The sequence below is a fragment of the Coregonus clupeaformis genome, chromosome 18 (assembly GCF_020615455.1).
Source record: "Coregonus clupeaformis isolate EN_2021a chromosome 18, ASM2061545v1, whole genome shotgun sequence".
Taxonomy (NCBI): Eukaryota; Metazoa; Chordata; class Actinopteri; order Salmoniformes; family Salmonidae; genus Coregonus; species Coregonus clupeaformis.
The window spans coordinates 5660404-5804582 of NC_059209.1; the positions used below are offsets into that span (position 1 = coordinate 5660404).

The 144179-nt window shown below is 43.3% G+C and overlaps 5 protein-coding genes across 8 annotated transcripts in view; 1 reads left to right on the forward strand and 4 right to left on the reverse strand.

Moving 5' to 3' along the window:
* Positions 1-13265: 13265 nt before the first annotated feature.
* On the reverse strand, positions 13266-30141 carry LOC121553998 (GTP-binding protein 1). Of its 3 annotated transcripts, none has more exons than XM_041867421.1 (15): positions 30088-30141; positions 29672-29861; positions 28847-28958; positions 25818-25998; positions 25434-25617; positions 25162-25326; positions 24676-24799; positions 24408-24522; positions 20413-20557; positions 20106-20288; positions 19596-19731; positions 19214-19392; positions 18836-18961; positions 15663-15709; positions 13266-15318 (listed from the first exon to the last, which is right to left on the reverse strand). In XM_041867421.1, exons 2-15 carry the CDS (start codon positions 29849-29851, stop codon positions 15258-15260), a joined length of 1938 nt encoding a protein of 645 aa, XP_041723355.1. In that variant the 5' UTR covers positions 29852-29861; positions 30088-30141; the 3' UTR covers positions 13266-15257. The 3 variants fall into 3 exon arrangements, with proteins under 3 accessions (XP_041723355.1, XP_041723353.1, XP_041723354.1); XM_041867419.1 differs by having other exon boundaries at positions 15663-15713; XM_041867420.1 differs by lacking the exon at positions 15663-15709.
* Positions 30142-31399: 1258 nt separating this feature from the next.
* Positions 31400-35444, forward strand: lgals2b (lectin, galactoside-binding, soluble, 2b). Its single transcript, XM_041867395.1, has 4 exons — positions 31400-31504; positions 33551-33630; positions 34170-34329; positions 34906-35444. The coding sequence occupies exons 1-4, from the start codon at positions 31502-31504 to the stop codon at positions 35050-35052; spliced, it is 390 nt and encodes a 129-aa protein (XP_041723329.1). The 5' UTR covers positions 31400-31501; the 3' UTR covers positions 35053-35444.
* A 1311-nt stretch (positions 35445-36755) lies between these two features.
* On the reverse strand, positions 36756-39809 carry uts2r4 (urotensin-2 receptor 4). Its single transcript, XM_041867317.1, has one exon. It carries the CDS (start codon positions 38810-38812, stop codon positions 37745-37747), a length of 1068 nt encoding a protein of 355 aa, XP_041723251.1. The 5' UTR covers positions 38813-39809; the 3' UTR covers positions 36756-37744.
* Positions 39810-41251: 1442 nt separating this feature from the next.
* zgc:92360 (uncharacterized protein LOC436988 homolog) lies at positions 41252-63878 on the reverse strand. Of its 2 annotated transcripts, none has more exons than XM_041867392.2 (11): positions 63410-63878; positions 58110-58243; positions 57514-57605; positions 52666-52748; positions 52412-52524; positions 51150-51296; positions 50939-51022; positions 50790-50852; positions 43340-43411; positions 41495-41726; positions 41252-41379 (listed from the first exon to the last, which is right to left on the reverse strand). In XM_041867392.2, the coding sequence occupies exons 1-11, from the start codon at positions 63495-63497 to the stop codon at positions 41351-41353; spliced, it is 1137 nt and encodes a 378-aa protein (XP_041723326.1). In that variant the 5' UTR covers positions 63498-63878; the 3' UTR covers positions 41252-41350. The 2 variants fall into 2 exon arrangements, with proteins under 2 accessions (XP_041723326.1, XP_041723327.1); XM_041867393.2 differs by lacking the exon at positions 63410-63878 and adding an exon at positions 63128-63276.
* A 36819-nt stretch (positions 63879-100697) lies between these two features.
* LOC121553878 (voltage-dependent T-type calcium channel subunit alpha-1I-like) overlaps positions 100698-144179 on the reverse strand; it is a 174478-nt gene continuing 130996 nt past the window's right edge. The window contains exons 28-41 of the mRNA XM_045227043.1: positions 141821-141972; positions 141134-141243; positions 139406-139539; positions 136785-136855; positions 135223-135301; positions 131615-131736; positions 130171-130314; positions 129717-129879; positions 129276-129445; positions 119636-119788; positions 112509-112643; positions 106486-106678; positions 105475-105920; positions 100698-104344 (exon numbers count right to left, since the gene is read on the reverse strand). Of these exons, the coding sequence (XP_045082978.1) occupies positions 103682-104344; positions 105475-105920; positions 106486-106678; positions 112509-112643; positions 119636-119788; positions 129276-129445; positions 129717-129879; positions 130171-130314; positions 131615-131736; positions 135223-135301; positions 136785-136855; positions 139406-139539; positions 141134-141243; positions 141821-141972 (2735 nt within the window). The 3' untranslated portion in view covers positions 100698-103681. The remainder of the gene's footprint in view (positions 104345-105474; positions 105921-106485; positions 106679-112508; positions 112644-119635; positions 119789-129275; positions 129446-129716; positions 129880-130170; positions 130315-131614; positions 131737-135222; positions 135302-136784; positions 136856-139405; positions 139540-141133; positions 141244-141820; positions 141973-144179) is intronic.

The following is a 144179-nucleotide window of genomic DNA, read 5'->3' on the forward strand; positions in this document are numbered from 1 at the left end:
CCCAATTGAGATGTTGTGGCAGGACTTGAAACGAGCAGTTCATGCTTGAAAACCCACACGTCACTGAGTTAAAGCAGTTCTGCATGGAAGAGACTGATCAACAACTACAGGAAGCATTTGGTTGGAGTCATTGCAGCTAAAGGTGGCACAACCAGTTATTGAGTGTAAGGGGGCAATTACTTTTTCACACAGGGGAATTGGGTGTTGCATAACTTTGTTTATGAAATAAATATGTAATTGTTGTGTTATTTGTTCACTTATGTTCCCTTTATCTAATATTAGGTTTTGGTTGAATATCTGATAACATTCAGTATCACAAATATGCAAAAGTAGAGAAAATTAGAAAGGGGGCAAATACTTTTCATAGCACTGTATGTTTCCCATGCCAATAAAGCCCTTTGAATTGAACTGAGAGAAGTAAGGGATAATCAACAAGGGGCTATACGTTCTATGGAAAATAATGTACGACGTGGCAGGCGTGTTCCACGATGCGCTAGCGGAGTGGAACTAACTTTCCCGGAGAACGCATAGAGCCACGAGTTGTTAATTGGTGTGTAGAGAGTAGAGACGGCAAGGAAGGGCAAGATAATGGATCCAGGAGAGAGATGAGAAGAAAGAGAAAGCAGGGGAGGGAGAGAGCAGAGGGCCGCAGGGTAGAGAAGAGAGGAAAGAAAGGAGCTGTTGATTTGGCCGGCAGAGGAGAGTGAGACTTTGACTTGGAGTAAGAGTTTTAGATGGTTCATCCACCTGCACTCAGTCCTAGCTTGTGTATGTGTGTGTATGCGTGTGTGTGTATGTGCGTGTGTAGCCCTTAATGAACCCTTATAAATACAACTGACAACTACACTCACACACAGAAATAGGCCTCTCGCGCGCAAACGCGCGCACACGCGCGCACAAACGCACACACACGCACACACACACACACATACATACACACACACACACACACACACACACACACACACACACACACACACACAGACACACAGACACACAGACACACAGACACACACGCAATCATACACACACATGCAATCACACACACACACACACACAGCCTTGTGCAGGTCAAAAGCCACAAAACAGTGACACCTGCTTGTGAAGAGATGGACAACATAGAGAGATCTAAAGACATCACAGTATGTTAACGATTCTGTAAATCATGATTTTATGGTCATAAATATCTCAAACATCTCTCTCTCGCTCCCTCCCTCTCTCTCCTTCTCTCCGTCCTTGAGTTCTCCTCTTCTGTTCTTATTGCTGAGCTGGTTCCTTTCATCAGAGTTATCTCTTTGACAATCAGACCGCTTTCTCTATCTGGGACGACTGACTGCTTACATTTACTTCTAAATCTACCTGACTCAACAAAAACATAGTTTAGTCTGATGCAATGCAGGAGCTCACTCACAGTTAGATATCTTTCTCTGTAGGCTTTAAAGACACATTCTATCATTTGAAACACAACAAAACGGTGGCCCCGCCACTTGACTACAAATGACTAAGTTTCACAGAGTGGACCTTTAAAGGCACACTCCATAACTTCTACCTAGTTTTTTATGCTGGAGAACTGCAGGGGAGGAATTTTGTGAAGTGTATAATCATAGAAGCAGAGAGACAGACACCTTGATTACAATAAGCCTGTGTAGACACCTGGCAATACTGCAAACTCATCAAAGCCATCAAAACTAATATTTTATGTATTGTCTGGGACTTTGTGTTTGATGTTTATAATGTTTGAGCATCTGTTTGGTACTGTCGAAAACGTACACCCCTTTTGTTCTTGTGATGTTGCTGTGTATAAGAAATGGAACATTAAATAAATTGGAACTTTGTCTATTGAGTTTCACTATTCTGTAGAAAGTTTTCTTAATGAAAATATAAAAAACTGTTCCTCAGACTTTCAAATACCTTTTTCAAAGTACGTCCACATTGACAAGACAGACAGTCAGTCCTCTGGGAGTCTTGCTTAGACTAGATAACATTCTGAATGCTTTTAAACTGTCCTGTCCCTCTACTAATATGTCATATTGTGTCCTCTCCCTGTCTATACTGTCACAACTAGCTTTCTATTTCTCTCCATTCCTTCACACATCCTTTGACCTCATGTGTCTGACTATCTCTCTCTCTCTCTCTCTCTCTCTCTCTCTCTCTCTCTCTCTCTCTCTCTCTCTCTCTCTCTCTCTCTCTCTCTCTCTCTCTCTCTCTCTCTCTCTCGCTCTCTCCCCTTCTCACTCTGTCTCACTTCCATCCATCTTTCTCCCCCCTCCCTCCCTCCCCCCTCTCTCTCTCTCTCTCTCTCTCCCTCCCTCGCTCCCTCCATCTCTCTCTGCCCCTCCCTCTCTCTCCCCCATCTTTCTCCCTCCCTCTCTTTATCACTCTCCATACATCTCTCTCTCTCCATCTCTCTCTCTCCCTCTCCCTCCATATCTCTCTCTCAATCTCTCTCTCCAGCCTAATCATGTTCTTCAGATTGATTCCCTGGTGATTACTCCCTCTTAGATCTGACACTCATCTCACATTCTGAAAGAAATAAAGAGGGGAACTAAGAAAAGGAGGGAAGGAATAAAGGAGGGAGGGGAAGGAAAGGTTGAGTGAGATTTACTGTAGAGGAGTGAGTATGAGAATGAAGATATAGCGAGAAAATATGGAGAGAGAGAGAGAGAGAGAGAGAGAGAGAGAGAGAGAGAGAGAGAGAGAGAGAGAGAGAGAGAGAGAGAGAGAGAGAGAGAGAGAGAGAGAGAGAGAGAGAGAGAGAGAGAGAGAGAGAGAGAGAGAGAGAGAGAGAGAGAGAGAGAGAGAGAGAGAGAGAGAGAGAGAGAGAGAGATTTGTTTCACTCCATTACTTCGAGTACTATACTTATGAAGCAATTAATCTGTATTAGCAATCACTATTTCCTTTAATTCAGTCATTCTACAAGACTGTACAATTTCAACTGAGCAAATTGTTAGCTTGTGGAACTTTTCACCAAAAAAAAAAACAGTAAATCACTCTAAGGTGCAATCTGGGATATTGGCCCCACCCCTTTGTTTCCAGCGGCAGAGCTAAAACCCAAATCCCAGATTGTAGCCTTAAAGGGCATACTCTTAATACCACAATCCATACCCATTCACAATTTCTGCTCATACCCAGTCTATCTTAACCTAGAATCTAAGACCTGACTTCACCCAACCACTTCATTGTTAAAGCCCTTTCTCTTTCCTTTCAGAACCAACATTCTTTTTCAGAACAAATCGTGAGTCATCACCATAGACATCCTATTAATAAATTCTAATTCCAAATTCTATAGTCATACCTTCTCTGAATGAAACCCACTTCTGTAAAAGGAGGTGTTGATGTCATAGGCCATGCTTAGAATGGATTCCATGTTAGAACCTGCTGGCCATCTGCTGAATAACAGTGTTTCTTATTAAAGGTAGTCTGAAAATAATTAAAAATACCTTGCTAATATTCCTTGCTGATCTTTCAACTATTGCTAAAGCTCTTGGCTATAGAAAGGTAACGGACTTCACACAAGAATGCACACACACACACACACACCACACACCACAAACACCAAACACACACACACCAAACACACACACATTTCGATCGATACGTTTTGTCGTAGTGCTGTGCTTCAAAATTGAGTACATCATAAATGACTGTGGTTTAAATGGCAGGTCTCTATAGGTTGAGCTGTGGCCTCTGGACTTGAGTTAAAACACACCACAGTTGACTTCTTCATAGATGCCCCAAGGCAAGGAACACAGATCGATACTTCTTTCCAACTGACTGTGTTTGTGTGTGTGGTGTGTGTGTGTGTGTATTAATGATATTATAGATATAGATATTGATGTTGTAGTTACAGTAAACACTTAATAGAGGCAAGGGAACCCATTGGGAAACCAGGGCACTTCTCTAGCAGCACCTAAGGAGAGAAAACAGTGAAAAGGAAAGATGGAGTTGAAGAGAAGGAAAGAGATGACTCACATCAACAGCATAATCCCAGAAACCCTAGACCCAGTCCAATTTGCATACCGCCCCAACAGATCCACAGATGATGCAATCTCTATCGCACTCCACACTGCCCTTTCCCACCTGGACAAGAGGAACACCTACGTGAGAATGCTATTCATTGACTACAGCTCAGCATTCAACACCATAGTGCCCTCTAAGCTCATCACTAAGCTAAGGATCCTGGGACTAAACACCTCCCTCTGCAACTGGATCCTGGACTTCCTGACGGGCCGCCCCCAGGTGGTAAGGGTAGGTAACAACACATCTGCCACACTGATCCTCAACACGGGGGCCCCTCAGGGGTGCGTGCTCAGTCCCCTCCTGTACTCTCTGTTCACCCATGACTGCATGGCCAGGCACGACTCCAACACCATCATTAAGTTTGCCGACGACACAACAGTGGTAGGCCTGATCACCGACAACGATGAGACAGCCTATAGGGAGGAGGTCAGAGATCTGGCCGTGTGGTGCCAGGACAACAACCTCTCCCTCAACGTGACCAAGACAAAGGAGATGATTGTGGACTACAGGAAAAAAAAGAGGACTGAGCACGCCCCCATTCTCATCGACGGGGCTGTAGTGGAACAGGTTGAGAGCTTCAAGTTCCTTGGTGTCCACATCACCAACGAACTATCATGGTCCAAACACACCAAGACAGTCGTGAAGAGGGCACGACAAAGCCTATTCCCCCTCAGGAGACTAAAAAGATTTGGCATGGGTCCTCAGATCCTCAAAAAATTATACAGCTGCACCATCGAGAGCATCCTGACTGGTTGCATCACCGCCTGGTATGGCAACTGCTTGGCCTCTGACCGCAAGGCACTACAGAGGGTAGTGCGTACGGCCCAGTACATCACTGGGGCAAAGCTCCCTGCCATCCAGGACCTCTATACCAGGCGGTGTCAGAGGAAGGCCCTCAAAATTGTCAAAGACTCCAGCCACACTAGTCATAGACTGTTCTCTCTGCTACCGCACGGCAAGCGGTACCGGAGTGCCAAGTCTAGGTCCAAAAGACTTCTCAACAGCTTCTACCCCCAAGCCATAAGACTCCTGAACAGCTAATCATGGCTACCCGGACTATTTGCACTGCCCCCCCCCACCCCATCCTTTTTACGCTGCTGCTACTCTGTTAAGTATTTATGCATAGTCACTTTAACTCTACCCACATGTACATATTACCTCAACTACCTCAACTAGCCGGTGCCCCCGCACATTGACTCTGCAACGGTACCCCCCTGTATATATAGCCTCCCTACTGTCACTTTATTTTACTGTATATATAGCCTCCCTACTGTCACTTTATTTTACTTCTGCTCTTTTTTTCTCAACACTTTTTTTGTTGTTGTTTTATTCTTACTTTTTTGGTTTAAAATAAATGCACTGTTGGTTAAGGGCTGTAAGTAAGCATTTCACTGTAATGTCTGCACCTGTTGTATTCGGCTTTGATTTGATTTGAGATGAAGGTTGAAGGAAAGAACAGGGGAGAACTAGAGAGATGTATCCTCATCCTTAGCCCTGCCATCCACAGAAGGGGGAAATAGCATAAATATGTGTAGGGGAAATTACTTTTGGAGATCGAAGTTGACTTTCTGCTGAGGAACTGGAACGGAACATGAATCTTGTAAAGGCTAGAGGAGAGGAGAGAACATGGCCCAACCAACCAGAGGTCACAGTCAGAGTTCTACTGTTGACCCAGGGAGACCGGAACCGGAGGAATCCATTTCGGACAGGGAGTGGAAGACACAGGGGTCAAGCCCTTAGGACCAGATAGGGTGAAGCAATGCCAGAGTAGGGTGGGTGGGAGTGTCTGTCTGTCTGTGTGTGTGTGTGTGTGTGTGTGTGTGTGTGTGTGTGTGTGTGTGTGTGTGTGTGTGTGTGTGTGTGTGTGTGTGTGTGTGTGTGTGTGTGTGTGTGTGTAAGAGAGAGTTATAGCCTTAATAACAGAGTACTTCAGAAAGCCAAGCCAATAGAATTAGAATGTAGTGGTGATATAGCACCTCATCCACCATGGAGGCTACCGTAAATGTAGAAACCCTCATTTCTCTCTCTCTCCCTGTCTTCCTATTTCTACCCCTCATTTAAACAAATCATAGCACATAACTAATGAAATTACAGTTAATGAAAATTCAGTATAAACTAATGTACAGAATTTATTACACAAGAGACAAAATTCCCAAATTCTACAGCACAACAGCAGAGTCATGTCTTAAGTGTAAAACTAACAGTGGCTCTATGATTTGTATTTTGTATTTATTAGGGATCCCCATTAGCTGTTGCCAAGGCAGCAGCTACTCTTCCTGGGGTCCAAACACATTAAGGCACTTACATTACATAAAAATAAAACAGTACATCATATAACATTATTACACCACTACATATCTACAATACAAAATGTATAATACCACCATACAACAATATTACAATGTATGATTCATGCCTTCTGGGAGAGCTATAAAGTCCAAAAGTTATGGGCGGAGTTAGAAAGTTGGCTGTCAGAAGTTTTACAATATACATTTACATTTAATCCTTCTATCTGCATATTTCAAGACATGGCATATGAGGGTGCGGTGAGATACACAATGGGTTGGAAATTTTTCCTCAATCATTTTGAAAAAACGTTGCTTAAAAACTGGAAATCAAACGACCCTCCATCGTTAAGATAGTGGATGAAACGAATGCATTATTATCTAAATATTGAAAAAATGTGGGCTACAGAGAGAGGCAGAGTAGTTCAGTTTGAGAAATGAGAAAGTGTTGTTGTGAGACGGCAGGATGGGTGAGGATACAATGAGAACATGCGGGTCTGAGCAAGTGTGAGGTCATTAATGTTTGTTGAAATTTATGAATGTAAATGTTGAGTTGTCTATTGTTTTTGTCTATGTATGTTTTTGTAATAAAATATAACTCTCTCTCTCATTCTCTCCTCAAATTCCTGACATACTCATTATTTTTCTCTGTTGACAATCGATTTTCCAGCAGATTAATATTAAATAAAGATACTGACCATACCCTCCCTCCCTCCCTTCCTTCCTTCCTTCCTTCCTTCCTTCCTTCCTTCCTTCCTTCCTTCCTTCCTTCCTTCCTTCCTTCCTTCCTTCCTTCCTTCCTTCCTTCCTTCCTTCCTTCCTTCCTTCCTTCCTTCTCCTTCCTCCATCCATCCCTTGATGTCTCAAAGTGCTCTACATTGCCGTGGGTAACTCACCTCATCCATCATCAATGTGTATCCACCTTGTAAACCAAAACAATGAACACTTAACTATAGAGACTAACTACAATATGCACTGACATTTACAACATCATTTGCTACACTATTAAACAAGCTGCGATGAACAGTGAGGGAGACAGATACATCCATCTCTCTCTCTCTCTCTCTCTCTCTCTCTCTCTCTCTCTCTCTCTCTCTCTCTGTGTGTGTGTGTGTGTGCTGTGTCCTACAGCTAAAAACAACAACCATTAATTCCAGTCTGTACAAACACACTTATCATTCTGTACATTATACAGCTTCTTTTTCAAACAAACTGTTTCCTCTGGTTCTTCTGACAAGACAGAGAGGATGTCTAAAATGGTGAATTCTAAAGCCAGCAGAATTGGCAACATTGTTTATTAGGACAATATCATTTGATGATATGCAATCAACACGTACACACGTATACACACACACACACGTATCTCTGGGCATGTCTTAGTAAATATTCCCTGTGTGTCTTAGTAAACACTGTCAGCTTGAAGTAGAGTTAGGATGTCCGTCTGTGTAAACCGTGTAGTTGATAATAGAGCCATTCATCTCATATTCCCATCCTGAGAACGCTCCCTTTAATAGCCCGGAAAAATCATTTGGGTCATGACAACAGCTATTTGAATGGATAGAGAATAGAGAGGGGGAGAGAGAGAGAGCTTTCCATTACAATAGCTCATTAGATAGAGAGAGCGAGGGAGAGATATGGAGAGACAGAGAGATAGAGAGCTAGCATGGAACACTAGGCACAGAATATGCCATGCTATCTATCTACTGAATGGTTGTGGCAATGACTCAACACTCTACATCTGGTCTAGTCTGGAGAGAGGACAACCAACCTCAGCCCTCCTCTAAAGAACATTAAAATGTGACTTTCCCTCCCGGCAGGCAGCACAAAATGACCCCTGCCTAAAACCCTCGAGTCGGTCCGATTGCAGGCAGGGGGACATAAAGAACCAGTGGAAAGATGAGGAAAGGAGGAAAGGTGAATAAACAAAGCCTGTGAGGATGGGATGGTGTGTGTGTGTTTTCTAATGAGTTGCATTGTGACCTGGCAGTTCTACTTTAATGGCAGGACTTAGTTCCATAGGGGAGCAGTTGAAGAATCTCTTCTATTTTGTTGCAGCCAAAATGGAGGCAATTTTTTTTTCTCTGTTCCTATGCCGGTAGCCAGCTGTCCGCTATCTAATTGGTGTTTTGCTGAATAACAGCGTGAACTTTTACTTTATCGCCCAGCCTGGGCCAAAAAGCCCCAAAGTTACTCCTGTTTGGTCTGAAAAAACATTGGATGCAACGGCCCAAATGTCAGGCACTAATTTTCAGCTAATGAATTGGCAGGGAGAGCAGCAAAGCAGGGAAGGTGTGTGTTTGTGTGTGTGAGAGAGAGGGAGACAGAGAGACAGAGAGACAGAGGGATAGAGACAGAGAGACAGGGGTAGAGAGAGAGAGAGAGAGAGAGAGAGAGAGAGAGAGAGAGAGAGAGAGAGAGAGAGAGAGAGAGAGAGAGAGAGAGAGAGAGAGAGAGAGAGAGAGAGAGAGAGAGAGAGAGAGAGAGAGAGAGAGAGAGAGAGAGAGAGAGAGAGAGAGGACAGCTTGCTCCGTCAGGTGTACTGGAAGTGAAACAGAAGGTGGGACATCACAGTGAGAAGGCTCCAGCCAAGGTGTGGAATACTTATTAATAAGCACAGGTGCTGTCAGCACTCCAACAACTACTTTAATAACACCTGATGCTACTATAGGGGGGAAATAACATTGTCTATATCCTAAATGACACCCTATTCCATGTGTACAGTTGAAGTCGGAAATGTACATACACCTTAGCCAAATACATTTAAACTCCGTTTTTCACAATTCCTGACATTTAATCCTAGTAAACATTCCCTGTCTTAGGTCAGTTAGGATCACCACTATATTTTAAGAATGTGAAATGTCAGAATAATAGCAGAGAAAATGATTTATTTCAGCTTTTATTTCTTTCATCACATTCCCAGTGGGTCAGAAGTTTACATACACTCAATTAGTATTTGGTAGTATTGCCTTTAAATTGTTTAACTTGGGTCAAACATTTCGGGTAGCCTTCCACAAGCTTCCCACAATAAGTTGGGTGAATTTTGGCCCATTCCTCCTGACAAAGCTGGTGTAACTGAGTCAGGTTTGTAGGCCTCCTTGCTCGTACACGCTTTTTTTTTTTTTTTTTACATTTTAGCAGACGCTCTTATCCAGAGCGACTTACAGGAGCAATTAGGGTTAAGTGCCTTGCTCAAGGGCACAGACAGATTTTTCACCTAGTCGGCTCGGGGATTAGAACCAGCGACCTTTCGGTTACTGGCACAACGCCCTTAACCACTAAGCTACCTGCCGCCTTTTTCAGTTCTGCCCACAAATGTTCTATAGGATTGAGGTCAGGGCTTTGTGATGGCCACTCCAATACCTTGACTTTGTTGTCCTTAAGCCATTTTGCCACAACTTTGGAAGTATGCATGGGGTCATTGTCCATTTGGAAGACCCATTTGCGACCAAGCTTTAACTTCCTGACTGATGTCTTGAGATGTTGCTTCAATATATCCACATAATTTTCCTTCCTCATGATGCCATCTATTTTGTGAAGTGCACCAGTCCCTCCTGCAGCAAAGCACCCCCACAGCATGATGCTGCCACCCCGTGCTTCACGGTTGGGATGGTGTTCTTCGGCTTGCAAGCGCCCCCCTTTTTCCTCCAAACATAACAATGGTCATTATGGCCAAACAGAGGACATTTCTCCAAAAAGTACGATCTTTGTCCCCATGTGCAGTTGCAAACCGTACTCTGGCTTTTTTTATGGCGGTTTTGGAGCAGTGGCTTCTTCCTTGCTGAGAGGCATTTCAGGTTATGCCGATATAGGACTCGTTTTACTGTGGATATAGATACTTTTGTACCTGTTACCTCCAGCATCTTCACAAGGTCCTTTGCTGTTGTTCTGGAATTGATTTGCATCAAAGTACGTTCATCTCTAGGAGACAGAACGCGTCTCCTTCCTGAGTGGTATGACGGCTGCATGGTCCCATGGTGTTTATACTTGCGTACTATTGTTTGTACAGATGAACGTGGTACCTTCAGGCGTTTGGAAATTGCTCCTAAGGATGAACCAGACTTGTGGAGGTCTTTGCTGATTTCTTTTGATTTTCCCATGATGTCAAGCAAAGAGGTACTGAGTTTGAAGGTAGGCCTTGAAATACATCCACAGGTACACCTCCAATTGACTCAAATGATGTCAATTAGCTTATCGGAAGCTTCTAAAGCCATGACATCATTTTCTGGAATTTTCCAAGCTGTTTAAAGGCACAGTCAACTTAGTGTATGTAAACTTCTGACCCACTGGAATTGTGATACAGTGAATTATAAGTGAAATAATCTGTCTGTAAACAATTATTGGATAAATTACTTGTGTCATGCACAAAGTAAATGTCCTAACCGACTTACCAAAACTATAGTTTGTTAACAAGAAATGTGTGGAGTGGTTGAAAAACAAGTTTTAATGACTCCAACCTAGGTGTATGTAAACTTCCGACTTCAACTGTACAGTGGGGAAAAAAAGTATTTAGTCAGCCACCAATTGTGCAAGTTCTCCCACTTAAAAAGATGAGAGAGGCCTGTAATTTTCATCATAGGTACACGTCAACTATGACAGACAAAATGAGAAAAAAAATCCAGAAAATCACATTGTAGGATTTTTAATGAATTTATTTGCAAATTATGGTGGAAAATAAGTATTTGGTCACCTACAAACAAGCAAGATTTCTGGCTCTCACAGACCTGTAACTTCTTCTTTAAGAGGCTCCTCTGTCCTCCACTCGTTACCTGTATTAATGGCACCTGTTTGAACTTGTTATCAGTATAAAAGACACCTGTCCACAACCTCAAACAGTCACACTCCAAACTCCACTATGGCCAAGACCAAAGAGCTGTCAAAGGACACCAGAAACAAAATTGTAGACCTGCACCAGGCTGGGAAGACTGAATCTGTAATAGGTAAGCAGCTTGGTTTGAAGAAATCAACTGTGGGAGCAATTATTAGGAAATGGAAGACATACAAGACCACTGATAATCTCCCTCGATCTGGGGCTCCACGCAAGATCTCACCCCGTGGGGTCAAAATGATCACAAGAATGGTGAGCAAAAATCCCAGAATCACACGGGGGGACCTAGTGAATGACCTGCAGAGAGCTGGGACCAAAGTAACAAAGCCTACCATCAGTAACACACTACACCGCCAGGGACTCAAATTCTGCAGTGCCAGACGTGTCCCCCTGCTTAAGCCAGTACATGTCCAGGCCCGTCTGAAGTTGGCTAGAGTGCATTTGGATGATCCAGAAGAGGATTGGGAGAATGTCATATGGTCAGATGAAACCAAAATATAACTTTTTGGTAAAAACTCAACTCGTCGTGTTTGGAGGACAAAGAATGCTGAGTTGCATCCAAAGAACACCATACCTACAGTGAAGCATGGGGGTGGAAACATCATGCTTTGGGGCTGTTTTTCTGCAAAGGGACCAGGACGACTGATCCGTGTAAAGGAAAGAATGAATGGGGCCATGTATCGTGAGATTTTGAGTGAAAACCTCCTTCCATCAGCAAGGGCATTGAAGATGAAACGTGGCTGGGTCTTTCAGCATGACAATGATCCCAAACACACCACCCGGGCAACGAAGGAGTGGCTTCGTAAGAAGCATTTCAAGGTCCTGGAGTGGCCTAGCCAGTCTCCAGATCTCAACCCCATAGAAAATCTTTGGAGGGAGTTGAAAGTTGTGTTGCCCAGCGACAGCCCCAAAACATCACTGCTCTAGAGGAGATCTGCATGGAGGAATGGGCCAAAATACCAGCAACAGTGTGTGAAAACCTTGTGAAGACTTACAGAAAATGTTTGACCTGTGTCATTGCCAACAAAGGGTATATAACAAAGTATTGAGAAACTTTTGTTATTGACCAAATACTTATTTTCCACCATAATTTGCAAATAAATTCATAAAAAAATCCTACAATGTGATTTTCTGGATTCTTTTTCCTCATTTTGTCTGTCATAGTTGACGTGTACCTATGATGAAAATTACAGGCCTCTCTCATCTTTTTAAGTGGGAGAACTTGCACAATTGTTGGCTGACTAAATACTTTTTTCCCCACTGTATGTATGGTAAGGTCTGGTAGGAGGTATAAAAAGTGAGATATGGTAAGGTCTGGTAGGAGGTATAAAAAGTGAGATATGGTAAGGTCTGGTAGGAGGTATAAAAAAGTGAGATATGGTAAGGTCTGGTAGGAGGTATAAAAAAGTGAGATATGGTAAGGTCTGGTAGGAGGTATAAAAAAGTGAGATATGGTAAGGTCTGGTAGGAGGTATAAAAAAGTGTCTCACAATATTGCCCCCCATTTCTCACTCCCCTCTGTCGCCATCTCTCCCCCCTACTCACTTTACTTTGTGACAGCGTGATATGAAAAGCCCTCCCATTTACTCTGATTGAATCAAACGTGGACGGCAATTATTGGCTTTATAAAGCATCTGATGTAAAGACCGTAATGAAATCTGCAGTGGCCTGAATAAACTCCTTATTCAATCATATCAAAGACAACATCCCCTTGCTCTCACTGTATGAAGTATGACTGAAGTGTGTGTGTGTGTGTTTGACTATCTGTATGCTGTGTGCTTAAACGCCTGCAAAACTCAGACTGAAGTCAGCAGTTTCTCTGTCCTCGTTTCACCTAAAGGAAAAGTATGCCGCATCCCTCAATCAACCTTACAGCTCCCTCAGTACTTTCTCTAAACCAAGGCCTCAGCCTAGACCTCTACCCGTATTCATAAAACTTATCAGAGTAGGAATGCTGATCTAGGATCTGTTTTTGCCTTTTAGAGCACAATAATTAAGATTACATGGAAAGAGGGAGACCTGATCCTAGATCAGCACTAGCATCTGAATGTGAACTGGCCCCTTATAGAAGTGATGGCAGCCAGGCGATACACACTCCCTGGAAGGTCCAGTATAGACAAAACATGACCACATGTTGATACTCTGAAACATCTTTATTTAAAAGGATTTACAACACAAACTGGCACCACTGTTTTAAGTTAAATGGCTTTCTTTTTCTTTCGGCACAACTTTCCTTTTTGTACATACGATGCACACACATAAAATGTGTCGCTCGGTCCCTTCAAAAATAAAATCAGTCACTAACATTAGCTCATAAAAAAAAAGATAAGAAATAAAATTAAGTTACCTTTAAACCTGATCTAAGGTCAGTTGTTTTCCCCTCTAATGCTTCAGGATAAGATCTGGGGTTGGATAAACCGATCCTAGATCTGTACTAAAGGTTAAACTTCTACCTGGTGGTAACAACCAATGCAATCCTTCCACCACCGAGACCCGTCCCAATACAAACCCAAAATAAAAACGCTCACACCACCTGATAAAACCATATCAAAGCTTAGAAAAAAGAAATTAAAATTTGAAACATGTCCACAAAAATGGACAAAGCTAAATCCTCAATCCCAAAACCCCTAGTTCCTCTCACACAAATCATTTCATAGAAGGTGTGCATGACTAGAGACTGAATAAAACAACACATCTTAAAACTATTATTCCGCCTGCGTTTTTGGGCTCAATGTCCTTGAGAGGGTATTGAGGATAACATGGAAAACTTCTAAATCCTCCTGAAATACTTTTAAGCCGTATTCGCTTTCTTTGGTTTTCCAAACCCTTTCATCTATGAAAGCCAAATAAATAATCCAACACAGAACGTGCTACAAGGGTAGCTGAGCAACGATTCCCAATTCTTTTGAAATTAATTATAGAACAGATGTGCTGTCTGTGCTTTTCAGTACACGTCAACGTTTTTTACTGCAAAATAACTTTGAACGAACTTTGCATCCATTTGAACATTGTAGCTCGTTTAATTTCTCCAAGACCAAAATCCACTATTTAAACTATAAAGCTTTTATATTAGTTTCCACTATTGCCATTCCCAATAACGCTTTTTTTTTGGGCAAACATAAAAAAGGCACACATATTTAAATGATTGTTTCTCTATACCAGCTTTTCAATGCCCAAATTACCCCATAATTGTAGTTTTTCGTATTAAAATAAAGCCAGGGCCAAATCAAACAAACCATGACCTACAGTGTGAATCCTGATCCAAATGTTTGGGAACCTCTGTTTTATGTATAGTCAGATGGCAGTCTAGTGAACATTGTGCTTGGGGTTGGTTAGGTAGGCCTATCTCGTGTCTGAACCACGCCTATCCTGTTCTGTTAGACTGAGTCGAAACCTTGTGGAGTACACTATTCCTTTCCTGTTTAAATAATGCTGAATCTAATAACAAATCTAAATCTTATGATTCCTACTATGCCAGGTCTGGTCTGGTAGATTTCATCTAAACCTTGTGAACTACACCATTTATTGTCTGTTAGATTGAATCTTGAGTCAGTTGTTATTAGACTGGATGACAAACCCTTAAGACATAGGTTAGATCTCCTCTGTGGCTGAACTACACCATTTCTTTCCTGTCTAAATAATGATGAATCTAATAACGAATCGGTCTGTAATAAAACTAAACCTTGTTTGTTTCTATTACTACACCATGTCTGTTAGATTCTGTTAGATTGAATAAACCTCGTTTCTTTCTGCTATATTCCAGGAGCCGGTTCAGTCGGTTGGTTGTTAGTTGCCATAGAAGCCATATTGAGACATTCTAGAACTATTGTTCTAGAACTATTCTAGAATGGTGATCTAACTAGGATGGACATGTTATACTGTATCATTTAGGATTAATGCATGTTTCACATCTCTTCTTACTTTCCTTTGCTACATTAATGCCTTTCCCCCCAATTGGAACAAGAATGATTAGAAAAGGGACCAGGAAAATGAGGATAGAAGAGAGGATGTAGAGGAGGATAAGATAAGAGAGAGAAGAGGAGCTGGTGGGGGGGTTAGACAGTGGTGCCCACTCCTGCTGCGGCTGGGGTGTGTTGTTGTGATGATGTTGGTGATGCTGTGCTGTTCAGGGCTTTTCCTCTGTGTCTCTGACCCCCTCTCCTCCTGCCTCCACCTCCTGACTTGGGCTGGAAGAGAAGAATCAAAACAGAACAAACATGACTGAACGCTAAGCTAGGCACACAATTTCTGACTACCTCGAACTTTTAGGGAATATTTGACTTTGGAATGTGAAAACAGACAAATTCTCATAGAAAATTCAATTTAGCTAGTTTTTTTTGTTCACGACATTAGCGCAGGCCTAAACAGCTACAAAAAAAAGTAAATAACCTTTTTAGTACTTTTAGAACTCAAAGTAAGTTCAGGCCTGTACAGGAAAACACTCTTTGGTGTTGGGATAAATGAAGGTCTTTGCAGTACTTGGTCAGGACAAATGACACTGGTGTTTCTCTTTCTCCCTCATACTGTTTACCTGGTTCTCTTTGTTGCCGTCTTTACATAGCGTCTCCTCCTCCCCCACTGTCTGACGCAGACAGCCCACAAGACGGACGGAGGGAGAGCGAGTGTGAACGAGAAGGGTAACGAAAGAGTGACGGTGGGGGGAGTGTTAGGGAGGAGGAGACATGTTTAATGGACGGAGGTGGGGATGAAAGGAACGAGTGACGGGGTCCGACGATAATGGAGGAGAGGAGTGACCGAAAGAGGGATGATGAGGAGGAAAGAATATGTAAGTGGAATGAAATCGAGAGAGGAAGAGAGGGACATTGGCGGACGAGTGTGAGAGGGTCAAGGAAAGGCAGGACATTTTGAAAAGAGGAGAGGGGGATTGTGAAAAGACAAGGTGATGAACAACCATAAAAGCGAGGGATAAAAATGGAGTGAAACGGGATGATGGAGGGGCAGCGGAAGAGAGAGATTAGCCAGCAGATTGGATAAGAGAAGAAAGCTGCTGGTACGACACACACACACACACCATTCACTCAACACTAAAGACATTAAATGCAGCCAGGCAGAGAGTTTAACTTTCCTCCTACTCCTCTAGCAAGTCATTATTTTACCTCTTACCCCAGGATGTTCTCTCTAACCCCCTCTCTTCTCTAGAAATATATTGCGTAGAACAGATATGATTGTCTGTCATGCAGAACTGGGAATCATGTCAGCTCTACTCATTACATCTCTGTACGTTCTGTCCAAGACCCTCCCTCTATCTAATTCCCTCCCTCCTCATGTCTAATGCGGCGTTCATAACCAAGTGGGAAGGAGTTAATTACCAGTTGTGAAGTCGTAAATACCAGTTGGATGCATTCACACGCTTTGAACGCGTTGAGAAAAGATGATTGGCTAATTGCTAACAAGCTGCATCAACTATAAACTAAAGGGAAGCACAGCCGCGAGCTGCCCAGTGACACAAGACTTCCAGACGAGCTAAACCACTTCTATGCTCGCTTCGAGGCAAGCAACACTGAAGCATGCATGAGAGCACCAGCTGTTCCGGATGACTATGTGATCACACTCTCCGTAGCCGATGTGAGTAAGACTTTTAAGCAGGTCAACATTCACAAGGCCGCAGGGCCAGACGGATTACCAGGACGTGTACTCTGAGCATGTGCTGACCAACTGGCAAGTGTCTTCACTGACATTTTCAACATGTCCCTGAGTGAGTCTGTAATACCAACATGTTTCAAGCAGCCCACCATAATCCCCGTGCCCAAGGTCACTAAGATAACCTGCCTAAATGACTACCGACCTTTAGCACTGACGTCTGTAGCCATGAAGTGCTTTGAAAGGCTGGTCATGGCTCACATCAACACCATTATCCCAGAAACCCTAGACCCACTCCAATTTGCATACCGCCCCAACAGCTCCACAGATGATGCAATCGGTATTGCACTCCACACTGCCCTTTCCCACCTGGACAAGAAGAACACCTACGTGAGAATGCTATTCATTGACTACAGCTCAGCATTCAACACCATAGTGCCCTCAAAGCTCATCACTAAGCTAAGGATCCTGGGACTAAACACCTCCCTCTACAACTGGATCCTGGACTTCCTGACGGGTCGCCCCCAGGTGGTAAGGGTAGGTAACAACACATCTGCCACACTGATCCTCAACACGGGGGCCCCTCAGGGGTGCGTGCTCAGTTCCCTCCTGTACTCCCTGTTCACCCATGACTGCATGGCCAGGCACGACTCCAACACCATCATTAAGTTTGCCGACGACACAACAGTGGTAGGCCTGATCACCGACAACGATGAGACAGTCTATAGGGAGGAGGTCAGAGACCTGGCCGTGTGGTGCCAGGATAACAACCTCTCCCTCAACGTGACCAAGACAAAAGGAGATGATTGTGGACTACAGGAAAAAAAAAAAAAAAAAAAAGAGGACTGAGCACGCCCCCATTCTCATCGGCGGGGCTGTAGTGGAACAGGTTGAGAGCTTCAAGTTCCTTGGTGTCCACATCACCAACGAACTATCATGGTCCAAACACACCAAGACAGTCATGAAGAGGGCACGACAAAGCCTATTCCCCCTCAGGAGACTGAAAAGATTTGGCATGGGTCCGCAGATCCTCAAAAAATTATACAGCTGCACCATCGAGAGCATCCTGACTGGTTGCATCACCGCCTGGTATGGCAACTGCTCGGCCTCCGACCGCAAGGCACTACAGAGGGTAGTGCGTACGGCCCAGTACATCACTGGGGCTAAGCTTCCTGCCATCCAGGACCTCTATACCAGGCGGTGTCAGAGGAAGGCCCTCAAAATTGTCAAAGACTCCAGCCACCCAAGTCATAGACTGTTCTCTCTGCTACCGCACGGCAAGCGGTACCGGAGTGCCAAGTCTAGGTCCAAAATACTTCTCAAAAGCTTCTACCCCCAAGCCATAAGACTCCTGAACAGCTAATCATGGCTACCCGGACTATTTGCACTGCCCCCCCACCCCCACCACATATTTTTACGCTGCTGCTACTCTGTTAATTATTTATGCATAGTCACTTTAACTCTACCCACATGTACATATTACTTCAACTACCTCAACTAGCCGGTGACCCCGCACATTGACTCTGCACCGGTACCCCCCTGTATATATAGCCTCCCTACTGTTATTTTATTTTACTTCTGCTCTTTTTTTCTCAACACTTTTTTGTTGTTTTATTTTACTTTTTTAAAATTAAAAAATAAATGCACTGTTGGTTAAGGGCTGTAAGTAAGCATTTCACTGTAATGTCTGCACCTGTTGTATTCGGCGCATGTGGCCAATAAAATTTGATTTGAAAAGTACAGCTATCATGCTTGTAAACCAATTATAGTGTTCAAAAACCACATTAATAGATTGGTTTTATAAATAATGTTTTGTTGTTGCATTTAACTGCCGAAAATGCTGTTATCAAGGTTATTTCCTTAGTAGGTGACATCAGAGATGAGCCTCTGGGAGAAGTCAGAGCTCAGGGATGATAGACGAGTTTCCCACTAGTAATTACCAGTTGGATCATGTGGATTTTTCCCAGTCGTATGTGGTAATTGCCACCTTCCCACTTGGTTATGAACACAGGGTAGTCCCCTCCCTCCTCCAGGTGATCAGCCTAAGCCCCTCCCTTCTCCAGGAGTTCAGCCTAAGCCCCTCCCTCCCTCCCGGTAGCTCACCGGTAGCTGTCCTGTGTTGGGGCTGTCGGGACGCAGAGTGGATCCTCCCTCCTCATTGGCTGACGTGGTGCCCTTCTTAGTGGACTGCATCTTGGCCTGCTGGGCCTTGGTGGCTGACTGGAGCAGCTGGAGAGGAGAGACATGTACAGGTAGAGTTAGTTAGGAGGTAGTCTGGGACCCTTTAGAAAAATGGATAAGCCCTTCATAACACTTGACCACACACGGCAAAACTAGTGAAAAGACTATGAGTTATTGTAATTTGCAACATTGTGAAATGTTTCTCTAAGGGGGTTTAATGCTCCATCCTCAATGACATTTTATAACCTATGACCAATCATAACCCCTTATAACCCTTCATAACTAGTTATAACCCCATACCTTGGTGATGGTGCCCACAGCCTTGGTGCGTCCCTCTCTGAACACCAGTCTCTGGTCTGTGTGGAGGTACTCAGGGGTCTTGATGAATCTGAAGTGGACTGAGGCCTTGTCCCCGGTACGTAGACAGTCTCTGTTCATGGTCAGAATGGTGGCTGTCTGTCTGATGCTGCCACAGTGCACTGAGGGAGAGAAAGTTCGAAAAACAACAATTTACATACCAGTGGCATAGCGACTGTGGACGTGTCCCATAGCCTCATTTATGTGTGATTGTAGGAGGGACAAAAACCTAATATGAACATGGTTGAAACATTTATGCTAAATTGAGCATCGACACAGTATACAAGCAACCATGAACACACCCAGACGTTTGAAAGCCGCTCACCCATAGCCTGGTAACGTGGTGATATGGTGGTGGGGTGGTGCAGGACCAGTATCTCAGCCATGAACTCCCAGGTAGCCTGAGGTGTTAGTCTGGGAGAGATCATTACCATCCCCTTCCTGATGGAGGAACGCTTGATCTGGAAGAGAGAGAAGGAGGGAGGGGAAGAGGGTTGAAGGGAAGACAGAGGAGGAGGGAGAGAAATGTTAGGACATAGGCCGCAGCCTGACAGAGATTGTGTCAGAAATGTACTGATTGAGGCAATGTTTTTTCAATGGGAGTCATCCATTGATGGATTACAGTCAACGGAGAGAATACATAAAAATATTTTAAAAACATGTTCATCTTTTTGCATATGCAACTCATTTGAAAATTGCTGACTTGAGTTTAACTTTTGATGCACAAAAACAGACAACTGATGAATGAATGTATGATTTCATTCATGTTAATGTTACTCTGTGCGGTCGTAGCCTTACAATCAGCAGTGTAAAAAAAACAAAAAAAACAACACACCTTTTTGAGCGCGAAGGAGGCGGTCTGTCCCCCCCGGACCTCTTTGACAGGCATCCTCTTGCGGTGGATAGATTTGACAGCGATGGAGAGGAAACTGCCCAGGGGGTCTGGGCCGAGCAGCAGCGTGTCATTCAGTCGTATCAATCCACGTAACGTAGTACCTGACACTACCGTTCCCACACCCTGAGAAGAGGTAGGACACATCAATACAACAACACAGGTTGTTTTACACTTCATTCAAAACTACAATGATTAGAGTGTGTGTGTGTTGATGGTTGTGTGTGTGTGTTTGTGTCTGTGTACTAACCGGTACTGAGTAGGTGTCATCGATCTGGAACTCGGCAGGCTCATCTTCTCTATAGGAGGTTTTAGAAGACAGCAGGTTGAGGAACATCTTCAGAAGGTCCATGTTCTCTCCTGTTACATTGGAGACCTGGAAGATTGGACACATCCTAGGGAGAGACACAGAGAGAAAGGGGAGGAGGAGAGGAGGGGGAACAGAGAGGGGAGGAGGAGAGGAGGGGGAACAGAGAGGAGAGGAGGGGGAACAGAGAGGAGAGGAGGAGAGGAGGGGGAACAGAGAGGGGAGGAGGAGAGGAGGGGGAACAGAGAGGGGAGGAGGGGGAACAGAGAGGGGAGGAGGAGAGGGGGAACAGAGGAGAGGAGGAGAGGAGGGGGAACAGAGAGGGGAGGAGGAGAGGAGGGGGAACAGAGAGGGGAGGAGGAGAGGAGGGGGAACAGAGAGGGGAGGAGGAGAGGAGGGGGAACAGAGAGGAGAGGAGGGGAAACAGAGAGGAGAGGAGGAGAGGAGGGGGAACAGAGAGGAGAGGAGGAAAATAATAGAGGATTAAGGCGACATACAAAGTTACCCATAAATCAAATCGTATTGGTCACACATTTAGCAGATGTTATTGTGGGTGTAGCGAAATGCTTACGTTACTAGCTCCAACAGTGCAGTAATATCTAACAATTCACAACAATACACACAAATCTCAAAGTAAAAAGGATGGAATTAAGAAATATATTAATATTAGGTTGAGCAATGTCGGAGTGGCATTGACTAGAATACAGTATATACACATATGAAGTGGTTAAAACCGTATGTAAACATCAAAGTGACCAGTGATTCCATGTCTACAGTGAGGGAAAAAAGTATTTGATCCCCTGCTGATTTTGTACGTTTGCCCACTGACAAAGAAATTATCAGTCTATCATTTAAATCAGAAAGATTTCTAGCTCCCAGGTGTCTTTTATACTGGTAACGAGCTGAGATTAGGAGCACACTCTTAAAGGGAGTGCTCCTAATCTCAGCTTGTTACCTGTATAAAAGACACCTGTCCACAGAAGCAATCAATCAGATTCCAAACTCTCCACCATGGCCAAGACCAAAGAGCTCTCCAAGGATGTCAGGGACAAGATTGTAGACCTACACAAGGCAGGGATGGGCTACAAGACCATCGCCAAGCAGCTTGGTGAGAAGGTGACATACCTAAAAAAGTCGCTTTGGATAAAAGCGTCTGCTAAATTGCATATTATTATTATAATAGTTGGTGCGATTATACGCAAATGGAAGAAACACAAAATAACTGTCAATCTCCCTCGGCATGGGGCTCCATGCAAGATCACACCTCGTGGAGTTGCAATGATCATGAGAACGGTGAGGAATCAGCCCAGAACTACACGGGAGGATCTTGTCAATGATCTCAAGGCAGCTAGGACCATAGTCACCAAGAAAACAATTGATAACACACTACGCCGTGAAGGACTGAAATCCTGCAGCACCCGCAAGGTCCCCCTGCTCAAGAAAGCACATATACAGGCCCGTCTGAAGTTTGCCAATGAACATCTGAATGATTCAGAGGAGAACTGGGTGAAAGTGTTGTGGTCAGATGAGACCAAAAATAGAGCTCTTTGGCGTCAACTCAACTCGCCGTGTTTGGAGGAGGAGGAATGCTGCCTATGACCCCAAGAACACCATCCCCACCGTCAAACATGGAGGTGGAAACATTATGCTTTGAGGGTGTTTTTCTGCTAAGGGGACAGGACAACTTCACCGCATCAAAGGGACGATGGACGGGGCCATGTCCCGTCAAATCTTGGGTGAGAACCTCCTTCCCTCAGCCAGGGCATTGAAAATGGGTTGTGGATGGGTATTCCAGCATGACAATGACCCAAAACACACGGCCAAGGCAACAAAGGAGTGGCTCAAGAAGAAGCACATTAAGGTCCTGGAGTGGCCTAGCCAGTCTCCAGACCTTAATCCCATAGAAAATCTGTGGAGGGAGCTGAAGGTTCGAGTTGCCAAACATCAGGCTCGAAACCTTAATGACTTGGAGAAGATCTGCAAAGAGGAGTGGGACAAAATCCCTCCTGAGATGTGTGCAAACCTGGTGGCCAACTACAAGAAATGTCTGACCTCTGTGATTGCCAACAAGGGTTTTGCCACTAAGTACTAAGTCATGTTTTGCAGAGGGGTCATTTGTAAGTCGCTCTGGATAAGAGCGTCTGCTAAATGACGTAAATGTAAAAGTATTGTGTTGAAGACTGAGCTGTAGTCAATGAACAGCATTCTTAAATAGGGATTCCTCTTGTCCAGATGGGATAGGGCAGTGTGCAGTGCGATGGCGATTCCATCGTCTGTGGAAATATTGGGACGGTATGCAAATTGAAGTGGGTCTTGGGTGTCAGGTAAGGTGGAGGTGATATGATACTTAACTAGCCTCTCAAAGCACCTCATGATGATAGAAGTGAGTGCTACGGGGCGATAGTCATTTAGTTCAGTTACCTTTGCTTTTTTGGGTACAGGAACAATGTTGGACATCTTGAAGCAAGTGGGGACAGCAGACTGGGATAAGGAGAGATTGAATATGTCGCGGCTAGTGATGCCGTCCGGGCCAGCAGCCTTGCGAGGGTTAACACAATGTCTTACTCACGTTGGCCACGGAGAACGAAAGCCCACAGACCTCGGGAGCGGGCCGCGTCGCTGGCACTGTGTTATTCTCAAAGCGGGTGAAGCAGGTGTTCAACTTGTCCGGGAGCAAGATGGCTGGTTTTCCCTTTGTAATCCGTGATTGTCTGGAGTCCCTGCCACATACGCCTCGTGTCTGAGCTGTTGAATTGCGACTCCACGGTCTCTGTACTGACGTTTTGCCTGTTTGATTGCCTTACGGAGGGCATAGCTGCACTGTTTGCATTCAAACATATACCCAGTCACCTTGCCATGGTTAAACGCGGTGGTTCGCGCTTTCAGTTTTGCGCAAATGCTGCCATCTATCCAAGGTTTTTGGTTTGGGTAGGTTTTAATAGTCACAGTGGGAACAACATCCCCTATATACTTCCTGATGAACTCAGTCACCATGTCAGTGTATACGTCAATCTTATTCTCAGGAGGCAACCCGGAACATATCCCAGTCGGCGTGATCAAAACAATCTTGAAGCATGGATTCCGATTGGTCAGACCAGCGTTGAATAAACCTTAGCACGGGTACTTCCTGTTTGAGTTTCTGCCTATAGGAAGGGAGGAGCAGAATAGAGTCGAGAATTCTCTTGGGAGGTAATACGGTCGGCATTTGATTGGGAGGTAATCTAGGTCGGGTGAACAAAAGGACTTGAGTTCCTGTACGTTACCACAATCCCACCATAAGTAGTTAAATCATGAAACATACACTTCGCCTTTCTTCTTCCCAGAGAGTTCCTTATTCCTGTCTGCGCGATGTACTGAGATCCCAGCTGGCTGTATGGACGGGGGCTGTATATCCGGAGAGAGCCATGATTCCATGAAACAGAGTATGTTACAGTCCCTGATGTCTCTCTGGAAGGAGATCCTCGCCCTGAGCTCGTCTACTTTATTGTCCAGGGACTGGATATTAGCGAGTAATATACTCGGAAGCGGTGGATGGTGTGCACGCCTCCTGAGACGGACTAGAAGTCCACTCCAAATACCTCTTCTCCACAGGCGGCGTTTTGGAGCAGTCTCTGGGATAAAGGTAAATTGCCTTGGGGGTTACGAACAAAGGATGCAATTTGGGAAAGTCGTATTTCTGGTCGGAATGCTGGTGAGTTACCGCCGCTCTGATATCCAAAAGTTATTTCCGCTGTATGTAATAACACCAAAAAAAATTCTGGGCCAATAATGTAAGAAATAACACAGAAAAAAAACATTGTAAGGTTGCTAAGGAGATAGAAGCAGAGCTGCCATGCCTGTCGGCGCCATCTTACACACAAGGAGGTAAACTGCTCAGATGAATCAGGTAAATGACCAAAACCACCACATGGAAACTGTGTTACTTCACTGGTATTTACCTCTCTGAGCTGAAGTTGGATGCAGTGACGATGACATCATCTTTGTTTTGAACCAGTACAGGGATCTTTCTACATCCTGGGGACTTCAGTAACCTCTGTAACAGATGCAGAGTCTCTGGAATACACACACACACACACACACACCAGGTATACATGGCAGGGTCATATTCATTAGGCACCAAACGGACTGTAACGGGAGGAACTACCTGGATTTTTACCATTAAAAAACATATTTGAACAGGGCCATGTTCCACAGTCCATCTCTCACCTGCTAGGATGTTGGCTGGACACATGTCTATCTTGGTGACCACTACAAAGACTGGTACGTTCAGGGCTAGAGCCAGACCTAGATGCTCCTTGGTCATCCCTACAATACCTGCATTACTGCCCACCTAGATAGAGAGAGAAGGAGAGCGAGAGAGTGAGGAGGAGAGCGAGAGAGAAGGAGAGAGAGAGAGGAGAGAGAGAGAGAGAGGAGGAGAGCGAGAGAAGGAGAGCGAGAGAGAGAGAGAGAAGGAGAGCGAGAGAGAGAGAGAGAGAGAGAAGGAGAGCGAGAGAGAGAGAGAGAAGGAGAGCGAGAGAGAGAGAGAGAAGGAGAGCGAGAGAAGGAGAGCGAGAGAAGGAGAGCGAGAGAAGGAGAGCGAGAGAGAGAGAGAAAAAGGATTAGCAAAGGACTGACACAGTAAATGTCTGTGGTGAAAAGCAACTGACCGTGTGTGAATAAAAACACAAACACACCATCCCCGTCTCTCACCATGAGCATACAGAAGTCTGGTAGGTGTCCGGTCATTCCAAACACAGTGGTTTTGAGGTACTTCTCGTGGCCGGCCAGGTCTATAAAGGTGATGACCTTAGAGGACCTCTCACAGATCTTAGTCCAGTCCAGACTGCCCCCGTGATTGTCTGGCTTATTCACCACCTAGGAGCAGAGACCGAGAGAGGTAGGTTACACGTCATCCCTGTGTAACCTAAATGTCCTTAGTGACTCCTAAGTCAACCCCAAGTCACCGCTAAGTCATCTCGCACCTGTCCCTCCTGGTCGAAGCCCAGGATGTCATTCCCCACACTGCTGGTCCTGCCACTTTCCATCTCGTGTTTGTGTCTGAAGAGTTTCTGCCTGGCGAACCCCCTGCCGTTGTCCAGCTCCCCGTGGGTCAACACCCCCAGCAAGGTGCTCTTACCGGCATCCACGTTACCCACCACCGCCACCCTGTATGGGAAGGGGAGAGAGAAGTTAGAGGACAGAGAGCACAGAGAGCTGTTTTGTGCAACACCAAACGTTGCAGAACACTTTGATCCTGAAAGCAAACCCCAACTTCTTCTCCCTCTGAGAAGACCTAATAATAAAGGCTGAGTGACAAATGTACCGCTCTCTCTCTCCCTCCCTCCCCCTCTCTCTCTCCCTCTCACCTCACTTCCAGGAAGTCCTCCTCTCCGACCCGTCGGCGGATGAGGTAGTCTCGTACTTTCCCCCCTGCGTCGCTACGTTCTCTCAGCAGGATCAGGTCTGCCTCCATCTGCTCACACAGGGATTGAACCGTGGCCACTGACGCCTCCATGTCCCCCTCGTCCAGACCATAGTCACCTCCGTCTGAGAGAGAAACGGGAGTTGGAGTGTAAGAGAGATAGAGAAGAAGGAAGAAAGAGGGAGAAGTGGGAGAGAGATGGTGGAAGTATGGAGTGATGGGTGGGGATAGAAAGAGGGAGAGAAAGCCACATACTTGAACCACCCTGCCCCTTACTCTGAGAACGCCCATGCTTGTGGCTTTACCCAGACGTAAGGCCCTACTTAAAAAGTGTACTTGAATGCACTTACAGTTTACATCAGTTAATGTAGCTATAGCAGTTCACATTTATGTTTGGGCAAATTATAGGAACATTGGAGCAGAAGCTGAGAAGGTGGAGGCTTGTCGTCTTGCTAACTGACCATTAAAAAATAATTAAATCAAGACAAACAAGTTAGTTCAGTCTGAAAAACACTAGCTAGGGATGTAACATTCACCGATAAGCATCGGTCCCCGATTCAAATGTTTAAGATACAAGTGCATCGCTCCGCAGACCCCAAACCGATCCAAATGTAGCATGCATCAGTCAGAAAATCGTTTGTTTTGTTGTTGCTTATAATATATTATGTCTACCTTCCGAAAAGACCTCTCATATTGTGACAACTGATGCGCCCTCTCCTTCAGTGTTGAACTGCATGTAGGCTAACTCTGTTGACAGTCATTGATCTACAAGTAATTTTGCATGCCAAACAACCCCAGGCAATATCAGTAGCCTAGTCAACCTGCGCACTGTGCCCAGCTTAGGGGGTTGACACTAGCCTGACTGGTCCCAGATCTGTTTGTGTTTAACCAACTGACAAAAAGCACAACTGATCTGGGACTAGGCTAAGGGTACATCAGGGCTGTGTTCTGTAGGGGGTCACCGTAGCAAAACATTTTGCAACAGAAAAGGGAACTCTGTGCTCTTATTGGAGATGTTTACAAATCAACTCAAATGTTATTTGTCACATACACGTGTTTAGCAGATGTTATTGCGGGTGTAGCGAAATGCTTGTGCTTCTAGCTCCGACAGTGCAGTAATATCTAACAAGTAATATCTAACAATTTCACAACATATACCCAATACACACACATCTAGTAAGGAATGGAATTTAAGAATATATGCAGTGAGGGAAAAAAGTATTTGATCCCCTGCTGATTTTGTACGTTTGCCCACTGACAAAGAAATGATCAGTCTATCATTTTAATGGTAGATTTATTTGAACAGTGAGAGACAGAATAACAACAACAAAAATCCAGAAAAATGCATGTCAAAAATGTTGATTGATTTGCATTTTAATGAGGGAAATAAGTATTTGACCCCCTCTCAATCAGAAAGATTTCTGTCTCCCAGGTGTCTTTTATACAGGTAACGAGCTGAGATTAGGAGCACACTCTTAAAGGGAGTGCTCCTAATCTCAGCTTGTTACCTGTATAAAAGACACCTGTCCACAGAAGCAATCAATCAGATTCCAAACTCTCCACCATGGCCAAGACCAAAGAGCTCTCCAAGGATGCCAGGGACAAGATTGTAAACCTACACAAGGCTGGAATGGGCTACAAGACCATCGCCAAGCAGCTTGGTGAGAAGGTGACAACAGTTGGTGCGATTATTCGCAAATGGAAGAAACACAAAATAACTGTCAATCTACATCGGCCTGCAAGATCTCACCTCGTGGAGTTGCAATGATCATGAGAACGGTGAGGAATCAGCCCAGAACTACACGGGAGGATCTTGTCAATGATCTCAAGGCAGCTGCGACCATAGTCACCAAGAAAACAATTGGTAACACACTACGCCGTGAAGGACTGAAATCCTGCAGCGCCCGCAAGGTCCCCCTGCTCAAGAAAGCACATATACAGGGCCGTCTGAAGTATGCCAATGAACATCTGAATGATTCAGAGGAGGACTGGGTGAAAGTGTTGTGGTCATATGAGACCAAAATAGAGCTCTTTGGCATCAACTCAACTCGCCGTGTTTGGAGGAGGAGGAATGCTGCCTATGACCCCAAGAACATCATCCACACCGTCAAACATGGAGGTGGAAACATTATGCTTTGGGGGTGTCTTTCTGCTAAGGGGACAGGACAACTTCACTGCATCAAAGGGATGATGGACGGGGCCATGTACCGTCAAATCTTGGGTGAGAACCTCCTTCCCTCAGCCAGGGCATTGAAAATGGGTTGTGGATGGGTATTCCAGCATGACAATGACCCAAAACACACGGCCAAGGCAACAAAGGAGTGGCTCAAGAAGAAGCACATTAAGGTCCTGGAGTGGCTGAAGGTTTGAGTTGCCAAACGTCAGCCTCGAAACCTTAATGACTTGGAGATCTGCAAAGAGGAGTGGAACAAAATCCCTCCTGAGATGTGTGCAAACCTGGTGGCCAACTACAAGAAACGTCTGACCTCTGATTGCCAACAAGGGTTTTGCCACCAAGTACGAAGTCATGTTTTGCAGAGGGGTCAAATACTTATTTCCCTCATTAAAATGCAAATCAATTTATAACATTTTTGACATGCGTTTTTCTGGATATTTTTGTTGTTATTCTGTCTCTCATTGTTCAAATAAACCTACCATTAAAATTATAGACTGATCATGTCTTTGTCAGTGGGCAAACGTACAAAATCAGCAGGGATCAAATACTTTTTTCCCTCACTGTACATATATGTACAAGCAATGACAGAGCAGCATGGACTAAGATACAGTAGAATATTATAGAATAGAATACAGTATATACATATAAGATGAGTAGTGCAAGATATGTAAACATTATTAAAGTGGCCAGTGATTTCTCAGTCCCAGCTTTGATGCACGTGAGCACCCTGTGTTCTGTTGCGTGGTTTAGGTATATGGACAGAAAATAAGGTAGGAAAGTAGGTTGTCCCTTCTCACCTGAGCCCACTCCCACAACATAAATGGTCTCCCCACATCCTTCATCCATCCTCTCTCGGAGTTGCCGTAGTAACGAGTCATACTGTTCTCCTGTGGGGCTGACCAGAGTCAGCTAGGAAAGAGAAACAATATATTTTTGGTTTATTCACTGGTGTTATGGTTGTTCTCAAAATTGACAGAAACTTAAGACAAATGTGTTCACAATAACATATACGATAACTTTTTTCTTACTTTATAAATTAGATGTAACATTACAGTGGAATTACAGTTTATGTCCAGTAGAGGAAAGGGCAGTATAATATTAACAAAACAATGTAAGAATGGCCAGACAGACAGCATGCAAATATTGAAGCAAGTAGCTGGAAGTTAGGCCTGGGTCGTTTGTTGACGTTACAATGGCGTAGCCTAGCTTCTGGCAAGCCTGACAAAGTTGTAAAAGTGCACATGCATGATGATTCACTGAAATCATGCAATTATGAATATATTGAAGTTTAATCCACGCTTTTTTATTTGAAATAAATTACATTGGGAAGATAAATATAGGTTATCTGTTCAAATCATCTTTGGTTGTTTTGCCAACTGTAGTGTCTACACAGAGTGACACATACATACGTGTCATTCATTCATCATTGCATGTTTTGGTGGTTATAGGTCACTTGAAATGATACGTGTCCGGTCATATTTCAACCAAATGAAATGCTATAATAAAATGGTCATTTTCATAAAAATGGCAAAAAATATATTTGTTAAAGTGGATGTAATATTGAAATCCATGCATGCATATGCCATGTAGCTAGCTTTTGCTGAGTCGAGAGTAGGGCCTACCTTGCTAGTGAAGTCTAAATGATCCTCGGACTCGCCGTTAGCATTCTCGCCGTCTTCGAAGCACTCTCCCCCGGAAAGGTCATCCCCACAGTCCGGTGCGAATATAGAAGCTGGTACTACGGACTCCTCTGTCGGTAATGTCCCCGGGCTTAGCCCTGGCTCTATCGCTGACAACGCCATCTCCCCAAACCTTCAGAAAAACAAGTAATTAAATTGCAAACTGCTAGCATAACATAGCTAAGCTAACGTTAGCTCACAAACCAAGCTTGCTACTGACACCAACATATTATGATGCAATGCATGCAACAATTTCGTACAGCAACTGCGTACGGTTTAAATTAGGCAAAAAACGTCCCTTACTTAGCGATTAACGTTTTACTAGTAATGTTATGTAAACATGTATAAATTCAACATACCAGAAGTAGTAGTGTTCATGCAAGGTTTGCTTCAGCAGCGTATTTGAGTGTGGCCCGCCCCTTTGTTAAATACAGAAACAGGATTGGCTACAGTACTCAATGCTCCACCCCTCCAGTGCTAGGTTCTTGAACGTTGACAGGTGGTCAACACAGAATGGAATTATTTCACAGAAATAGAAAATCAATATATTTTTCTTTTTGACTCTCTTTCAATGTGTCATACGCACACATAACATTTACATTTTAGTCATTTAGCAGACGCTCTTATTCCGAGCGATTTACATTTACGTCATTTAGCAGACGCTCTTATCCAGAGCGACTTACAAATTGGTGCATTCACCTTATAGCCAGTGGGATAACCACTTTACAATATGTTTTTTTTCTTCTTTGGGGTGGGGTAAGGAGGGGGTAGAAGGATTACTTTATCCTATCCCAGGTATTCCTTAAAGAGGTGGGGTTTCAAGTGTCTCCGGGAGGTGGTGAATGACTCCGCTGTCCTGGCGGAGTCACTCAGTTAGTGAGTGCATACTTTTTTCATACTGGCCCCCCATGGGAAACGAACCCACAACCCTGGCGTTGCAAGCGCCATGCTCTACCAACTGAGCTACACGGGACACCTACATTGCCTGTACTAGAAAGGATCAAATGAATCACTAACATTTCCAGTTTTGTTGAGTAAGACTCAGAAACACCCTACTACAGGCTAAAAAGAAAAATAATGGAATGAGAAAGAATGAAAAAATAAAGAGAAAGAAATCAAATTGGTAGAGCATTGCGCTTGTAATGCCAGGGTAGTGGGTTCGATCCCCGGGACCACCAATACGTAAAAATGTATGCACACATGACTGTAAGTCGCTTTGGATAAAAGTGTCTGCTAAATGGCATATTATTATATTATTAGGGCCCTCCACCCTTTTGAGAAATATGTCCCAAATGGCACCATATTCCCTACATAGTGCACTACTTTTGGCCAGAGCCCAGAGCCCTATGGGCCTGCAGAGAGAAAGAAAGTGTGCACTATATAGGGAATATGGTGCCATTTGGGACATTCTCTGGCAACTCCCTCTAAATATATTTGACTTCCTTCCAGTGGAGGCTGCTGAGGGGAGGATGGCTCATAATAATGGCTGGAATGGTTTCCATGTGGTTGATACCATTCCATTGACTCCATTCCAGCCATTACTATGAGCCGTCCTCCCCTCAGCAGGCTCCACTGCCTCCTTCTATTGCTTGATTGGAAATGTAGGCTAGAAATATTCTTGGCCCTGATTGGTCACCACTTTTACAACTCATTCTCTAATTGGTTAGTACGCATTTCTAAACCCTGCCCTTTCTACAATACCAGACTGTACAATGCAAACTGTCTCACTTTTCAGGCTTTTTCTGCAGAGATTTCAGATAGAAGACTGCCAGGATGGTACGTATGACTGTAATTCATTCAGAACTATTCTTTTATCAACTTTCTCTGCTATCAAACTATCTACACACTATATCATGTCAAAAACATTGTTTAAACACCTCCCTTTAAAGGGCAAGTCAATACAAGGTAATGGGACAGGGAGTTAGCTGGTAAGTTTGTGTGTAGCTCCTGAAACTGATGTTTTCCTTTGATACTGTGTTATCATGTTTATTACTATTACAGTACACAGAACCTTGGGACAACTGGCATTTAATATGAGTCTGTGATTAAAATACTTTCATTGCCAATATTATTTATTCTACTACAGTGACAGTCCATAAAATCAATATATGGTTCATTGTGGTCTTTTGCAATAGTGTTCCTTATCTTTATGTACTTTGAATTATTGTGAGTGGTTAAAGTCTGGTGATTAGTTCGATTCAGGGTTGTAAAAAGTGAGAGGATGACGCATTAATATTCTACAGTCTTCAGATCAGGGCTCTCCAACCCTGTTCCTGAAGAGCTACCCTCCTGTAGGTTTCCGCTCCAACCCCAGTTGTAACGAACCTGATCCAGTTTATCAACCAGCTAATTATTAGAATCAGGTGCGCTAGATTAGGGTTGTAGCAAAAACCTACAGGACGGTAGCTCTTCAGGAACAGAGTTGGAGGGCCCTGCTTTAGATTGTAGAATACCCAATAGTTCTGCAGTCTAAAAATATTGTGTCAGAATATAAATGTGGCTAACTTTGTTGCTTTGAACCACAATAAGTGTGTAATGTCAATGGATTCTATCCGCAACGAATTACAGAGTTTTTGAGAATTCACTCGACTCCACCTGTTTGATGATTAACTAATAATTGATCTGAGATACAGAGACAGGTGGTGCAGTGTTCTAAGGTGTGGCCCAGGTATAGGGTCTAACTACTATATCTTCTACGTGACTAATACCATGTGATACCAGGGACATTGACCCACTGATACAGAGGACACAATGCCTATCATTGACTAGATCTAACCAATGTTGTTTGAAGAGAGGTATTATGTGAATCTCTATAGCATCATTGATGATGCAGTGTCACACACACACACCACAGATTGTGGTACAGACAGAGCGTGTGGTAGGCTCTTACCCCATCTTTGAATCACTAGTTTCATCCTCTATTTGTCCAACAGACTGAGTCTCAGTGTTGTAAACCCTTTATGACTTTACTGTCTCCTTGTGACCACTTTGTGACAATCTCAACGGTCAAACAGCATTCAAACAACGTTTAGTTCCTGTTTTCCTGCTTTTAAGACCCTGTGTTCGGTATTTTATGACTGATCCCAGATCTGATTGTGCAAACATGGCGTGACAATGATCATAGGAGTCGTCTAGTACAAACAGATCTGGGAGCCGGATATGGTTTTATTACCTGTGGGTGTTTCACTCACTACCCCAATAAGGTTGATCATTAACACTGAACAAGATAAGCGCAGAACCTAAGGTCAGGTTAATTGTTACATGTGCACCACAGACGTGCTGATACGAATCTGTAAAGCACAGGTGGCTAGTGGCACCTTAATTGGGGAGGATGGGCTCATGGTAATGACTGGAACTGAATTAATGGAGTAGTATGGAACTCATCATGGTTTTCCACGTGTTTGATACCATTCCATTCACTCCATTCCAGCCATTATTATGAGATGTCCTCCCCTCAGCAGCCTGCTGTGCTGTGAAGTTTATGCACTAGTACATGCCACAGTTATGGATAACAAAGTTGACAGAAACACAAAGTTCATACAGATGTCATTGACACTTAAGGATGATAAACTAAAGGGTCATGTCAACTGGGCCTAGATGAACATTATCCCTGTTATGGGAACCAGATTCTGCAGACCAATGGGATTCTTATTTTCACCACTTCTCATTTACTCTTAGTCTTTGCCATTTGTACTGTTTATTTGGCAAGGTAACTGTTTTCTGGGTTTTTTTATGAGCTCAGTGCAGTAAGAAGCTTATTACTGTGTATTTATCCTGTTTGTTAACTCCTTAGTTGTCTAATTTCTCCTATCTCCTTCCTAGGCGTTCCGTGTGGAGAACATGTCCTTCAAGCAGGGCCAGGAGATGACGTTCACAGGGAAGACCAAGTCTGGAGCCACTAAGTAAGATCATGACATTTCACCTTTCAACCCAAACACAACACAGTGTTTCCCCTAGCATTACTCCTAGAGACTCTCCTAGTGCCTCACCCACTGCTCACTCCCAAGATGTAGCAGAATCCTGACACTTGGTTTCAATTGAACGTATTTGTGCTTGTAGCCCTGATTGTACTTTTGGGGTATTTCGCAGCCCACCAACAAAAAGCATATATGAGAAACACTGCAAACAGTGCACAGTACATGAAAGTCACTATTGGTTTCAACTATTGGTTTCAAGTTTCAGTATTTGTAGCCCTGGATGTCACATTGGGGGCCTTTGCAGCCCACAATATATATTACATACAAGTAGGTTGTCATGGTTATAGACATGGTTGCATTTCAATTTGGCCAAACAAAAACAAACCACGAGCATGGAGAACTTATTGTGTTAACATTTTTCGCCTGAATTATCATATCCAATTTCCTGTTTCAAGTTTCATTTTATCTTTCACCCCTCCCCATCTCTCTCTCTCTCCCCCCTCCTCCATCTCCACCCCTCATAGGTTCTCCATCAACATCGGCCACGACAGTGACAACTTTGCCCTCCACTTCAACCCTCGTTTTGACAACGGACAGATCGTGTGTAACTCTCTGTCTGGAGGAAGCTGGGGAGACGAACAGAAGGATGGCCACTTCCCCTTCCAGGATGGAGAGCAGTTCAAGGTGTGTGTCACCAGTTTAACATTTGATCACAGGGCAGTCTGGGCACACAGTCTGTTGACTCTAACTGTAAAATATAATATTTAACAGTTAGAGAGTCAACAGTCAGGCTACACTGGTGATTATAACTGCATCTATCATATAAGTACATCTGATAGAGGAGATACGTTTTAGTAATCTCAATGGCTCATAGATTTGGCTCACTAGGAAGCCAGTGTAAACCCGCCTAACTGTTGGATTTAATCATTACAAATTATCATTAACCAGGAACCATTCAAATAAAGTCTACAGAAATGAAGCAGTAGATCATTACAATTTGCCTCAAAGATTCTACCCTCCCATGCCTGACTGCTGCAGACTGCAAGACACATTGATGGTAAATGAGATTCTAAACATTTCTCTCGCTCTCTCTCGCTCTCTCTCTCTCTGTCTCTCTTTCTTTTTCTCTCTCTCTCTCTCTCTCTCTCTCTCTGTCTCTCTTTCTCTCTCTCTCTCTCTCTCTCTCTCTCTCTCTCTCTCTCTCTCTCTCTCTCTCTCTCTCTCTCTCTCTCTCTCTCTGTCTCTCATCCCTCCGTCCAGCTGGTCCTCAACTTCACCAACGAGCAGTTCTACATCAAGCTGCCAGACGGTCACATGATGGACTTCCCCAATCGCCTTGGCGACTGCAAGTACAACCACATCATGGTTGACGGAGATGTCAAGGTCATCAGCCTCAAGGTCAAATAGAGGTTGAGCTTTAACCTCTGACCGTTGTCTAAATCCTTTGAAACAATACCTGTGAATTTATTTATACCAACTCAGAGCTCTTATTGTGTACGTTGTGTATTGAGAGGAAACACCCTCTAGGTTGCGCCACTGCCAAATGCACCTCTACCTGAAACCTGTGGAGAGACCACTCCAGATATGTTAATAAAACCACCACTGTGAAAGCAAACAATGTTTTCAATATCTTTATGTGGCTTTTGTATCATCTTTGAATGGTTTTGGTGTGTCCTTAATGAGACCGACTCTCTATTTCCTTACACACTAGTGTTGGAGATAGAGACACAAGCATTTGGATGCACCTGTGATAACATCTGCAAATCTGTGACCAATAAACTTTGATTTGATTTAGTGTATTCTCTTTTTCTCTTTCCATCTCTCCCCCATACTCCTATAGCAGTCTGTCATGACATCATCAGAGCAAGACACATTACTGTTTATTAGACTGTAGCCTGGGTGTTAACCCTCTTCTACACACAAACACACATACACTTGTGTAGCCTGGGTGTTAACCATGGTCTCCCACCATCACATAGTCAACTGTGAACTCACTAGATCAGTGACTCACTTATACAGTCTATTGTCACTGACCTGCCTCCTGTCTGTCTGTCTCCTGCCTGCCTACTGCCTGTCTGTCTATTTGCCTGTCTCCTGCCTGCCTACTGCTTGTCTCCTGTCTGTCTGCCTGCCTCCTGCCTCTCTGTCTGCCTGCCTCCTGCCTGTCTGTCTGTCTGTCTGTCTGTCTGTCTGTCTGTCTCTGGGGGAACTGGAACATCAGTGGACTGAACTCACACTTGGCCTTCTAGGAATTGTAGTAGCTTTTTAGTAGTACTAGTGGTTGATACCAATTCAATGCTAACTCTGTCTCAGTCTTTACGACAGATGCTAATCAGTGCTGAGTCAGGACTAAGGCTGAGCAGCAAGATCTCAAGGGCGCCAGGCAGCCTAGCGGTTAGGGTGTTGGGCCAGTAACTGAAAAGTTGCTAGTTCAAATCCCAGAGCTGACAAGGTGAAACATCTGTTGATGTGCCCTTGAGCAAGGCACTTAATTCTAATTGCTCCAGGGTTGCCGTTGATAATTGGCTGTGACCCCACTCTCTGAGGGTGTCTCGGGAGTTGGGATAAAAAACACATTTCCAATTCACACGTGTATAAATACACACGTGCAATGGGACAAATATAATTCAGTCAACAGCAGACCAGCAGATATTGATTGACACAAACTTCATAAACTGGGCTCAAGTAACTAACTTGAAGTTAAAGTAATTAACTAAAGAATTGTCAGTTGAAGGACAATTAACATCATCAATCAACTCAAGTTATTCAGGTCAAATGGTTGATATAATCCATATCCAAGCGGGCCAGTCTGTGGTGTGGTCCTGTAAGTATATTTTGGCAGGATGAATAACGATAGACATTCCTGAGAGACAATTTACAGGACAACACGAAGAGACCTGCCTCAAGGCTGTGAAATGTTGCATGGTGGGACCACATTCCCTGGCGAGAGGCAGCGGTCTGGAGAGTGTGAGGGTAGGTGTAAGAGTGTGTGTGTTGGGGGGGAGGTAGGGGTAGGTGTGTGTGTGTGTGTGTGTGTGTGTGGGTCAGCGGGGTCCATCATATACACATAGAATGAGGAAACTAGCCACCAATGAGACACACACAGTGCATACTTTACAATTGAGTACCACACATTTTACTGCATGTGAAAGTTACTTTACTTACTTTAAAACTTTTGCCAGCAGAGGGCAATATTGTAGTCATTTTACCTCAAAATCAATCAGTCAAAACTTTAGTTGAATAATCCTGTAATAAAGGAATACAAGATGAGAAAATCAACCAAGAAAATTATCTTGGCACTTTTTTGGCAATATGACAATAAAGTAAAAGTAAAAGTAAAAAAAAATGAATAGTGACTTGTTAAATGACATTCTTGTCAATATGTGACAAGAAATACAGCAGACTACATGATGAATGCAAATTAGAATCCCCTGGCAAAATATATGTCAAATAGCTATAGCTACAGATGTAGGATCTTAATTTGATCACCCTGTTGCAGGACAACTTTGCTGCAATATGGGAAATTAAAAACGTATAGGTTTGAGGTTTAAAAAGGCTTTGAGGTTTAAAAAGGTTGGTGAAGTTTGACATTTCCACTTTACCTGATATCCCTTTACGAAAAATTGACAAATCCCTACAAAAATGTCCATTAATTATAATCCACATAATAATTATAATTTCCTGTTGCTGGAGGATTATTTTCCTGCTGTAGCAAACTGGCTCACATTAATATCCTACATCTGTATAACTATATACCAATAATATTCAGATTATGTCAAAATACAAAAACTACTGTGAGTTTAGAGTAAGCCATGTTGATAGGTCAACTTACGCCGCACTGATTACTCAAAAACCTATTTGTTTGTATGGAGGCCGCTCTTGCCCCAACAGCTATAAAGAAATGTCCTCATGTTGAAAATTTAAAAAATGCCATATCAGAAATGCTTTGGCGATAGTGCTTTTGGTGTCACGTCAAATTAACTTCCAGTCTTTTATAGTTCCTGCATGGATGACCTATCCTCCCCAGGAGAAAAAGGATTTAAGTAAAGTATAATAGTTCCTGCTTGTGTCACGTCAAAATACTTCACCTCTACTCTGATTATAGCTCCTGTAGGGGTGTTCCGGCTGCCGACCCCAGGTCTCCCCTACTTGACCCTGTGCTCTGACCCTTCTGAGCCAGATAGTCCTTATAGTTCCGGGTCAGGAGGGTGTACAACAAAGGGTTAATACAGCTATTCCCATAGGTCAGACACGTTACAAAGAAATTCATGTAACTGTGAGTGGCAGGAGACAGAGCCCTGAGGGACTGCGGGGAAAATAATTGCGCCAACTGCCACCCCCAGAAAGGCAGGAAACACACCCAGTACGCCACGACGATACTAAAAATCATCTTTACTACCTTTTGTTTTAAGCCTCGTCTTCTCGCTGAACGGCTGCTTCCTCCCAAGCTAGCCTGAGCAGTCCAATATTGACGTGCTAGGCCAGCGTAGAGACCAACAATGACTAACCCGGGTACGAGGACGCTGGTCAGGAACAGGACGGTGAGGTAGGCCTTGAAGGCCTCTTGGGTCCACGTTGGGTAACAGATCCGCTTGACGTTCCCGGCCGCGTTTGGCTTCCCTTCCCTCAGCCGTATCATAATCATCATTGGTAGTGTCAGGACAAACGCCACGAACCAGATGACGGCGGCCACTACCTTCCGTCCCCGCGTGCTGGATAATCGGGCGACAAACGGCTTCGCCACGGCCCGGTAGCGCTCCAACGACATGGCGACCAGGACGAAGACGCTGGCGTGCATGGTGAGGAGATCAAGACTCAGGAGGATCCGGCAACCGGCCTCGCCGAACAACCAATCGTGAGCAAAGTAGGTGCAGATGACGAATGGGATCGTAGAGAGGTAGAGGAGGTCGGCGAGGGCAAGGTTGAGTATGTAGATGTACATAGAGCCGGACCGGCGGAGTGCCGCGGAACGCATGATGAAGAGGGTGTAGATGTTACCTGCCACCCCCAAGGCGAGCATGATTAGGAGGGTAGCGCCGAGGAGAGAGGTCACCCACAAACCCCCACCACCACCTCCGGAGCTACCCCCTCCAGAGCTACTGCCGGAGCCCGCGGAAACATGCCCCATCTGGCTCTGGTTCATCCTTCGGGATAGGTTTGAGTTCATAAATAAGGCCAGCACGTCCCTACAATGAAGTGATAGCTTTACTGGGATAAACTGTTGTTATTATTATTAGTATTCAAATTGATTTGAAAGAGTTGCTTATGAGATTCCAAACAGAATTTAAAAAAGTGTTCCATGTTGGAGTGAATAGAGAATAATTGCAAGTCAAAGTGACTTTCCGCATTGCATAAGATTCAGTGAAAAACAGACAAAACAAGACAAAAACTACAATTGTACTGCATTGTTGAGGGAGCTAGCATGTAAGCATTTCACTGCACCTTTTAAACCTGCTGTAAACTGTGTACGTGACAGATTTTTTTAAACTTCAAAACACATAAATCGTCTTTGGCCTTCTGTGACTTATCTAAATTGAATCTAAATCCAATAGGAAAACAGGCAACAGAAAGTGTAGAGAAGCTTCAACTGTGGCTTCAGTTCCACTACTACTGTTAATCCCCAGGGTAGTCTTAAAGTGACCCAGCACATGGCTGACAAGTCCACCTCATCGAGTGTCTCTTATCTCCCTCAGTTTTCACATCCCCGCACCAGCTCCTCCACGCTCCCATCATCCTTCCCTTCCCGTGGGCGCCGAATGAAAACGAGGCGATACTGTAGATAGACGCTTCAGTCTCTTGAGGAGTTGGAACTGCACCGGTGACTTGGGAGTGGAAGTAGCTTGATGTCCTTGAGTTGACAGTGTGTTGTCGTTGGTAAGTTTGTGGTTGATTCAGATCCTCTCAGACTGTATCCAGAGGTTAGTTTGTCTTGTGTTCTCAGCTTGCATGGTGGATGGTCATTTTTGGTACCTCTCAATATAGGTCAATGTTGGGTGTTCCAATAAAGGAACTGGGGTCCCCTTCTATTGTTTAATTCCACAGCTCTTCAGAAGAGTTTTGTTGTGTCTGTCTTCTTTGGTGTCCTTCAACTACACTCCTTTACTCTCGTTCCCTCTCTCTATCCTCTGTCCCCTTTCTCTCTCTCTCTCTCTCTCTCTCTCTCTCTCTCTCTCTCTCTCTCTCTCTCTCTCTCTCTCTCTCTCTCTCTCTCTCTCTCTCTCTCTCTCTCTCTCTCTCTCTCTCTCTCTCTCTCTCTCTCTCTCTCTCTCTCTCTCTCTCTCTCTCGTATACGTGTAACCAGCATGACTATGGATTTACGAGCGATTCACCTCAGCCCTGGCCCCGCTCTCTTTAAACACCTGGGTGAAGTTTTAAACACCCCTGGTTCGCTGGCACTAAAATGTTCACACACACACACACACAACGCAAGTCACACACACACACACACACACACACACACACACACACACACACAAACAAACAAATGCAGGTAGGCACATATGATGCACGAGGACACATACACCCTAGCATACATGAACACACACACACTGACATATCATTCAAACTCTATCTCTGTATCTCACACATCAACTCATTAGAAGTCACTTTCAAATATTGAACATCTTTAAAACGACAGGGGACAAGGACCAATAAATTGATTTATAAAGTATTGTGAAACTGATGGTTTGTAGTACCTCAAACAATATCATTTATAACCAATCTTCTTCTATAATGTAAAACTCCCTTGATAACAAAACATGTATAAAAGCATGACATGGGATGAATGACAAATATGTATCAATCAATTCTAGATTCTTTGCACGTCTCCTCAGTCTAGATGTGTTAAAATAAGAGGGTGAAAATATCTTAGGTCATACATGATATCTAGAAATAGAGATTTGTCATATCCTTGAAACACCACAAGATGGCACTATCACAAATCCCCACTAACTGTTTATACACAACCCTAAGAGGGTTGAACTTTAACCATGGTTATATTCAAATGTCGCGTATATCTTACATATCTCCTAACAAAACTCACCCATCAAAAACACAATTTACAAGATATTAATAGGGAACTTTACCGGTAAACATTTAAATTCACATTGATCTGAGACATTACAATAATGACTTAGTGTAAGGCACAATGGTTGACAATAATGACATGTACTGCGGCAGTGTAGTGTGTTTGTACATCTTTCTTTCTTAGACATAGACAGCTAAACCTAATTCAAGAGTCTTGGTGATCTCCAGGATGAGAGGAGAGGAGGATGAGAGGAGGAATAGAGGAGAGGAGGAGAGGAGGATGAGAGGAGGATGAGAGGATGGGTGGAGGAGAGGAGGAGAGGAGGATGTGAGGAGGAATAGAGGATGGGTAGAGGAGAGGAGGATGAGAGGAGGAATAGAGGAGAGGAGGAGAGGAGGATGAGAGGAGGATGAGAGGATGGGTGGAGGAGAGGAGGAGAGGAGGATGTGAGGAGGAATAGAGGATGGGTAGAGGAGAGGAGGATGAGAGGAGGAATAGAGGATGGGTAGAGGAGAGGAGGAGGAGAGGAGGAATAGAGGATGGGTAGAGGAGAGGAGGATGAGAGGAGGAATAGAGGATGGGTAGAGGAGAGGAGGATGACAGGAGGAATAGAGGATGGGTAGAGGAGAGGAGGAGAGGAGGATGAGAGGAGGAAGGGTCCATCAGGCCACAGGTCCATCAATGCTTGTGTCTGAACATAGCCTCCACTGCAAAACACAAACATGAGGCCAGTTGTTAATAAACACTTCATAACCAAACATGAACAGCAATATATGTTAATAAACCCTTAATAACCAGTCATAAGAGGTTATAATATCTTACTGGAGTACTCCTGAGGGGACATCTGGATGCTGATGACATCATTGAAGTGTTTCAGCCAATCCTGTTGCTCGAACTCCGTCTCGCAGGTAAACAGGAAGCTGCGCTCGGGCGTTACTATGGTGATGCCATGTTGCCAGGCGCCGTTGCAGTGGGTTCCGGCGGGAAGGCCGGGGCTAGCGCTGTAACCATGGTCCTGGTGCCCTAGGAAAGCCTCACCCTTGGCAAAGGCATCCTGCCAAGGTAGGGGAGGGAGGGGGAGGTAGAGGGGGTGAGGTGAGAGTGAGGTAGGGGAGGGTGGGAGAGGTAGAGGGGGTGCGGTAGAGGGGGTGAGGTGAGGGTAAGGTAGGGTGGGGTGAGGTAGAGAGGGTGAGGGTGAGAGTGTGGTAGAGGGGGTGAGGTGAGGGTGTGGGTGAGATAGAGGGGGTGTGATGAGAGGGGTGAGGTGAGGGTGAGGTGGTGAGGGTGAGGTAGAGGGGGTGAGGTGAGGTAGAGGGGGTGAGGTGAGGTAGAGGGGGTGAGGGTGAGGTAGCGGGGGTGAGGGTGAGGTAAAGGACGTGAGGGTGAGGTAGAGGGGGTGAGGTGAGGGTGTGGGTGAGATAGAGGGGATGTGATGAGAGGGGTGAGGTGAGGGTGAGGTGGTGAGGGTGGGGGTGAGGTGAGGGTGAGGTAGAGGGGGTGAGGTGAGGGTGAGGTGAGAGGGGTGAGGTTAGGGAACAGGTGCCAACTATGCCATAACTACTTACAGTCTACACACAACTTAACCTGCCACGTTACGTTCTGTACAGTATATCCACACAGTTACACTGTAGAGTTGACTTCATCTCACATTCTACTTCTTAAAACTGCCATTCACTGACCAGCTTCTTTCATGTAAAACCTTTGCAGCAATTATCCGCTAACACTGCCCATTTCTATTCTGCTGGCACGAGAGTGCTGGTCAAAGCCTGTCTATGGCTGGCTGCATTGGCTGGCTACACAACGTGGTCTACTTCATCAAACAGACAAGGCTGCGTCCCAAATGGCACCGTATTCCCTTTATAGTGCACTACTTTTGAGCAGAGCCTTAAGATCCCTGGTCAAAGGTAGTGCACTATAAAGGGAATAGGGTACCATTTAGGTCGTAGTTTCAGTCTTCAATCTTCAATCTTTTTATTTTCATAACTGCTCCACAAGAGATACACCTCACCAAAACCGGTCTATGTTTCTCTCTAACAGCCCCAGTGTGAAACCTTGATGAAGGCAACTTAGCTGTCCAAACGAGTGTAAGGCTCCCCTTTTATTTTCTAAATTGTACTAGTGAGCTACTTCTTCTGGCTAGGTCTGGCTCTCCCTAGCGCTCCCCGGTGCTTTCAAGTTTCCATTGTTGTAAGTGTGTGATGACGACTGCTGGGTGATTAAAACCACGCTAGCACGCTAAGTTTAGCACGACATCTCTCTCATACCAACTCTACAGAATCTCCATAGTGTTACATCTAGACAATATTAATTTAGGTGTTGATGTGAGGTGAGTTGAGAGAGGGTGCTAGTGAGTTCACTGCCTCTTTGCTTTCATCGTTTGATGTGTGTGTGTGTGTGTGTGTGGTTTGATAGTTTTCTGATAGAAGTATCAGATTACTGTCTAGCGAGTCGCCTCTACATAGCAGCTCTTTGTTAAAACTAACACAGAACATGTTGTACTAACCTGATACAGCAAGAGGAAGCTTCATGACTCATTATGAAGTCCTTTCAAACGTTTTGATATCAATCATATATATATAAAACATGATGTCCTCTCTATTAACTGGCCTATAAGAGAGTCCTGGGAGAAGTGGGTGTGTGGGTGTGTGCATGTGAAACCAGTCTTACCAGGGGATCTTTGTAGTACATGAGACGTCTGTGGTCTAGGGTGAACCAACGCTTCTTAAACCCTTCTGTATGCTGCAGAGAGAGAGAGAGAGAGAGAGAGAGAGAGAGAGAGAGAGAGAGAGAGAGAGAGAGAGAGAGTGGGGGGAGTAAAGGAGGCAGAGTCACACAGAGAGAGAAAGTAGGATAGAAAGAGAGAAAGAGCGAAAGAGAGAGACGGAGACAGAGATAGAGAGAAAGAGAGAGACGGAGAGAGAGCGAGATTAAAAAAAGAGGGAGGAAAGAGAGAGATAAAGAGGAGGAGAAGGAAGAGAGAGGGAGGGAGGGAGGGAGGGAGGGAGGGAGGGAGGGAGAGAGAGAGAGAAAGCAAGAGGGGGGTAGAGAGACAGAGAGCGAGAGAGAGAGAGAGAGACAGAGAGAGAGAGAGAGAGAGAGAGAGAGAGAGAGAGAGAGAGAGAGAGAGAGAGAGAGAGAGAGAGAGAGAGAGAGAGAGAGAGAGAAAGTCAGTGTATGTCTGCTCCTCCCCCACTGAGAGATTATTGTCCTCGGTTTGGCATCAGATGAGACACACTTGTATTTATTTTTTATTTTTTATTTATTTATTACACACAGCAGGCGTATAGATAGATAAACTACCACATAGCAGCTACAGAAGGATAAGACACCCCCAGGACCCCACATAGCAGCTACAGAAGGATAAGACACCCCCAGGACCCCACATAGCAACTACAGAAGGATAAGACACCCCCAGGACCCCACATAGCAACTACAGAAGGATAAGACACCCCCAGGACCCCACATAGCAACTACAGAAGGATAAGACACCCCCAGGACCCCACATAGCAACTACAGAAGGATAAGACACCACCAGGACCCCACATAGCAACTACAGAAGGATAAGACACCACCAGGACCCCACATAGCAACTACAGAAGGATAAAACACCACCAGGAAACAACAACATTTTAGTTATTTAGCACACGCTCTTATCCAGAGCAACTAGGGTTAAGTGCCTTGCTCAAGGGCACATCAGCTTGTCGGCTCGGGGATTTGAACAAGCGACCTTTTGATTACTGGCCTAACGCGCTAACCGCCAGGCTATCTGCTGCACCAGGAGCTCACAAAGCAACAGCAGATGGACCAGGGCCCATATCCACAAAGCATCCAGAGTAGGTGTGCTGATCTAGGATGTTATCCATTATGATCTAAAAGGCTAAACTGATCTTAGAACAGCACTTCTACTCTGGGACACTTTGTGGATACAGGCCCAGATCAGTCACAACTATCAGCTCACACAGCAGATAGAAAACTAGGACCAAGGGTCCTGTTGAGTAAGGCACACAGTAGCAAAACATTTAGCAACAGATAACATAATATGTGTTCTTATTGGTTCAGGTAGTCTTTTCTAATACTACTCCACCTACTGAATTCGACCCAGGTGTTTTTCTCCTGGTCCTAGGGACAAGACACCACATCACAGAGCAGCCACTTTGATCTCCTTTGAGTCAGTCAAATAATGATGACATGTCAGTCCCCACCGACTGACAAGCTGTCCTCTTTAAATGTTTTAATATCCTTGTTAAGTCAAGAGTGTGTATAAAAGTGTTCCTGATTCATTTAGGGTGTGTCTCTCTCTTTACAAATGTGTGTGTGAGGGGAAAATGGGTTAGGTTAGCAGGTTAGAACGCTCTTTCATGTGGGAACTTGACAGTGACAGATTAAACACTGTGTGTGTGTGTCTGTGTGCGTGTGTGTGCACGTGTGCACTTGGTTCTGTGTGTGTGTGTCTGTGAGTGTGTGTGAACCTCTCCCTAAGTGATTAAGTCTATCAGTGTACCAGCCCTTTATTCCCTCTAGTCCCTGGCAAGCCTCTCCACACAGTGATTAAACACAGTGTGTGTGTGTGTGTGTGTGTGTGTGTGTGTGTGTGTGTGTGTGTGCGTGCGTGCGTGCGTTCATGTTCTGCTCCCTGGCAAGCCTCTCCACACAGTGATTCAGCTGTCAATCAAACAGAGTCGATGGAGACATTTTGAAATTGAGAAATAAAGCAACCGACAGGTTAGTTAGACTCTGAGTATCTCCATGTTATTTAGTCTTAGTTTGACTCTGAGTATCTCCATGTTATTTAGTCTTAGTTTGACTCTGAGTATCTCCATGTTATTTAGTCTTAGTTTGACTCTGAGTATCTCCATGTTATTTAGTCTTAGTTTGACTCTGAGTATCTCCATGTTATTTAGTCTTAGTTTGACTCTGAGTATCTCCATGTTATTTAGTCTTAGTTTGACTCTGAGTATCTCCATGTTATTTAGTCTTAGTTTGACTCTGAGTATCTCCATGTTATTTAGTCTTAGTTTGACTCTGAGTATCTCCATGTTATTTAGTCTTAGTTTGACTCTGAGTATCTCCATGTTATTTAGTCTTAGTTTGACTCTGAGTATCTCCATGTTATTTAGTCTTAGTTTGACTCTGAGTATCTCCATGTTATTTAGTCTTAGTTTGACTCTGAGTATCTCCATGTTATTTAGTCTTAGTTTGACTCTGAGTATCTCCATGTTATTTAGTCTTAGTTTGACTCTGAGTATCTCCATGTTATTTAGTCTTAGTTTGACTCTGAGTATCTCCATGTTATTTAGTCTTAGTTTGACTCTGAGTATCTCCATGTTATTTAATGAAACCAGATAGAAAGACAATACAGAGAGTCAGGTCGAATGCAAAAGCAGGTTGAAATACAATGGGAGAAACAAATAGAATTGATTGAAGGTCGATTGCATGGTTTAAGGGTGTGGAGGAATGTCTCGTTATCAAAGTCCTTGAACTTGACTGCTAAAGAATGAACCACTTACAGGACAGTATGTGTGTTTGTGTGTGTTTTTGGTTTTACTCTCCTTGTGAGGACCAGAAGTCCTCAAAAGGATGATAAAACAAGGAATATCCGGACCAGTGGGGACATTTTGCCGGTCCCCACAAGGAAAAAGCTATTTTTGGCTTAGAATTTAGGGTTAGGGTTACAATTAGGGTTAGAATTAGGGGTTAGGGTTAGGGGTTAAGGTTAGGTTAAGGGGTCGTCACTTCCTGTTGAACATTTCCTGTTGAACGTGGAACGAGGGAGAGCTTGGTTTGTTGTTTTGAAAAGTTTGTTGTTTTGAAAGTGTTTTGGAGAGTTTCTTAGTAGCTAGCTAACTTTTTAGTTTGGATCCTGCGACGCATTTGGCATCAGTTGCTGGGACTGCTACTCTCTGTCCAGTGATCCTGCCGACCAAGGCCGGGTCTGAGGAGCTATTTGGCATAGCAGCTAGCCCGCGACACGGTTAGCCATTGTGGCTGAGACCGCGGGTTGTCCCGGGTTTGTGGCTGTCTAGATCCCTGCTGTTTGTTGTGTTCAATCTTCCCTGTGACCTGTCCTGTCTGGAACTGCGAGGAGTAACAGTGTAACCTTAAGTTGCTAGCTTCCATGACAAAGACCAAAGCCGGCGGGAGTACCATTGAGGACAGTGGTGTCTCTCTATCACAGGTGAAGGATCTTTTAAATGAACAAAAATAGTTCTACAAGCAGTTGTTACAACAACAAGAAAATAGATTAAAGTGAAGAACAGTTTGCAGTTCTCCCAGGGTCAGCTCGATGAGGTGAAACAGGAGAATGCAAGATGACAACAATCTGTAAGTCATTGAGAGAGGACATCAGTTCTGTGTGTGAATCCATGATAACAATGACGGATAAATCTTGAGGGACAATCAAGGCGGAACAACATGGTTGTGGACGGAATTGCAGAATCTCCACGAGACCTGGACGGAGTCTGAGGACAAAGTGAGGGAAATGATCTCTGAGAAATTGAAAATGAACCTCAGGAAGATTGAGATGGAGCGCGCCCACAGGACTGGAAATCCCACCTCCGGCCCAGGTGACAGGCCCAGGCCGATAGTGGTCAAGTTCCTGAGGTTCAAGGACAAGGTAGCTGTTCTGGAAAGAGCCAAGAACTTGACAAGAACGTATATCTTCCTCAACGAGGACTATCCTGAAGCTGTGCGCCAGAAGAGGAAATAACTTATCCCAGCCATGAAAGCTGCCAGAGCGCGTGGGGACATTGCTTACATCCGCTATGACAGGCTCATTGACCACCCTGCCTCCCAGAAGCCTGGAAGGGATGAGAGAGCCAAGGCTAAAATAGCCCATATTAATAAATGTAGCCTTAGAAATAAGGTTAATGAAATCAATAACTTGCTAACATCAGATAACATTCATATATTAGCCATTTCTGAGACTCACTTAGATCATTCATTTGATGATACAGCAGTAGCAATACAAGGATATAACATCTATAGAAGAGACAGAAATGCTTATGGGGGAGATGTTGCTGTATATATTCAGAGCCATATCCCTGTAATGCTTAGAGAAGATCTTATGTCAAGTGTTATTGAAGTGTTGTGGTTGCAGGTTCACTTGGCACATCTTTTGGGGTGTTGCTATAGGCCACCAAGTGCTAAAAGTCAGTATCTAAATAATATGTGTGAAATGCTTGATAGTGTATGTGATGTAAACAGAGAGGTCTACTTTCTTGAGGACCTGAACATTGACTGGTTTTCAACAAGCTGTCCGCTCAAGAGGAAGCTTCTCACTGTAACCAGTGCCTGTAATCTGGTTCAGGTTATTAATCAACCTACCAGGGTGTTTACAAACACTACAGGAGCAAGATCATCCACATGTCTCGATCACATTTTTTCTAATACTGTAGAACTTTGTTCTAAAGCTGTATCCGTAGCCATTGGATGCAGTGATCACAATATTGTGGCTATATCCAGGAAAGCCAAAGCTCCAAAAGCTGGGCCTAAAATAGTGTATAAGAGATCATACAAAATATTTTGCTGTGAATCTTATGTGGATGATGTTAAAAATATTTGTTGGTCTGTTGTGATTAATAAGGAGCATCCAGATGCTGCACTTAATGAATTTATGAAATTGCTTCTTCCAATTATTGATAAACATGCACCTGTTAAGAAACTGACTGTTAGAACTGTTAAGGCTCCATGGACTGATGAGGAATTGAAAAACTTTAAGGTTGAAAGAGATGGGGCAAAAGGAGTGGCTAATAAGTCTGGCTGCACATCTAACTGGCTGACTTACTGCAAATTGAGAAATTATGGGCGGCAGGTAGCTTAGTGGGTAAGAGCGTTGTGCCAGTAACCGAAAGGTCGCTGGTTTTAATCCCCGAGCCGACTAGGTGAAAAATCTGTCAATGTGCCCTTAAGCAAGGCACTTAACCCTAATTGCTCCTGTAAGTCGCTCTGGATAAGAGCGTCTGCTAAATGTAAAATAAATAAATAAATGTGACAAAAAAAAAAAAAAAATGTATTATGAAGCCAAGATCAGTGATATAAATAATTATGGAAAAGGGTTTGGAGTACTTTAAATGAAATTATGGGCAGAAAGACAAATTCAACACCATCTTTTATCGAATCAGATGGCTTTTCAACACAAAACCATTTGGTGTTGCCAATTATTTTTATGATAATTTAATTGGCAAAGTGGGCAAACTTAGAACAGTGAGCCATCGTATTCATGCATGAAAAATAAATAATGAAAGAAAAGCATTGCAAGTTTGAATTTTGTAAAGTTAATGTGGGAGAGGTGGAAGACCTCCTGGCATTGACAACTTAGATGCAAAGCTACTGTGGATGGTAGCTGACTCTATAGCCACTCCTATCTGTCATATCTTTAAGCTGAGCCTAGTGGAAAGTATTTGTCCTCAGGCCTGGAGGGAAGCCAAAGTAATTCTGCTACCCAAGAGTGATAAAGTGGCCTTTACGGGTTCTAACAGCAGACCTATAAGCTTGCTGCCAGCACTTAGCAAACTGTTGGAAAAAATGGTGTTTGACCAAATACAATGCTATTTCTCTGTAAATAAATATTGACCATAACCTGTTGTTGAAAAAACACATGTTATGGCTTTTCAACCTCTCCCATATCGTGGATTCAGAGCTATCTAATAGACCTCAAAGGGTTTTATTTAATGGAAGCCTCTCTAATGTCAAACATGTAGGGTGTGGTGTACCGCAGGGCAGCTCTCTAGGCCCTCTATTCTTTTATATTTTTACCAATGACCTGCCACTGGCATTAAACAAAGCATGTGTGTCCATGTATTCTGATGATTCAACCATATACGCATTAGCAACCACAGCTAATGAAATCACTGAAACCCTTAACAAAGAGTTGCAGTCTGTTTTGGAATGGGTGGCCAGTAATAAACTGGTCCTGAACATCTCTAAAACTAAGAGCATTGTATTTGGTACAAATCATTCCCTAAGTTCTAGACCTCAGCTGAATCTGGTAATGAATGGTGTGGCTGTTGAACCAAGTTGAGGAGACTAAATTACTTGGCGTTACCTTAGATTGTAAACTGTCATGGTCAAACCATATAGAGTCAATGGTTGTAAAGATGTGGAGAGGTCTGTCTGTAATAAAGAGATGTTCTGCTTTTTTGACATCGCATTCCAAAAAGCAAGTTCTGCAGGCTCTAGTTTTGTTTTATCTTGATTATTGTCCAGTCGTGTTGTCGAGTGCTGCAAGGAAAGACCTAGTTAAGCTGCAGCTGGCCCAGAACAGAGCAGCACGTCTTGCTCTTCATTGTAATCAGAGGGCTGATATAAATACTATGCATGCCAGTTTCTCTTGGCTAAGAGTTGAGGAGAGACTGACTGCATCACTTCTTCTTTTTATAACAAACAATGTGTTGAAAATCCCAAATTGTTTGCATAGTCAACTTACCCTTCGAACACACCGACTGCGTCATTGCGTTTTGGTACACCAGAATTACTTTCATTTCCAATGAAACGCTGCGTTTGCCTTGCAGCATTACAGAGGCAGTTGCAGTGCATTCTGTGTGGTACATATGTTGGATTTATCAAACGTATGCGTCAAACTGTATGTGTAAACGGTTTGCCGTAAATGGTAGCAGAAGGTGAATGTTGAACTTTTGTTGCACACATATCTGGATGATGATGCATACTATTTTGCGCAATGACGCAGTCGGTGCGTTCAAAGCGTTACACACAGCTCTGACACACACACTTACCCCACCAGACATGCCACCAGGGGTCTTTTAACAGTCAAAAAATCCAGAACAAATTCAAGAAAGTGTACAGTATTATATAGAGCCATTATTGCATGGAACTCCGTTCCATCTCATATTGCTGAAATGAACATCAAACCTGGTTTCAAAAAACATATAAAGCAACACCTCACGGCACAACGCCTCTCCCCTATTTTACCTAGATAGTTTGTGTGTATGTATTGATATGTAGGCTATGTGTGCCTTTTTTAATGAATCTTTGTATTGATGTAGTTCTGTCATTGAGATGTTCTTGTCTATTAATATTCTGTATTAGGATAGTAAAATAAACGTGTGTGTGTGTGTATGTGTGTGTGTGTGTGTGTGTGCGCGTGCGTGTTTAAACTTACCCTGGGTCCTGTTTTCTCCATATAGCCCTCCTTCAGAAAGTTGCGGGTCAATTTGGGCATCAGCTGAAAAATATGATTAAATACAGAGTGATGTTGTGTGTGAACTTGTATGCGTCCGTGTGTGTGTGTGTGTGTGTGTGTGTACTCACCTCTGCATCATTAGCCCCTGGGAAAGCCACCTTTAGATAGTGCAGCTGGATGGCCCTTATAGAATTGAACCAGTCTACTATCTCCTAATGGAGGGATGGAGAGAGAAAGAGAGGGAAAGAGAAATAGAGAGAGGGGGGAGGAGTGAGCTACCTTGCTGAATTGATCCATACACATCCATATACAGTGACAGACACACCCCCACACAGCTACCTTGCCGTTGTCGTGGTAGAGGAAGATGTTTCTGGTGATGTAGTCTTTTAGGTAGGTGATCTGTAGTCCGTTGGGGTTACCTATCTTCTCTGGCTGGAAGGCTGCGTTGATAGAGTCCACCTTGATCACGGCTTTAGGCTCCTTGGCCTGGAGAGAGGGGAGGGAGAGAGAGTTAGGGGTGGTGAGAGGGGAATGGAAAGGAGGTTAGAGGGGTGGTGGAGGGACGTTGGAGGGGTAGGGTGGCAGGTAAGGTGTGGATGGGAGGCTGAAGGGGGTGGAGGTAAGATGGAGAGAGGGGTAGGGTGCACCCAGAAACTCTCCAGGAGGGTTGTCCACCCCTGGTCTAGGTTTTAGGTGGAGGAGCTGCACATCTTTGTTGACACAAGCACGGACTTAGCATATTATGAATAATACAACTTTGCCAACAGTAGTTACTGTAAATGCCAAGGACTCAGTGGAGGGTTGAATTAGCACTTTAGAAGGGGAACACATGAGCTCCAACATCTTAAGTGAAACGCACACAGGAGTATCTTAGACAAGTTGGCTGAATCCCCAGGAGGCATACCTGGACATCTGATACACTTCAGCACTCTCCAAGTGAAACCAATTTGTAGGCTTACATGACAACTACAACTAAACACTGTGTAAGTAGGTATTGCCTTCCCCAGGCAATCGACTCAACTCACAGTCGCACCCACACTGCAACACAAACACTCACTCGCTCGCACATTCACACTCAATCCCCTTTCACTGTCGTAAAATGCAAAGTGAAATACTTTCTGGAGGCCAAAAGAGTTAGGTATTAGACACAGAGTTATTTAACAAAGTTTAATGTGACAACTTTAGCACAGGGATTTGTCTCTAATTGGTTTAATACTGTTCAACTGTGACACAGCATTGGCAGGTTTCAGTAGCAAAGACACACAGGGAGAGAGAGAGAGAGAGAGAGAGAGAGACAGAGAGAGAGAGAGAGAGAGAGAGAGAGAGAGAGAGAGAGAGAGACAGAGAGAGAGAGACAGAGACAGAGACAGAGACAGAGATGTTTATTGTCTGAACTTGCTGTATTGTAACATGGCAGACCTTCCTGTGACTCATTGGTTAGGAAAGTGTGTGTGTTGTGTGTGTTGTGTGTGTGTGCCCAACAGGGTAGGGCAGGCTGCAGAATAATATCAAAGCTAAAAGTGTTTGTCTCAGTATTTGTATGATTATATGTTGAAGGGAGAGTGTGTGAGAGGGAGACAGCAGTAAATAGTCTGACTTACATCATACTTGGTGAAGTACTTCAGTGTCCCCTCTCTTTCTGAGAGAACAAATCGTCGGTTGAGGAACTGGCCGTTGTCCCGCCCCCTTTTCATCAACATTCCATCCCTCGTTCCTGTCAGTGACACAGTGACAAGCTTTTCATCAGTGCATGTCTGTGTGTGTGTGTGTGCGTGCATGCATGTTTGCATGCGTATGTGTGTGTGTATGTGAGCATGAGAGTGTGTGTGTGTTTGCGTAATATGTGTGTCCTCACCCTCCTCATAGGTCAGTTTCTTCCCTTCGCCTGTAAACTCTTTCCTCTCATACTTTGCTCTGATCCACTGCTCCCTCAGGACCCTGGACACACGCACACACACACACACACACACACACACACACATACACAATTAGAAATCAGGAAAACATCTCAAAATCAAAATACATGAAATCTCTACACAAAACGTATATTAACTAATTATTGTCATTGTGACAACAGCAGAACAGAGTGTGTTATAGTGAGTGTTACAGTGAGTGTTTTAGTGAGTGTTACAGTGAGTGTTTTAGTGAGTGTTATAGTGAGTGTTATAGTGAGTGTTTTAGTGAGTGTTTTAGTGTGTGTTTGTAAGTTCTCAAAGAGGAAAGAAGCTTAAATGATTGTTAATCTAACTGCAGTGTCCAATTTACAGTAGCTATTACAGCAAAAAAAAAAGACCATGCTATTGTTTGAGGATAGGCACAACAACAAAACACTTTTATCAAGGCAACTGGTTTGATACATTCACCTTTAATGTTTTTTTTTTTTTTTAGGAAAGAGGCTAGAACAGATACTCTCTGTAGGACAGGTGTAGGACAGATACTCTCTGTAGGACAGGTGTAGAACAGATACTCTCTGTAGGACAGGTGTTGAACAGATACTCTCTGTAGGACAGGTGTCGAACAGATACTCTCTGTAGGACAGGTGTGGAACAGATACTCTCTGTAGGACAGGTATGGAACAGATACTCTCTGTAGGCCAGGTGTAGAATAGATACTCTCTGTAGGACAGGTGTAGAACAGTGGTAACTAAGCTTAGCTCTGACCTCTACACCTGTTTCTCCGTGGAGCTGCTTTAAACACAGGGATCATGTGAATCATGTGATCATTGTGAATAGTGTGTTGTGTGTGTGGTCTGTGTGTGTAGAGAGAGAGAGTGTCTGTGTGTGCGTGGATGTCTATTTGTGTGTGTGTTTGTGTGTCCTTCCTAAGAGCTGCCTAATTGTCCCCTTCCAGCAGACAGAGAGATACAAGGGTTTCTCTAAACCTCTGAACTGAGAGAGAGAGAGAGAGAGAGAGAGAGATAGACAGAGAGAGAGAGAGAGAGAGAGAGAGAGAGAGAGAGAGAGAGAGAGAGAGAGAGAGAGAGAGAGAGAGAAGAGAGGAGACAGCAGTACAACATGGTCAGGCCTTAACTCTCTCTCTCTCTCATCCTTCCCCTTACATCTCTCTCTCTCTCTCTCAGCTTGCTCTTTTATATCCCCCCCTCTCATGAGACTGATTCTACAAGAGCTGTTTATTTCAGACGTTTGAAAAGGTCCTGAGGACGTTGATATATGCCTTCCTCGGTGCTCACCAAAAAAACAGCAGCACAGCCCTGGGCTTGAACTCATGAGGCTCAGAACCAGAGCACGCTACTTAGACCACTGCACCACAGCAGTTCACAATGCTCTAGCAAGCAGGGAGGGTACTTTATGATACTTGATGGAAACAGCGCATTATTTTGTTTTAAAACCTCTACTGGATCAGTGTTTCCCGAAATTGGGACAGTTGTTGCTCAATATGTGATATTTGACTAGAATGGCGTTGTAAACAACAGCCAACTTCCCGGGACATAGACATGTCTTATATCGTCAAAAAGCTTAAATGATTGTTAATCTAACTGCAGTGTCCAATTTACAATAGCTATTACAGCAAAAAAAAAAGACCATGCTATTGTTTGAGGATAGGCACAACAACAAAACACTTTTATCAAGGCAACTGGTTTGATACATTCACCTTTAATGGTAAATTACTGTACTTACATTTAGTAATCTTGCTCTGATTTGTCATCCTGAGGGTCCCAGAGATAAAATGTAGCACGATCCATGTTGTATACAGCGTTTTGCATGAATTCCGACTCTTTCAACAAAACCATTTATGAAATCTAATCGGCAAAACTTTGCTTAACCCGGTCAAGTTCGGATTCTGTGCAATCATCAGACACTCCAGAAGGCAACCAAACATGTTTCAACATTCTACATTACGTATTGGCTACACAACACGTCAATTAGCCCATGAAGGTCAGCCATCATTACGCACCAATGAGACGAGAGGTGTTCACTTGATTGACAGTGTCTTGGTCCAATGACCACCTATCGTTTTGTGAGCAACCGTGTTCATTCTCAAGGGGAAAGAAAACAGGAAGAACTGTAGTTTATGTTACGCAGCGGTTCATTCTCGTCTACAAACTTTTCTCAAAACTGAAAAAGTAAAACATGGCTACTAAGAGTGGAAAAGCTAAATCGAAGTCCAAGTAGACAAATTTGGATGAGATTATTGCAGAAATTGACCGGGAGAGGACTTTGAGTGAGCACAGTTTTGATTCAGTAAGTAAAATACATTTTTGCTTCTCATGCTAATGCAGTTGTTTAAATGGTTGCATATTCATTTGAGATATTTTTATTAGATTTCTATATATATACAGTACCAGTCAAAAGTTTGGACACACCCACTCTTTCAAGGGTTTTTCAAATCTTCTGTATACACCCCATACCTTGTCACAACACAACTGATTGGCTCAAACGCATTAAGAAGGAAATAAATTCCACAAATTAACTTTTAAGAAGGCACACCTGTTAATTGAAATGCATTCCAGGTGACTACCTCATGAAGCTGGTTGAGAGAATGCCAAGAGTGTGCAAAGCTATCATCAAGGCAAAGGGTGGCTATTTGAAGAATCTCAAATATAAAATATATTGTAGTAACTTTTTTGGTTACTACATGATTCCATATGTGTTATTTCATAGTTTTGATGTCTTCACTATTATTCTACAATGTAGAAAATAGTAAAAATAAAGAAAAAACAACTGGAACGAATAGGTGTGTCCAAACTTTTGACTGGTACTGTATGTTTGTTTGTTTGTTTGATCTTTTACCAGATCTATTGTGTTATGTTCTCCTACATTCATTTCACATCTCCACCGACTTCAAAGTGTTTCCTTTTAAATAGTATCAAGAATATGCATATCCTTGCTTTAGGTCCTGAGCTACAGGCAGTTAGATTTGGGTATGTCATTTTAGGTGGAAATTGAGATGAAGGGTCCTATCCAGAAGAGGTTGTTTTAAGCCTTCCCCAAACCATAGCCCCAAACTTAACCACTCAGAATGAATAACTAAACTTAACCCTTTGAGTTGTTTCTGTTTTAACCCTGTAACCACACGGAATTAATGGGTAAAACATTGACATTCATCCATATTACTGCAAATTCCGAAGTGAAACTATGAGATCAGGTTGGATTCTATCACCCTAGTGTGTGTGTGTGTGTGTGTGTGTGTGTGTGTGTGTGTGTGTGTGTGTGTGTGTGTGTGTGTGTGTGTGTGTGTGTGTGTGTGTGTGTGCGTATGTGTGTGTGTGTGTGTGTGTGTGTGTGTGTGTGTGTGTGTGTGTGTGTGTGTGTACGTGTATGTGTGTGAGTGTGAGTGTAATATGTGACATTTGGCAGCAAGGAAAATGTGAAGTGGTCATTAACATTAGAGCTGGGATCAGTGTACAGCTACACAGACAAAGAGAAGCGCTCTCCCTCTTTCCTCTCTCTCTCTCTCTCTCTCCTCCTCCCTCCATCTCTCCAGACACAACCGCCCATGTCAAGTACTGCAATCAGACTGACTCCATAATAACCAGATGGGAGGTCGGTGCGTTTATGCGTGTGTGTGCGCATGTGTGTATGTGTGTGTGTGTCTGTGTGTGTCCACGCTGAGTGCTGTCTGATGACTGCTGGGAAACACTGATGAAAGGATTAGCGTTGCTGATTACGTGACGAAGATGAGACGATAGTGAGGCGAAACGATGAGACAAGCCATCGATCCTAGCGTGAGATAAACACTTGACAGTCAACAACACACGGCAAGCATACAAACAAACCATCAAACACACAGAAAACATCAAGTATCTCTGACGTTAATTAAAACATAACATAAGGATTTAAGATAGTTCCGTGATTACCTGCCACATAACAGCAGAGAACGTTTTTTCTCTCAACCCTGTTGTTATGATGAGAAAGGGGCCAAAACAATAAACACACTAACACCTAAGACTGTTATCTCACTATTTCTCAGACCTTACAGAGAGAGAGAGAGAGAGAGAGAGAGAGAGAGAGAGAGAGAGAGAGAGAGAGAGAGAGAGAGAGAGAGAGAGAATGAGAGAGAGAAAGAGAGAATGAAAGAGAGAAAGAGAGAGAGAGAGAGAATGAGAGAGAGAGAGAATGAGAGAGAGAAAGAAAGAGAATGAGAGAGAGAGAGAGAGAGAATGAGAGAGATAGAGAATGAGAGAGAGAGAATGAGCGAGAGAGAGAGAGAGAATGAGAGAGAGAATGAGAGAAAGAGAATGAGAGAGCGATAGAGAATGAGAGAGAGAGAGAGAGAGAGAGAGAGAGAGAGAGAGAGAGAGAGAGAGAGAGAGAGAGAGAAATAGACAGATAGAGAAAGCGAGGAAATAGTTGAACTAATGAACAAGGAAACATATCCTATGACTAATCTAAAACACATGACTGAAACTCGATGATTCCTCTATTCTACACATTAAACATTATAGGATATCAAGTTATGATCTTATTATGGATCATATTATAAGGTTATACCCAGCTGTATATAATTCCATGGGCAATGTGCACTTCATCCTAATGTCTTTCTAATGGTTTTATCATGATAGAGAATAGACAGTGTGTGTGTGTCTGTGTGTGTGTGTGTGTGTGTTCCTTTCAGTATCCTGCCTTAGCCAGTGCCTCTTTGCCATGAGTCCCCAAAAATATCCCCCTCATCACAATGTCATTATTACAATGGTCACGTTGCCATGGTCACCACACACACACGCACGCACAGACACACTTACTGGCAGTCTTTGTGGGTAGGTTTGTAGTAGTAGACAGGAACCACCGCCTCATATTTATGCTTCATCAATCCGTTCCCGTTCTCCGCCATGAACTGTAACACACCCACCCAAACGCAAAGAAAGAGAGAAGTTGAGAGAGACAGAACAGAGGGGCGGGTGAGTCATGATTGCATGTGTCATACCATGTATCAGCTAGACACAGACAATTCCAACTTTTGAGTGGATTGTTTTGAATGTGATATATGCAGCATAACCATTCATTTGCTATAGGATAATGCCCTATTCTTCAGACAGAGGATGGATGGAACAAAGCCTGTCTGAAAACATTTCATATTCATATAAAGTTCATCACTGAGTTATGACTCAGTCATAAATGACTATGTACAGTCATGGATTCAGATCTGGGATGACTATGTACAGTCATGGATTCAGACCTGGGATGACTCTATCGGTCTGTTACGTCAGGCAAGCTCGATCAAGCACAGATAAAGTATTTGAAATTATTTAAAATAGTATTGAACCCAGAGCTGATTGGATTTGAAGAAATGTATGTTAGCGAATATTCCCGTTTTGGGGAATTTTGGAAAGCAGCTCACCTCTACTTCCTGGTCTTCCCAGCGGGAGAGGCTGAGGGATTTCACCTTCATTCCGATGTCAGGAATATTCCTGTGGATCCCGGAACATTGAACACAGATGAACACTCCTAGGGAACAGGAGCCCCAACTAGGATCTGATGGATGGATGGATGGAGGCAAGGAGGGAGAGAGATGAAGAGGAAGAACAGAGTACAACAGAGAGAGGCATGTGGTTTCATTGGGAGTTTGTTGTACTAGATCAAATGGAATACCTTTAGAAAAATCTACATTTCACATAGAAACGATTGGAATGCTTGCTTTGACCTTTGTCCTCTTGAGCAAGGAGCAGATTTTCTGTAAAGATCCAATAATAAGGTGTCTAAGATGTACAACTACACTACTGTTCAATAGTTTGGGGTCACTTAGAATTGTCCTTGTTTTCGAAAGAAAAGCATTTTTTTTGTCCATTAAAATAACATCAAATTGATCAGAAATACAGTGTAGACATTGTTAATGTTGTAAATGGCTATTGTAGCTGGAAACGGCTGATTTTTAATGGAAAATCTACATAGGCTTACAGAGGCCCATTATCAGCAACCATCAGTCCTTTGTTCCAATGGCACGTTGTGTTTGCTAATCCAAGTTTATCATTTTAAAAGGCTAATTGATCATTAGAAAACCCTTTATGTTAGCACAGCTGAAAACTGTTGTGCTGTTTAAATAAGCAATAAAACTGGCCTTCTTGAGACTAGTTGAGTATCTGGAGCATCAGCAATTGTGGGTTCAATTACAGGCTCAAAATGGCCAGAAACAAATAACTTTCTTCTGAAAACAAGGAAATGTCTAAGTGACCCCAAACGGTAGTGAACGGTAGTGTACATACCACACTACAACTCAGTACAACGTGAGGGACCACATAACTTCAGAGCAGATATGCAGGCAGTCAGGGAAGAGAAACCTTTATCTTGCTTTAACATTTCTACTGAATGTCTCCCCTCGCCCTCGATTGGCTCATGCCTGTGTTTACTTTAGCTTGACCACACCTATCGTATCTACCTGACACACACTGGTGTAGGGCCAGCTACCAACCCACGGAGTGTGTGTGTGTGTGTATCTTTAACCTTCTACACTGTCTTATCTCCTATGACAACCTCAGTCAGTGTGACAAAAGGTGGGCCTGTAGGCCACATAAGAAACCCTGCATTGTTCTACATTCCGCAGTAGGCCTGGGTCTAGAGGCCTATTCTGTTGTAAATGATCTAGTAGCCTACAGTAGTGTTACGCTACAGAATGGCTTACTGTTGAATCACATCATCATCAGAATGGAATTCCCTTTCAAATCAAACTTTGTTTAATTCTGATAATGACATGATAATATCTGGAGTCCTGAGTAGGCATGTTTCAAATCTAGATGTGCCTGAATAACCAACACTCATTTCAAACTGTGGGGGATCAAATTTAAACACGTGTAAAAATATTTTATTCTACTTAAAAATGCATGGTATTGCCCCGTTTATTGGTACCTTTAGGTACTAAACTGGCCTATTCCCCATACATAAATGAGATTGTATGAGTGACTTTAAGAGTGATTTGGAAGATGATATGCCAATATTAATTTATTAGTCTAGTCAGTACATGTTTTGTCTAGGGACTACTGTAGTATCCAGCATCTGCCCAGCATCCGAAACACTCCATTCTTCTATCCCCATGCCATAAGAATGCTTATTTTTGCACTGTCTCTATGCACACTCACAGGACCCTACACACTACACACACTGATACTCAAACACACACACAAACACTCACTATCATTTGCTCACACACACATAATACGCACACACATTTATACTGACTACACACACCCACTCACATACAATCATATACGCTGCTGCTACTCTGTTAATCATATATCCTGATGCCCAGTCACCTTTCCCCTATACATACAGTATCTACCTCTTATCGATCCAGTATCCCTGCACATTGTAAATATGGTACTGGAACTGACCCTGTACATAGTATGCTTACTTTATCGTGTTTTTCTTATTTATGTTGTGTGTTTTTGTTCTACCTTGTTATTTTTAGTATTACATTGTTGTTGATTACTGCATAGTTGGGGTTAGAGCTAGCAAGAAATGCCTTTCACTGTACTTGCGCATGTGACATTAAAACTTAAAAACTTGTTCAATACAAGATATAGCCCACCAGACTGGTCTCATAGACTAGACGTAAATCCGGGACACTCAAATTAGTATGATATGTTACATTTGGTATGGTTACATAACAAAGGGAGTGTTGCTGGTTGGTTGGTTGGTTGGGGTGGATGGGTAAGTGTATAACGCGAAAGTCTAGCAACTCAAAGGTTGCATGTTCGAATCTCATCACGGAGATAAACCTAACCCTTTTAGCTAACCCTAACCTTTAACCTAATTCCTAATCAGGGCCGGTCCTGGCCATTCTACTGCCCAAGGCAAGACAAAAACAATTATGCACCTACTAGAATAGTCCCAGTAAGCAAAATGATGTTGAAAAGACATCTAAAATCTGTATTTTCCAGATGTTTATTGGTCATTTAGCAGTCGCTCTTATCCAGAGCGCCTTACAGGAGCAATTAGGTTTAAGTGCCTTGCTCAAGGGCATATCGACAGATTTTTCACCTAGTCAGCTCAGGGATTAGAACCAGCGACCTTTCGGTTACTGGCACAACACTCTTAACCACTAAGCTACCTGCCACCCTAGGTTCAATTCAAATTCTGAATGAAAGGTGAAAAGACGTATGTTAAAATCAGGTTCATTTTCAGTTCTGAATGAAGTTAGAAAATACGTATTTTCCGGACGTTGAAAATACATATTTTCCAGACGTTGAAATCAGGTTAATTTTCGGTTCTGAATGAAAGTTGAAAAGACGTCATATATACAGTGCTATGAAAAAGTATTTGCCCCCTTTCTAATTTTCTCTACTTTTGCATATTTGTGATACTAAATGTTATTAGATCTTTAACCAAAACCTAATATTAGATAAAGGGAACATAAGTGAACAAATAACACAACAATTACATATTTATTTCATAAACAAAGTTATGCAACACCCAATTCCCCTGTGTGAAAAAGTAATTTCCCCCTTACACTCAATAACTGGTTGTGCCACCTTTAGCTGCAATGACTCCAACCAAATGCTTCCTGTAGTTGTTGATCAGTCTCTCACGTCGCTGTGGAGGAATTTTGGCCCACTCTTCCATGCAGAACTGCTTTAACTCAGTGACGTGTGGGTTTTCAAGCATGAACTGCTCGTTTCAAGTCCTGCCACAACATCTCAATTGGGATTAGGTCTGGACTTTGACTAGGCCATTCCAAAACTTCCAATGTGTTGCTTTTTAGCAATTTTCATGTAGACTTGATTGTGTGTTTTGGATCATTGTCTTGCTGCATGACCCAGCTGCGCTTCAGCTTCAGCTCACAGACGGATGGTCTGACATTCTCCTGTAGAATTCTCTGATACAGAGCAGAATTCATGGTTCCTTCTATTAAGGCAAGTCGTCCAGGTCCTGAGGCAGCAAAGCATCCCCAAACCATCACACTACAGACCTTTGGTATGATGTTCTTACTGTGGAATGCAGTGTTTGGTTTTTGCCAGGCATAATGGGACCCATCTCGTCCAAAAAGTTGACTCAAGTTTGTCAAAAAGCACCTGGATGATCATCAAGACTCTTGGAAGAACGTTCAATGGACAGATGATTCAAAAGTATAACTTTTTGGACGACATGGCGTCATGACAATTTAGCCTAAGGGATAAAACTCTTGGCCCGCAGTTGTGAGTAGCCTGATTGTCCATTCCATATTGTCCATTCCATATTGTCCATTTTACTTCGACCTGTCCTGTTTTTAGGATATGTTGTTTGTTAACATGTCAGCGCATTTTTTATTTGATTGGGCGCCATTTATGTTAGGCTATTTGATCGGAGAAACCTGCATGATGTAAAAGGTTTCCATCTCATTACTTTGTCATACATTTTATCTCCAGCCTGTAGGCGATAGAAAAGGCCACATACTCTTTCTACCGTAGGCTATATATGTTACATGACTTATGTTAGATGATTTATTTGACGGAATGTTGGTGGAGCGCCGCATCAATGCGTCTCTCCAAAAGCACACCTTGCCTCCCTGCATTTGACAAAGTGGGCACTGCTTATCACAGGGATGCATCAGCGCTCACATAAAAAAAAAACATAATTATGCCACTGGTTGGCATATGTCATTGTTTTTGGCCAGAATTATGTGACGTTTTATGTGTTGTTGGAGGTGAGTCTTGGTCAGTTTACCTCAGAAAATGCCGCACTCGTCAATCTGCCGCCATAGGCGGCCACCTAATCCTGCCTAATGAGCGGGCCGGCCCTACTAACCTTAACCCCTAACTCTTCGATCACACTGACAACTTCATTGCATTTTGGTACACCAGCAGTACATTAATTTCCAATGGAACGCTGCGTCTGCCTTGCAGCATTGCGTTGCAGAGGCTGTTGCAGTGCATTCTGTGTGGTGCATAAAAATGATTTATCGAACATATGCGTCAAACTGTATGCCTAGACGGCTTGACAGATATGGTAGCAGAATGTGAATGTTGAACTTTTGTTCCATACATATCCAGATGATGATGCATACTATTTTGCACAATAACCCTATCGGTGTGATCAAGGCGTAAACCCTTGAGCTAGCTAACACTAGCGTTAGCCACCTAGCTAACGTTAGCCACAACAAATTGGAATTCGTAACATGTCATAAGTTTAGCAAATGCGTAACATATTGTATTTTTTCAAATTCGTAACATATTGTATGAATTGCATTTCAGAACATATTGTACGAATTGCAATTCGTAACATATCATACGAAATGGATGATGGGGACGTCCACAAATTAATACGAAACATAACATATCATACTAAATGGTGTTTCTGATTTACATACAGAATAATTTGAAATTCTATGAGACCACGTTGAAGACTGAAGCCCACAGAAATACATACTTTTGGAAACAATATGCTTACTTTTTGCACCATTAGGCTGAACCAATGTCTCGTGGAAAGCCAGATTCTGGTTCACGTTAGGCTACAAATGAAAAGTCGATCTAAAATGCAAGTACGCCTATACTGCTACTAAATTTCCCAGAGTAACTCAACTAGGCCTAAAGTAGACTAAAGGTATTTTTCTACCTATACATGTCAGCGCCTGTTGCATGCCAACTCCCACCCTCTCTCACCTAGAATTTCTAGGCTAGAAGGTTCTTTTCAGCAAAGCTATAATAACATCATTAGCCAATTTCAACTTACCAGGCGCGCCACAGTCTGCGCAAGCGTTGTTCCCTGGTTTTTGAATGATCTCCTTCAAGAGACGAGAAACCCTCTCGTTCCCAGGCATTTCAAATCCTTTAAATCGGTCCTAAACCGTTTCTGAGAGAAGACAACCGACAAATCACAGCATAAAAGTGTCTCTTCGGGTGGGTCCTCGGCTCCCTACACACGCAGGTAGTAGCCTAGACACGAGAGGATGAGGTATGCCAGACTCAACTGAAAGAAGAAGAAAAATAAACGTCCACTCAAATCGATTCTTCAGTTCGGTCCATTCAGTGAAAATCTTGCATGGTTCTCACCGCCCAACTTTAGTTTTACCGCAAACTCCCTGGCCTTGATGAAAAGGATTTGTCACAACTTGTTGCTAGCTAAGCCTCTCTCTCCGACACCTTTCCGAGAGGGTGTGTGTGAGGGGAGGGAGTCTAACCTACACTCGGAAGTGAACTGCTGGTTTTGTTCAGACTTGCTGTTCCGCATAATTGTATGGTGCTCAGTCAAATAACAAAACTGCTCAGTTCTCTGAAGGTTATAGTACCACATTCCCCCGCCAGATGGTAGCAGCCCATCAGCAAGAAGTCAGAGCATAGCTTTGTAGCGCTCCAAGGAAAGTGTGTTGAGTGTGTGTGAATGTGGATGTGTTGTCATTTTAAGTCGCTGTTTCGCATTTAGTGTAGGCTATTACAGGACCTTGTACTCTCTATTGTTCATCTGACCTGTCCTTGCCCCCTATCTATCGATCTACAAGTGTGGTCAGAAGGTGTGTGGGGGGGTGGCTCTCCATGGTGCTGAATCGTGCGTGATGGAATCCCAGGTCGACAGCGTTGGAGAAGCTACTCTGAAAATATAGTTTACCAGGATACCAAATAGGCTACTTCCCGCTAGAAAAAGTTAAGATGCACTAAATCTACCCTTAAGAAAAATATGGTTTACTTAACTTAAGTTACTTTGAAAAAGTAGTTTACTACATCCGAACTACTTCTTGAAAAATTGTCATATCTAAATCTGAAATGTCATAGACTACAAATTGCAAGAACAGATCACTTTGGGGTCAAATGTTAACATAATAGTCTATTAGGCAGGTGTTATGCTGAAAAAGAAACAACATTATTGCATACTTCACCCATATTTTATTTTAGCAAAAATAGTAGTGTGTAGTTCCAGTAGTTAGCTACACCGCTACATGGCAAAAAAAATAGTTATTGTAAACTGAATGCTGATTGGCTAACAGTACCAGGGGTATGACAAAACATTTATTTTTACTGCTCTAATTATGTTGGTAACCAGTTTGTCATAGCAATAAGGCTCCTTGGGGGTTAGTGGTATATCGCCAATATCAGCCTTGTGTCATGCATAAGAACAGCCCTTAGCTGTGGTATATTGGCCATATACCACAACCCCTTGGGCCGTATTGCTTAATTAACTACTGAAAACACCTTCTTAATTTTGAATTTACTTCATCTACCACCAAGCTACTACAAAATGTAGTTACTAGTTGAACTACATGTAGTTAACTTCTCCCCGACTCTGCAGGCCTAGAGCCACTGCCCACATAGCCAATCGCCCCACCCATCCCAATGTATTTTCATGCACAATTGTATGTGAGGGACAGTCAATATATTGGGTATATTATAAGACATCAAAAAATACATTCGATTAGACATGATTATGTTGGCCTACAACCTTATTCCTTTATTGGGATAGAAAGTAAATAGTTCAATCTAGCCTATTACTTTTGTTCAATCTGCCCCATTCGCCAAAGCACATTACAGCACAATACGCTACAAACGTTTTTTTTCGCTATACAGAGCCACTGGAGTAACTAATGGTTCTTTCAAGTGCCCTAGTGAAAAAACGACATTTGTTTTGCAACATTTGTAATCATTGAGCAGGAGGCGTCGTGGCAGTAAGTGAGACAAATGGGTTTTATTTAACGTGTAGACGAGCAAACCGGGCTTGACGTGACTTTGTTCTACCACACCGGATTTCCACGGCGACAGCGAAGGCTAATGTTCACCACGGCCCATTACCGAAAGCTCATTTGTCAACAACGGGACCGAGTATAGGCTAGCGTTTTATCTTCGAGCCGCTGCCGCCCTCTGGAATGTAGAATGGAATTACATTTTAGATTCAGACCCTTAACGATCCTTCTTACAGTTTTGGAATGGGTGGCCGGTAATAAACTGGTCCTGAAAATCTCTAAAACTAAGAGCATTGTATTAGGTACAAATCATTCCCTAAGTTCTAGACCTCAGCTGAATCTTGTCATGAATGGTGTGGCTGTTGAACAAGTTGAGGAGACTAAAGTACTTGGTGTTACCTGATTGTAAACCGTCATGGTCAAAACATATAGATGCAATGGTTGTAAAGATGGGGAAAGGTCTGTCCTAAATAAAGAGATGCTCTGCTTTTTTGACACCACACTCCACAAAGCAAGTCCTGCAGGCTCTAGTTTGATCTTATCGTGATAATTGTCCAGTCATATGGTCATGTGCTGCAAAGAAAGGCCTAGTTAAGCTGCAGCGGGCCCAGAACAGAGCGGTATGTCTTGCTCTTTACTGTTAAGCTGCAGCGGGCCCAGAACAGAGCGGTATGTCTTGCTCTTTACTGTTAAGCTGCAGCGGGCCCAGAACAGAGCGGTATGTCTTGCTCTTTACTGTTAAGCTGCAGCGGGCCCAGAACAGAGCGGTATGTCTTGCTCTTTACTGTTAAGCTGCAGCGGGCCCAGAACAGAGCGGTATGTCTTGCTCTTTACTGTTAAGCTGCAGCGGGCCCAGAACAGAGCGGTATGTCTTGCTCTTTACTGTAATCAGAGGGCTGATATTAATACTATGCATGCCAGTCTCTCTTGGCTAAGAGTTGAGGAAACATTAATGTGTTGGAAATTCCAAATTGTTTGCATAGTCAACTTACACACAGCACTGACACACACACTTACCCCACCAGACATGCCACCCAGTGGCGACCAGTCATTCAGGGCAGGTGGGGGGGGGGAAGATTAATACAAAATAATAATAATATTTTTGGGGGGGGCTTGCCTGTTTTTTTATGTTATTTTGCCATTAATACATGTCACATATCAGTTTGCAAACAATGTAAAAAATATATATATACAGTGGGGAGAACAAGTATTTGATACACTGCCGATTTTGCAGGTTTTCCTACTTACAAAGCATGTAGAGGTCTGTAATTTTTATCATAGGTACACTCCAGAAAATCACATTGTATGATTTTTAAGTAATTAATTTGCATTTTATTGCAAGACATAAGTATTTGATACATCAGACCGCCGCGCCACCTTCCTGTTCAAGTGAACACATCACAACAAGGTGGGTCAAAAAATGTCTTATATGCTGCTGCATAAATGATGTAATATGCCAGGGAGATATGTATACTGTAGCTAAGAAAGTAATACTAAGTGTTAATACTAAGCCTCACCCTAATAATTTGGTCCCTTTCCCCCTCAGAACATAGCTTACTGTTCTGACTCGGTGGTGCACATGTACCCTATAGGCTGTTTTTGAGAAATGTAATCATTTAATATTGTAAGAGCTTTCATTGTCTGCTTATATGCCCCCTTTATTTATCCTACGGTTCTGACTTGGTGTACAGGGAGAACACTGTAAGAACGGCCCATGTTCTGAATTATGTAGCTGTACATTTCAAAAGTGCTGAACAAATAGTTATATTGACGAGTCCGTCCTGGCTCGCTCATTCATGTCTTAATCGAAATTACGGATTGCCTCTTATCGCTTGTCGTCCCCTTATGCCATAGTTTGTACATCTCAATTGTCAGTAGAAACCACATTTGTTTAAGCAAGTCAGCCATATCAGCTATGTTTTTTTTAAAGGCAGTAAATGAGGCTGAATGAACTGTTTCGCTGCCAGACAAGGCTCCGCTGATAGCCAGCTGTAGCAGTGGTAAGGTGTTCTGACTGCTGTTGGGACTCTGCTGTTGGGACAGCTTTATGTACATTTACATTTACATTTACATTTTTGCTTTGTCATTATGGGGTATTGTGTGTAGATTGATGAGGGGAAAAAAACAATTTAATTATTTTGAGAATAAAGCTGTAACATAACAAAATGTGGAAAAAGTCAAGGGGTCTGAATACTTTCTAACAGTTTATTGGCACCGTTTGTCACCGTTATAGTGCAATTAATGTATTGTTTAGTGATGTGTTGTGGCTTTGCTGGCATATATCCCACTTGTTTTTTTTTGCCCCACCAAGATTTACATGCTAAAATCGCCACCGATGCCACTAGGGTTTTTTCACAGTCCCCAGGTCCAAAGCAAATTCAAGGATTACACAGAGCCATGAGTTCATGGAACTCCCTTCCATCTTATATAGCGCAAGTGAACAGCAAACATGGTTTCAAAAAACAAATAAAGCAACACCTCACGGCACAACGCATCTCCCCCATGTGACCTACTTGTAGTGTGTATGTACTGACATGTACAGTGCATTCGGAAAGTATTCAGACCCCTTGACTTTTTCCACATTTTGTTATGTTACAGCTTTATTCTCAAAATAATAAAATTGTTTTTTTCCCCTCATCAATCTACACACAATACCCCATAATGACAAAGCAAAAAATGTTTTTTATAAATGTTTGATAATTTATTACAAATAAAAACTGAAAATATCACATTTACAGAAGTATTCAGACCCTTTACTCAGTACTTTGTTGAAGCACCTTTGGCAGCAATTACAGCCTTGAGTCTTCTTGGGTATGACGCTACAAGCTTGGCAAACCTGTATTTGGGGAGTTTCTCCCATTGTTCTCTGCATATCCTCTCAAGCTCTGTCAGGTTGGATGGGGAGCGTTGCTGCACAGCTATTTTCAGGTCTCTCCAGAGATGTTCGATCGGTTTCAAGTCCAGGCTCTGGCTGGGCCACTCAAGGACATTCAGAGACTTGTCCCAAAGCCACTCCTGTGTTGTCTTGGCTGTGTGCTTAGGGTAGTTGTCCTGTTGGAAGGTGAACCTTTGCCGCAGTCCTGAGCGCTCTGGAGCAGGTTTTCATCAAGGATGTCTCTGTACTTTGCTCCGTTCATCTTTCCCTCGATCCTGACTAGTCTCCCAGTCCCTGCCCCTGAAAAATGTCTCCACAGCATAATGCTGGCACCACCATGCTTCACCGTAGGGATGGTGCCAGGTTTCCTCCAGACGTGACGCTTGGCATTCAGGCCAAAGAGTTCAATATTGGTTTCATCTGACCAGAGAATCATATTTCTCATGGTCTGAGAGTCTTTAGGTGCTGTCATGTGCCTTTTACTGAGGAGTGGCTTCCGTCTGGCCACTCTACCATAAAGGCCTGATTGGGTGGAGTGCTGCAGAGATGGTTGTCCTTCTGGAAGGTTCTCCCATCTCCACAGAGGAACTCTAGAGCTCTGTCAGAGTGACCATCGGGTTCTTGGTCACCTCCCTGACCAAGGCCCTTCTCCCCCGATTGCTCAGTTTGCCCGTGTGGCCAGCTCTAGGAAGAGTCTTGGTGGTTCCAAACTTCTTCCATTTAAGAATGATGAAGGCCACTGTTTTCTTGGGGACCTTCAATGCTGCAGAAATGTTTTAGTACCCTTCCCCAGATTTGTGCCTCGACACAATCCTGTCTCGGAGCTCTACAGACAATTCCTTTGACCTCATGGCTTGATTTTTGCTCTGACATGCACTGTCAACTGTGGGACCTTATATAGACAGGTGTGTGCCTTTCCAAATCATGTCCAATCAATTTAATTTACCACAGGTGGACTCCAATCAAGTTGTAGAAACATCTCAAGGATGATCAATGGAAACAGGATGCACCTGAGCTCAATTTTGAGTCTCATAGCAATGGGTCTGAATACTTATGTAATAAGGTATTTCAGTTTTTATTTTTTATACATCTGCAAAAGAAAATCTAAAAACCTTTTTTCGCTTTGTCATTATGTGGTAATGTGTGTAGATTGCTGAGGATTTTTATTTATTTAATCCATTTTAGAATAAGGCTGTAATGTAACAAAATGTGGAAAAAGTCAAGGGGTCTGAATACTTTCCGAAGGCACTGTATGTGTAACTGATAGATGCACACACACACTACATGTTAATAAAACGTAAAAAGTATTTTGTCTGTAATGTATTTTTCGTTATATGTCGGACCCCAGTAAGAGCTGTTGCTATCGGCGATGGCAAATGGGGATCCTAATAAATCACATCACACCGCTGGGTTAGCCAGGCTAATTGATTTGGGTTAAAGTTTATGGACAAAATGTTGAAGGAGTTTTTTGTTGGTGTGTGCGTGTGTGTCTGAGACAGAGAGAGAGTAAGAGAGAGAGAGAGAGAGAGAGAGAGAGAGAGAGAGAAAGCAGCAGACCTAATGAGTTAGGGACCTGTTTTATTCATCTATTTTGTCTGTGTCATTTATTTCAGTTACTCACGATCACTTCTCCTTGACGAGGCCATTAGACAATACATTTTCTGATTTGATTCTCTCTCTCTCTCTCTCTCTCTCTCTCTCTCTCTCTCTCTCACACACACACACACACATCACTGCATGTCATTTATATGCAAATTATTTTGTAGGCTTGCTGGGCATCACAGCGGCTGAATGGCACTGCCTTTAGACCATTACCACACAAGGCTGTCTGTATTGCACTGACTAAGGCCTCGAATCAATCAGCTCTAGCGTTAACCCGCATTGGCAGACATCCACATAGCTTCTGGTGTACCCAGAAAATCTGTCCCTCATACTGTATGTCTATCCTTTGTTATAGCATCATCATTCTTTCTCATATAGATTCAATTCTCTTTCTCATTTTCATTTTTCATTTTTAGTCATTTAGCAGACGCTCTTATCCAGAGCGACTTACAGTTATTGAGTGCCTAAATTTTTGACGACATCCGATCCTCGTTTGTTAAGTCAAATGACACTGCTGGTCCTGCTCACACTGCCCTACCCTATGCTTTGACTTCTTTCTTCCCTCTCTCTCCAGATGAAATCTTGCGACTTGTGACGGCCGGCCGCCCAACAACCTGCCCGCTTGACCCTATCCCCTCCTCTCTTCTCCAGACCATCTCCGGTGACCTTCTCCCTTACCTCACCTCCCTTCCGTCTTCAAGAGAGCGAGAGTTGCACCCCTTCTCAAAAAACCAACACTCTGATGTCAACAACTACAGACCAGTATCCCTTCTTTATTTTCTCTCCAAAACTCTTGAGCGTGCCGTCTTTAGCCAACTCTCTTGCTATCTTTCTCAGAATTACCTTCTTGATCCAAACCAGTCAGGTTTCAAGACTGGTCATTCAACTGAGACTGCTCTTCTCTGTGTCACAGAGGCTCTCCGCACTGCTAAAGATAACTCTCTCTCCTCTGCTCTTGTCCTTCTAGACCTGTCTGCTGCCTTTGATACTGTGAACCATCAGATCCTCCTCTCCACCCTCTCCGAGTTTGGCATCTCCGGCGCGGCTCACTCTTGGATTGCGTCCTACCTGACCGGTCGCTCCTACCAAGTGGCGTGGCGGGAATCTGTCTCCGCACCACGTGCTCTCACCACTGGTGTCCCCCAGGGCTCAGTTCTAGGCCCTCTCCTATTCTCGCTATACACCAAGTCACTTGGCTCTGTCATATCCTCACATGGCCTCTCCTATCATTGCTACGCAGACGACACACAACTAATCTTCTCCTTTCCCCCTTCTGATAACCAGGTGGCGAATCACATCTCTGCATGTCTGGCAGACATATCAGTGTGGATGACGGATCACCACCTCAAGCTGAACCTCGGCAAGACGGAGCTGCTCTTCCACCCGGGGAAGGACTGCCCGTTCCATGATCTCGCCATCACGGTTGACAACTCTGTTGTGTCCTCCTCCCAGAGTGCGAAGAGCCTTGGCGTGACCCTGGACAACACCCTGTCGTTCTCCTCTATCATCAAGGCGGTGACCCGATCCTGTAGGTTCATGCTCTACAACATTCGGAGAGTACGACCCTGCCTTATACAGGAAGCGGCACAGGTCCTAATCCAGGTACTTGTCATCTCCCGTCTGGATTACTGCAACTCGCTGTTGGCTGGGCTCCCAGCCTGTGCCATTAAACCCCTACAACTCATCCAGAATGTCGCAGCCCGTCTGGTGTTCAACCTTCCCAAGTTCTCTCACGTCACCCCGCTCCTCTGCACACTCCACTGGCTTCCAGTTGAAGCTCGCATCTGCTACAAGACCATGGTGCTTGCCTACGGAGCTGTGAGAGGAACGGCACCTCCGTACCTTCAGGCTCTGATCAGTCCCTACACCCAAACGAGGGCATTGCGTTCATCCACCTCTGGCATGCTGGCCCCCCTACCTCTGCGGAAGCACAGTTCCCGCTCAGCCCAGTCAAAACTGTTCGCTGCTCTGGCACCCCAATGGTGGAACAAGCTCCCTCACGACGCCAGGACAGTGGAGTCACTCACCACCTTCCGGAGACACTTGAAACCCCACCTCTTTAAGGAATACCTGGGATAGGATAAAGTAATCCTTCTACCCCCCCTTACCCCACCCCAAAGAAAGAAAAAAAAAATAATAATAATAATAACATATTGTAAAGTGGTTATCCCACTGGCTATAAGGTGAATGCATCAATTTGTAAGTCACTCTGGATAAGAGCGTCTGCTAAATGATGTAAATGTATATAGTATGTATAAGCTGGAAGTAGAGGCCTAAGCGTTCTTGTTCACTAGTTTACTCCAATTAGGGAAGGGGTGGTGGGGTTGGAAAGTAATAAAGGGAAATATATTTTAAAAAAGGATATGTATATACAATGGGGAGAACAAGTATTTGATACACTGCCGATTTTGCAGGTTTTCCTACTTAAAGCATGTAGAGGTCTGTAATTTTTATCATAGGTACACTTCAACTGTGAGAGACGGAATCTAAAACAAAAATACAGAAAATCACATTGTATGATTTTTAAGTAATTAATTTGCATTTTATTGCATGACATAAGTATTTGATACATCAGAAAAGCAGAACTTAATATTTGGTACAGAAACCTTTGTTTGCAATTACAGAGATCATACGTTTCCTGTAGGTCTTGACCAGGTTTGCACACACTGCAGCAGGGATTTTGGCCCACTCCTCCATACAGACCTTCTCCAGATCCTTCAGGTTTCGGGGCTGTCGCTGGGCAATACGGACTTTCAGCTCCCACCAAAGATTTTCTATTGGGTTCAGGTCTGGAGACTGGCTAGGCCACTCCAGGACCTTGAGATGCTTCTTACGGAGCCACTCGTTAGTTGCCCTGGCTGTGTGTTTTTCGGGTCGTTGTCATGCTGGAAGACCCAGCCACGACCCATCTTCAATGCTCTTACTGAGGGAAGGAGGTTGTTGGCCAAGATCTCGCGATACATGGCCCCATCCATCCTCCCCTCAATACGGTGCAGTCGTCCTGTCCCCTTTGCAGAAAAGCATCCCCAAAGAATGATGTTTCCACCTACATGCTTCACGGTTGGGATGGTGTTCTTGGGGTTGTACTCATCCTTCTTCTTCCTCCAAACACGGCGAGTGGAGTTTACACCAAAAAGCTCTATTGTTGTCTCATCAGACCACATGACCTTCTCCCATTCCTCCTCTGGATCATCCAGATGGTCATTGGCAAACTTCAGACAGGCCTGGACATGCGCTGGCTTGAGCAGGGGGACCTTGCGTGCGCTGCAGGATTTTAATCCATGATGGCGTAGTGTGTTACTAATGGTTTTCTTTGAGACTGTGGTCCCAGCTCTCTTCAGGTCATTGACCAGGTCCTGCCGTGTAGTTCTGGGCTGATCCCTCACCTTCCTCATGATCATTCATGCCCCACGAGGTGAGATCTTGCATGGAGCCCCAGACCGAGGGTGATTGACCGTCATCTTGAACTTCTTCCATTTTCTAATAATTGCGCCAACAGTTGTTGCCTTCTTACCAAGCTGCTTGCCTATTGTCCTGTAGCCCATCCCAGCCTTGTGCAGGTCTACAATTTTATCCCTGATGTCCTTACACAGCTCTCTTGTCACGGTTCTCTAAGACCGAACCCAGAAGCAGACCAGGACAAGGTGAGTTGAACGAATGAGAGTGTTTATTTACAGGGAAAAGGTGCAGAATAGTCCAGTAGACGGAGCGGGTGGCGGAGATGAGTAGGTGGTGGTGGAGTAGCAGATGAACTGATGGCACGGCAGGGGTTGGGTGAAGGTTCCGGGAGAATGACTGTAGACAGAACAAACGGAGGTAAGTACAAGGCAGGTCAACAAGATGCAAAAAAACAACAAAACTAACGCTAGTACTCTGAGGCTTATACGCTGGCAAAACATACTGTTTATGGCTAACGATCCGGCAGGGAATGGATGTTAGGCCAGAGCCTAAGAAGGGTGATGATCAGGACCAGGTGTGCAGATTGCTGATGGGATGCAGGTGCGGAAATCAAGAGAGCTCCCCGGAGCGTTCCAGAACCCTCGGGAAACTGGAGATCACGAACATAAAAACTAGTCCACAGACAGGACCCGACTCAGACTGCCGGGATCGTTACAGTACCCCCCTCCGACGAACGCCACCGGGCGGACTCCCGGAGCGCCAGGATGGAGGCGGTAGAAGTCACTGATGAGGTCAGCATCTAGGACCTGTCGCCGCGGAATCCAACTCCTCTCTTCAGGACCATACCCCTCCCAGTCCACGAGATACTGGAAACCCCGGCCCCGCCGTCTGGAATCCATGATGCGACGCACCGTGTAGGCAGGACCACCTCCGATCATCCGAGGAGGAGGAGGAGGAGGCGGAGGAGGCAACAGAGGACTGAGGAAAACAGGCTTGAGGCAGGAGACATGAAAGGTGGGATGGACTCTGAGCGTCCTCGGGAGTTTGAGTCGAACTGCCACCGGATTGATCACCCTCTCCACCACAAACGGACCAATGAACTTCGGTAACAACTTCCTAGACTCAGTCCGTAAAGGAAGATCCCGTGTGGCCAACCAGACCCTATCTCCGATGGTGTAGGTGGGAGCGGGGATCCGGCGACGATTCGCCTGGAGCTGATACCGGTCCGAAACTCTAAGGAGTGCTTTTCTGGCCCGATGCCAGGTCCGGTGGCAACGGCGAATATGGACCTGAACAGAAGGCACTGAGAGCTCCTTCTCCTGAGAAGGGAACAAGGGAGGTTGGTAGCCATACAGGCACTGGAAGGGAGACATCCCAGTGGCAGATGTAGGGAGAGTATTGTGGGCATACTCAACCCAAGGCAACTGAGAGACCCAGGAGGTGGGGTTGGAAGAGGCCAGGCAGCGTAGCGTGGATTCCATCTTCTGGTTGGCTCTCTCCGCCTGACCATTAGATTGGGGGTGAAAACCAGATGTGAGACTGACTGTAGCTCCAATGGCCAAACAGAAGGACTTCCAGACAGCAGAGGTAAACTGAGGGCCACGGTCGGAAACGATATCACTGGGCAACCCGTGGACCCTGAAAACCTCCCTAACCAGGATCTCGGACGTCTCCGAGGCAGAGGGAAGCTTGGCAATTGGCACAAAGTGGGCGAACTTGCTGAATCTGTCCACGATAGTCAGAACGACCGTGTTCCCCTCAGAAGCGGGCAACCCAGTGACAAAGTCCAGGGCCAGATGCGACCATGGTCGCCGGGGAATAGGAAGGGGGTGAAGTAGTCCAGAGCTGGGCCGATTGGTACTCTTATTCTGCGCACACACTGGACAGGCAGCAACATAACCCCGAGTATCTCGGCCATGGCAGGCCACCAAAAACGTCTGCGAAGAAACGCCATCGTCCGAGCCACGCCAGGGTGACAAGCCATCTTGCTGGCGTGGGACCATTTGAGGACCGCAGGACGAACCGACTCAGGCACAAACAACCGACCGGGTGGACCGTTACCGGGACCGGGCTGCGTCCGAAGAGCCGCCATCACCTCCTCCTCAATCTTCCACCTAACAGCTCCCACGACGCAGTTCCGGGGGAGAATAGTCTCGGTCTTGGACCCACTCTCCTCCGTCTTGGAGAACATCCGAGACAAGGCGTCCGCCTTGCCGTTCTTAGATCCAGGTCGGAACGTCAGGGAAAAATTGAATCGTCCGAAAAACAACGACCACCTGGCCTGACGGGAGTTGAGACGTCTAGCCGATTGCACGTAAGCAAGATTCTTGTGGTCAGTCCAGACAATAAACGGCTGCTCCGCCCTCCAACCAGTGGCGCCACTCCTCCAAGGCAAGTTTCACCGCGAGAAGCTCCCGGTTACCCACATCGTAATTCCTCTCCGCAGGCGAAAGGCGACGAGAGTAGTAGGCGCAGGGATGGAGTTTACTGTCCGTGGAGCATCGCTGCGACAGGATGGCGCCAACTCCCACATCGGACGCGTCCACTTCAACGGCGAACTGACGGTCCGTGTCCGGTTGAGAGAGAATCGGTGCGTTGGTGAATCGCCTCTTCAAATCCAGAAACGCTCGATCCGCCTCCGGATTCCACTTGAAGCTCCTGATACTGGAAGTCAAGGCCGTTAACGGAGCGGCCACACGGCTGTAATCCCGGATGAATCTGCGGTAGAAATTCGCAAACCCCAAAAATCTCTGGAGCTGCAATCTCGTACCGGGCTGGGCCCATTCCAGAACCGCTCTAACCTTCTCCTGGTCCATCCTAATCTCTCCCCTGGAGATGATGTACCCGAGAAAGGATGTCGTGTGGGCGTGGAACTCGCACTTCTCGGCCTTCACGAACAGGCGATTCTCCAACAATCGCTGCAGAACCTGCCGGACATGCTGGACGTGGTCGGAAGGTTCCTTCGAGAAGATCAGAATGTCATCCAGGTAAACAAACACAAAGAGACCGATCATATCTCTCAGGACGTCGTTCACCATACTCTGGAATACCGCTGGAGCATTGGTCAGTCCAAACGGCATCACCTGATACTCGAAGTGACCCATCGGTGTATTGAAACCCGTCAACCACTCGTCTCCCTCTCTGATCCGGACCATGTGATACGCATTGCGTAGGTCTAGCTTGGTGAACACCGTAGCACCCTGTAAGGAGTCGAAGGCAGAACTCATCAAGGGCAGGGGATACTTGTTCTTGACCGTGATGTCATTCAACCCCCGATAATCAATACACGGTCGAAGAGAGCCATCCTTCTTACCCACAAAGAAGAATCCTGCCCCCAGGGGTGATGACGAGGGACGAACGAGACCAGCAGCTAGGGACTCCTTGATGTAGGTCTCCAAAGCCTCACGTTCAGGGCGGGAGATACTGTATAACCTTCCCTTGGGGTAGACAGCTCCAGGGAACAGGTTGATGGCACAATCATATGGTCGGTGGGGAGGGAGTGACAGAGCCTTCTGCTTACTGAACACTTCCCCCAAATCGTGATATGTCTCGGGAACCAGGGACAAATCTGGGGGTTTAGCCTCAATCACCTGACTGGGAACCGAATGGGGACAGGCAGTCTTGAGACAGTTAGCATGACAATCAAGGCTCCAACTCGTTACCTTGCCCGTCACCCAATCGAACGTGGGATTGTGTTCCTTCAGCCAGGGGTATCCAAGGACTAGAGGAACATGGGAAGACGGCAGAATGAAGAATGAAATCATCTCCGAATGATTCCCCGACAACAGCATCTTAACCGGTTCAGTCCTCATCGTGATACGTGCCAGACTACTGCCGTTCAGAGTGGTCGCTTCAATGGCTTCCGGCAATTGCTCCTTGGAAAGCCCCAGCTGTTCCACCAACTCGGCATCAAGAAAGCTTCCATCGGCACCTGAATCGACAAAAGCGTTAATCGCTAAGCTCTGATTCCTGTTCACAAGGGTTGCCGGGAAACGGGGTCTGACAGAGGTACTGAGAGGTTGAAACTGGCTCGCTAAAAGTCCTCCCAACTTTAGCGAGCCGGGCAGTTTGACGACCGCCGGGAACAAGTGGAGATGTAATGTCCCGAGCTACCACAGTAGAGGCAACAGTTGGTCTTACGTCTATGTTGACGCTCCTCCTTGGTTAACCCGTGCCGCCCCACTTGCATGGGTTCAGAATCGGGAGAGAGAACCTCTCCAATAATCCTTTGTGGTGGAGAATGATCGACGTGTTCTGGTCCACCACCCGACCCGACTGGGAACTGAGAAGCTGATCGATTGGACGGACCCCATTGCTTCTCCCTCCTTCGCTCTCGGACTCGATTATCCACCCGAATAGACAAGGCTACCAAGCTGTCCAGGTCACTAGGCTCCGGATAGGAGATCAACTCATCCTTGAGCTGCTCCGACAGACCCTGGTAAAAGGCCGCTTGCAGAGACTCCTCATTCCACCCACTCTCCACAGCCAACGTCTTGAACTCGATCACGAAGTCGGCCACGCTGCGAGTTCCTTGGCGAAGCGAAAACAGGCGCCTAGCTGCGTCCCTCCCTCGGACGGAATGGTCGAAGAGCTTCCTCATCTCGGCCGTGAACCCCTGGTATGACGCCATGCAGGGATCCTGTCGTTCCCAAACGGCTGAAGCCCACTCCAGCGCTCGACCACGCAGCAACTCAATCACAAAGGCTATCCTAGCCTTGTCTGTGGCATAAGAGTAGGGCTGTAGATCGAACACTAATCCACACTGCATAAGGAAGGAACGGCATCTTCCCAGCTCCCCCTCATATTTATCCGGCGTCGGAACCTTGGGCTCACGGAAGGACACAGCTCCAGAAGCGGCAGGCGAGATGGGTGAAACCGGTAGTGGATCCTCCACCGGAGACTTGCGTTGGTTCTGGACCTCCGTCAGACCGGTAGAAAGGTTCCGAACTGACAACGCGATCTCCTGTAGTACCGTGCTATGATGGCCCAACATCTTCTCCTGATGGGTAATGGCATGGCGAACAGAGTCCAGGTCCGCTGGGTTCATTAATGGCCGGATCGTTCTGTCACGGTTCTCTAAGACCGAACCCAGAAGCAGACCAGGACAAGGTGAGTTGAACGAATGAGAGTGTTTATTTACAGGGAAAAGGTGCAGAATAGTCCAGTAGACGGAGCGGGTGGCGGAGATGAGTAGGTGGTGGTGGAGTAGCAGATGAACTGATGGCACGGCAGGGGGTTGGGTGAAGGTTCCGGGAGAATGACTGTAGACAGAACAAACGGAGGTAAGTACAAGGCAGGTCAACAAGATGCAAAAAAACAACAAAACTAACGCTAGTACTCTGAGGCTTATACGCTGGCAAAACATACTGTTTATGGCTAACGATCCGGCAGGGAATGGATGTTAGGCCAGAGCCTAAGAAGGGTGATGATCAGGACCAGGTGTGCAGATTGCTGATGGGATGCAGGTGCGGAAATCAAGAGAGCTCCCCGGAGCGTTCCAGAACCCTCGGGAAACTGGAGATCACGAACATAAAAACTAGTCCACAGACAGGACCCGACTCAGACTGCCGGGATCGTTACATCTCTGGTCTTGGCCATTGTGGAGAGGTTGGAGTCTGTTTGATTGAATGTGTGGACAGGTGTATCTTATACAGGTAACGAGTTGGGGAACAGGTGCAGTTAATACAGGTAATGAGTGGAGAACAGGAGGGCTTCTTAAAGAAAAACTAACAGGTCTGTGAGAGCCGGAATTCTTACTGGTTGGTAGGTGATCAAATACTTATGTCATGCAATAAAATGCAAATGAATAACTTAAAAATCATACAATGTGATTTTCTGGATTTTTGTTTTAGATTCCGTCTCTCACAGTTGAAGTGTACCTATGGTAAAAATTACAGACCTCTACATGCTTTGTAAGTAGGAAAACCTGCAAAATCGGCAGTGTATCAAATACTTGTTCTCCCCACTGTATATGTATGTATATATATTTGCAAGGGGAAAAAACATGGGGGATTGGAAGTGATGCAGACAATTACATTGATGGAAGTTACAATCTATCTGCAATATTAAAGCTGATCTACCCCATAAAAGAAGAACAAATGCATTGGAGGGCTATAGGCTTTCGTGACGCATACAATATAATTTTTCTATAATGTATCCCCGTAATGCCTGATGATTCCATGTCGCACCCATTTGAACCCCTTTAACCAACAACAATCACACAAGGTCAGAGCACCCGTTCTGTATTCATCCCGAGTGCCACACATTTCACAATATCTTTGAGGGTTGAGATGATATTGATTACAGCCTGAACCCTCTGTCAAGCGTCTCGCGCTGTTGCTTATGACGATGGTGACTCACAGCTGAATGCAATGTAGCCTTCCACCGCAACCGCGCCATGCCGTTCCTGACTTCAAATGCACAAACTGTCTAGGCTGCGACGGACGGCGGCTAATTTGTAGATTGCCTGAAGCCCATTTATTCTATCTCGCCTCGGTGGTTAAGAAGGACGAGTGGAGAGAGAGAGTGAAAGAGAGAGAGAGAGAATATCTTTGTTTCAGTGATTGACTCCTCCATTCAGTTAATATGGATTTGACGCTCCGTATCAGCGCAGTGCAGTTTGAACCGTGCCCTTTCAATACAACACAATCATACATTTTCAGCACATGCTCCTCTCCGGGGGTTCCGTTTTTCCGCCTTATGTCAACGGTTGCCAGGTGAGCCCGCGTGGCTGAATTGGTTTGTTCGCTGTGTGAAGGATGGAACATCCCTTTTCTTGTAGCCATAAAGCCTGAAGCTTTTCAAAGGTTTTCATGAAATAAGATTTAAATTTTTTTTGGGGGGAATGGATCAGCTTAATATTGCAGATAGATTGTATCTTCTATCAATGTAATTGTCTGCATCACTTCCAATCCCCCATGTTTTTTTTTTTTATATATATATACTCCCCTTTATTACTTTTCAACCCCACCATCCTTTCCCTACTTGGAGTAAATTAGTGAACAACAATGCCCAGGCCTCTACTTCCGGTCTATACTTACTATCTACACCTTATGGACAGAGTTCATTTTACAATAATTATATTATATATATATATATATATATATATATATATATATATATATTATTATTATTTTTTTGCTCCTGAACTTCTTCTACTCTCAACCTCTCAGATCATTTTCATGGTGTCCATCCGGTTTGCTTCTATATGCCATATCTTTCTAACTGTGCTCCTTCCCAAAAGCTCCCAACATACAACCTATATACTTATTATGGACACAGTATGCTTACATTATTAGCTATCTTTGTTATTATTTGTTGTTATTTGTTATTAGTCCCATCCTTCAACTCTATTCAATACCTCCCATCTATCTCTTAACACCATCCATATAGGATGTCTATTTGCCATATATATTTCAACCGTACTGTGATGTTTTACAAAAATTCTGAACCTTTCTATTCTCATTGCTTCTACAGATTGTGAATTAAAAATAAACATTTTTGCTAAAAGTATTATTATATTATTGATTGATTGACTATGATTTTTCAGATCACCCAGTAATGCTATCTGCAAGGTTAGTTCCAGGTAAATATTGCAATCCTTTAGCCATTCCTGGACCTGTGTCCAAAAACAAGCTACAAATGGACAGAACCAAAACAAATGATCTAATGATTCTGTCTCTTCACAGCAAAACCTGCAGAGCTGGGAAGATTGTATCCCCCATATAAATAAAATTATATTGGTAGCAAGAATTTTATATAATAATTTAAATTGAAAGATTCAAATTTTTGAATCCGGTGTCGTTTTGCGTGTCAGTTCATAAACACTATGCCATGGGATCGGTACGTCAAAGATCTCTTCCCAACTATTTTGCAATCTATATGGGACGGCTGTCAATCCTTTGGTCCTTAAGTGAAACTGATTTACTTTTTTATTTATCACAGTTTTCCTTAACCAATTATGTTCTTTAATGCAAGGCCGACAGACAAGTTCCTTACTTTCTCCCCCTTCCACTTTCCTCTTCCACTATTGCGGTAAGGCTGCAATTATTTGGTTGTAATTTTGGGTAGAGCAGACATTTCCATATATTTTTGTTAGCTGCATGTGCGACATAACTCCACCAGTCCTACCGATGATATTATTTACGAAGATTATACCTTTTTTAAACATTCTGTCAAAAAATAAAGTTTTTTTGTCAATTAGTATATTTGAATTTAACCACAATATTTGTTGCATTATTTGTTCTGTCGTTTCTGGAGGATTAAATTGAAATTGCAACCAACTTTCTATGGCTTGTTTTAGAAATAGTGACATTTGGGAGATTATTTCCTTTTCAAATAACTGAAAGTGAGAGGTTGTAATCTGAATAAAGGGAAAAAGGCCTTTCTTGAACATTGGGTGAGACAATCTTACTAATTTGCTTGAGAACCAGTTCGGATTTAAGTATAACTTTTGTATGACTGAAGCTTTTAGTGATAGGTCTAATGCTTTAATATTTAATAATTTCTGTCCTCCGAATTCATATTCATTATATAAATATGCTCTTTTAATTTTGTCTTGCTTGCCGTTCCAAATAAAATTGAATATTTTTTTCTCATATAATTTAAAAAACTGTACACTAGGCGTAGGCAAGACCATAAGCAAATAGGTAAACTGGGATAATACTAAAGAGTTAATCAGGGTGATTTTTCCACAAATTGACAGGTATTTTCCTTTCCATGGTAGTAAGATCTTATCTATTTTTGCTAACTTTCTATTAAAATTCATTGAAGTGAGATCATTTATTTCCTTTGGGATATGTATTCCGAGTGTATCCACATCACCATCAGACCATTTTATTGGTAAACTACATGGTAATGTAAAAATTGTATTTTTTAGTGATCCAATACGTAATATAGTACATTTGTCATAATTTGGTTGTAATCCAGAGAGGTTAGAAAATGTATCTAGATCCTCTATGAGGCTGTGGAGGGATTCTAGTTGTGGATTTAAAAGAAAACATGAATCATCAGCGTACAATGACACCTTTGTTTTTAAGCCCTGTATTTCTAATCCTCTGATTTTATTATTGGATCTGATTTTAATAGCTAACATCTCGATGGCCACAATAAATAGATATGCCGATAGTGGACATCCTTGTTTCACTCCTCTTGACAGTTTAAAACTTTCTGAGAAATAGCCATTATTTACTATTTTACACATAGGGTTACTATACATGATTTTGACCCATTTTATAAGAGATTCTCCAAAATTGAAATGCTCCAGGCATTTATATATAAACCCCAGTCGACCTTTATCAAATGCCTTTTCGAAGTCTGCTATGAATAGCAGGCCTGGTTTCCCATATTTTCCATAGTGTTCTATTGTTTCCAATACTTGCCTTATATTATCTCCAATGTATCTTCCATGTAAAAAACCTGTCTGATTAGAATGAATAATATCCGACAATACCTTTTTAATTCTATGCGCTATACATTTTGCTAGGATTTTTGCATCACAACACTGAAGTGTAAGGGGCCTCCAATTTTGTAAATGGACTGGATCTTTATATTTTCCACTTGTATCCTGTTTCAGTAATAATGAGATCAGACCTTCTTCTTGAGTGTCAGATAATCTACCATTTACATAGGAGTGGTTAAAACATGCTAATAACGGTCCGCTTAGTATATCAAAAAAGGTTTGGTATACCTCGACTGGTATGCCATCCAACCCTGGAGTTTTCCCGGACTTAAAGTCTTTAATTGCATCCAGAAGTTCCTCCTCTGTAATTTCACCTTCACATGAGTCTTTCTGTGTGGCTGTTAATTTGACATTATCAATAGAAAAAAAATCTCTACAATTAGCTTCAGTTAGAGGAGATGGAGGCGACTGAAAATAAAACATATGCTTAAAGTACTTTGTTTCTTCCTTCAAAATATCATTTGGTGAATTATGGGTGACTCCGTCAATTGTAACCAGTTTCATTAAGTTATTTTTGGTAGCATTCCTATGTTGAAGATTAAAAAAGAATTTTGTGCATTTTCCCCATATTCCATCCAGTTTGCTTTATTTTTATAATATATTACACTTGATCTTTCTTGAATAAGTTTCTCAATTTCTTTTTGTTTTTCCTCTAATTTATTCTGAGCCTCTATGTTACAGTTTTTATTGGCATCTATCTGTTCTGTTAGATTTTCTATTTCCTTTCTTAGTATAAACTCTTTTGACCTAAATTGCTTTTGTTTTCGAGATGAGTACTGAATTGCATGGCCTCTAAAGGCACATTTAAAGGTGTCCTATAAAATAAGGGGATTCGCTATGTTATGTTGGAAAAAGTAAGTTATAAATTCCTTTGTTCTAATTATGAATAAATTATCATCCAATAGGCTTTGATTAAATTTCCAATATCCTCGCCCACGTGGAAATGCAGTAAGAGTAATGTATATGCCTATTATATGATGGTCCGACCGCATTCTGTCCCCTATCAACACTTTTTTTTACTTTTGGTGCCAACGAGAATGAGATAAGAAAGAAGTCAAGACGACTAGCTTGATTCAGTCTCCGCCATGTATATCTCACTAGATCAGTATATTTAAGCCTCCATATATCTACTAGTTCTAATGTATCCATGACATTCACAATTTCCTTAAGAGCATGTGGGTGATTGTTTGTGGTGTGATTTCCTTTACGGTCCATTGAGCTATTTAAAACAGTATTATAATCCCCCACCATAATAATATTGTCTTGAGTTGCTTGCAGGCTTGATAATTTATTATATATATCTTCAAAGAATTGTGGATCATCATTATTTGGTCCGTAAAGGTTAATGAGCCATATCTGTTTATGGTCCAATAACATATTTAAAATAATCCATCTACCTTGCGTATCTATTTGGACAATTTGCACATTCGGATCGAAATTACTATTAATTAATATCATCACCCCTTTTGAATTTCTTTGCCCATGGGAGAAGTATATTCCCCCCCCCCATTCTTTTTTCCACGCTACTTCATCTCGAATTGTTGAATGAGTTTCCTGTATACAATAGATATTATATTCCTTCTCTTTGAGCCATGTAAATATTGTTCTTCTTTTGTTATTATCAGCTAAGCCATTACAATTATAACTGGCTATACTTATTTCACCATACACCATAATGAGATACAAGTTTCAAGTCTATTTATCATTATATATGTTTGTAAATTTACCAATAAAAAATAGCGTAATGATTGAGTGTCCATATAGCTGTACCGTGATATTTGCATTGCTACGGAGTAACCCTTCAGTTGTTCTCCACTAATTCCCCCGCTAAAGCCCCTCCCCATCCCAAGTTGAGCCGTCATCCCAGTGATCAGCATCCCACCCACATCCCTCCATATCCCTAAGGCCCCGAGAGGCCAGGACCCATCCATCGAAAACAGATGGGAAGATAAGGACATTGTTACATAGGCTAATGAACTTACATCTTACAGTTGGAGATGTTTTTGAAGTAAAACATAATAATGATGTTTTGTCTTTCTTTGATCTTCCACATGAAATACCCTAGGCTACAACTTTGCCTGCTTATGGCGCCTATGCCTAGGATCAGTAGCCTAGCCTAACAGAAAGGGCTTATTTTGGTTAATTTACTGTCCAAATTACAACTGTTAGCATTTGTGTTAAAGGAAAACAGTGGAGCAATAAAAGCATAACGAGAAAAGACAGAAGATGAAGCGCTGTGTTGAATATGTTCTGTAGGCCTACGTTTTGGAATGGGATTCTTGCTGATGTAGCCTAAGTGCAAGACTTGGTTTGACTAAATAGACAAGCCAGGGACGGAAATGTTTTGTGCAAAATGATTGTAGCCTTGAGGAAAAACATGGGCAGGTGTGTTAGAAATGCCCGGGACTATTTCTGGTCCTAGTCTGTTCCTGGGACAGACTGTATGTAGCCTGCAGGTTAGTGTTTTTCGTCATGAATCCTGTTCTGGAGGAAACTCTGCAGAGTGGTCACTAGCTGGCACAGCCACAAAGTCATAAAATGTTATTTTAAACCCAACCCTAACCTTAACCAAAACCTTAACCACAATGCCTAACCCTAAATTAAGACAAAAAAGCAAATTTTTGTTTTCATGAATTGTTCAATAAGGCAATTTTGACTTTGCAGCTGGCCCATTTAGTGGAAATTGCTCAGTTCTGCCTCTGGGACAAAACTCATGACAATAAACATCAACCTGCGTATAGCAAGCAGGATGGGAGGATGGGGGTAGTAGAGCGATATATGTATGGACAGATGAAATATTTGCCAAGTAATCCAGAGAGTGAGATGAATAGCTGTGTGAGGAAAGGGGGATGAGTAATGAAGGAGAATGACGGGACTTGATGGAGGTCAGTGACTCAGTGCCCATCCATCGTTCCTCTCCTCCCTCTCCTACTTTGCCACATTCCCTCTTTCAGGGAAGGAGGGCGAACGAAACGACCAGAAACTCACACACGTTGATGAACAGGGATTTATTGAAGATTAGGCATACAACAGCTGTGTGTGTGTGTGTCAGTGGAGGCTGTCCTCCCCTCAGCAGCCTCCACTGGTGTGTGCGTCTGTGTGCTTGTGCATCAGTGTGTGTGTACATCTGTGTGTGTGTGTGTGTGTGTGTGACAGTGTGTGTGTGTGTGTGTAAATGCGTGTCAGTGGAGGCTCTCTACAACAGTGCATAATCAATCAGAGCTCTGATCTTCAGGCCGGGCAGACCGTGATGACAAGGTGAGAAATACAATTACAACTACGACAGGGTGAATGAGGTGTGTGTGTGTGTGTGTGTGTGTGTGAGAGAGAACGAGAGAGAAAGAGAGCGAGATGATGAACCACATATGGACTTGTATTGAACTGTGGTGCACAGGACTGTGATCTGAATGACAGAGAGATTTAAAGAAAGAGAATGAAAGAGGGGGAGAGAGCAAAATAATGACTTAGAAAAGCTGAAGAGGTGGAATAGGGAACGTCATGGAGAACGTCATGGTGAACGTCATGGAGAACGTCATGGAGAACGTCATGGTGAACGTCATGGAGAACGTCATGGAGAACGTCATGGTGAACGTCATGGAGAACGTCATGGTGAACGTCATGGAGAACGTAATGGAGAACGTCATGGTGAACGCCATGGAGAACGTCATGGAAACAACAGTTTGACTCCAACCACTTGGGTTCTAGAACTCTCCTCTGTTTGTCATAGTGAATGATCAACTGTTTCTGAGTAAACATTTTCACTATTTGAAATGTTTGTTTACAATCAATCAGTTATACAGACTTGAAAAGAGAACTCTCTAAATGTGTTTTGATTTCTGTGTTTGTTTTTGACAGACAGAGAGACTGGAGAAGGACAAAGTACACAGCAGGTAACCGGATGAATGGATAAGAGGAGGAGAGAGAGAGGTAAAGAGAGAAAGAGAGACAGAGAGAGAGGTAAAGAGAGAGAGAGGAGCGAGAGGTAGAAAGAGAGAGGGAAAGCTAGAGAGACACTGAAAGGCAGAGAGAGGGGGTACATAGAGATTAAACGAGAGAGAGACAGAGCACAGAACCCTTCCCTCTTCATGATGAATGGGACACAAATACTAGACAGAGCTAAGGAAATGCATCACAAGCACAGCTCTCTTTCTTCGACACCGCAACAGCGCTCCCCGATCATCTCTTCTCTCTCTCTCTCTCTCTCTCTCTCTCTCTCTCTCTCTCTCTCTCTCTCTCTCTCTCTCTCTCTCTCTCTCTCTCTCTCTCTCTCTCTCTCTCTCTCTCTCTCTCTCTCTCTCTCTCTCTCTCTCATTCCATGTAATATCCAGCATCCATATTTGTTTGTGTCCGATACCATGTAAATACATTATGCGTCAATGCAGTAGCTAGATGTACAGTGTGGTGTGTGTGTGTAGGCCTACAAATGGATTACATTTACATTTTAGTCATTTAGCAGACGCTCTTATCCAGAGCGACTTACAGTTAGTGAGTGCATACATTTTCCATACTGGATTACCATGCTTCATCCATTAACCCATGCATTATAATTGTGATGTGATCAAACAGGGGTTCTATTAGGGTGAGTGTAGCCAAACATCTAATTTCCCCTCCAACACCATTTGTATTAGAGATCTAGTCCAAGACTGCTTTAAAAATTGCACCCTATTCCCTATACTGTGCACTACTTTTGACCACACTCTTAGAAAAAAGGGTTCCAAAAGGGTTCTTCGGCTGTTCCTATAGGATAACCCTTTTTGGTTCCAGGTAGAACTAATTTGGGTTACATGTAGAACCCTATGTGAAAAGCATTTCGCTACACCCGCAATAACATCGGCTAAATACGTGTATGTGACCAATACAATTTGATGTGATTTCTACCTGGAACCAAAAAGGCTCCTTCAAAGGGTTCTCCTATGGGGACAGCTGAATAACCCTTTTAGGTTCTAGATAGCAACTTTTTTTCTAAGAGTGCAGGGCACATAGGGCTCTGGTCAAACGTAGTGCACTATAGATGGAATAGGGATGCCATTTGGTACGCAGACCACATCATCTACTCACTACCTCTCCATCTCTGTCCACAATGTAGATGAAAAATGTCCACCAACACCATGTGTATTAGAAATAATATAGATCTAGTCCAAGTCATCTCCTTACTGCACCCAGTTCATCATTGTCATGTATGGGTCATTGTCATACAGTATATGTAAAGCTATATTGTAAAGCTATATTAGCATGTGTGAAAGAAAAGGCTGTGACACAGAGATCCTATTAAATGACTTAGATTCTAAATGTAATTCTATGGGCTGTAACAAGTTAAGTATTGGAATGTCGGAATCACGGCGACAGAACAATGGAATAGATTAGATTCCGGAATGGAATGTTATACAAAGGGTGTGCAGTCTTCTATAGAGTCTGTCACACATTAACATGTATTAACATCTAACAGTGTCTGAAATCAGTATGTGGTCTATCCACCTCCTACACAGAAAACACAAGGGGGAAATGTCGTGAATATGCCAAGTTTTTTGCTAGCGCTGTCAAAGGGAAATGGAAAGTCAGTAGGATATGTGTTAGTCCTTAATAGGTGCATGGGAAGTTAATGATATGAGTTAACGAACTGAGTTAACGAACGTACAAAAGAGCAACGGTGAAGTCGGAGCACGAGACAATGAGAGGGTGTCAAGAATGAAATGAAGTTCAGGTTTAAACTAGACTCGTTTGAGGATTGTTTTTAAGACTGTTCTTGGATTTCAGTCTTTGTTTAAATATATAACTTATCTGACAGAAAAAGGAAACGTAAAATAATTGTCAGGGCGTCGGCTTCTTCTTTGACAGGTTGTGCTCAAGGGCTTTCTCTCTCAATTCCCTGATTCACTGAGAGAGAGAGAGAGAGAGAGAGAGAGAGAGAGAGAGAGAGAGAGAGAGAGAGAGAGAGAGAGAGAGAGAGAGAGAGAGAGAGAGAGAGAGAGAGAGAGAGAGAGAGAGAGAGAGAGAGAGAGAGAGAGAGAGAGAGAGATTTGAAAAACTGATTAAATGTGGGAGGGAGAGAGAATTAGTGAAAGAAAGCTGAGGAAACGAGTGGGAGAGAAATAGAGAGGAAGAGAGAACGAGGGAGAGAGAGAGGAGGAAATTAGGGAGGTAGAGAATGAGGAAAAAGAAACAGAGCTTAGGGAACGAGGGAGAGAATAAGGGAGAGACAGATAAAGCGGGAAATTAAAAGAGGGAAAGATAAAGAGAGAAACTAAACGATGGAGAGACAGAGCTAAGGAAATGCATCACAAGCACTGCTGTCTCTTTCTTCGACACTGCAACAGCGCTCCCCGATCATCTCTCTCTCTCTCTCTCTCTCTCTCTCTCTCTCTCTCTCTCTCTCTCTCTCTCTCTCTCTCTCTCTCTCTCTCTCTCTCTCTCTCTCTCTCTCTCTCTCTCTCTCTTGCACACACACGCACACCTCTTTACCTCTCCGTGATGGGATTTCCTCTCATCTATCTTATAGTATCTATCTATACTTTAACTGCCTGTATGCCGTAGCATTAATAACAACCCACACATGCTGACACACACACACACACACACACACACACACACACACACACACACACACACACACACACACACACACACACACACACACACACACACTCTTCTCTCACTGTCTTCTTAATATTGGCTTGTTTGTCGCCTGTCAATCTTCTAGCCCATTAATGTTTTGTTGTGTGTGTGTGTTTGTGTGTGTGTGTGTGTGTGTGTGTGTTTGCAACAGTTTGACATTTGGGTTTTGATGTCTGGGCTCAAGCTGAAGCAGCTGTCACTGCCAGCTAGTGCAAGAATCTGCCAGAGCCAGTGTGTGTGTTGTTTTTCTCCATCTGTGCGTGCGTGCGTGTGTGTGCATGCGTGCGTGCGTGTGTGTGTGTGTGATGTCAGGGAGACTACTGGCAAGGTTTCCCTCTATCTTTCTCTGTGACTCTGAGTCACTGGAGCAAATATAAAACATTCATCTCCACAGCCACCCACATATCCAGCCTGATCACTAGAAACAGAGATTTGAAAAGTTCCTGAGAACATCGATACATACCTTCCTCGGTGCTCACAAAAGAAGAAAAACAATTGCCCAGCACTGGACACAAACTCATGATGCTGGAGCCAGAGCACCCTGCTCAGACCACTGCACCACCACAGTTTACAATGCTTTGGCAAGCTGCAACAATAATTGATGATACTTGATGGTAATAGCAGGTCGTTTATTTATTGTTTTCTTTTAAGCCTTCCCCAAACCATAGCCCCAACCTTAATGACTCTGAATTAATGCATAAAAATAGACTTTCATCCATAATACTTTGAATTTGGAAGGGAAACTACAAGATCCTGTTGACCCATGAACTATCAAATCATACCTGCTCTCTCTCTCTCTCTCTCTCTCACATTTTTTCTCCCCAACCTATCTTTCTCTCTTTTCCTAAGTCTCTCTCACAAACACTAAATCGAATAAATCACTTTTGCATACCCTCCATCGCTCCTCCTCTCCCCTGAGACCCTGCCATGTCTGCATAACAATTTTCCTGATCCATCTGCCGTGGCCACATTATTATTAAAGGTAGACTAACAACATCTCAGTGGACCTGCCAAATACTGACCCCATCTCTCCTGAACCAATCACACTCACTAGACAAGAGGGGACCTGCCACATAGTGACCCCATCTCTCCTGCGCCAGTGAACCACAGTGAGAGTGACACCAATCAGTCGCCTTTCCTCCGCATATGAGTCATCACCTCATCACCCATGACCAGAATTTACTTTAGAGGCACTCTACGTGAATTACTGTAGCAAAGATGCTGCTGTATCTAGCAGGCAGACACACAAACGCGCACACACACTGTGTTTCACTGACACAATCACACACACACACACACACACACACACAGGCATGCAGGCACACACACGTTCACACCAAAGGTCCAATTGTCATTCTTTATGTGTGTGTGTGAGTGTGTGTCATTAATTGAGTGTGTGGGGCCGTGAATACGATGTGTATACCTATGGCAAGAGTGGAGTGTTAGCCTGCACTACAGAGGTCAGAACAGACTATTCATTGCAGAATTGTGAGGGAGTTTTTTTAAATTTAATCAGTTGTGAGATGAGAGGACAGTGGGGGATGATTATGTTGTATTTCCTTGCTCACCCCCCCCTCACTCTCTCTTTTTCTCTCCCCCTCTCCCTATATCTTTTATAATACGATTACCCCTCCACATTTTATTTAACAGATACAACACCTTTTACACATGACCTTTCTGTACAGATCAAATTCATCTTGTCAAATTTGACTTCAAAGTTGTTCAGAAAGCAATAGACACTATGACCCCAATGCACTGGAACATAAAACCATATCATAGCCCTAAAGGATAACGTTGAAATACATTGATTTTGCAGGCACTGTAGCTACACACTAACTGACATAGTAATGAAACAGAACTACAAAGAGGTCAAACTTCATTAAATGTTTCTTATTATCATGACACTCGCAGAGTGGAGGCTGCCATCTTGGATTTAAGTTGTCAAAGCCTCAGGCGGGGCTGAGAAAAGTCAAAGAGCCCACAAATTCAACTCTGGACCACGAAGCCAGTTGCAATTTTTTCATTCTTCCCCATCAGTGACTGAATTAGACCTGGGACACCAGGCGGGTACAATTAATGATCAGGTAGAACAGAAACCCAGCAGGCTCCGGACCTCGTGGGGTAAGATTTGACATAGACCATTACAATACAGTACAGCGTAATGAAACAGCCAGTCTTACTGTACTTGATCTGGATTGTGAGAGAGGCACTGATAACATTATGTAATTCATGCTACACTATTGGACTTGATTGCAATAAATTAAAGGCCGTGCATATCTTAATCATTCTCTTTAATGTTTCTGAGAGACTCTCAACAGCCTTCAATGTGTGTGGTCTCTGTGTGTGTGTGTGAGAGAGAGAGCTCACTGCTCACCATGTTTCATCATCAACGTTTCTATAATATAATATTTATCCCCAAGACGACCATATCCTTTCATTCCATCCATGGAACAAGAGAAGGCAAGAAGAAAGGGTAAATATACTCACAGTGATTGCATAAGGGATTTTAGTTTTCAGATCTAAATGCATGAAAGAGAAGAGCTAGCCAGAGAGAGAGAGAGAAAGCGAGAGAGAGAGAAAGCGAAAGAGAAAGAGAAAAAGAGAGAGACAGAGAGAGAGAGAGACAGAGAGAGAGAGAGAGAGAGAGAGAGAGAGAGAGAGAGACAGAGAAAGCGAAAGAGAAAGAGAGAGAGACAGAGAGAGAGACAGAGAGAGAGCGAGAGACAGAGACAGAGAGAGAGAGAGCGAGAGAGAGAGACAGAGAGAGAGGGTAAAAGTATTACACTAAATAGGGAATGGGGAGCCAGTGAGGAACATGATTTAGTCACGGTCAGTGTGAGAAACGCTAACTTCGCTTTTCTTCACATACATTCTCTTAGCCTATCACACGTTAGCTACCATAGAGACTGGCTTGACTTTCCTCACCCCCCGCATGAGGCTTTGACAACCTAAATCCAAGATGGCAGCCACCACTCTGCGAGTGTCATGATGATAAGAAAAATTAAATGAAGTTTGACCTTTCGAGAGTCGTTGAGAAGCGGAGAGAGCGTGAATTGGAGATTTCTTTCCAGGAAGAACGTTATTAAAAATCAAAATGAGAGGTTTGTGGCCTATACGCCATCTGCGTGGATTATAGCTACTTAAAGAGCGATTTATACATCCGAGAGTCATAACAGAACGAGATCATCCCCACTGTAACGCCATGGCCATATCATAATCACGCTTCAACACATGGCAAGGCTATATAGGTCTTCCTCACATCCTGTTCTGTTTGAACATACATCAGGAGCAACACCATCCCCTTTGTAACGCTCTGAGAATGTCAGAATTAAGCAATACGGCCCGAGGGGTTGTGGTATATTGGCCATATACCACAAACCCCAGAGGGAGCCTTATTGCTATTATAAACTGCTTACCAATGTAATTATAGCAGTAAAAATAACTGTTTTGTCATACCCGTGGTATATGGTCTGATTTACCATGGCTGTCAGCCAATCAGCATTCAGGGCTCAAACCACCCAGTTTATAATCATTATTAAACATATGTGGCAATGCTATATAGATTCCTTCCCAAACCCACTATCACCATCACCATCACTTCAGTTGATCCTTTATAAAAATAAAAAGTCTAACCTTTTCATTCCCCATTAGAATATACAGTATACTGTATAACTATAACCATGTCTGACTCATTGAGTCAGCGTATGGGCCGTAACAGATGGTATAGCAGTCATTGGATGATACTTGTGTTTTCAGTGTCTTTGGGTCTCTTCAGGTCTTGACTAGGATATGCTGTTGGTGCTTTTAAAGGCCGATGATTGTCCAATTATTCATGGAGCAGTTTCATAAACATATATTCAGAAATATGTGCCTGTGCTTAACTGCATTTGTGATCTGTGTACACATACAAATCGCAAATACACTGCTAATCAACAGTCTTGAAACTTGAAACAGTATTTTTTCATAAACATTTTCAATGTATTTTTATTTTCATACAATACATTTTACAATGGAGTCAGGTACTGCAGCAAAGGTACCAAGGAAGGGTTGGGGAAGGGACAACATGGATTTTTAATTCTATATTTTTCAAAGTTTTCTTTCTCTTCTTTCTAACGTGGGAAATTACCACAGTTTATACTGCCACCTGCCATGATATTTACAATACATTTTACACATGTTCATCATTCAATCTTCATATTTCTTCATTATTGCACAATTTCATAATTTGGTGAACAGAAAAGAAGTCATGAAAACAACTGAGGTTGCTTTTACTGTTCAATTTAACAAAATAATCTAAATCATACACAGTAGGCTATGTCAATGTTTCCATATGTTTATAATTATTGGACCTTTTAATACACTGGAGATAAAGCATAAAGGAACTTTTAAAGGGCGAGGAGTCATATTTTAGGGGTCAAAGTGCATTCTGTCTTTCTAGGGAGTTTTTCCTAGCCACCGTGCTTCTACATCTGCATTGCTTGCTATTTGTGGTTTCAGGCTGGGTTTCTGTATAAGCACTTTGTGACATCTGCTGATGTTAAAATAGCTTTATAAATACATTTGATTGATTGATTGATTGATTGATTGAGGAAGTAGGAAGACAAACAGGAAAATCAAATCAAATCAGATTTGAACAACGAGCACAAATACCTCATAACACCTTTTCAGTACCACACAGGAATAATGCCCGAGATTGATCATGAGGTTTTTTGATGTTGTTCGATAGAGGTGATTGGTTGAAAAAGGTGTTATTGTATGACATATAGAATATGACATGCATATGAAGTCATTATGGAGCCCTTTCAATAATCTCTGCCTTAAACAACCTATAGATCCTCCTTACACTAATAAACCCTTCTATATAATTCACCTTTCTCCCCTATCTCCCAAAGCAGCACTGTCAAGACCACACATGGTACAGTCCTCCAAGACATGGTACATTCCTCCAAGACCACACATGGTACAGTCCTCCAAGACCACACATGGTACAGTCCTCCAAGACATGGTACAGTCCTCCAAGACCACACATGGTACAGTCCTCCAAGACCACACATGGTACAGTCCTCCAAGACATGGTACATTCCTCCAAGACCACACATGGTACAGTCCTCCAAGACATGGTACATTCCTCCAAGACCACACATGGTACAGTCCTCCAAGACATGGTACATTCCTCCAAGACCACACATGGTACAGTCCTCCGAGACATGGTACAGACTCTCCTTTCTCTCTCTCTTTCTCTCTGACTATTGGCAGACAATGATCAAAAGTGTGAGACATGATGATTGACAAAATAAACAGATAATGTAGTAGCGTCTTTCAAAGTGTAAGACATGATAATGGAGAAAATAAGATGTAAATGGTATAATGTAGTACAGTCCTTAAAGGAAACTGTACTTCAACAACCTGGACAGCTGAAATGTCAATCGCAATAAGAGTGATTAACGTTTAGTAGTGTTCGATGAAGTGCCATCCACATCAACCCAATCCCTTTAAAGGGAGACAACACATATACTCAGATGTTGTAGACAGTCTTGGCTGCTAGCCCGTAATGGTGGAGTGTGTGGACAGGGTACATCCACTACAAATTACCAGGAGGTGGTGTGTGATGAGCCAAGTGGGATTGACTACAAGACAAAGCATGGTGGCCCTAGTACACACACAGATTAGTTGAAATGGCTTCATTAGATTTAGACTTTAGTCTCTCTCTCTCTCTCTCTCTCAATTCAATTAAATTACATTCAAGCTGCTTTATTGGCATGAAAAACATTGTGTCAATATTGACAAAGCAACAATGTATACAATATACATTGTAATAAAATAATAAATAATTACAAATAATAATAAAAAATGGTAGTAAATAATAATAAATAACAACAATAAAATGGTAACAGTAAATAGTAGAAATATACAAATCTAAATATGGAAAATGAAACTATAACTAACTTATAACTAAATAACGGTCATCTTCACCATTATATCAGTACTACAACTAGCATCATCATTACTACCACCACCATCATTAAACTGCCATCCATCATTACCATCCATACCACTACTATTTGGAATGATAAACAACAATAATAATGTTAATAACAATTATAAGTACATTACTATTTACTATGCAGATGTTATTATTCAGTGTCCCTCAGGCTATGGCAGACAAATACATATTTGGCTGCAAGAGGAGCCATTGGTCCTTTGCCCATGAGTATTTTTAGTCTTTCCTCTGGGTTTAATAAGTTAAAATTTGGAATAAATGTAGTCATTTCTGTGAATAATGAATCTCTTTGTGAGGAATATTTATCACAGTAAAGGAGAAAGTGCATCTCTGTTTCTACCTCCCCTGTCGTGCAGTGAGCACATATACGCTCCTCTGGGTAGCCATGTCTTTTTATCTCTCTCTCTCTCTCTCTCTCATCCAATTGTGGATGTGCCATTGACTTATCTTTGAAAAAACTCATTCAGATGGATGCAGGAAGATCATTAAGAGAATGGGAAAAGGAGGGGTGACAGAAATGGAGGAGGAGAGGACGGGGGAGAGAGGAATAGTAAGTTCTTTCACTCACATCTCCTTTAACCTCCTGTTACTCTGGACATCAGAATAACCACTATACTGTATTATCAAATGCTGCTGACCATGCAGGCATCAGAGCAGGGTAGCAGAGTGAATATTGATGTGTCCACTCCCTATGTTAGAAGCCAATACACTGAGTCCTCAGTCATACCAATACACTCTGAGACCTCAGTCACACCAATACACTCTGAGACCTCAGTCACACCAATACACTCTGAGACCTCAGTCACACCAATACACTCTGAGACCTCAGTCACACCAATACACTCTGAGACCTCAGTCACACCAATACACTCTGAGACCTCAGTCACACCAATACACTCTGAGACCTCAGTCACACCAATACACTCAGTAGCCTAGACACTTCTTCTACAGATTTACTGCTGTGAAGAGTAGTGTGTGCACGCTGCAGTCAACAGATGTTTCTCTCTAATTAACGGATGAAGGGAGTCCTTGTAATACCGGAAGCAGATGCATGCACACTAGTGATGTGCAGTTTGCGAATGAGTCGTTATTTTTGAACAACTCTTTTTACTGACTCGTTTCTGAGTGACTTGTTCATTTTAGTCGTTTGTTTGACCTGCTGGCCGCAATTAATTCTACAGCAGGATTCAATACGCTCTCCTCCGGTGATTCCGGAGGCATGCTCCAACCAACAACTGTCTGTCACTGTCTAGCGCAGGCTAAATAGACCATGCTGCAGGCAGCGTAGACAATACAAATACATTGTATAGAAGTGATAATTGATCGCATGGTGCAAGAATGAACGCAATGAATTGATTATTGAATGTTGATGGACACAGCTTTGTATTTACATTTACATTTTACATTTTAGTCATTTAGCAGACGCTCTTATCCAGAGCGACTTACAGTTAGTGAATACATTTTTATTATTATTATTTTTTATTTTTTATTTTTTATACTGGCCCCCCGTGGGAATCGAACCCACAACCCTGGCGTTGCAAACGCCATGCTCTATCAACTGAGCTACATCCCTGCCGGCCATTCCCTCCCCTACCCTGGACGACGCTGGGCCAATTGTGCGCCGCCCATGAGTTTTTGTAGAACCAAAACATACACAGCCTCTGCTCAACAAACTCGACCTCAAGAACAAATCTTTTGGGGGGCTGCAGTTCGAACTATATTGTGCTAATCACCCTCATGGCAGTTAAGCAATGCATTCTGCCAAGAGTCGTTCACAATCTAGTCCGGTTACGGCCACAACTAGACCTCGTTTCAAGTTCACTTTACAAGTCTCCAATAAGCTCCCTTTGGTGAACAACGTGAACAAAAAGCTTGTAGAATAATGACTATTTTGAGTTTTCAGTTCATCGTTCGCCGGTAAGGGCCCCTGCGTGCTCTGGGCATTACTGACTCAAATGAATGAAATAAGTGGAAAGAAACACACACACGATGAGCGTGTGATGTGTTTATGACTACAGACAACAGCATGACAGGAGACAACACACAGAAACACACAGGTTGACATGTGGAGGCGGAAATGCTCAAAGAACTATATGAATTCTCTACTTCAACGTCTCTCAAACAGACAGATCCCACTCATTCCAAAACCATTTCTCATGTGGAAGAAGAGATGTTCACAGACACACACATCAATACTCTACCACTGTTTCTCCCTTTGAGCTTTACAGATCACATTGTCATGAAAATGTATTCTTCCCTCACGAGTGTCTGATAGCAGTGCGACAGAGGGAGAGGAGAGAGTGACAGAAAGAGGAGAGGGAAGGAAACATTTTCATGAAAATCTGATCTGAGAAAAGGAGACATGAGAAATGGTTTTGGAATGAGTGGGATCTGTCTGTTTGAGAGATAGAGAGAGATAGTTGCTGGTTAAAAATAAATAAATAAATGGGTTTATCAAGATAATATCAGAGTGCTGGTACTGTATGACCAATATTATGTAAATACATGGAGATTCTGGAGTTAGCCTGAGCTAGCCTACTGACCCCTTTTCTTATTCAGAACAAAATGGCCGCCGTTGTGATTGATGTGTTTGTCCTTTAAGACTGAGCACAGATCGGTAATGATGGTGACACACACACACATACAGGAACGCAGGCACATACACATAAGTGGGGTCACGCACACACACACACACACACCACCTCCCCCTTCAATCTCAAACAGATCCACACTGACACCACACACAGACCAGATGAGAGACAAAACCTCATCAATAATAAGGTGAGATAATTTGTTTTCCATTGTATTTCTCTTCACTGTGGTTTCAGTAATTGAAATAGGGGAGGAGGGATCAAGTACGATTATTGGGCTGTAGTAATAACAATTTGACTGCCTATTAGGATAACAAAAAGCACACAGACAGACACAGACTGTACTCATTAACTCCTTGCACTATTCATGTATAGTACTTTAGGCAACGAAATATGGTCCTTATATGGTCATAAACCTTAAGCCTAGATAAGGAAATAGGCTGGTAATTGCACGTCTTCATCAACAGGCTCTTCGTTCTCATTCACCTCCATTAAACAAAGACTCTGAGACAAAACACATGTAGCTGCTTCAGTGATTAATTGGCTATCTGAGCCCACCAGTTTCTAAAACCCATTAGTGTTGCATTGTAATATATATTTTTTATAGGAATTCCAATTAAATTGAGAGTTCTTATCTTGTTATTTCTGTAAACAATTCTATCAAGTAGTAATGCTCTTCAATTTGGTCTTAGTATGTGTGTTGTGTGTGTGTGTGTGTGTGTGTGTGTGTGTGTGTGTGTGTGTGTGTGCATGTGTGTATAATCCACATTCCCCTACGACAAAACATTAACTATTTATACAAAAAAATCACATTATTTCCCCACATGAATGCATTCGCTACAGTTTGTAATGACCCATTTTTCTTCATTTCTCATTTCCCCACTTTGTTATGAAAACTGCTTTTGGATTATGAAACGTGAATAGATTCATCCCACCTTTTGTACATTATCATTTAAAAACCACCCAGAAGGATTAATTCAATGGAACACAATTGAAGACCATCACTTAAAAGGTACAAACTGGAATATTTGCAAGTGTTTTTGGAAATCAGTGATATATTCCCCTTGATTTGAGAAGACAAATAGACTGTAGCGTTAAATCAGCCTATTGTTTCACCCTGTAAAGTAGTCTGAACTCCATCCATTATAACCAATGGGACAGGTGTAGTCTATAACAGGTGGCTCCCCATCTCAATTCATGTTCAATTAAGTCAATGTGTCTATGGCAGGCCAAAGTCAGATCACCTCTACGCTACTTGTCAAGCTAAATCAATCAAGACACGCTAGATTACAATTAGGTTAGCGTTAGCCGCAACACTAACAGTGTAGGGAGATGGGGACGTTGGCTTGAATGATGCTTAATTAGTTTTGACACATCAGGACCCCACGGGTGGTCTTCTCACTGCCCGTGTTCAAATGGCAGGTGAATAGACACCTCCATATGCTGCGTTGTTACCGAAGGGTCCTATAAATGAGGGAAACACACACAGCAATGACCGCATGCATTCACACATCACATGCACTGTCTCCTCCCCCATCTCTCTTTCCCTGTCTTTACCCTGAGGTGATGGCACTTTGCACAGGGTTAACCTGCATATCTATTCCATTACATCAACCATTCTGAGATATGAGAGAAGAGAGAACCTGTGTATCCTGAGGGTGACAACTTCAAAGAACCATCCGTCTCTCCCTCCCTCCCTCCCTCCCTCCGTGTATCCCAGATGTCCATACACACCCAGAACACGATTCAACATCATCCCTCTCCACAGCTGGGCAGTATCTAACAAGCTAAGACTGCGGCCATGCCAGCGAAGGTGTGTGTCTGTGTGTGCGTGTGTGTGTGTGTCTGTGTGTGTGTGTATACACAGCACACACACCTATCACCATCACCATCCTTTCACTCTCATTCATCTCTATTCATTTCTATTATTCCTCCTCTTCTGTTAGTCTGATCCCACACACACCTAGTAACCCTTGTGCTTCTCTCTCTCTCACTCTCTCTTCATATAATTCAATAGAATGGGAGTACAGTACATCAAGGGGTTGTAGATTGCTCTGGACAGCTGTGTGTTAGTGTTAGTGTTTAGCAGATGCCTGTTCGCGTATGCAGTCTTTTGATCAGACTGGTTCTCTCCGGGGGGAGGAGGGAGGCGCAGGTGTGCCAGTGTATCAGGCTGTGTGTGTGTGTGTGTGTGTGTGTGCGCATGCGTGCGTGCGTGTGTGTTTCTGCGTGTGTGTGCATGTGTGTACTTTTTGATCAGTCTGGTTCTCTCCATGGGGAGGTAAGCCCCAGGTGTACCAGTGTTACATACTTATCAGATGTATAGTCTGTTTTTCCTATATAGTGCACTACTTTTAACCTTAGGGTATTATAGGGAATAGAGCGCCATTTGCAACGCAACCATAGATTGATGTTAAAAACCCTTTCAAACTGAGAGCGGACGAGACCGAGACACAGAAAGCTAGTGTTGTTAGCACTGAATAGTGTTTGAATAAAGGCTAGGCCAGGCTAGCTGAAAATGTGCATGTTGCTGCTGAATATCAAGAAACCCACAGGATAGATTGTGACTAGGATCAATGACTTTCATACAGCTGTTTAAAAAAAATCTGAGAGCAGAGGGATGAGCGTTCACAAATACACCCACTCATCCAAGCAGGAACACACACCTGCCGCTAACACTAATAAGCTTCTCTTTGATACTTATAGATGTCAAACACACATTAGTTTTAGAAGCTGTGTGAGGAAGACTGATGCTACTGTTAATCATTTAAGACACTAAACAGTGAGATACGGCTCTGAAGACCGCAGAAGATGAAAATAAAAGAAAACAGAGGGAGAAAATAAAATTTAAAATAAACTGCCATATGATATATCTCTGTGAGACAAGACAGGATCCACTCTGACGTGAAGAGATAAGAGATGTGTTGATTTCAGATACCTTATCAAAGGCTTACTAAACAGCCGGTTGGTTGAATAGCAGCCTTTTGTAGTAAACAACATCTCTTCTGGTCTCAAACCTTTTGAAATGTCTGAGAACAAAATATGTTTGAACATATGTAGTCTTGTCGCGTTTGTATTTTAACATGGTGTTAGTATCATGGAATGATAAGGGCTTTAAAAAGCCAGCAAATAAAAATCTGTTGTTTTTTAAAGTAACCGATGACATTTATATCTGTGTGGACCAAGTTATTAAATCTAAAGCCCAAACCCACGGTTTCTCATTTCAAATATTTGTCGAAGAGATTACCCTTGATTCCACACACACACTTCAGGTCCTGAGAGACACTGAAGTTTCTATTTGATTTTATAATTTATTTAGCTTATTTCTCTGACTTGGCCTGTCTGTTTGTTGAGCTAGAACAATCAAGAGGAATGCCCAAGGTAAATGAAGAAGGCTATTTGAATAGTTGGAGTCCATTATTTTTAGAGAGAGAGAGAAACACCAGACGTAGAGTCCAACATTGACACTGATGAATATGTATAATACATGGGTTGGGTTTGTGTTGTTATCTAATTGTGTTTTTCTATCCTTACAAATCTACTCTCAAGATTACACACATATGTAGACAGCACTAACAAACCTTAACTTCGTCCTTACAAACAAAACATACAACATCCCCTTTGGAAGAGTTTACCTTTCATTAAGTCATCCCTAGGAATTATACATTGAAACTGAGCTAGCAATTGCTAGTGTTCCCACACAGCTGCTACTACGACGAATCAGTAACGTAATCAATAAAGATTTGTTTGGGAGAGAATGAGACTTTGGTTGCCTCAAGAAAAGGTTCAATGGTTAACATGAGAAGGTGAAAAGGGTATGACGTTCAAATGAATGATGACACGTCCTATAAATAGGATAAGTCACCATCTTAAAGAAAAGGTCTGAAGAATCAGCAGAGGTTGAGAAGCTAATCCACTTTTATGACTCTAAAATGACATTTCACAAAAGAATAACAACATGCAATTTGGGGGCCCGGGGAAAAGGCAAGAACAAAAGACATCCTCATCCTACCATCTTGGAATACATAGACATTCTCACACATCATAATTGAATGACCTTTGAATCTCAATGGATCCTATTGACATTTTACTGTAATACATGCCTTTATTAATAGCGATATATTTGAACCCTCTTGCCTATCTTCTACCTATATCTGTGTCATATATCTGTATGCTTCACATATTGCATATCACATATACTGGGGAAATAATATGTATTATAAACTGGCTTTTCCAAGGTGGGTATTTTAAAGTGATACTTCGCTACTTGTTAACTTGATATTCCTACTTTCCTTCCTGCAACATTCCAGTGTCTATATGGAGATATTGAATATGAGGTTAGAAAATAGTGGAGTGCCCCTTTAATTCAAACGGATAAAGAGAAAGAATGAAAGGAAGATAATGTTGGACAAAGAGAGATAGAGTGAGAGATTTGTTCCTCTCTGATCTTTTTCTGTCTTTAAGGAAAACCAAAACATACTGCAGTTAAGCTGACATCTTTGACATCTTTGTGGTTGTGGTGTGTGTGTGTGTGTGTGTGTGCGTGCCTGCATGTGCTTGTATATTTATGTGTACATCAAAGTGTGAGTGTTGAAAAAAATACCTTTCATGTGTTTATAGATCCACTTCAGTGTTTTCTGTGGTCCACCTGAGGTATACAATTTTCCTTCAAAATGTCGATACACAACGCTGCACAAATGTCAGCAAGGGGCGACAAGAGACAGGGACTCCATTTTGTGAAACTGACCGGGACTTCGTTTTCACCAACCAAGATGGCCTCCGATCTCGATCTGTCATTGAATATGGTGTATCTATCCAGTAGGAATAGGAGAGCATCTTCTTCTCTTAAGCCCTTGGTTCATGGGTGATTCATGAGAACATGGCCTATTCCTCTATGGTACGGCATATGTTCTCATTCATTCCCCACGCCTCTTCACTATAGCTTTTACATATTTATTTTTTTCCATTTAAAAAGGTGCCATTTTGCTATTTCTAGATTACCCTTTATATCTCACACTAACACACATAGAGGGACACATCTACATTCATACAGATGCAATACGTTTTATAATTAGAAAACATCAAATATGCAACCTTGATTTTCTTTCACCTATCAAACGTTATTTAGCTAAAAGAAAAAGTTGGTAATCAATGCTACCTTATAGATGTGAATAAAATAAAAAACGAATCTGTACAAAGTCTCATCGAAAGGACTCCTACTACAATCTGCTTATCTTAATAATAAGCATAGTCTTTTTTCAAGAGGACAAACGCATTAGCCTACCATTAGCCTAGAGTTAGCAGCTAGGCTATGCTATCCCTGTTATCAATCACAGGAGCGTTAGCATTAGCTGCTAAGCTAGCCCTGTTAGTCAAGGAGAACCCAATCGTTTTCCTTTGGAGTTTCATCAGTGTTCCGACAATGTTCACACGAAATTCACATTTTGGTTCTTTTTCTTGCTTTTCTTTGGGTGTATGGATGAGGGTGACTATGCTCCATGCAAGGCCATCATTAGCATGTCTTTCAAGGGTCCTGCCATTGCTGTATTGCTCTCAAAGAATATCCACGTCTCAGGAAATGAGATAATGCCTTAATTACCCAGAAGTCATTGTAATCCTCCACAAAATTGATACCAATCCCTCAGAAGAGAACATGGACACCTCACTGATGAAAAAAGAGAGAAAGACAGAGGGAGGAGATGAGTTCACTGAACAGATATCAATCAAACACCTCTACTTTCCAAGAGGTTGAAAGTTGAACAAAATATAAAGTTCCAACCGATAGATCAAGTTTCATCTGTTTTTCCTCGAGCCGGCATCCATCATCAGACTTGTACTTTTAACTCCAAACCCCGTCTCCCCTTCCTGTCCACCCCTCTCCTCAGTCCAAGGGTTGGAGAGGTACCCATGAGCATCTATTTCATAGTACTGTTGTCCATCTTTACTCCTGACAGAAAGATTTGCCTGATACAAACTCCCAGTGCTATTACACTTCTTCACCAGCGGGGGTGCCAGGGAGCTAGGCGACAGCAGTGACGTCAGAGACAAACTACTAAGCGTCTCCGATAAATGTTCGCTGTTAAAAGCCTGATTGGATCCTTCCCCTCCTGTCCCTATCCCACAATCATCATCCGAAGGGTCTATAGAGTCTTGCCTTGGGCAGCCGGGACTGGTGCTGCTGCCACAGCTGCTCTGGCTCCTCTGGTGCCCTCTAGTGGCTTGGAGGTTGAATGCGGTACTGCGGCCTCTCAGTGAGGGGTGACCCAGCGATCTGGGGGTTTGTCGGGGTTCGTCGGGGTGAGGGAGGGGGAGAGGGCAGAGGAGAGGCAGGGCCAGGGAGAGTCCTAGGTCTCCTCGAGGGGGGGAGACGCTAAAGCTGAGACCTTCCTCCAGGGTGGTCTGGAGGCTGTCCTCGGAGCTGCCTGTGGCCAAGGATGAGTCACTGTGGGATGGGTGCTGAGGAAGGAGAGAGGGGGTGGCGGGGTGGAGGGATAGAAAGGGGGAAAGGAGAGTAGTAAGGAGAGAGAGAGAAGAGAAAGAAACAGAGAGATAGACAGTAAGAGAGAAAGAGAGAAAACATGTGAATAAGAGCAGGATGACGTATTAAAGCACAAGAACCCAAAAAACAGAGAGAGTCAAGTAGAGAAGGGATGACCTAGCTAATTAGTGTAGTGCCTTAGAAATGTATTGGAACAGAATCTCACAAAGCAATCCTGTAAATGACATAAACAAAACAAATAGGTACAGAAAAGGTCAGTTACATTATGTTGCCATGGTTACCTCTGAAGCAGAAGAAGAAGATCGTTTGTTTTTGTGTGCCAAAATCAGAAAGTGCACCCTTACCACCGTAGAGGACGATTTAAATGAAAATGAGGCACTCTAAAGTCTAAATAGGAAGATATAAAGGTCTCAATAGGAAGATATATGATCGAAGTTTGATGCACTCAGCCCTTACATATATGCCCATTTATTCTGTTTTATTCGATAATAACTGTCTAAACCACAGTGAGCTTTCTGGAACAAAATGGCTGCTGTGCATCACCTGTATACTTCCCCCTCTTAGAATATAAAAGAGTTAGCTACAGTATACTGTAAATGCAATCTCTTATAATAAGCATCCCCATGGACCTTAACTCTAGTGGAGTGTAGCCCTTACCTTGCGTTGTTATTATTAGTGGCTTGGGTCTTTTTTAATATCGAGGAATATTTCACTTTCTCTGTTCATAGGAGTAACAACATGAATTTGTGCATGAGGCAGAAATAATGCGGTGCGACTCGAGTTTCACCATCAGCTGGAAGACGGTGTCCCTTTTTTTCAGTGTCAGCGGGGTATGGTAGTAGGTGCCAGGCGCACCGGTTTGAGTGTGTCAAGAACTGCAACGCTGCAGGGTTTTTCACGCTCAACAGTTTCCTGTGTGTATTGAGAATGGTTCACCGTCCAAAGGACATCCAGCCAACTTGACACAACTGGGGGTGCAACTCAATATTAGGAAGGTGTTCTTAATGTTTTGTACACTCAATGTATATTTCACTACATGAATTCAGTAACCTACTCCCTGTACCAATATGACCCCATGGTCTCTTACCTGGTAGTCTTGGACCCTGCTGTTGGCCCCTGGGGAGGCTAGGACCCTGCTGTTGGCCCCTGGGGAGGCTAGGACCCTGCTATTGGCCCCTGGGGAGGCTAGGACCCTGCTGTTGGCCCCTGGGGAGGCTAGGACCCTGCTATTGGCCCCTGGGGAGGCTAGGACCCTGCTGTTGGCCCCTGGGGAGGCTAGGACCCTGCTGTTGGCCCCTGGGGAGGCTATGACCCTGCTGTTGGCCCCTGGGGAGCGCAGAGAGGCCCAGGAGGCTGAGGAGGGCAGCCTGGATGTCTCTCTCCCCCCTGGGTCTACTCCCGTCCTGGGGCTGGGTGGGGGGACCGCTGTGGCTGTGGCGGGGTGGAATAACTCCACGGGGAGATGGAAGAGAGGAGAGGAGGAAGAGGACCCTCTACATCCGACACTGCCAACCTGGTCACTGTGATCACCATCTGTTGACATACAGTCATTATCTATAGAAAGATATACATTTAGTGTGTAGAATAAACATGAGTTATCTATCTATCCATCTATCAATTAATTAATTAATTAATCCAGTCATCCATCCAGCTGTATGATATTTGACTGAGAGGCATCTGTTGTAGCGTATAATGCTAATGTTATGGTGGAATGAAGGATAGGAATGTCATTGAGTGTCGTTAATCAATGTTTTGTGTATGAGGCTGTCTGCATGTCAGACGCCAGCCCTTCTGTCTTTTAGTTAATTAACATTGGGATCTCAGTGTAATCAACTGTGTGAATATGGAGCAAAACTAAAATTTTCACTCTCACACATCTGAGCATGAGAGACCTGAAGGAAAACCTTCTGATTGAAATCATAACTTCAATGTCATTGCAAAGTCATGTGATCGTCATTAAACACAGTCAGTTAAATACCAAGAGCATAATCCAAGGTCACTGGATGGAAATGTCAACTGGTAATGTATGCACACATATCCATCAGATTTCACAAGTGCTAATGAGATGGGAAGATAAAGGAAAAGGAGCCGCCGTTACCTCTGTTGTGGAGGAACTGGGGAGACTGGCTCTGGAACTGGGGGTGGACGCCCACCTCTAGCAGGAATCCTACCCCATCCTCAGGGCCTCTGCTGTGGGGTCGAGAACCTCCGTGCCCCCAATACCCTCCACACCCAGCCTGGATCCCCCTCAATTCCTCAGAACTGTGGGAGTCACTGCTTCCTCTCTCCTCCTATAGAGAGAGAGACGGGGAGAGAGAGAGAGCGAGTACCTCAGGGTTATCCTATAACAAATATGTGACTCGTTTCAGGAAACTAGGCGTATGTCGCGGGTCACTACTTCATAGGGGAGCCATTTGAACGTAAACTTTTTTTTAAATCAAAATGCGTTTTTTGGCAGAAATGCCTTCTGGAACATGTGAACTTTCATGTGCCTTAATAACAAACGTGTATGCCATCTGTAAATACGAATACAATTGTTAAATTATTAGCCTAGTTGGTTTAGCCACAGAAAAAGACAGCAACCTTCCCGCTAGCCATGATTGGCTGAGATAATGAGTGGGCTGGACATGCCGAGAGATGAGTTCGGATTGGTCTGCCATATAGCATGCTTCTATCTATTTGAGCTGGTCAGTACAGTGAGGGAAAAAAGTATTTGATCCCCTGCTGATTTTGTATGTTTGCCCACTGACAAAGAAATGATCAGTCTATAATTTTAATGGTAGGTTTATTTGAACAGTGAGAGACAGAATAACAACAACAAAAATCCAGAGAAACGCATGTCAAAAATGTTATAAATTGATTTGCATTTTTAATGAGGGAAATATGTATTTGACCCCTCTGCAAAACATTACTTAGTACTTGGTGGCAAAACCCTTGTTGGCAATCACAGAGGTCAGACGTTTCTTGTAGTTGGCCACCAGGTTTGCACACATCTCAGGAGGGATTTTGTCCCACTCCTCTTTGCAGATCTTCTCCAAGTCATTAAGGTTTTGAGGCTGACGTTTGGCAACTCGAACCTTTGGCTCCCTCCACAGATTTTCTATGGGATTAAGGTCTGGAGACTGGCTAGGCCACTCCAGGACCTTAATGTGCTTCTTCTTCAGCCAGTCCTTTGTTGCCTTGGCCGTGTGTTCTGGGTCATTGTCATGCTGGAATAACCATCCCCTGGCTGAGGGAAGGAGGTTCTCACCCAAGATTTGACGGTACATGGCCCCGTCCATCGTCCCTTTGATGCGGTGAAGTTGTCCTGTCCCCTTAGCAGAAAAATACTCCCAAAGCATAATGTTTCCACCTCCATGTTTGACGGTGGGGATGGTGTTCTTGGGGTCATGGGCAGCATTCCTCCTCCTCCAAACACGGCGAGTTGAGTTGATGCCAAAGAGCTCAATTTTGGTCTCATCTGACCACAACACTTTCACCCAGTTCTCCTCTGAATCATTCAGATGTTCATTGGCAAACTTCAGACGGGCATGTACAGTGGGGAAAAAAAGTATTTAGTCAGCCGCCAATTGTGCAAGTTCTCCCACTTAAAAAGATGAGAGAGGCCTGTAATTTTCATCATAGGTACACGTCAACTATGACAGACAAATTGAGAAAAAAAAATCCAGAAAATCACATTGTAGGATTTTTAATGAATTTATTTGCAAATTATGGTGGAAAATAAGTATTTGGTCACCTACAAACAAGCAAGATTTCTGGCTCTCACAGACCTGTAACTTCTTATTTAAGAGGCTCCTCTGTCCTCCACTCGTTACCTGTATTAATGGCACCTGTTTGAACTTGTTATCAGTATAGAAGACACCTGTTCACAACCTCAAACAGTCACACTCCAAACTCCACTATGGCCAATACCAAAGAGCTGTCAAAGGACACCAGAAACACAATTGTAGACCTGCACCAGGCTGGGAAGACTGAATCTGCAATAGGTAAGCAGCTTGGTTTGAAGAAATCAACTGTGGGAGCAATTATTAGGAAATGGAAGACATACAAGACCACTAATAATCTCCCTCGAGCTGGGGCTCCACGCAAGATCTCACCCCGTGGGGTCAAAATGATCACACGAACGGTGAGCAAAAATCCCAGAACCACACGGGCGGACCTAGTGAATGACCTGCAGAGAGCTGGGACCAAAGTAACAAAGCCTACCATCAGTAACACACTACGCCGCCAGGGACTCAAATCCTGCAGTGCCAGACGTGTCCCCCTGCTTAAGCCAGTACATGTCCAGGCCCGTCTGAAGTTTGCTAGAGTGCATTTGGATGATCCAGAAGAGGATTGGGAGAATGTCATATGGTCAGATGAAACCAAAATAGAACTTTTTGGTAAAAACTCAACTCGTCGTGTTTGGAGGACAAAGAATGCTGAGTTGCATCCAAAGAACACCATACCTACTGTGAAGCATGGGGGTGGAAACATCATGCTTTGGGGCTGTTTTTCTGCAAAGGGACCAGGACGACTGATCCGTGTAAAGGAAAGAATGAATGGGGCCATGTATCGTGAGATTTTGAGTGAAAACCTCCTTCCATCAGCAAGGGCATTGAAGATGAAACGTGGCTGGGTCTTTCAGCATGACAATGATCCCAAACACACCGCCCGGGCAATGAAAGGAGTGGCTTCGTAAGAAGCATCCTGGAGTGGCCTAGCCAGTCTCCAGATCTCAACCCCATAGAAAATCTTTGGAGGGGAGTTGAAAGTCTGTGTTGCCCAGCGACAGCCCCAAAACATCACTGCTCTAGAGGAGATCTGCATGGAGGAATGGGCCAAAATACCAGCAACAGTGTGTGAAAACCTTGTGAAGACTTACCGAAAACGTTTGACCTGTGTCATTGCCAACAAAGGGTATATAACAAAGTATTGAGAAACTTTTGTTATTGACCAAATACTTATTTTCCACCATAATTTGCAAATAAATTCATTAAAAATCCTACAATGTGATTTTCTGGATTTTTTCCCCTCATTTTGTCTGTCATAGTTGACGTGTACCTATGATGAAAATTACAGGCCTCTCTCATCTTTTTAAGTGGGAGAACTTGCACAATTGGTGGCTGACTAAATACTTTTTTTCCCCACTGTATATGTGCTTTCTTGAGCAGGGGGACCTTGCGGGCGCTGCAGGATTTCAGTCCTTCACGGCGTAGTGTGTTACCAATTGTTTTCTTGGTGACTATGGCCCCAGCTGCCTTGAGATCATTTACAAGATCCTCCCGTGTAGTTCTGGGCTGATTCCTCACCGTTTTCATGATCATTGCAACTCCACGAGGTGAGATCTTGCATGGAGCCCCAGGCTGAGGGAGATTGACAGTTATTTTGTTTTTCTTCCATTTGCGAATAATCGCACCAACTGTTGTCACCTTCTCACCAAGCTGCTTGGCGATGGTCTTGTAGCCCATTCCAGCCTTGTGTAGGTCTACAATCTTGTCCCTGACATCCTTGGAGAGCTCTTTGGTCTTGGCCATGGTGGAGAGTTTGGAATCTGATTAATTGATTGCTTCTGTGGACAGGTGTCTTTTATACAGGTAACAAACTGAGATTAGGAGCTCGTTACCTGTATAAAAGACACCTGGGAGCCAGAAAACTTTCTGATTTAGAGGGGGTCAAATACTTATTTCCCTCATTAAAATGCAAATCAATTTATAACATTTTTGACATGCGTTTTTCTGGATTTATTTGCTGTTATTCTGTCTCTCACTGTTCAAATAAGCCTACCATTAAAATTATAGACTGATCATTTCTTTGTCAGTGGGCAAACATACAAAACCAGCAGGGGATCAAATACTTATTTCCCTCACTGTATGTGTACGTAATCCTGTCTAACGCGGCTTTTTTAAAAATGTATCGTGTAGTAAAACTGCGTAAGTGTTGCTCTCCACTTTCTGGAGGACCGAGTTTTGAAATCAGTGTATGATAGAGTATGATAGCTAAGGAGATGGAGAAAACACCTGTCTCCGGATTATACATCTTCAAACTAAGGGCAACCATGGCATCCGTGACAGGGAGATGCGTCCATCCATGATGTATACGGGTAAAACGCTCTGGATAACATGAAAACAGCCTAACCAGCTCTGCTAGGGTGAGTAAAATGGTCAGAGTGGGGTGTTCTCTCTTTTGTGTCTGGAAGTAGCTAGCAAGCTAGCCAATGTTAGCCAGTTAGCTTGGGTGCTTGACTGCTATTGTGAGGTCAGAATGCTCGGATCAACTCTACTCATCGGCCAGAGCATCCAGTGTGCGCTCTGAACGCTCCGAGAGCAAAACGCTCTGAATTTACGAACGGACAATCTGACAACGCTTTGAATTTACTAACGTCCAGAGCGCACTCTGGCACTCCAGATTGAATTTACGAACACACCCTTCAATAGAATGTCACTTCGACAACTGTTGATAGACGTAGCTGGTAAATTCGCTCTGGCTATCTACGCCGATTTCAGAGCACTGTCGTCTGAGTGTGCCAGAGCACAGAATAACTGACGGATTTACGAACGCTCAACACCCGTTGAATATGCGTAAATTGTTGCCAGCAGCACAGTTACAGTCACATAAAAACAGCCTAACCAGCTCTGCAAGGGCGAGTAATGGTCAGTGAACTGTTCTCTCATTTGTGTCTGGAAGTAGCTAGCAAGTTAGCCAGTTAGCTTGGGTGCTTGATTGCTGTTGTTAGGACATAACACTCCGATCAACCCTTAAAGAGATGGGTGGGGCTAAAGCTTAAGAGGGTGTGAACGATGCTGAATGAGTGTAGACAAAGAAGAGCTCTCCAGTAGGTAACAAAACATTCAAAGGCCATTTTCTCAAAAGTGAGGTTACAAGTTTATCAACTTTCAAAGCATAATTATTTCCCCATTGTTTCTCAAATGCAGTGTATGATATACCATTTTGTAGCTCTGTGTCTCTTTTATCCAATGTAAAAAACACAATTTCAAATGTTGCTACATAAGAACGAATCAAGGCGGTCGGTCACACATAAGCATTCAGGATGACTTCAATTAACACTCACATATAATCTGTAAAGTTCCAGGTACTACTGCTAGCATTATTATAAATCAATAAGCATCTGTTGCTATGGCTATACGGGCTAGCCCTATCTAGCGTGAATTAGAAATTAACATTCTATCTTCGGGCAGGTAACATGTATTAGCATTTTAAGTGTATTAACCAAGTTAGGCTACCACAGGTGTAGCATGTTAAAATAGTTAAACTACCACACTATCATATTAGCATTGAAATAGGCATAATTTAGAGCCAAGAGTGGTTGAACTTGAACGCTTGCTCTTGTTGTCAATATATAATTGTAAAGAAAACCACCATGGGGTATTTTTCCTATTTAGAGAATTGTAATAATTTTTATATTTCCTACTATTTGATACTACATCTCTCTTCAGTCAATACGTCTGTTGATTAATAATATATTTTTTCCAAACTAAAGTAATTACAAGCTCCACAGGGCCTTGTGCTAGATTGGATATCTAATTAGTTTCAATAGAGAAAAGCAATAAGGTAAACCAGGTGAAACGAGTTAGAGGAGACGGGTTGAGATCCATAGACACACAGACATCACGATCATGCTCACACACACACGCGCACGCATGCGCACACACACACACATACACATCACAATCATGCTCACACACACACACACACACACACGCACACACACACACAGACATGCATCATACGCAATCACACATGCACACACACACAGACCTGTCGCCCTAGCCTGCCCACGGCACATGGTGAAACACACACAGGAACATTGATTCGCTAATCAAGCAGTTAAGCATGTAAATAGTAATTAATTAAAACATTAAGGATAAGTGATATGCCGAGATAATGAGAGAAGCTGTTTGTCCCCTGGGTCCAGCTAGAGATGCAGTGGATTGCAGTGTGTGATATAATGTGTTAATGTGTGTAAGCAGTTGAATTATGCAAAAACATTTTTTTTTAATAGTTTCTCAGTGTGTGCGTGTGTTTTGTGTCAATGAGAGCAAGTATGTGTGTGTGTGTTTGTGTGTGTGTGTGTGTGTGTGTGTGTGTGTGTGTGTGTGTGTGTGTGTGTGTGCGTCCCACCTTGCCGTCCTTGACCAGTAGCTGGTAGTCACTGTGGTCGTCCAGACTAAGATCATCAGGAAGGGCCAGAGATGACGACTTATCAGACAGCTGCTCTGACATCAGAGACGCCTGCTCCACCTCAGCCAATCGGATCTGCGATACAGACACACAGAATTCCAACATAGAGCACATTATGTCATTCACTACACCTGATTTCTTATGTGAAACGTGTGAGTAACACTTTCTTTGCGGTAAACTCACATGATGCATTATAAGCGCATTTAAAAATGCCAAATAATACACATACAGTTCACAATAACACTTACTATAAGCTGTCATAACAACTCATAAGGTTAAAATGTGTTGCCCTTTATTCAGTCCTCATTAAACCACATGGTAAATCTACTACTACTGCAATAGTAAAGTTCTAACTGACTGAAGTTCTAACTCCCACAGTGCTGTAAGGAAGTGGACAGCCTGCTCTCTAGGTGGACTGTGTCAAAAAGGTGTGCGTCTGATTGGCTGACAGTCAGGAAGTTGAAGGTAATGAAGGAGGAAAAGGAGGTGGTAGCGACAGGTTGGTATGGTAATATGACAGTGTGGGTTATATCTGGACCATTAGACCGACTGAGGAATGTCCCTGTCAGTTGAACTGAGCCCATCAATATAATGGAAGGGAGGGAGGGATGGGAGTGAGACACCATTTTTGTTATATGTATACTTTGACAATGTAAGTAATTTAACTTTCCATGTCAATAAAGTCTATTGAATCGAATCGAATCAAAGAGAGAGAGAGAGAGAGAGAGAGAGAGAGAGAGAGAGAGAGAGAGAGAGAGAGAGAGAGAGAGAGAGAGAGAGAGAGAGAGAGAGAGAGAGAGAGAGAGAGAGAGAGAAAGAAAGAAAGAAAGAAAGAAAGAAAGAAAGAAAGAAAGAAAGAAAGAAAGAAAGAAAGAAAGAAAGAAAGAAAGAAAGAAAGAAAGAAAGAAAGAAAGAAAGAAAGAAAGATGGAGAGAGAGAAGATATAAATGTTTTATTGTCACATACACCAGATAGGTGCAGTGAAATGTGTTGTTTTACAGGGTCAGTAATATATGTATATATATATATGCCATAGTAGTACGTTTCCCCTGGAGCAAATTAGGGATAAGTGCCTTGCTCAAGGGCACATCGACAGGTTTTTTCACTTTGTCTGCTCGGGTATTCGAACCAGCAACCTTTCAGTTATTGGCCAAACACTAACCACTAGAGCGAGAGATGGACAGACGACAGATGGATGACGGGTTAAGGCTTGAGCTCTCACTACTGTTCTCTGTGTGTACTGCACTACACGTAGCATAGTATGTAAAGTATGCCCCCTTCTCACACACACACATGCACACACACACACCACACTGATAAACCAACAACCATTGACATCCCAGTCATCCCTCCTTAGCGCTGTGGCGGTCATGACATTTTGTCAGCTGGTGATTGTCAAGCTAATAACTGCCGGTCTCACGGTAATTGACCGTTAAGTAACATAAACACGTTTAGCATCTCCTGGCTTCCACGCATAGCCTACAAGCCACTGATGCAGACCTTAGAAACATCTACATTTAAAAAGTCTAATAAATCCATGTAATATAGCCTATGCCATCACAATAAATCCATTATTTATTTTTGACAGGACTAAACAAACGTAATATGAAGAACAGAATAGCATACTCTGAGTTGTCCTTATGTTAGGCCCTGATCTGGATATGCCGTATGGCTGTAGGCTACACTAGTTCATTTAGCAGAAAAGATTTGCTTAGAATTGCGTGGCATTTTTTCATTGTATTTTATAGTATGAATAATACAATTGAACATAGCTGAATAAAATAGAAAATATATTTTCGGCAAATGATTTGAGGGAGTGCGCATATGCGGCTATTCTGTGTTGAGCGGTTAACAAAGAAACAGGTCATCCTACAGTGGCTTGCGAAAGTATTCACCCCCTTGGCATTTTTTTGTTGCCTTACAACCTGGAATTAAAAAAAAATTGGGGGGGGGTTTGTATCACTTGATTTACACACCATGCCTACCACTTTGAAGATGCAAAATATTTTTTATTGTGAAACAATCAAGAAATAAGACAAAAAATTCCAGGAAACTTGAGCGTGCATAACTTTTCACCCTCCCAAAGTCAATACTTTGTAGAGCCACTTTTTGCAGCAATTACAGCTGCAAGTCTCTTGGGGTATGTCTCTATAAGCTTGGCACATCTAGCCACTGGGATTTTTGCCCATTCTTCAAGACAAAACTGCTCCAGCTCCTTCAAGTTGGATGGGTTCCGCTGGTGTACAGCAATCTTTAAGTCATACCACAGATTCTCAATTGGATTGAGGTCTGGGCTTTGACTAGGCCATTACAAGACATTTAAATGTTGCCCCTTAAACCACTTGAGTGTTGCTTTAGCAGTATGCTTAGGGTCATTGTTCTGCTGGAAGGTGAACCTCCGTCCCAGTCTCAAATCTCTGGAAGACTGAAACAGGTTTCCCTCAAGAATTTCCCTGTATTTAGCGACATCCATCATTCCTTCAATTCTGACCAGTTTTCCAGTCCCTGCCGATGAAAAACATCCCCAAAGCATGATGCTGCCACCACCATGCTTCACTGTGGGGATGGTGTTCTTGGGGTGATGAGAGGTGTTGGGTTTGCGCCAGACATAGCGTTTTCCTTGATGGCCATAACGCTCAATTTTAGTCTCATCTGACCAGAGTATCTTCTTCCATATGTTTGGGGAGTCTCCCACATGGCTTTTGGCGAACACCAAACGTGTTTGCTTATTTTTTTCTTTAAGCAATGGCTTTTTTTCTGCCCACTCTTCCGTAAAGCCCAGCTCTGTGGAGTGTACGGCTTAAAGTGGTCTTATGGACAGATACTCCAATCTCCGCTGTGGAGCTTTGCAGCTCCTTCAGGGTTATCTTTGGTCTCTTTGTTGCCTCTCTGATTAATGCCCTCCTTGCCTGGTCCGTGAGTTTTGGTGGGCGGCCCTCTCTTGGCAGGTTTGTTGTGGTGCCATATTCTTTCCATATTTTAATAATGGATTTAATGGTGCCCCGTGGGATGTTCAAAGTTTCTGATTTTTTTAAATAACCCAAACCTGATCTGTACTTCTCCACAACTTTGTCCCTGACCTGTTTGGAGAGCTCCTTGGTCTTCATGGTGCCGCTTGCTTGGTGGTACCCCTTGCTTAGTGGTGTTGCAGACTCTGGGGCCTTTCAGAACAGGTGTATATATATACTGAGATCATGTGAGAGATCATGTGACACTTAGATTGCACACAGGTGGACTTTATTTAACTAGTTATGTGACTTCTGAAGGTTATTGGTTGCACCAGATCTTATTTAGGGGCTTCATAGCAAAGGAGGTGAATACATATGCATGCACCACTTTTCCTTTATTATAATTTTTTTAAACAAGTTATTTTTTTTCATTTCACTTCACCAATTTGGACTATTTTGTGTATGTCCATTACATGAAATAAAAATAAAAATAAATTTAAATTACAGGTTGTAATGCAACAAAATAGGAAAAACACCAAGGGGGATGAATATTTGTGCAAGGCACTGTATATGCTTAATTTAGAGTTATTTATGCAACTTTAGTTGTGATCAAACGTTGGGCTATTTGTTTCGATTTTTAATACATTGTAAGGCCGTAATGCCCTCAACAACAAAGAAATCTATGCCTTTTGTGGCCGCTGTGCCCTTGGGCTGAATATAATGATTATAATTCCCTTCTCCCGGCTGCGTGCTCCGAAGCACCTCTCAGATAGCTCAATTCTTATTAGCCAATGCCCGTCACGTGATCAGGTCTTTCTCACAGGCTACAAGTGAAGACAGACACATTGGGGATGTAACTGCGCGCGTCCTTATCCAATTTCAAGGCACATATTGAAGATATTGGAAGAACTGTCCACATTTACTTTTCATCATATGACTAGGCCTAATGAACAGCAAAAGCACTAGCCTATCAACTTTTGCACTATGGGGGACAGTAGATTGATATAGGCTGCCTATGTCAATCTACTATCCCCTCTAATACAAAAATTGACCTATTCTATTCTGTGCGAGAAATATACAGTCAGGTCCATAAGTATTTGGACAGTGACACAATTTGCATCATTTTGGCTCTGTACGCCACCACAATGGTTTTGAAAGGAAACAATCAAGATGTGCTTTAAGTGTAGACTTTCATCTTTAATTTAAGGGTTTTGTCAATTATTGTATGAACCGTGTACGGGCTCAAAAGTAATTGGACAAACTAACATAATCATACATTTAATTGTGAGTTTTAATACTTGGTTGCAAATCCTTTGCAGTCAATGACTGCCTGAACTCTGGAACCCATACACATCGCCAGATGCTGGGTTTCTTCCCTGGTGTTGCTCTGCCTTTACTGCAGCTGTCTTCAGTTCCTGCTTGTTCTTGGGGCATTTTGCCTTCAGTTTTGCCTTCAGCAAGTGAAATGCATGCTCAATTGGATTCAGGTCAGGTGACTGACTTGGCCATTACAGAACATTCCACTTCTTTGCCTTAAAAAAGTATTGGGTTGCTTTCGCAGTATGCTTCGGGTCATTGTCCATCTGCACCGTGAAGCGTCGTCCAATGAGTTTTGAAGCATTTGGCTGAATCTGAGCAGATAATATAGCCCTAAACACTTCAGAATTCATCCTGCTGCTTTTGTCAGCGAACACATCATCAATAAATACAAGGGAACCAGTTCCATTGGCAGCCAAACATGCCCACGCCATAACACTACCTCCACCATGCTTCAGAGATGAGGTGGTATGCTTCGGATCATGAGCAGTTCCTACCCTTCTCCATACTCTTCTCTTCCCATCATTCTTGTACAAGTTGATCTTTGTCTCATCTGTCCATAGGATGTTGTTCTAGAACTGTACAGGCTTTTTTAGATGTTTTTTGGCTAACTCTAATCTGGTCTTCCTGTTTTTGAGGCTTACCAATGGTTTACATCTTGTGGTAAACCCTCTGTATTTACTCTGGTGAAGTCTTCTCTTGATTGTTGACTTTGACACAGATACGGCTACCTCCTGGAGGGTGTTCTTGATCTGGCCAATTGTTGTGAAGGGGTTTTTCTTCACCAGGGAAATAATTATTCTGTCATCCATCACAGTTGTTTTTCGTGTTCTTCGAGGCCTTTTGGTGTTCCTGAGCTCACCAGTGCGTTCTTTCTTTTTAAGAATGTACCAAATAGTTGATTTGGCCACACGTAATGTTTTTGCTATCTCTCTGATTAGTTTGTTTAGATTTTTCAGCCTAATGATGGCTTGCTTCACTGGCAGTGACAGCTCTTTGGACTCCATATTGAGGGTTAACAGCAACAGATTCCAAATGCAAACACCACACTTGAAATCAACTCTAGACCTTTTATCTGCTTACTTGTAAATAAACTAATGAGGGAATAACACACACCTGGCCATGGAACAGCTGAGCAGACAATTGCCCAATTACTTTTGGTCCCTTAAAAAGTGCTGTAATTCCTACACACCGATTTGGAATGTAACATCCTCAAATTGAAGCTGAAAGTCTGCACTTTCAGCTCATATTCGTTATTTAATGTAAACTCCAATATGCTGTGGTAGACAGCTAAAATAATAATAACATTGGTCAATGTCCAAATATTTATGGACCTGACTGTATATTCCAAACATAGTCATGGACAGTTGTGGGATGCGATTGATCCCAAATTAATACAACCACTAGCATCAAAATAACTTTTTCAAGCAATGAGCCTGACGCAACAGATCAGAGCATTTAGTTTAAAATGTTGATAAACTATTAGGGTATTTATTCACATTATAAGCGCAGCAATGCGCACATGGCAGTAGGCTATAAGTGTGAATGTTCCAAAATGCAATCAATTAGTGGGAAAAAACCATTATCAAAAGTGACCGCAAATGCAATTATGCATGTGTTGCGATTATGCATTTAATGCTTTTATTATAATGTTGCATTTTTATGGTGAACATGATCTTCCCCAAACGTTAAAATCACGTGCTGTATGCCAGTTAGACTCTACACCTGTTGTAAAGCAGATTAATGTGCTCCATTTTAAGAAGTTATTTGGCCACTTTAGTTGTGATACAAACCTTGTCAGAACATATAGGCCCATGGGCTAGGCTACATGAGGTGTGGGACTCTGTGTGTGTGTCTGTGTCTGTGTCTGTGTCTGTGTGTGTGAGAGTGTGTGTGTGTGTGTGTCTGTGTGTGTGTGAGAGAGAGAGAGAGAGAGAGAGAGAGAGAGAGAGAGAGAGAGAGAGAGAGAGAGAGAGAGAGAGAGAGAGAGAGAGAGAGAGAGAAGAGAGAGAGAGAGAGGGGTGTGTGTGTGTGTGTGTGTGTGTGTGTGTGTGTGTGTGTGTGTGTGTGTGTGTGTGTGTGTGTGCGTGCGCGTCCATGCGTGTTATCCGTATTTGAAAGCCAACTCAACATAGTCCTGAATTTAATTATTTTGTTGAGAAAATAGCAACAAGGTTAGAGGGAGGTTGACTGTGATTGGCCAACAACAGATATGTAGATGAGATGTTCTCATACTGAACCAACATAAGTGGATTCTCGAGGGATTTGTAAAGCCTTGTCATTAGCAACCATGCAGATTATATTAACATAAAGAGATGAATTCCAACACACACACATGTACACACACAAAGTGTATCACACACACACAAACACACACACACTAAACGTTTGTATTTAAGTGTGTGAATATCATCATTCAGAAGAACAGTAATGTAAGGCATGGAGGGTAACCACTTTTCTCAGTCTGTTTGATTGACAGCTGCTACTATAGCTGCTTTTCTCAGTCTGTTTGATTGACAGCTACTACTATAGCTGCCTTTGAGTTATACAGCAGGATGACTGACATGTGATGTTAATCCCGCTCACTGGGACCCAGAGAAGGCTCGTTTACCACATAACTAGCATAGAGGGATTCCCATATCGATGTATAGGAAGACGTGTGTGTGTGTGATATGTGTATGTGTGTGTGTGTGTGTATGTGTGTGTGTATGCGTGTGTGTTTGTATGCGTGCGTGCATGTTTGTGTACATCTGTGTGTGTTCGTGCAGTCATATTTTTGTGTGTATGTGTGTGCATGTGTACCTCTTGCAGGTTTCCCTTGTAGTCCTTCCAGACAGGAGGAGAGGTAGAGGAGTAGTGATGAAAGACAGATCCAGAGAGGTTGTCAATCATCAGCATCTCTCCTTCAAATGAGTCCTTTATCAGCAGAGACACACTGTCCAGCCACTGACTCTCCTGGAGACACACAGATGGTATATACATGAAACACTGTCCACTGACTTACCTGGAGACACACAGAGGATATATACATTAAACACTGTCCACTGACTCTCCTGGAGACACTCATATTATATATACATTAAACACTGTCCACTGACTCTCCTGGAGACACACAGATGGTATATACATTAAACACTGTCCACTGACTCTCCTGGAGACACTCAGATTATATATACATTAAACACATTACAGAACAACTCATACATTTACCTACAATACAGTGGCCTTGTGGTTAAAGCGTGCACCCTGAGATTAGAAGGTTGGAAGTTTGATCCCCGGCTGAGGCATACTGCTTGGCACTCAGCATTAAGGAAATAGATTGGGGGTAAGGCCCTGAGATACATAGACTAGCGTCCTATCCAGGGGGTGTACTTGTACATCAAACAGGAGATAGGCTCCTGTTGCTATGGGCCGTTCCTCACACACGCCAAGGCTACATACTTTACTCAATATACCTATTACAGTTTACTTCTGATGGCTTGGGACTTTTGTGAATGCCAGTAAGAAATATGAAGATCCAAACTAGCATTCTTACATCTGAAGCAAATAAGAATACATTAACATTTTGGCTAGGTTTACCAGACCAAACTCTGCCCTTGATAAAGAATGGTTTGGTGGTTTGACAGGAGCAGCCTGCGATAATCATTCCTGCAGTGTGTTTTAGGTTCTCAGTGTGATGGTGATTCACATCATCAAGCCTGACGACAGAAGATCATCACTCCAGACACCGTCCAGCACTCTGTAAGAACACACACTGTGTGAACACACCTTGTTGATCTCCGTGTGTGTATGTGTGTGTGTGTGTGTGTGTGTGTGTGTGTGTGTTTGTGTGTGTGTGTTTGTGTGAGAGACGTCTAACCCCGGGGCCTGTCCCTGTCAGTGTGTTTGATTTCCTGTCTGTCTGGATCAAACTCAACATCTTGGCACTCCACTTCCTGTAGTCAGCCCTCCTACAGAGATGCTCATTCTAGGGCTGACCGTTTCTATGGTATTACAAGACTTACTCGCTTTCTCTCTCTCCTCCTCCCTTCTCTCTCTTTCACACTCTCTCCCAAGCCGTCTTACTTGTGTAAAATGTATCTCCCTCTCTCCCCACATCTTTCTTTATGCTTCCTTCTTTTCATAACCCATATTGAAGATGATTTATTCTGTTCCATTGTTTAATTAAACATTATCTGGTACACGTCCTGTTATTTCTAACTCTCATAGGTAGAGCCACGCACACGCACGCACGCACACACACACACACACCCTTCCCCATATAGACTCCATGACACAAGGCAGGGGAGATCCAAGACAAATGCTACCTTATTTAACATTAATCACATGTTCCTAATAAAATTATGTTTTTGTGTTTTAAGAACTATTGAGCATCGAGAACATCCATTCAACAAGATATTCCAGTGAATGGATATTCTACAGGATCACTGTGCTGCATCGAGGGATTATCTTTCTAATTAAAATAGCAAGTCTTTCAAGTATAGGTTGGAGTTTCAATTAGATATTGAAGAGCTGGTGTTTGTGTGTATGTGTCTGCTATCTTTCTCTGTGTGTGGGCACTGCCAAGGTCCAACTACTGACTGGCAGTCTGCCCTCCTCACCTCACCTCACACTCTCTACCCTCAGAGAGATGGGAGGGAGAGCGTGCACACACACAGACAGACAGACAGACAGACACACACACACACACACACACACACACACAGACCGATACACACATAAAGGTTACAGGCGGGCATGCAACTCAGCAGGGGCTCAACGATTGGCTAGCTCGGAGGTCCTGGGTGGGTAAGTGTTGGCGCTGACCTCATTTGATTGGCTGCCCTCCCAGCTGGCCTCCCATCCACCACTGCACCATAGCCAATCACACCCCACTGTGACCCCCTATTGGTTGGCTCAATAGTCCAACTGTCTCAAACTGCTGCTTCAAACAATAAAATGTACTCTGGGGCCTGGGAAGTCTTCTCTTACTCAAACACACACACAGAGAGAGAGAGCGAGAGACAGAGACAGAGGGAGAGAGAGAGAGAGAAAGCGCGAGAGAGAGAGAGAGAGAGAGAGAGAGAGAGAGAGAGAGAGAGAGAGAAAGCAAGAGGGGTACAGAGAGAGAGCGATATCTCAGAGAGAGATAGGAAAGAGAGCTACAGGGAAAGGTACTGAGAAATAGAGAGATATTGGACAGAGATCCAGGAAAATGGAGAGATTCTCTCCCTTCTTTTTCCTCCTCCTCCAGTTTAAAAATACCAGTGGGCTGAGAGACAATAATCTAAGGTACAATGAGACAGTATATCACCACCCACTGTCACTTTAACTCCTAACTAGGCATTATCTCTCTCTCGCTCTCTCTCTCTCTCCCTCTCTCAAATTCAAGCTGCTTTATTGGCATTAAAAACATTGCGTCAATATTGCCAAAGCAACAATGTATACAATATACATTGTAATAAAATAATAAAGAATAATAAATAATAATATAAAATGGAAGTAAATAATAATAATAATGTAAAAAAATAACAACAATAAAATGGTAACAGTAAATAGTAGAAATATAATAAATAGAAAAGGCTAAACATGGAAAATGAAACTATAACTAACTAACTGTCATCCTCACATTACATCAGTACTACAACTACCGTCATCATTACTACTACTACTAAATAATAAATAAATAAATAATATGCCATTTAGCAGACACTTTTATCCAAAGCGACTTACAGTCATGCGTGCATACATTTTTGTGTATGGGTGGTCCCGGGGATCGAACCCACTACCTTGGCGTTACAAGCGCCGTGCTCTACCAGCTGAGCTACAGAGGACCACACTACCACCACCATCATTAAACTACTATCATTACCATCACCCCTACTACCCGTACCACTACAATTTAGAATAATAATCACAACAATAACAATAATAATAATAATAATAATAATAATAATAATAATAACAATAATAATAATAAGTAAGTTACTGCTTACTATGCAGATGTTATTATTCAGTGTCCCTCAGGCTCCTTCGCCCATGACTATTTTTTGTTTTTCCTCTGGGTTTAATATGTTAAAATTTGGAATAAATGTAGTAATTTCTGTGAATAATGAATCTCTTGGTGAGGAATATTTATCACATTAAAGGAGAAAGTGCATCTCTGTTTCTACCTCCCCTGTTGTGCAGTGACCACATACACGCTCCTCTTTGGGTAGCCATGTCTTTTTATGTCTGCCGGTTTCTACTGCCAATTGGTGGTCACTCAGCCTGTACTTGGTAAGAATCTGTCTCTGCTTCGTATCTCTGACAGAGTAGATATAATCAGCCAATTCATATTCTCTGTTCAGAGCCCGATAGCAATTTAGTCTGCTTTGGGATTTTGTTTCGTTTTTCCAATGTTGTAAGTAAGAGTCCTTTGATTGGTTCATGATTTTTTTTTTTTGAATTCTTTCTTTTGAAGCAGTGCTGGTGACAGCTTGGTTGGTTGGGTCCAACACCAGCTGACTGAGAGGGCTCATTTCTGGGATCAGCTCTTGGGTTTGAAGTGCTTTAAATTGGAGACTTGAATTTGGACTTGAATTTAGTATTTATTTTCCGACGGAATTCTGCATGTAGGGCTTCAATTGGATGTTTGTCCCACATTTTAAAGTTTAGGGCCAAATAGCATTCTAGCATTCTGTTTAGGGCCCCTTCTCTGTTTTTTTGTTAATGCCTTCCAATGTGTCAAGTAATTATATTTTTGTTTTCTCATGATTTGGCTGGGTTGCTGTCTTGGGGCGCTGGGGGGTCTGTTTGTGTTTGTAAACAGAGCCCCAGGACCCACTTGCTTAGTGGACTCTTCTCCAGGTTCATCTCTCTGTAGGTGATGGCTTTGTTATGGAAGGTTTTGGAATCGCTTCCTTTTAGGTGGTTGTAGAATTTAACAACTCTTTTCTGGATTTTGATAATTAGCGGGTATGCCAAATTGAGTCAAAAGCTTTTTTGAAGTCAAAGCATGAGAAGATTTTGCCTTTGTTTTGGTTTGTTTGTCAATTCGTGTGTGCAGGGTGAATACGTGGTCTGCCGTAGGGTAACTTAGTAAAAAGTCAATTTGATATTTGCTCAGTACACTGTTTTCACTGAGGAAATGTACAAGTATGATGTTAATGATAATGCAGAGGATTTTCCCAAGGTTGCTGTTGACGCATATCCCACGATAGTTCTTGGGGTCAAATTTGTCTCCACTTTTGTGGATTGGGGTTATCAGTCCTTGGTTCCAAATATTGGGGAAGATATACTAAGGCAGCCTATTGGCAATTAGGTGTTGTGAGATCTTGTTCCGTGTGAGGTTTGTTGTGTGTACCTTAGGACGTCACGTATCGTTGGTTTATTGTTTTGTCGTTGTGTTTATTCATTTAATAAACATGTATGCCTATCACGCTGCGCCTTGGTCTGACCCGTCTATGAACAAACGTGACAGTGGTCTGTATATTTTATCATTTCATGTAAGATACCATCAACACCACAGGCCTATTTGGGTTGGAGGGTTTGTATTTTGTCCTGTAGTTCATTCAATATAATTGGAGAATCCAGTGGGTTCTGGTAGTCTTTAATAGCTCATTCTAAGATTTGTAATTGATCATGTATATGTTTTTGCTGTTTGTTCTTTGTTATAGAGCCAAAATGATTGGATAAGTGGTTTATCCACACATCTCCGTTTTGGATGGATAACTCTTCGTTTTGTTGTTTGATTCTAAGGATTCTTCAATTACATTGAGTTGATTTCTGACGTGCTGTTCCTTCTTTTTCCGTAGTGTATTTCTGATTACCAGGACGTGTACTCTGAGCATGCGCTGACCAACTGGCAAGTGTCCTCACTGACATTTTCAACCTGTCCCTGACTGAGTCTGTAATACCAACATGTTTCAAGCAGACCACCATAGTCCCTGTGCCCAAGAACACTAAGTTAACCTGCCTAAATTACTCACATCAACGCCATTATCCCAGAAACCTTAGACGCACTCCAATTTGCATATCACCCCAACAGATCCACAGATTATGCAATCTCTATTGCACTCCAACACTGCCCTTTCCCACCTGGACAAAAGGAACACCTACATGAGAATGCTATTCATTGACTACAGCTCAGCGTTCAAAACACCATAGTGCCCTCAAAGCTCATCACTAAGTTAAGGACCCTGGGACTAAACACCTCCCTCTGCAACTGGATCCTGGACTTCCTGACGGGCCGCCCCCAGGTGGTAAGGGTAGGTAACAACACATCTGCCACGATGATCCTCAACACGAGGGCTCCTCAAGGGTGTGTGCTCAGTCACCTCCTGTACTCTCTGTTCACCCATGGCCAGGCATGACTCCAACGCCATCATTAAGTTTGCCGACGACACAACAGTGGTAGGCCTGATCACCAACAACGATGAGACAGCCTATTGGGAGGAGGTCAGAGACCTGGCCATGTGGTGCCAGGATAACAACCTCTCCCTCAACGTGATCAAGACAAAGGAGATGATTGTGGACTACAGGAAAAAGAAGAGGACTGAGCACGCCCCCATTCCCATCGACGGGGCTGTAGCGGAGCGCGTTGAGAGCTTCAAGTTCCTTGGTGTCCACATCACCAACAAACTATCATGGTCCAAACACACCAAGACAGTCGTGAAGAGGGCACGACAAAGCCTATTCCCCCTCAGGAGACTGAAAAGATTTGGCATGGGTCAGATCCTCAAAAAGTTACACAGCTGCACCATCAAGAGCATCCTGACTGGTATGGCAACTGCTCGGCCTCCGACCGCAAGGCACTACAGAGGGTAGTGCGTACAGCCCGGTACATCACTGGGGCCAAGCTTCCTGCCATCCAGGACCTCTATACCAGGCGGTGTCAGAGGAAGGCCCTAAAAATTGTCAAAGACTCCAGCCACCCTAGTCATAGACTGTTCTCTCTGTTACCTCATGGCAAGCGGTACCGGAGCGCCAAGTTTAGGTCCAAAAGGCTTCTTAACAACTTCTACCCCCAAGCCATAAGACTCCTGAACAGCTAATCAAATGGCTATCCGGACTATTTGCATTGTCCCCCCCACACTCTTTTACGCTGCTGCTACTCTCTGTTTATTATCTATGCATAGTCACTTTAACTCTACCTACATGTACATATTACCTCAATTACCTCGACTAACCTGTGCCCCCGCACATTGACTCTGTACCGGTACCCCCTGTATATAGCCTCGCTACTGTTATTTTACTGCTGCTCTTCAATTATTTGTTATTTTTTTTATGATCTTTTTTTACTTAACACTTTTATTTCTTAAAACTGCATTGTTGGTGAAGGGCCTGTAAGTAAGCATTTCACTGTAAGGTCTAGACCTGTTGTATTCGGCGCATGTGGCAAATAACATTGGATTTTGTTATTTTTTCCTTCTCACCATCTCGCATCTTCCAAATGCAATCATTTTCTCTTGCCCACCTCTTTTCCACCTTCATTGATTCATTTGGTGTTCTCTCTCTCTCCATCCCTCCCTCCCCCCCTCTCCCTCTCTCTCTCCCTCTCCCTCCCTCCCTCCCTCCCTCAACTCCTCTCTCTTCAGGCTTAGTAAATTACATTTTGCTCAGGCAGGCTTTAGTTCTATAAATAAGCATGTGTGTTCTTGTCTCTAGGTGCTTTAATTACATCGCTAACACTGATATCAAGACTAGATTGGACTTGCTGATGGTCCTGTGTTTGAAATGTACCTGCAATCACAGAGAGAGAGAGAGAGAGAGACTGGCTGCATCGTTATGTTTAGACAGAGGAAAGAGGAGGAGAGGGGGAGGGGTGATGTGTGTGTATGTGTACAGTGGGGGAAAAAAGTATTTAGTCAGCCACCAATTGTGCAAGTTCTCCCACTTAAAAAGATGAGAGAGGCCTGTAATTTTCATCATAGGTACACGTCAACTATGACAGACAAATTGAGAATTTTTTTCTCCAGAAAATCACATTGTAGCATTTTTAATGAATTTATTTGCAAATGATGGTGGAAAATAAGTATTTGGTCACCTACAAACAAGCAAGATTTCTGGCTCTCACGGACCTGTAACTTCTTCTTTAAGAGGCTCCTCTGTCCTCCACTCGTTACCTGTATTAATGGCACCTGTTTGAACTTGTTATCAGTATAAAAGACACCTGTCCACAACCTCAAACAGTCACACTCCAAACTCCACTATGGCCAAGACCAAAGAGCTGTCAAAGGACACCAGAAACAAAATTGTAGACCTGCACCAGGCTGGGAAGACTGAATCTGCAATAGGTAAGCAGCTTGGTTTGAAGAAATCAACTGTGAGAGCAATTATTAGGAAATGGAAGACATACAAGACCACTGATAATCTCCCTCGATCTGGGGCTCCACGCAAGATCTCACCCCGTGGGGTCAAAATGATCACAAGAACGGTGAGCAAAAATCCCAGAACCACACGGGGGGACCTAGTGAATGACCTGCAGAGAGCTGGGACCAAAGTAACAAAGCCTACCATCAGTAACACACTACGCCACCAGGGACTCAAATCCTGCAGTGGAAGACGTGTCCCCCTGCTTAAGCCAGTACATGTCCAGGCCCGTCTGAAGTTTGCTAGAGTGCATTTGGATGATCCAGAAGAGGATTGGGAGAATGTCATATGGTCAGATGAAACCAAAATAGAACTTTTTGGTAAAAACTCAACTCGTCGTGTTTGGAGGACAAAGAATGCTGAGTTGCATCCAAAGAACACCATACCTACTGTGAAGCATGGGGGGTGGAAACATCATGCTTTGGGGCTGTTTTTCTGCAAAGGGACCAGGACGACTGATCCGTGTAAAGGAAAGAATGAATGGGGCCATGTATCGTGAGATTTTGAGTGAAAACCTCCTTCCATCAGCAAGGGCATTGAAGATGAAACGTGGCTGGGTCTTTCAGCATGACAATGATCCCAAACACACCGCCCGGGCAACGAAGGAGTGGCTTCGTAAGAAGCATTTCAAGGTCCTGGAGTGGCCTAGCCAGTCTCCAGATCTCAACCTCATAGAAAATCTTTGGAGGGAGTTGAAAGTCCGTGTTGCCCAGCGACAGCCCCAAAACATCACTGCTCTAGAGGAGATCTGCATGGAGGAATGGGCCAAAATAACAGCAACAGTGTGTGAGAACCTTGTGAAGACTTACAGAAAACGTTTGACCTGTGTCATTGCCAACAAAGGGTATATAACAAAGTATTTGAGAAACTTTTGTTATTGACCAAATACTTATTTTCCACCATCATTTGCAAATAAATTCATTAAAAATCCTACAATGTGATTTTCTGGAATTTATTTTCTCATTTTGTCTGTCATAGTTGACGTGTACCTATGATGAAAATTACAGGCCTCTCTCATCTTTTTAAGTGGGAGAACTTGCACAATTGGTGGCTGACTAAATACTTTTTTCCCCCACTGTATGTGTATATGAAAGGTTGTGTTTGGAGTGCACTATTATTGGCAGTGTGTTGAGGTACAGGTGTGTGCTTGTGTATACTGTATGCAACTAGTAAGCAGACTCAGATGGAACATATCTATAGATGTACACTTCTGTAGTTGTAGATAGAGTAAAGTAGAGTAGAGTAGAGTAGAGTAGAGTAGAGTAGAGTATAGTAGAGTAGAGTAGAGTAGAGTAGAGTAGAGTAGAGTAGAGTAAAGTAAAGTATAGTATAGTATAGTATAGTATAGTAGATTATATTAGATTACAGTAAAGTAGAGTAGACTAGATTAAAATACAGTAGAGTAAATTAGAGCAGATTAGATTACAGTAAAGTAGAGCAGATTAGAGTAGAGTGTAGTAGAGTAAAACCTAATAAAATAGCAGTGGTGTAAAGTACTTAAGTTAAAATACTTGAAAGGGTATCTGTACTTTACTTTACTATTTATATTTTTGACAACTTTTACTTTTACTTCACTACATTCCTAAAGACAATAGTGTACTTTGTACTCCATAAATGTTCCCTGACAACCAAAAGTACTCATTACATTTTGAATGCTTAGCAGGACAGGAAAATGGTCCAATAAATTTTTTTTGCAAGAGAACACGTGGTCATCCTTACTACAGCTGGTCTGGCGGACTCACTAAACACAAATGCATATTTCGTAAACAATGTCTGAGTGTTGGAGTGTGCCCCTGGCTATCCATAAATTAAAAAACAAGAAAATGGTGCCGTCTGGTTTGCTTAATATAAGGAATTTTAAATGATTTATATTTTTACTTTTACTTTTGATACTTAAGTATATTTTAGCAATTACATTTACTTTTGATACTTAAGTATATTTAAAACCAAATACTTGTAGACTTTTACTCAAGTATTATTTTACTGGCTGACTTTCACTTTTAATTGAGTAACTTTCTATTAACGTATCTATACTTTTACTCAAGCATAAAAATTGGGCATTTTTTCCACCACTGTAAAATGGAATAGAACAGAATCCCAGTATACTAACCTGTGCACAAACCTGTGCAGGTGAGTACAGTTTCCGTCTGTGATGTCGTCTGTGTCCCTCATGTCTTTCTCCTCCTCTTTGGGGAGTGGTCACTCCACTGTGATCCCCTACGGCCCCTGTCATCACCCCCACCCCTTGACCCTGCCTGGTCCCTCCTTCCAACCCTCCACCTGAAGACCACAATGGAAATAAATAGTAAACAATGTTTGTGTTATCATTCATGATTTGAAATGCATTGTATCCACATGATTGGTTGAGTTGTGTTTTAAAATTGTCAAATTGTTTAATTTAATTTGTTACATTTATTTGACGGAGATAATGCACATCAATCAACATTGATGTAAATATAGCAGATTTAGCCAGCTATCTAGTAGTCCCTGGGCAGGTAGATTAAATCAATAAATCATATTAATACTAATTTTACAAATCGAATCAAATCACCCCTACATCCAGGAGCTCCAGAGGCCCCAGCCACGACTAGCCCAGTGCCCAGCACCCCCATGCAGCAGGTGGGTAGTTGGAGTTGTCCCTGGGCTAGCTCCAGCTCAATCTCTGCATCCATCTCAGCATCCTCCTGGGCCTCTTTGTTTGAGTCGTCAAGGTGCTTCAAGGAAAACAGTTAATATGACTTTAGTTATCCAACTGTGACATTGTAATTAGCTCTTATGTTCTGCTGTCAACCCCTCATACCCAGAGCCATAGAGAGTTTGGCCAACTTCTACACCGGACGCCATCTTAGCGTCTTTGAGCATTATATGAACCCTTTCAGTAATATTTGGAATCTTGTTCTACGTTTAGACATTCAGTTCCATGGCATTGCACAGTGGTGTGTGTGTGTCAGTGTGTGTGTGTTTTATGAGGACGGACTGGTCTGCGCTGTGTGTGTGTCCCATACCTTCATGAGCACGGCCACCACCACATTGATGAGTACGAACTGGGCGGTGAGGACGAAGGAGACAAAGTACATGGGAGAGATGAACTGGAGTCCAGCGTGGCACGGGTAGTCACTGGGACCTGGGGGGCACTCACGCAGAGTGTCCTGGAGGAGAGACAGAAAAAAGGAAAAAAAGAAACAGATAGAAAGAAAGAAAGAAAGAAATCGAAGTTATGAAGTATTATCAGCTCCCTGTGAATAAGTACTTAATTAGCTAGTCGGCTCTGTCGGTTAGAGATCTGTGAATAAGTACTTCATTATCTAGTCGTCTCTGTCGGTTAGAGATCTGTGAATAAATACTTCATTAGCTAGTCGTCTCTGTCGGTTAGAGATCTGTGAATAAGTACTTCATTAGCTAGTCGTCTCTGTCGGTTAGAGATCTGTGAATAAGTACTTCATTAGCTAATCGTCTCTGTCGGTTAGAGATCTGTGAATAAGTACTTCATTAGCTAATCGTCTCTGTCGGCTAGAGATCTGTGAATAAGTACTTCATTTGCTAGTCGTCTCTGTCGGTTAGAGATCTGTGAATAAGTACTTCATTATCTAGTCGTCTCTGTCGGTTAGAGATCTGTGAATAAGTACTTCATTAGCTAGTCGTCTCTGTCGGTTAGAGATCTGTGAATAAGTATAATATAATAATAATATGCCATTTAGCAGACGCTTTTGTCCAAAGCGACTTACAGTCATGTGTGCATAAATTTTACGTATGGGTGGTCCCGGGTATCGAACCCACTACCCTGGCGTTACAAGTGCCATGCTCTACCAATTGAGCTACAGAGTACTTAATTAGCTAGTCGTCTCTGTCGGCTAGAGATCTGTGAATAAGTACTTCATTATCTAGTCGTCTCTGTCGGTTAGAGATCTGTGAATAAGTACTTCATTATCTAGTCGTCTCTGTCGGTTAGAGATCTGTGAATAAGTACTTCATTAGCTAGTCGTCTCTGTCGGTTAGAGATCTGTGAATAAGTACTTCATTAGCTAGTTGTCTCTGTCGGTTAGAGATCTGTGAATAAGTACTTCATTAGCTAGTCGTCTCTGTCGGTTAGAGATCTGTGAATAAGTATTTCATTAGCTAGTCGTCTCTGTCGGTTAGAGATCTGTGCCATTTCAGTCACCTCTATGCTACTATGGAACAACAGAATCTGTTAAACTAAAGGACTACATGCATCATTCACAGGTTCTGATTGGAAGCAATGGACTTTGTATGATCCCTTCCCCCTGATAGCCATATGTTGTGAAAGTCTCTCTCTCTCTCGCTCTCTCTCGCTCTCTCGCTCTCTCTCGCTTCTGTGCCTGCATTTCCCATGATTCTCTAGTGTTTAAAGTCATAAATGGCCTACACTTACCATTTTTAATTATTTGTACCCTTATTTTACCAGATACGTTGAATGAGTATTTTGTGTACCTTCATGATGCCATTCCAGTTGTCTCCGGTGGAGACCTGGAAGAGGGTGAGGAAGGCCATGCCGAAGTTCTCGAAGGTTGCATGCCGACTCATGCCCTCACACGGGTAGTCAGCATTGCACACTGAGAGATGGAGGGGAGGGAGGGAAGGAGGGAGGGAGAAACAGTGAGAGGTGGGAGGAGAGAGAGAGAGAGAGAGAGAGAGAGAGAGAGAGAGAGAGAGAGAGAGAGAGAGAGAGAGAGAGAGAGAGAGAGAGAGAGAGAGTGAAGGGAGAAGAGATGTAGAGAAAGGTGGGAGAAGAGATCAATTTATCACTGTTTACCATTCATCAAAATATGAATAAACATAAAACTTGTTTACTTATTTCTGACAGTTCACTGTAATATTTTAATGACTATTTGTTTTGGCCCAAAGATAAGGGTATAAGTATGAAACGTTTTTGTTCAGTACAGTACATTTTGGTTATGCATTTAGCTTTTTAATGTGGTGATCCGTCATTCATTCAGGTATTATTTTTGTTGTTACCTGTTTTGCATGATATTTTGGCATTAATACGTGCCACATATCAGTTTACAAACAATGTAAACAAAAAAATCATTGATTTAATAAAGCCGCATACAAACATGGTCTCTTTTTTGCTTTCTTGATTAAGGCAGCTCCAAAATGCAGGTGTTTCAGTCTAGCTCAGTGCTTTCTGTGGTGGTGGGTCAGCCAGCGGAAAATACGGAGCGTAGGGGTTGGTAATGTTCTCTAGTTGCGCCGTGATTGGCTCAGTGTTCTGTCACTCATGGGGACACTACGTCACCGCAAAATCTACGGGTAGAGCTACCATAGATTTACATTTGAAGTGCCCATCCAAGAAGGCTCAAGGTCATTGGCCACAGATAAAATGAAGTCAAATCACGTTATAATAATATAATATAATAATATGCCATTTAGCAGACGCTTTTGTCCAAAGCGACTTACAGTCATGTGTGCATAGAGACAGTAGCTTTGATTGGACTGATCATGTCAACATCATACTTTCAAAATCTTATCTAGCAAGCTAGACAAGCAGTCATCATCATGAATCAAGTTGACAATCTACTGCAAAATCCTTTTCAATCCTTGTCATATGAAGAGAAATTATAGATAAAATGTATCGGTGCTCATCGGCCATTGGACATAAACATTACACAACAAGTTGGAAATCGCAAATTCAACAATGAGTGGTTTGGAAGGAATCAGTGGCTAACTGCAAGCATTGCAAAGCAATCACCTGCCTTCTATTCAGTGGAGTGGGTGTGTGGTCCAAGTCTGGGTTTAAGGGTCTCTTTTACAAACTTAAAAGGATAACCATTCACATGCCATGGGCCAGAAAAGGTTGAATACATTGGCCATGCTGTCAATCCAGCATGACTTCTGCCTCGTTCAAAACAACTGGAAACTCGGAACTGGGAAATCTGAGACTTCAGTGAGTTCAAGAAACTGGGAACTGAAAAAAACTCAGACTGGGAAAATACGTTTTTAACTGTCATCCAACTCGGAATGCCAAGCCGGGAACTTGGGCCTCTTTCTATAGCTCCGACCTGAAGATCAATGACGTCATGATTCAACCTTGTTTTTTTCAGAGATCCCAGTTGTCTTGAAAGCACCATAAATCCAGAGAATGCCAGACTTTGATGACAAAAAAATTTCCACCTTCCTGTTCAAGTGAGCATAGCACAACAAGGTGAGTCCAAAAATGAATTGTATCCTGCTGCATAAATGATGTAATATGCCAGGGATATATGTATACTGTAGCTAAGAAAGTAATACTAAGTGTATGTTGTGTAGTAAGCTGTTAGTAGCCCATGTGCCTCACCCTAATAATTTGGTCCCTTTCCCCCTTACAAGTTCTGACTTGGTGGTGCACATATAGCCTATAGCCTGTTTTAGAGAAATGTAATCATTGAACATTGTAAGAGCTCTCATTGTCTGCTTATATGCCCCTTTATTTATCCTACTGTTCTGACTTGGTGTACAGGGAGAATACTGTAAGAACAGCCAATATTCTGAATTCTGTCGCTGTACATTTCAAAAGTGCTGAACAAATAGTTAAGATTGACTACGTCCGTCCTAGCTCGCTTATTAATGTCTTAATCAAAATTACAGATTGCCTCTTATCCGTTCGTCGTCCCCTTATGCCATAGTTTGTACATAGTAGAAACCACATTTGTTTAAGCAAGTCAGCCATATCATCTATGTTTTTAAAAAAAGGCAGTAAATGAGGCTGAATGAACTGTTTCGCTGCCAGACAAGGCTCCTCTGATAGCCAGGTGTAGCGGTGGTAAGGATTCCCTCTATGATGCTGAAAAGTAAGCTCTGCTGTTGGGACTCTTTCTATAGCTCCGACCTACGTCATGATTCAACTTGTTCAAATAAATAAGAATGAGACTTTGATGAAAAATTTACTTTGTTAAGTGAGCATAGCACAACAAGGTGAGTCCAAAACTGAATTGTATCCTGCTGCATAAATGATGTAGGCCCTACCAGTTTGTGGGCACCGTTTGTCACTGTTATAGTGCAATTAATGTATTGTTTAGTATTGTGTTGTGTAGTGGCTTTTCTGGCATGCATAACAATTTTTGGGGGGGGAGTTTGCCCCACCAAGACTTACATGCTAAAATCGCCACTGCAGTACAGCACATTTTGGTTATGCATTTAGCTTTTTTATCAAGTATGAGAAGCTTTTGTTCAGTACAGTACATTTTCTATTATCTCTTAGCTGTTTTCATTATTATTATTATTATTTATATATTTTTAAAATATTAAAACATACAATCTACTGGCAGTGAAGCCGCTCAACATCTACATCACATTATTCATCTAACAGACTCCCATCCAGAGCGACACACAGAAGCAACCAGGGTCAACGCCCTGCTCAAGGGCACGTCGACAGATCTCCCACAAGGTCAAAAACGGGGACCCGAACCAGCAACCCATCAGCCACCAGCCCAAGCTCCCAACCGCCAGGCCACCAGCCCTCCAATATCCCCCCCACAGATCCCCAAGAGCTGCCCCTCAAACATCCGACCACCCCCCAAGAAAAATAAAATAATTCCATTCCCCGCCCCCCAAGACCCCCGTACCCCCAAGCCCCCGTACCCCCAAGCCCCCGTCCCCCAAGCCCCTGTCCCCCCAAGACCCCGTCCCCCAAGCCCCTGTCCCCCCAAGCCCCTGTCCCCCAATGCACCAACAACCAACAAAATGAACAAAAGACAAAAAAAAGAGAAAGAGAAAGGAAACCTTTTCTCTTTGACCGTCATTCTTTCCCCCGCCCAGCAACTCCATTCCCACTTGTCTCCAATTCCACATCCCAACCCTCAGCTTCCCTAAGCCCATCCCACCTATCTCTGCTGGCCACCCTCTTCGGATTTCTACGCGCCATATATCTTTCAACTATGCTGTGATGTTTAACATACAATTTTAATCTATCTAATCGAATAGAATCCACAGATTGCGAGTTGAAGATAAATACTTTTACTAAGAGTATTAGTATATTAGTAATTGACTGACCAGGTCTTGCCAGATCTCCTAACAATACTATTTCTAGGGTAAATGTTGAGGTATTATTAAAAGGGACTCACCCAGCTCTCCAAACAGTTCCACCCCCAGGGCAGCGTAGATGAAGAACAGCAACATGAACAGCAGGCCCAGGTTCCCCACCTGACAGACAGTCAACCAATCAGCAGTCAATACAGGTTGTCATGCTTCCTGCTTTGGGAGAAATTCAGCCAATCCGTGCTCAATAAGGACAGTTATACTTTTCCTATTGATCAAAGTAGACACATTTAATCTAAAAAACCCACTGACATGGATGTGAATGCTAAGGTATCCAACCCCCACAGCAAGGAGTGAAACACAATGTAGCAGCTCTGAGTGGACTGAGTCAAATCACTGGTTGAAGGCACAGTGGCAACCTTGAACATGAGATATAACCAGCCTGACATGACAAGGCAGCCATTATGAGGTATAACCAGCCTGACATGACAAGGCAGCCATTATGAGGTATAACCAGCCTGACAAGGCAGCCATTATGAGGTATAAGCAGCCTGACATGACAAGGCAGCCATTATGAGGTATAACCAGCCTGACAAGGCAGCCATTATGAGGTATAAGCAGCCTGACATGACAAGGCAGCCATTATGAGGTATAACCAGCCTGACATGACAAGGCAGGCATTATGAGGTATAACCAGCCTGACATGACAAGGCAGCCATTTTGAGGTATAACCAGCCTGACATGACAAGGCAGCCATTGTGAGGTATAACCAGCCATCACTGCCACCCCTAAGGACCTTACTAATGGTTATTTGGGAGATTTGGCTTGTAACACTAGCAGAAATGGTCCTGAACCGAAACAACCCTCCCAACAATAACAACGGAAAACCAATGAGGCCTGTCAGGGAGAGAATGGCTGAAAGAAAATAACAAAAGAAGCCAGGGAGAATGCAGGGAGATTATCCTGTGTGTTTGTGTGTTTGTGTGTGTGTGTGAGTGTGTGTGCGTGCGTGCATACCCGATTGCATATGTGTATCTGTGTGTGTGTGTTGCTATCCAAGGAGATACAAAGCAAATATGGTAAAACACCCCAAGGCATCAAGTCAAACGCGTCTCTAAGCCTGTGTACATTAACAGAATATACCGACTAGTGGGAGATATTTACTCTCAAAGGAATGTAATATAAAATGCCATTCTCCTCCGAAAATAGATCAAAGTTTCACAACTTATACAATCCAATTGATTTTGGCTCAAAGTCAATGGAGAATAAAAATGAAAATGAATACTTGAGATAAGATGTCTCATTCTCATAAACATTAGCGGTGTCAGAAAGTCATCAAAATAGGAGAGGAGGGCATCATTTATCACAGCTCCACTTTTACCTTGACTTTGTCCAAAACTGCACCCTAATCCTATGTAGTACACTACTTATGACCAGCACCCTATGGGTAGTAGGGCACTACATAGGGAACAGGGTGCCATTTGTGATGCAGAATAAAAGTCAGTGGCAGAGATATTGACAGTGCTCCTCCACCACTCTCCCCTATTCAGAATGAACCCCTATCAGTGGTAGGGATAAAGGATAGGGCACAGAGATGTGTGTGTGTGTGTATGTGTGTGTGTGTGTGTGTAATTGAGTGGATACACACCTGAGGTAGAGCCTGCACCACTGTGTCTAGAAGAGCTCTCATTCCTGTAGCCATCTTCAACAGCTTGAGAACTGGATAGACAGAGAGAGTGAGACAGAGAGAGACAGACAGAAACAGAGAGACAGAGAAAAAGAGAGAGAGAGACAGAAACAGACAGAGAGACCGAGAGAGAGCGAAAGAGAGAGCGAGAGAGAGAGACCGAGAGAGAGAAAGAGAGACCGAGAGCGAGAGAGAGAGAGAGAGAGAAAGAGAGAGGGGGGAATGAAGAGGAACAGATAGAAATCGTAGAAAGAGAGGAAAAGGGAAACATTGTTAGAGAACAGACACAGTAGTGAGAAAAGAGAGATGGAAGATGACGGTACGACAGACCACGTATGCACCCTGCACACCCTAATTGACAAACAAATAATCCAAAACAAAGGCAAAGTCTTCTCATGCTTTGTGACTTCAAAAAAGCTTTTGACTCTATTTGGCATGAGGGTCTGCTATACAAATTGATGGAAAGTGGTGTTGAGGGAAAAAACATACAACATTATAAAATCCATGTACACAAACAACAAGTGGGCGGTTAAAATTGGTAAAATAAACACACATTTCTTTCCACAGGGCCGTGGGGTGAGACAGGGATGCAGCTTAAGCCCCACCCACTTCAACATATATATCAATGAATTGGCGAGGGCACTAGAACAGTCTGCAGCAACAGGACAGCAACACAATTAGACCCAAACAAATCATGAAAAAACTAAAAGATAATTACTTGACACATGGAAAGAATGAACAAAAAAACTGAGCAAACTAGAATGCTATTTGGCCCTAAACAGAGAGTACACAGTGGCAGAATACCTGACCACTGTGACTGACCCAATATTAAGGAAAGCTTTGACAATGTACAGAATCAGTGAGCATAGCCTTGCTGTTGAGAAAGGTCACCGTAGGCAGACCTGGCCACAAAATAAGGTGGAAACTGAGCTGCACTTCCTAACCTCCTGCCAAATGTATGACCATATTAGAGACACATATTTCCCTCAGATTACACAGACCCACAAAGAATTTGAAAACAAATCCAATTTTGATATCTATTGGGTGAAATACCACAGTGTGCAATCACAGCAGCAATATTTGTGACCTGTTGCCACAAGAAAAGGACAACAAGTGAAGAACAAACACCATTGTAAATACAACCCATATTTATGTTTATTTATTTTCCCTTTTGTACTTTAACTATTTGCACATCGTTACAACACTGTATATAGAAATAATATGACATTTGAAATGTCTTTATTCTTTTGGAACTTCTGAGTGTAATGTTTACTGTTAATATTGATTGTTTATTTCACTTTTGTTTACTATCTACTTCACATGCTTTGGCAATGTTAACATATGTTTCCCATGCCAATAAAGCCCCTTGAATTTAATTTAATTTAATTGAGAAGTGGGAATAGAATGATAGGTATTTTATACAATTCCCAACGGTCCAATTTCTGGTGCAGAAGGAAAATGCCATGTCACAAAAAAAGAACCCGGGGGCAACATTGTACCATTTTAACAGTAACGGCTGAGAGAACAAGCCTGTCCCGGGGAAAGAAGCAACGTTTGCCTTCTTACCCTGAAACATAATTAACAAGCACTAGAAAGTCTCCACTTCTCTCCCTCTCCTCCATGTAGCCCCTGTCCTCCCCTTCTCTCCCCTCCTCCCTTCTTCTCTCCCTCTCCTCGCCTTCTATCCCATTCCTCTTCTTCTCTCTCCCTCCCCTTTCTCTCCACTCCTCCCCTCTATTCCACCTTCTCTCCCCTCCTCCCCTCTTCTCCCCCTCCTCCCTTCTTCTCCCCCTCCTTCCCTCCTCCCCTCTTTTCCCCCCTTCTCTCCCTCTCCTCCCTCCTTCTCCCCCTCCTCCCCCCTTCTCTCCTCCCTGGGACTCCTGTATAACCCAGTTCTTTAATATTGGGATGGCTAAAGCATAGGCTTGTGCCCTTTGTGACAGATAAAATAATAAAATGGCAAATTCCATAGAAGTGTTTTGAGCTAAAATTGCCATTGGTGATGTTTTGTCTTCCTCTTTAAAACAGCACCTTTAGAATTTAAAACAGCCCTCTTTGGAATCCTCTCCCTAGTTCTATCTAATCAGTCAGCTACACTAGTTACTGTAGCATTCACACAGAAAAAGACCCTCTGGACTCGAGCTGCATAAGCGTAGCCTTCCAATCAGATAACACAACCGCTCGTAATTCCACATATTGACTGGACTGTAATTACCATATATTTCCCAGGTGGTCGTTCTGCGGTCCCAGAGCGGTATTGTAGCGGGTGAAGGGTTGAGCGGCGAGTGCCGAAGCTTTAAATACTAGTCGTATCATTATCTGTTCTTTCACAGTGAGGCATTAAGTGGCCTGTGTGTATGTGTGTGTGTGTGTGTGCGTGCGTGTGTGTGTGAGAGAGGAGAAGGGAGGAGGCTTATGATGATGACGATGGGAGAAATAGAATGTATAGTAGAATACGGAATGTCAGCATTAGCTTTCTTCCGTTAGTATGGAGGTGAAAAGGGAAGGGTGTGTGTGTGTGTGTGTGTGTGTGTGTGTGTACGTGCGTGTGTGCGTACTTGCATGTATGTGTGTGTTTGTACCTCGTGCTATCCGCAGCACCCTCATGATTCTGATGATGGTAGGGTTGATGGGTAGAGAAGCATTGTAGTCAATCTCCTCCAGAGTGATACCCATCACTGACAACAACACTATGGACAGGTCCAGCTGGTTCCACCTATAGGGGAGGACACACACGCACATGTACACAGACACACGTACACACAGACAGACACACACACACACAGACAGACAGACAGACACACACACACACATACAGACAAATGCATGCACAAGCAAACAAACACACACAGACACAGCGAGAGAGAGAGAGAGAGAGAGAGAGCGAGAAAGATAGAGAGAGAGAGAGAGAGAGAGAGAGAGAGAGAGAGAGAGAGAGAGAGAGAGAGAGAGATGAACATATTAAATATACACCATTCATACTTTTGACTTTTTAATATGGCAGTTCAGTCAGACTTCTTTGATGGTGTAAATGTTTCTTGACCTATATAATGATTCAGTGCTTGAGGAGTACTATAACCATTCACAGTGGTGTGTGTGTGTCTGTGTATGTCTAGGCTTCTGTAATAGTCAGAGAAATCCCGCTGTGCTACAGTAGGAAATACTGTTAACAGGATCAAATCCTGAAGAGAATTAAACAAAGAAGATTTTACATTTTCAACAACACTAAAACACTAGATCTCTCTCTCTCTCTCTCTCTCTCTCTCTCTCTCTCTCTCTCTCTCTCTCTCTCTCTGTGGGAATATGTAGAGTAGTAAAAGGTGGCTGAATGATTCCAGATAAAACTTTTACTGAGTACATTTACATTACATTTTAGTCATTTAGCAGACGCCCTTATCCAGAGCGACTTACAGTTAGTGAGTGCATACATTATTTTATTTTTTATTTTTTATACTGTCCCCCTGTGGGAATTGAACCCACAACCCTGGCGTTGCAAACGCCATGCTCTACCAACTGAGCTACATCCCTGCTGGCCATTCCCTCCCCTAACCTGGACGACGCTTAGCCAATTGTGCGCTGCCCCATGGGTCTCCCGGTCACGGCCGGCTACGACAGAGCCTGGATTCGAACCAGGATCTCTAGTGGCACAGCTAGCACTGCAATGTAGTGCCTTAGACCACTGCGCCACTCGGGAGTAGACTGACACTTCTGATGGAATTTCATGGTTAAAACTTGACAAAAAGATAGATGCTATCTTTACATTACATCAATCTATATGGACTTGACTACACATCAAATACCCATCACTTCTAATCAGGCACTTTCAGATATGGGTCAAGCCTTATCTAATACCTTATCGCTGTATCATCTCCATGTTAAACAGGATCTACATGGGGACGTAAGTGCGTGTGTCAGTGTGTGTGTGTATCATCACGATCTACATGGGGAAATAATTTAAGTTCAAGATAATACGTAATTAAAGGAGCTGATCAATATTACTTGTTAGATATTACTGCACTGTCGGAGCTAGAAGCACAAGCATTTCTCTACACCCGCAATTAAATCTGCTAAACACATGTATGTGACAAATGCAATTTGATTTGATTTGTGTGTGTGTGTGTGTGCCTGCGCGTGTGTGTGTGTGAGTGAGTGTAAGTGTGACGGCGTCTTCCATAATCATAATCACTCTTCATAACAACCATCTGGGTAACGTGAGTGATCATCTGATAGAATAGGAGGTATGACTCAGAAAACAGGTCTGCGTGTGTATGTGTATGTGTGTGTTGTGTGTTGTGTGTGGTCTACTGTACCTGTCCTTGAAGAAGCGTCGGAACCCGAAGGCGATGAGCTTGAGGACAGATTCCACCACGAAGGTAGTGGTGAATAAATAGTTACAATACTTCAGACTAGTCTCCAATGACTAGAGAGATGGAAGAGAGAGGGGGGGGAGAGGTGGAGGAGAGGGAGGGAGGGAGAGAGAGGGAGGGAGTGGGGGGGGATGGAGAGAGATGGAGGAGAGAGAGGAGGGGGGATGGAGAGAGATGGAGAGAGGTGGAGGAGAGAGAGGAGGGGGGATGGAGAGAGATGAGAGAGATGGAGGAGATAGAGGGAGAGAGGGAAGTGAGAGAGGGGGAGAGAGGGGAGAGAGAGGGAGAGAGAGGGGGGAGAGAGAGATGGAGGAGAGAGAGAGGGGGAGAGATGGAGGAGGGGAGAGAGAGAGAGAGAGAAAGGGGGGAGAGAGGGAGGGGCGAGAGAGAGTGGGGAAGACAAGAGAGTGAAAGAGAGAGAGAGAGAGAGATATAGAGAGAGATGGGTTAGTATCAGTTGAATGTGAAGGTCACACTTTAGCCTTGTTGAGACAGTATTTCAAAAGTCAAACTTTGTCACTATACAATCTCAAGATCAAAGACAAATAAAGTACTGAAGGAAAAGAAGGCTGTATGATGGCACTCAGCACACACACACACACCCTAAACCCACCCTCTCCCCGTCCGTACCTGTGGTTGGCTGTAGTGCTCCAGGGACATGGTAATGACATTGATACAGATGATGAAGGTGAGAAAGAGGTCCAGGTAGTGGCTGGTACACAGAGTGTGGACCATCAGACGACCATGGCTGTAGTTGGTATAGTAGGGTAGCTTCTGGGCCTCTGCAGGGTGGAGAGGGAGGAGGAGGGAGAGGAGGAGAGGAGAGGGGAGGGGAAAGGAAGAGGAGAGGAGAGAGGCAAGAGGAGAGGGATAGGAGAGGAGAGGAGAGGGGGGAGGGGAGAAAGAGGAGAGGAAGAGGAGAGGAAGAGGAGAGGGGAGATGGGATGAAGAGGAGAGGATGAGGAGAGGGGAGGAAGAGGAGAGGGGAGAAAGAGGAGAGGAAGGGGAGAGGGGGAGGGGAGGAGACAGGGAGGGAGGGAGGAAGGGGAGAGGGGAGGAAGGTGAGAGGGGAGGAGATAGGGATGGGGGAGGGTAGGGGAAGAGAGAGGGGGAGGGTAGAGGTAGGGGAGACGAGAGGAGAGGGAGAGGTAGGGAAGAGAGGAGACGAGAGAGACGAGAGGAGGGGAAAAGGAGAGATAAAGATTGTAGTGGTAAGAAGGAAGACGGGAGGGAGGAGAGGATGGGTGAAGAGAAAGCAAGAGAAGGTGAGAGAGAAAGGATGGAAGACGGGGAGCGAGGAGAGGAGAGGGAGGGAAGATATGGAAGAAGACAGATAGAAAGGATGAGGTAATCTACAGAGAAATTATAAATATCATTTTCCTTAAACAGGAAGTAAAATAGACCTAAATGGACTAAAGTGATGAATGACCATCCTCATATAGTAATATAATGATATCAAATGTATTACATCAAACCACCTGCAGAGACGGGCCAGTTAAACATTATACTTTAATTCTCAGGATCCCAGGACAGTTTGACCCCATCCTCCCCAACTTTCAGTTTGACCCCATCCTCCCCAACTTTCAGTTTGACCCCATCCTCCCCAACTTTCAGTTTGACCCCATCCTCCCCAACTTTCAGTTTGACCTCATCCTCCCCAACTTTCAGTTTGACCCCATCCTCCCCAACTTTCAGTTTGACCCCATCCTCCCCAACTTTCAGTTTGACCTCATCCTCCCCAACTTTCAGTTTGACCCCATCCTCCCCAACTTTCAGTTTGACCCCATCCTCCCCAACTTTCAGTTTGACCCCATCCTCACCAACTTTCAGTTTGACCCCCAACCTCCCCAACTTTCAGTTTGACCCCCATCCTCCCCAACTTTCAGTTTGACCCCCATCCTCCCCAACTTTCAGTTTGACCCCATCCTCCCCAACTTTCAGTTTGACCCCATCCTCCCCAACATTCAGTTTGACCCTATCCTCCCCAACTTTCAGTTTGACCCCATCCTCCCCAACTTTCAGTTTGACCCCATCCTCCCCAACTTTCAGTTTGACCCTATCCTCCCCAACTTTCAGTTTGACCCCATCCTCCCCAACTTTCAGTTTGACCCCATCCTCCCCAACTTTCAGTTTGACCCCCAACCTCCCCAACTTTCAGTTTGACCCCCATCCTCCCCAACTTTCAGTTTGAACCTCATCCTCCCCAACTTTCAGTTTGACCCCATCCTCCCCAACTTTCAGTTTGACCCCATCCTCCCCAACTTTCAGTTTGACCCTATCCTCCCCAACTTTCAGTTTGACCCCATCCTCCCCAACTTTCAGTTTGACCCCATCCTCCCCAACTTTCAGTTTGACCCCATCCTCCCCAACTTTCAGTTTGACCCCATCCTCCCCAACTTTCAGTTTGACCCCATCCTCCCCAACTGTCAGTTTGACCCCATCCTCCCCAACTTTCAGTTTGACCCCATCCTCCCCAACTTTCAGTTTGACCCCATCCTCCCCAACTTTCAGTTTGACCCCATCCTCCCCAACTTTCAGTTTGACCCCATCCTCCCCAACTTACAGTTTGACCCCATCCTCCCCAACTGTCAGTTTGACCCTATCCTCCCCAACTTTCAGTTTGACCCCATCCTCCCCAACTTTCAGTTTGACCCCCATCCTCCCCAACTTTCAGTTTGACCCCATCCTCCCCAACTTTCAGTTTGACCCCATCCTCCCCAACTTTCAGTTTGACCCCATCCTCCCCAACTTTCAGTTTGACCCCATCCTCCCCAACTTTCAGTTTGACCCTATCCTCCCCAACTTTCGGTTTGACCCCATCCTCCCCAACTTTCAGTTTGACCCCATCCTCCCCAACTTTCAGTTTGACCCTATCCTCCCCAACTTTCAGTTTGACCCCTATCCTCCCCAACTTTCAGTTTGACCCCTATCCTCCCCAACTTTCAGTTTGACCCTATCCTCCCCAACATTCAGTTTGACCCTATCCTCC

Coding starts and splice junctions, on each gene's coding strand:
- lgals2b (XM_041867395.1), top strand. Junction 33,631..34,169: donor ACCAAGTCTGGAGCCACTAA/GTAAGATCATGA, acceptor CACCCCTCATAG/GTTCTCCATCAACATCGGCC. Junction 34,330..34,905: donor AGGATGGAGAGCAGTTCAAG/GTGTGTGTCACC, acceptor CCCTCCGTCCAG/CTGGTCCTCAACTTCACCAA.
- uts2r4 (XM_041867317.1), bottom strand. CDS start 38,812: ATGAACTCAAACCTATCCCGAAGGATGAACCAGAGCCAGATGGGGCAT.
- LOC121553998 (XM_041867419.1), bottom strand. CDS start 29,851: ATGGCGTTGTCAGCGATAGAGCCAGGGCTAAGCCCGGGGACATTACCG. Junction 25,999..28,846: donor TGTTGTGGGAGTGGGCTCAG/GTGAGAAGGGAC, acceptor TTTCTCTCTCAG/ACGGAGGTGACTATGGTCTG. Junction 25,618..25,817: donor GAGGACTTCCTGGAAGTGAG/GTGAGAGGGAGA, acceptor CTTCCCATACAG/GGTGGCGGTGGTGGGTAACG.
- zgc:92360 (XM_041867392.2), bottom strand. CDS start 63,497: ATGCCTGGGAACGAGAGGGTTTCTCGTCTCTTGAAGGAGATCATTCAA. Junction 52,525..52,665: donor GAAACTGACCTATGAGGAGG/GTGAGGACACAC, acceptor TGTCACTGACAG/GAACGAGGGATGGAATGTTG. Junction 51,023..51,149: donor TCTACCACGACAACGGCAAG/GTAGCTGTGTGG, acceptor TCCCTCCATTAG/GAGATAGTAGACTGGTTCAA.